This window comes from Centropristis striata, chromosome 11, assembly GCF_030273125.1.
Source record: "Centropristis striata isolate RG_2023a ecotype Rhode Island chromosome 11, C.striata_1.0, whole genome shotgun sequence".
NCBI classification, from domain to species: domain Eukaryota; kingdom Metazoa; phylum Chordata; class Actinopteri; order Perciformes; family Serranidae; genus Centropristis; species Centropristis striata.
In genome coordinates, this window is record NC_081527.1 from 22,604,749 (window position 1) to 22,728,601 (window position 123,853).

Genomic DNA, 123,853 nt, shown 5'->3' on the forward strand with positions numbered 1-123,853 from the left:
ATGTTTATGATGCAGACATTAAAACATTTGAGGTGAGAGCAGTGATGGCAGGTGAGGTGTAAGCCCCGCCCTCTGACCTCATGCGGCGTGCGGTCTGGCTGCAGGTGCTGCAGCTGTGACGGCGTCCTGATCTGATCTTTGGTGGCGTGGACCAGCGGTCCTCTAGAGCTCCGCCTCACCAGGTGGCGCCGCACCGCCGGGACATCATCCAGACGGTGACCTGAGGGGGCGGGGCCACAGGTCAGAGGTTAAATTCACATACACACACACACACACAAAGCAACACACTCTCTCTCTGGTCTCATGGGAACTTTTTGCAGTTTAACAAAGTTTCAGGCTCGACTGAACTTCAGTCTGTAAGACGAGACACACACTCTGTCTCTCTCTCTCTCTCTCTCTCTCTCTCTCTCTCGGTCTCTCTCTCTCTCTCTCTCTCTCTCAGGTGTGTAATCAGGTGAGTTTCAGGTTTCTGCAGAATGAGATTTGCTGTTTCTCATCATGTCTTGTTCCCAGCAGTCAGACAGTCAGCTGACGCCCTCTGCTGCCAGCTCTGTTAATCAAGATAAACAGAGCTGAACAGCTGTTTGTAAAGATTTTAGCTCTTTATATAATAAACATAAAAAAACATTTTTAGGTTGTTTTTTTAATTTAATTAATTAATAAATTAATTTAATTGTAAAGGTTTGGTTGCTAATGTTTCTGTGCTTCTGACAGATGAACACATGAAGCTGAACTTTAACTGTTACAGCAGTAGGATGTCATTTATTTACCCGAGCAGAAAAATGCCAAACTTTTTCTGCATTAAAAACAATGAATGGATTATTTTACTGTCATCTCATCGATCAGTTGATTCAACATGCAGCTCATTCATTCATTAACCCCTCACTGATCCTGCTCATCAAACTCTCAGTCTGACGTGAGTCCAGATCACAAAGGGTTAAAGTGTTATTAAAGTCTTTAAAGCTTGTTAGAGTTCATCAGTAAACAGAGAGTACTCACTGAGATCAGCCTTCAGTCTGTCAAACAAAAAATTGACCAGAGCACACACTGACTTCATGTTCCTCCTGCAGGACCAGAACCAGACCAGGACCAGACCAGGACCAGGACCACACACACACACACACACACACACACACACATACACACACATACACACACAAACACACACACACACACACACACACAGGAACAATAGATAGAGGGTGTGGGCGCGGCGTGCGGCCGCAACATTGTGTTCAGGTCAGCAGCAACTTCAGGTCACATGACCAACATCAACAAACTCTTTCATGTCGGAAACATTCCTGCAGTTTGTCTCCAAAACATGTTTCTGCCCCGCTGCATGCTGGGAGAAACCCCCACTGCCGGGCTGCTGCAGGAAGTCACCAGGACAATGCTAACATGCTAATATTTAGCATGTCCACCATATGAGCTTAGCATGTTAGCATGCTAACATTTCATTAGCTCTAAACACTAACAGGAAAGTGATATTTAAGAAAAACTCAAACTCTTAAGAATTAAAAAACAGAAGGTTGTAAAGGTCATAAGCACCCTGGTGGTCGGGCCGGGCAAAGTTTTATTCTCTGAAGTGTGAAGATTTGTATAATAACTGATTATGAAAGTGTATTGCATGTTTACTGACTCTTGATGCCGTCCAGGTCGACAGACATCAGCGTTTCATCCTCGTCGGCGTCATCAGCGGCAACACTCGCCATGATGCAGCCAGGAGAAAGGCCGTTGTGATTGGACGATATGGTGGACGGGTCACTGTGGGGGGGAGGAATCACAGGAATAAGTTGCATAAAAATGTCCCTTGAGGGATCTGTGTCAGGTGTGAAGCTCACCTGGAGGTGGTCCGTGCGTCCTCTCCATCGATCTGGCTGCAGCCCTCCTCGTCCTCTTGGTCTTCTTCTATGGTGGCTGCAGTGTTGGGGGCAGAGCCTCGCCTCCCCTCCTTCCTCCCCTCATTGGTCCTCTTCCTCCTGCTGTCAGGGGGCGGTTTGGACAGAGGGTGATGGACGTGCAGAGAAAAGTGGCGGTGATCTGCAGCAGGACAGCATATTTAAAATGTTCAGAGTGAGAAGAAGAAGAAGGAAACATCTTTAAAGACTCAACCTGGACCTCAGCAGAAACCACTGGAACCTCCTCAGAGCACCAGGAGCCCCTTTAAGACTCAAGACTTTAAGACTAAAATACCAGAGCCACTACAGGTGGAGGATCCATTATTCCCACGGAGACTAATGCCTGGTTTGGACTGCATCACACCAGACTGGTTATTCTAGAACTGGAGGAACATTCTTAGCAAAGTCTGGACAGTCCAGAAGATTGTGAAAAGGCCAACAATGGCCGGGTGACCCTCCTCCTGGACCTCTTTAGACCTCCTGGACTCACCAGGAGAACCATGATCTAAATTAAGTCTTCCAGGTCCCTAAAGGGTGACTGGAAGCTAGAAACAAAACCCTCATAACCTTCTCAAAGTCCTGCAATGTCAAACTCAGATTCTAAAAGACACCTTGAACATGCAGCATTTCTCTGGTCTATTCAAAGAACCTGTAACCTCTTTAATTTCCCCTTTGAGTCTCTCTCAAGACCTGCTGGTACCTTCTCCAGATCCCTTGGGTACTAGTAATACTGAAGCTTAAAAATGTCGGTCACAGTCTTTTCTTTGGTCAGATAGCCCCTGAACAAACACCAAGAACTGGTTCCAGATTCGTACCGGCTCTGAACCTGCCGCTCAAACTGTCCTGATGGGAAAGTGGTAACAGGGAACCTGTAGAGAACCTCCAGGAATCAATGCATCACTGCCAAAACCTTTAAAAATCCAAAATATGTTTAAATTCAATTAATTACTCTTTGACAACAACAACCAGAACCTCCGAAAACAAGCCAATAGACCTCCAGAATCTTCTTAAAATCTTCTAAAACCCTGGAATGGACTTATAAATCCCCAGAACACCAAGATCTAAAACTTGAGGAACCTCCTCAGCAACTTTGAGAACGTCCTTAAGATGATAAAAACTACAAAGATACAGTGAACCCTCTCAAGGACCAGAAGAACCCCCAGGACCTCTCAAAACACCCTGGAACCTGAATCACCTCCTGAAGATGTTTGAAGTTTCAGTTTCACACCTTCAAAGTCCTGCTCATCAAAGACTCTGCGTTTCTCTGGCGGACTGCGAGCTGCAGGACAGAGGATCTGCTGGAAACCCTGAAGATCAAAGGCCTTGTTCAGGTCCTCGTCTTCCTCGTCGCTGTGGCACTGAGGAGCAGCAGCCTGCAGAGAGCAGAAACGGTCAACACGGATTCTTTATCTGGAATTGAAGGATAATTTGGGTCAGACTCACTGCAGACAGACTGACGGCACCAGGACCAACAGAGTTCTGATGGCTCATGGCTCCTCCAGAGGTCAGAGGTCAGACGGTGTCAGGTGATCAGCTGGTGAGCTCAGGCAGCAGAACCTGGAGGAGGAAGCACTGCAGGTTACCGGGTACATGGGACTGTGCTCTTATTGGCTCCTGACACCAACACTCTGCTCCTATTGGCTCCTGTCACCAACACTGTGCTCCTATTGGTTCCTGTCACCAACACTGTGCTCCTATTGGTTCCTGTCACAAACACTGTGTTCCTATTGGTACAGGGGTTCCCCAGGGCTCAGTGCTGGGACCCCTGCTATTCGCTATCTACACCACCTCTCTGGGTGAGGTTATCCGCTCACATGGCTTTTCCTATCACTGCTATGCAGATGACACTCTATCTGTCATTTCCTCCTGATGACCCATCGGTCTCTGCTCGGGTCTCTGACTGCCTCTCTGACATAGCCACTTGGATGAAGGCACATCACCTCCAGCTGAACCTTTCAAAAACTGAACTGCTGGTCCTCCCTGCTAAACCCACAATACACCACAACATCAACATCAAGATTGACTCCCTGTGTCTTTCACCCACCAAGGTGGTGCGAAACTTAGGGGTGATGATTGATGACCAACTCACCTTTTCCAGTCATGTCGCCTCAGTTACCCGGTCATGCCGCTTTGCACTTTACAACATCAGAAACATCAGACCTTACCTAACTCAACATGCCACTCAACTCCTGACACAGACTGTTGTCATCTCAAAACTTGACTACTGTAATGCCCTCCTGACAGGCCTGCCAGCCTGCTCAGTAAAACCGCTTCAGATGATCCAGAACGCGGCGGCGCGCCTGGTCTACAACCAGCCAAAAAGGTCACATGTCACTCCGCTGCTCATTGAGCTCCACTGGCTACCTGTTGCAGCCCGCATCAAATTCAAATCTCTAATGCTGGCCTACAAAGTTGTCTCCGGTACTGCTCCTACCTACCTGAACGCCCTGATTCAGACATATGCTACCTCACGACCGCTGCGCTCTTCCAATGAACGGCGCCTGGCTCTGCCCCCTGTTGGTCCAAGGCAATCCAGACTCTTTGCACTTCTTGTCCCCCGCTGGTGGAACACACTACCAGTTCCTACCAGAGCAGGGGCGTCCCTCTCTACCTTTAAAAAACTCCTGAAGACCCAGCTCTTCAGAGAGCATCTTCTCTCCTAGACCACATGATAAGTCTACTCCTCAAAGAATTGTCACTAGCACTAATAGCTCTTATTGCACTATACCTTGATTGTTTGCTTTTTACTCTTCCTGTAAGTCACTTTGGATAAAAGCGTCTGCTAAATGACTAAATGTAAATGTAAATGTGGTACCTGACACCAACACTGTGCTCTTATTGGTTCCTGTCATCAACACTGCTATCCTATTGGTTCCTGTCACCAACACTGTGCTCCTATTGGTTATGTCACCAACACTGTGCTCCTATTGGTACCTGACACCAACACTGTTCTCCTATTGGTTCCTGTCACCAACACTGTGCTCCTATTGGTTCCTGTCACCAACACTGCTATCCTATTGGTTCCTGTCACCAACACTGTGCTCCTATTGGTTGCTGACATCAACACTGTTCTATTGGTTCCTGTCACCAACACTGTGCTCCTATTGGTTGCTGACACCAATGCTGTTCTATTGGTTCCTGACACCAACACTGTTCTCTTATTGGTTCCTGTCACCAAAACTGTTCTCCTGTTGTTTCCTGTGACCAACACTCTGCTCCTATTGGTTCCTGTCATAAACACTGTGTTCCTATTGGTACCTGACACCAACACTGTTCTCCTATTGGTTCCTGTCACCAACACTGTGCTCCTATTGGTTCCTGTCACCAACACTGCTATCCTATTGGTTCCTGTCACCAACACTGTGCTCCAATTGGTTCCTGTCGCCAACACTGTGCTCCTATTGGTTGCTGACACCAACACGGTTCTATTGGTTCCTGACACCAAAACTGTTCTCCTATTGTTTCCTGTGACCAACACTCTGCTCCTATTGGTTCCTGTCACCAACACTCTGCTCCTATTGGTTCCTGTCACCAACATTGTGCTCCTATTGGTTCCTGTCACCAACACTCTGCTCCTATTGGTTCCTATCACCAACACTCTGCTCCTATTGGTTCCTGACACCAACACTGTTCTTCTAATGATTCCTGTCACCAACACTGTGCTCCTATTGGTTCCTGTCACCAACACTCTACTCCTATTGGTTCCTGACACCAACACTGTTCTTCTAATGGTTCCTGTCACCAACACTGTGCTCCTATTGGTTCCTGTCTCCAACACTGTGCTCCTATTGGTTCCTGACACCAACACTGTCCTCCTATTGGTTCCTGTCACCAACACTGTGCTCCTATTGGTTCCTGACACCAACACTGTTCTCTTATTGGTTCCTGTCACCAACACTGTTCTGTAATTGATTCCTGTCTCCAACGCTGTTCTCCAAATGGTTCCTGTCTCCAACGGATTGATGAGGAGCGACCCTGATCTGATCTGATCTGATCTGATCTGATCTGATCTGATCTGATCTGATCAGGAATTTAAAGGTCAAACTATCAGCTGTAATAATCTGAGTCTGATCAGAGGGAGGACAGAGAGGACAGTGAGTCAGCAGATCAGGTTACACTGAGAGAATTTATAGAGAGAGAGAGAGAGAGAGAGAGACAGACAGACAGACAGACAGACAGACAGACAGACAGACAGATCATCTGAAACTATAAAACATTAAAAGTATGTAAGTATTATTATTATTATGAAATGACACATGATTATTTTGTTGTAAGTAACAGTAACGGAGTATAAAGTATACAGTATGAGAAAGTGACCAATCAGAGAGCAGCTCAGAGACAGGAAGTGTTCTGATTCACACTTTATATTATTTTACATTTTATATTTGTGATATAAAACTTCTGCACTATTTTATGTCTCAGATTCTCATTTTATTACTTCTTTATTTTTGGATAAATATAATTTTAGGTGTTTGCTGGAGATCTGAGACACATGATGATAAATAAGTCTGTGTGCAGAGGTCAGAGTTCACACACACACACACACACACACACACACACACACACACACACACACACATTCTTCTTCTGCAGAACTTACAGATAAACTGAATCAGACTTCCTGCCCTGCTGCACCGCCACAATAAAATCATCTTCCACAAACTTTATCATGAACATCATGTTGATCTCCCGGCATCCAGAGAAACTGCTGACCTGAGTCCTGCTCTGTCCCTGCGTGTGTGTGTGTGTGTGTGTGTGTCTGTGTGTGTGTGTGTGTGTGTATGTCTGTGTGTGTGTGTGTGTGTGTGTGTGTGTGTGTGTGTGTGTGTGAAACAGGAAGAGAGTTGGAGCCTACCTCAGCGTCCTCGCAGCACTGAAAGAGAGAAATTATAATGCAAAGACTGAAACCAACAGAGAGAGAGAACAGAGAGGGACAGGGGGGAGATGGGGGGGCAGGAGGGGAGGGGGAGGAGGGGGGGAGGGGGGGGAGAGGAGGAAGTGAGAAGAAAGAAGGGATGAAAAAAGAACGAAGGAAACAGGACAGAGAGAGAGAGAGAAGAAAAGGTCTAATTCTTTCTACAGAAACCTGATCAGCTGAAGGTCACCATGGCAACTCAGCTGTCAGTCAAGGTTTGTCCCGCCCCCTGGCTGTCCACTCACACTCACACTCACTCACAGACACACATACACACGCACACACACACACACACAGCTGCATCCAGCTTCATCATCTCTCACCTGACATCATCATCATCACAACTGTGATGTCATTGTGATGTCACTGTGACCTCCCCCTGTGAGACTTACCTCAGGTACGGAGACTGATCCGTCTTCTCATTGGCTCAGAGCTCTGATGTCCTCGTCGCCCTGCAGGCCGTCAGCAGCAACTACAGGAGACCAATGTCCAACTGTAAAACTAAAGACATCAAGATAACCTGAAAAACACGATTTTATTTACCGAAGTAGTTAGGAGGACAACGTGACTACTGGAAGTGACATAGTTCAGTCAAAACCTGATGCAGGAAGTTAAGAGATGTTTGAATCTCATGCTGCACTTTGGTAAAACATGGGCACCAACACTGCTCTGCTTGGAGACAGTCAATAGCTTTTGATGTTCCTTTATTGATTTTTTGGAGGTAATTTAGTGTCTCCTTTGTTAATTTTGTGTCTTTTTGGGCAATTTTGTGTATTTTTTGGACTATTTTGTGACTTTTTGGGCAATTCTGTGTCTTTTTGGCTAATTTTGTGTCTTTTATGGTAATTTTATATCTTTTTTGGTTATTCTGTGTCTTTTTTTGGTCATTTTGTGTCTTTTTGACAAATTCTTTTGTCCTTTTTAGCAAATTTTGTGTCCCTTTTCTTGTTTTCTTTACATGTCCTATTGAAAGTCCTGGTTAGTTTGACCCTCCCTCACTGACTCTTTGTGCTTTATACTCTGAATGTCTGTGGCCTCTAGAGGGCGCCACTGTCTCTAGATGGAGACATGAAGGACTGAGCTGCTGGAGAAATGACCTTTGGATGTTTTAAACATAGACATGTATATACATAGACGCAGCATTGGCTGCTGTGACGCGAGAAATTCGACCGCCATCTTGGAGTGGTGATCCGCTCCACTCAGTGTAATTCGTTTGGCAGGAGCAATGAACTGTCAGCGCTTTTAATTAATCTTACCTCATTGAATAACACTGATTTTCACACATTTTTTTGTCATACGTGTAGCAATGATAAAGAACACATTTTTTGTCTTGTTTTATTATTCATAGTTGGCTTAACAGTAATAGAATATTCTTATATGCTATAAGTGACCAGACGTCCGAGATCAAAACTGGGAACATAATCCCAGAAAAGGGGGAAAAAAATGGTCAGCTATGTTTAAGTCGAAGAAACAAATCAAATCAAATCAAATCAAATCAAATCAAATCAAATCAAATCAAATCAAATCAAATCGAGAAACAATCAATCAATCAATCTCTGTGTGACGAAGGTCACTATCTATGACTGCGTAATCAATGACTGTGTGTGTGTGCCATCCCTCTCTCTGGATTTTATAGATTAATCATGCAAGATGCTTTTGATACAATGATCATGTGCTAATATTGTTTAGAAACTGTGATTAATCTAATTACATATATTCCATCTGCTTCAACTGAGTAAGATTCAATAATACAATTGTATGTTAGATTTTGTGTTGACATTGCAAGGTCTGTGTCTCCAATTACTTCTCTGTAAGTCATAATAAGGCAGGAGGTTATGTGTGAATGTTTTGGTAAGACAGAATTTGGTTTTATTCTGAATCCAGTGAAACAGATTGGTGGTTTTAGCTGATATGAAAACGTTCAGGTGTTTATACAGTACAGGCCAAAAGTTTGGACACACCTTCTCATTCAATGCGTTTCCTTTATTTTCATGACTATTGACATTGTAAATTCATCAAAACTATTAATGAACACATGTGGAATTATGTACTTAACAAAAAAGTGTGAAATAACTGAAAACATGTCTTATATTCTAGTAAGCAAAGGGTGGCTACTTTGAGGAATCTAAAATACAAGACATGTTTTCAGTTATTTCATACTTTTTTTGTTAAGTACATAATTCCACATGTATTCATTCATAGTTTTGATGCCTTCAGTGAGAATCTACAATGTAAATAGTCATGAAAATAAAGAAAAACGCATTGAATGAGAAGGTGTGTGTCCAAACTTTTGGCCTGTACTGTATATGATTATGTTTAAGTAGCCTATTTGGCAGATGCTTTTATCCAAAGTGACATAAATAAAAAATACATATAAAACAATCACTGTAAACATTATAATAATTTAAGGAAATAATTGTTAATACAAAATATCAATACAAAGTGTCAAGACAGAATAAACTATTTGCTGCTGCAGCAACAGTCAAGAGATACAGTCTATAGGTCTCTAAGATATAGATATCTAATGTATTCATACATTATTTATGTAGGATATATGTAGCCTATATGTATATATAACCTAATCATATTGTTTCTTCAACTTAAACATAGCTGACCGTTTTTTTCCCCTTCTCTGGGATTATGTTCCCAGTTTTGATCTCGGACGTCTGGTCACTTATGGCATATAAAAATATTCTATTATTTTTAAGCCAACTATGAATAATAAAACACGGCAAAAACATGTGTCCTTTATCATAGCTACACGTATGAGAAAAACTTAGTTAGCGTTCGATACTGCGTCTATGTATAAGATGTCTATGGTTTTAAACATGTTGTTAGCTTTAGCAAACCAAACACTTCCTTCAGAGTGGAGAAAACTTCCAACAGCGACAGGAACAGCTGATCTGACTCGTCCTCTGTCTGACAGGACGTTAACGTCAGTCAGAACTTCGTCAGATATGAACACGTTCCAGCTTGTTACTTTCTTTTTCAGGAAATCCTTCAAACTGTTCATGAGGATAAAACAGTATTGAAACTGAAGTATTTCACTAAGAAAAAATCAGTTCACTTTAATCTTCACCACTTATTTCTCATTATTCTTCATCTTCTGCTGGATCTGACTTAAGTTTGGCCAAAAGATGATCATGATGGTGTGCTTTGTATTTTCTGCACATCATAAAACTGAGACAGCTCTCTGAACTTTAACATGAAACAGGATTTAAAGTTTAAACTTTATTCTTTTCACTAACCGTCAGTTTGTCAGTGTCTCACAGTTTAAAATGGGTGTGTATTGGATGACATCACAGCTAGAGTGGATGACATCACAGCTGGAGTTAGAGCGGCTGGGACATACCGATCAACTGTCCCATAGAGACCAATGAGAACTGGGACCAGACTTTTCTTTCTCATCACATTTTGATGCTCCTGAAATCATTATAATATATTAATCACCTCTTTGTTTATAGAGCCCAGTAGATTACTGTATGATTCAATGAGATTACTGTATGATCTCAGTAGATTAATGTATGACAGTTTGTGTCGCCATGTTCTTCACTAACGTTGTGATGTCAGCAGGGGGCGGGGCTAACCCTGTGTCTCCGCCCCAACATCACAGTAACAGTGTTTTAAACACATTTTGGTGGAAATTGCAAGAAAACTTCAAGAGAATAATTTTAATTGTCAAAACCACCGCCACACAGACCTTCTCGCTCCAAACTCACGCTACAGAGGTCAAACGTGATAAACAGCAAAGGTCCCGAATGTGTGTGTGTGTGTGTGTGTGTTCTCACCTGGTCAGTGTGTTGACTCGTCGACGTCCAGCTGAGAGACAGAAACACACTGCAGCTCCTTATATACCACAGCCACCTGTGTGTGTGTGTGTGTGTGATTAACATGTGAGCACAACAACAATTATCTTTGTTCCTTCAGCTTCACCTGAATGTGTGTTGACATGTGATTATGTGTGTTTGTTTATGGGAACATATAGATGTGTGTATGTACATCATATACACTGTGTGTGTGTGTGTCTGTGTGTGTGTGTGTGTGTGTGTGTGTGTCTGGTTCTCACAGTTTCCTTCTCACTGTTTGACTTTCACAAAAAATGACTCAAGTAATTTATGTGATTAATATTTTACAGATTTTTTGTTTCCAGGTGTAAAAAATGAAAATGAACTACTCGTTTCCCTGCAGCAGCTGTATGTGTGTGTGTGTGTGTGTGTGTGTGTAAGAAGTAATCAGATTACTCCACTACAGTAAAAGTACATGAGTACTCAGATTGTTTTAAATATATTATCATTATTATTATTATTATTATTATTGATGCATTTGACTGATTTGAATGTAATAAACTGTTAATGATCTTTAATTTATAATCATCACTTAAATGTTTCATGTTGAATCTTTAAAGGAACTGAAGCTGAAAATAAATAATAATATTTACCTGTAAAAGTACTTCAACATAAAGGTACACACAAGGAAATACCCCAGTAAAAGTACTTTAACATAAAGGTACTCATGTAGAAATACTGCAATAAAAGTACTTCACCATAAAGGTACACATGTAGAAATACTGCAGTAAAAGTACTCAGTTACATTCACTGAATGTAAAACATTTATAATGTAATTTTTCCATCAAATTTTTTGATCCAAATAACAAATTAATCAATTTACAGGGATGTGTGTGTTTGTGTGTGAGTGTGTGAGAGAGTGTTTGTGTTAATCCTCTGATGTGTTTGTGGTTTTTATGTCTGTTTACTGTCGTCACTGACGCTTTTATCCTGACATGTTCTGTAAACACAACAGGAAGTTCACCTGCGTCACATTCTGTGGGAACCTGCTCTCACACTAACACACACACACACTGAACTCAAACTGTGAGTTAAATAAAGAACTTTTTTCTGTTTTTCTTTGAATGAGTTAACCTTTTAGCGTGTTAGCCTGCTAGCATGGTGTTATGCCAGATCCGTGCTGGATACCTGATCTGTTCAACTTCCTGTCAGAAGTCTCTGAGGTTAAAATTAAATTATGTTATTGTTGGTTATTAATAGTTATAAATATATTACTCAAACTGTTCAATAAATTATTAATACAATTACTAATGCTGACCGCAGCAACAGGAAGTCGAAGTCCTCAGGTTTTTTTCCACATGACTGAAAACGATATGAAAACTACAAACAAGGTGGAAAAACTACAAACGAGGAGAAAACTACAAACGAGATGAAAAGTACAAACGAGATGAAAAACTAAACGAGATGAAAACTACAAACGAGGTGAAAACTACAAACGAGATGAAAAGTACAAACGAAATGAAAAGTACAAATGAGATGAAAAACTAAACGAGATGAAAACTACAAACGAGGTGAAAACTACAAACGAGCTGAAAACTACAGAGGTGAAAACTACAAACGAGTTAAAAAACTACAAACAAGATGAAAACTACAAACAAGATTAAAACTACAAACGAGGTGAAAACTACAAACGAGGTGAGAACTACAAACGAGATGAAAACTACAAACAAGTTGAAAACTGATTTATTTATTTCACACAAACAGGAAGTTGACAGAATGAAACAGTTTGTCAGCTGCATCACCTGGAAAAGAACATGTAATGCAGAAAAATGCTTTTTGGTGATTTAGAAAATGGTGCTAGCTATTTATTTTATCCTATTTTTCCTGAGTCCCTCTGCAGAGTCCAAACAAAGATCTATACATTTATAGATTATGAATTATAGATTTATAACAGACGACGGCTCGCTTCACAGCGCTATGACATAGTCAACACTTCCTGTCTGCTCAGTGGACGTAGCCTCCTCTCCAGGGGAGCATTTAAATTTATATTTTCTGTTTCTTACACGAGATATTTACACACCAACAGTCACATTTAGCATCACAAACACTAGTTAGTTAATATGTGTGTTTGATGCCGTGAATGCGGCCGCAAGGTTTTTTTTTGGAATCCAAAAATATGAATATCACTTAAAGTGTACACTGTATTCTGAATAATTTCACAGCTTTACCTTGTCCTGAAGTGATCTCTGTCCTCACCAGACTCCATTCACAGAAACAGCATTTTAACCTGACAGAACATGAGCTGAGTGCAGCTCAACAATTGAAAAACAGCTTCAAAAACACAACTACAGTGACTGCTTATCACCAGAGGAGGCGCCAGGGAGCAGAGTGAACTAATAAATTATATTTATAATTTCTGTACGAGCAGCAGAGGTCACAGAGGTCACAGGTTATAACCCCTAAATGTTTCTGTGATTTCAGGTCCAAATGTTAATTTCTCTGATCCTTTTGGTTTTAATTTGATTCTGTAAAATGGGGCGGTGACGTCACTCTGCGCTCTGATTGGTTGCGATGTTTTGGACACGTGTCTCTTCAGACGGACTCGTTGTCCTCAGCTGGACCTGTCCTGTCCTCCTGCTTCCTGTCCTGGCTCCTCCTCTTCACCTCCTTCAGGCCCTCCTGGATCTGGTCCACGGCCTCCTGGTCTCCTGCCTGCCGAGCCAGACTCAGGGCCTCCTGATAGACCCGCACTGAGTCGTCCAGCCGGCCTGTGGGACGGAGACAGACATCAGACAGATAGAGGATAGGTAAAGGACAGGTAGAGGACAGGTAAAGGACAGTTAGAGGACAAGTAGAAGACAGGTAGAGGACACTCACCAGGTGCGTCTGACCTCTGACCTCACCTGTGTGCAGCAGGATGCCAGCCAGGTTCCCCAGCAGCACGTGCTGGTCCGGGTGTCCGGCGTCGCGGCTCAGATCAACCGCTTGCTGGACCAGAACCAGAGCCTCGTCATGGCGACCCTGCAGGTCCAGGATGGTGGCCAGGTCGCTCATCAGGACCAGAGTCTGGAACAGGTAGACGCCGTGATGACATCACACACCTGTCCTCTACCTGTCCTCTACCTGTCTTCTACCTGTCCTCTACCTGTAGTCTACCTGTCTTCTACCTGTCTTCTACCTGTCCTTTACCTGTAGTCTACCTGTCTTCTACCTGTCCTTTACCTGTAGTCTACCTGTCTTCTACCTGTCCTCAACCTGTCCTCCACCTGTCTTCTACCTGTCCTCAACCTGTCCTCCACCTGTCTTCTACCTGTCCTCAACCTGTCTTCTACCTGTCCTCAACCTGTCTTCTACCTGTCTTCTACCTGTCATCCTACCTGTCTTCTACTGGTCATCCTACCTGTCTTCTATGTGTCCTCTACCTGTGGTCCTACCTGTCCTCTACCTGTCCTCTACCTGTGGTACTACCTGTGGGTGGGCGTCGCCCTGCTCCTGTCGGCAGATGTTCAGGGCGTTCTGGTAGTCCTGTCCCGCCTGCTTCAGGTGCAGCGTTGACGCTCGGTAACGAGCACGAGAGTCCAAACACAGACCGAGCAGGAGGCGGGTCTCCTTCCTCAGAGCCTCTTGCTCCTCTGGAGACAACAACAACAAACAACAATAGCAGCATCACTGAGCAGCTCCAGGACCACATACAGGAGATACCTATGTGACCTTTAGGCTCCGCCCCGTCAGACTCACCTGTCGGCTCCTCTGGAACTGCTTCCTGTAGTTTGGCCTCCAAAGACTCCGTACAGAACCTGAACCCATGCTCCGCAAGCTCCGCCCTCAAACACACAAACACACACACTGGGTGCATCCCACGGTTCTTTTTTCATGTCTTCTCTATCCTCTATCCTCGATTGAACCGGAAGTTCTTTCGCGTGCGCCATCTTTACGACCATCCCAAAGTTCTTATTTGTGCTCGGTGCTCGGAGGACAGAGGACAGAGGATAGAGGATAGAGGATAGAGGAGGCATATCGGAGGAGCCACAAGCGAGGATACATGAGAGCATCCTATGCGGAAGTCTTTTAGCCGTGGCCCCGCCCCCTGACATCGGTTATTGATTAGACGCAGCAGCTGATCGGACTGATGTTATACATCGCAACATCACTGTAGTTTCATAACGGAGTGAAGACAGATCACAGATTAAACTAAAGTGTGTCACCACAAGTTTTATATTTTATTTATATGATTCGCCATGTAGATAAAATCTGTTTTATTGTGGCTCTAAACAACAAAAAGACCACAAACATATTTCTACATTTATAATAAATTAAAAGAAAGATCGCTCTAGAAGCTTTTTTCCCTTTCGTGATCTGTTTTTCCACCATACAGATTTATTATGGACATTATTAAAGTAAAAAAACAAAACAGCAGAGAGTCTGAGAGTAAGAAACACTTTTACATTGTCTGTCATTTTCATCAGTCCCACGTGAGGCTGATCATTGCTGAGTGTAGCTTTGATCTGAGTGACATCATTTACAATTTACCTTAATCATCTAACCTAATAAAATATTGGCCGGTGTTCAGCGGACACAATCATGTTATATTAAATAATGAATTTATCACCCGGATCGCCTACTATGACGGCGTATGAGGGCCATGTATGAAAAATAAATAAATATGGACCCAGGGGAGAAGGGCCCAGCCACCATGGCATGATTAAAAACACATAACATGAGGTGATGGTACTTCATCACCACATTTCATTCCTTTCTACCCGCAAGACCTCCCGCTTTTCCATGACTCACACTGTTTTAGGTGTTTTATCAGAGTGATTGTTCATTCGTAACGTTCGTCTAAGCTTTTTCCACAGCAGCAGGTTTATTTTTCCCAGCCTTCATTCCTCACAGGCATTCTCATGTGATGCGTTTTTACGCATGCCATGGTGGCTGGGTTGAGCACTTCAGAGATGAATAAAGAATCGGACCCAGCGGCATCGGACGGACCCATCGAGGCATGGACCAATATCACCCCCCTCCCCTGGGTCTGTGTTTTTTTTTTCATACTTGGCCCTAAATAATAATAAATAAATACTATAAAGGCATTCCCGTGCCCCTGAGGAGGACACGGTTCACAGTATAAATACACAATGCAGGTTGTTATTCATGTGCAGGTGTTTGTTAAACAGAGAAAACACTTATTATTATTATTATTATTAGTCTCTCCAGGCATCCCCGGTGGGCGGGACTAAGACGCAAGTGAACGGCACAAGTGAGGGAAGCAGGGATGCGAAATAGACAACTCGAGACGCAGCCACTGTCAGCGCTCTGAGAGGAAGTGAGTTCAGAGGTCAGAGGTCAGTGAGTTCAGTCTTACTTGTTCTGTTCGGCGTAGATGGTGGCAAGTTTCAGAGACATCTCAATGACAGCATTGTCATCCTTTAACACACAGTAAGACACACAGTTACAAATTGTAACACTCTGTAACACACTGACATACTGTAACACACTAACATACTGTAACACACTGTAAGATACTCTAACATACTGTAACATACTTACATACTGTAACACACCAACGCTGTAACACAATGTAAGATACTGTAACACACTGTAAGATACTGTAACACACTAACACTGTAACACACTGTAAGATACTGTAACACACTGTAAGATACTGTAACACACTAACACTGTAACACACAGTAAGATACTGTAACACACTAACACTGTAACACACTGTAAAATACTGTAACACATTAACACTGTAACACACTGTAAGATACTGTAACACACTAACACTGTAACACACTGTAAAATACTGTAACACACTAACACTGTAACACACTGTAAAATACTGTAACACATTAACACTGTAACACACTGTAAGATACTGTAACACACTGTAACATACACTAAAACACTGTAACACACTGTAACATACACTAAAACACTGTAACACACTGTAACATACACTAAAACACTGTAACACACTAAAGTCAAAGTCAAATGTATTTATATAGCGCATTTACAGACGGCTGAGCCGCACCAAAGCGCTTCACGTAAAAGTGCAAAAAGTGCAATAAAATACAGAATTGACAAAGGTGAAAGAAACAAAAAAAACAAAATTAAATTTAAAATAAATAAAAGAAGAAGGGATTACTAGGGGACACTATTCCCTAGCACTTGCCGGAGGAAAACTTAAATTGAAGGCTAGAAAAAAGAGGTGGGTATTTAGTGAGATTTAAAAATATTTAGGGACTGCGCTGCACGGATGTGGAGGGGGAGGCAGTTCCAGAGTCTGGGGGCTGCTACTGAGAAAGCCCTGTCGCCCCTTGTTTTTAACTTGGACCTGGGCACCTCCAACAGCAGCTGGTCAGCTGACCGTAGAGCTCTGGAGGGGGTGTGGTGGTGCAGAAGGTCAGACAGGTATGTAGGGGCCAGACCATGGAGGGATTTGTAAACAGTTAGAAGAAGTTTATAGTCAATGCGGTGACGGATGGGGAACCAGTGTAGCGATGTGAGGACCGGGGTGATGTGATGTGTAGAGAGCATTACAGTAGTCCAGTTGTGATGTGATGAAGGCATGGATAGCTCTCTCCAGGTCACTCTGAGGCAGGTAGGCTTTTGTCTTGGCTAGTGTTCTCAGGTGGAAAAAGCTTCTCCTTACCACTGCACAAACCTGCTGCTCAAACTTAAAAGCACTGTCAAAAATCACGGCAGGATTTCTGACAGAAGGCCGGATGTTGGAGGCTAGAGGGCCTAGGGCATCGGTGGAGAAGGCCGGAGAGGTTTTGCCAAAAATAATGATCTCCGTCTTGCTCTCGTTAAGGTTGAGGAAGTTTGCACCTATCCATGATCTGATGTCAGCCAGACAATCAAGCAGTGGCTGGAGTGCAGCCTGCCCATCAACCTTAAGAGGCGGATACAGCTGGACGTCGTCAGCAAAGCAGTGGAAGGAGATGTTATGTTTGACCAGGATGTCCCCTAGGGGTAAAATATATAATAGGAAGAGGATGGGACCTAGTATAGAGCCCTGAGGGACCCCACAGGTGAGCGGGGCAACAGAGGAGAAGAAATCCCCAAGCAGGACAGAGAAGCTCCTGTCAGCCAGGTAGGACTGAAAGAACTTCAGCGCTGCGCCTTTGATGCCAACTTGGTGCTCAAGCCGAGACAGCAGGATCCTGTGATCCACCGTGTCAAAGGCTGCTGTGAGATCTAGGAGCACTAGGATCACAGAGCTACCTGAGTCAACAGAGTAGGAGCAGGCTGGCAGAGGTATCAGAGGGCCTGAGTGCTGCGATCTTGTCATTGAAGAATTTTTGAAAGCTTTCACAGAGGGCGGGTGAGGGCACAACAGGGGATTCATTACGGGGATTTAAGAGAGAATTTAGAGTATTGCAGAGAAACTGAGGTTTGTGTTGGTTTCTGGAGACCAGGGTGGAAATGTACTGTGATTTGGCTGTTTTAACGGCTTGTTGGTAGTCCGCTAGGCGGCTTCTGAGGATTTGTAGGGACACATGGAGGCGGTCCTTCTGCCCCTTGCGCTCAGCCTGCCTACAGGCACGTCTGAAGACACGCGTTGCATCATTGAGCCATGGTGTTAACTGGGCTTTAGTGCGTTTGGGTTTGAGAGGGGCAACAGAGTCCAGAATGTCAGTGCAAGCTGATGAGAACGCAGAAAGAAGCTGATCAGCACTACACTCAGAGATAATGTCCAGTGGCGGTCCATACAGGGGGGAGTCGTTGAAAGTGGCCAAAAACTGCCCAGCAGTCGAGGAGTTAATTGTGCGTGAGATCCGTTTGGAGACACTAGGGGTACTACCTGGGTGTGGGACTGACACAGTGAACAGAATTGGGGAATGGTCAGAGAAAGACATGGCACAGATTTCAGTTACAGAGGCACTAACACTCTGTAACACACTATAACATACTGCAACACACTAACACAGTAACACACTAACACTATGTAACACACTGTAACACACAGTAACACACTGTAACGCACTCACACACTAACACTTTGACACACAGGTACCTGTGGCGTGCCTCCTGACAGCATGACGCTCAGCGACGCCTTGAACAATTTTTCCGCCTGAAGATGAACACAAACATGATGATGTCAACAACCAGCTGCTGTTGCCATGGTGACAGAGAGCAGGTTAGTCACATGCTACTCACGTTGTCCAGCTGACCCTGAACGTACGCCAAGTTCGCCATCTGAGGACACAGGAAGGGGTCAAAGGTCACACTACACCTGTGAGGAGTGTCAGAGGGTCAGAGGGTCAGAAGTCAAAGGTCAAAGGTTACCAGGCTGTAGGTGTAGATGATGGCCTGGTTGTTGTGTGTCTGATGAGCCAGAACAATGGCCTGGTGGAGGAAACCAGAGGCGGCCTGCATCTGTTCCCGATGGATACTGAGCTGAGAGACACAGGTTACTACTGCAGTACTACTACTATTATTACTGCAGTACTGATACTAATGTAGTTCTGAGACTTCTACTGCTGTACTGATACTACTGCAGTACTGAGACTACAACTGCAGTACTGAGACTATTACTACTAAAGGACTGATACTACTGGCTGGTACCTTGGCCTTCTTCAGCAGCAGGATCATCTCATCCTCTTTCCTCTGAGCTTCATCTCGTTGGTCTTCTTCTGAACTACCGAACAGAGAGAAAGCTGCACACATGCACAGACACACAGACACACAGACACAGACACACAGACACACGCACACAGCGTGGTTACTGATGGACAGGAACAAAATCAGCTGATTTCTGACAGGGGTCTTGTGTAAAGAACAGGGAAGTGTAAAATCTTCATGTATTTTTATTAAGTTTGGTACAAAGTTGTAGAATAATCCAGTCTGGTGTTAAATCAGCAGATTTCTGACAGGAGTCTGGTGAGAAGAATGAAGATGTTTTAGTGACTGAACATACCGACAGCAGCCAACAGTACACCTCCTGCTGCTCCTCTTTTCTGGTTGTTGTGGGAGGTGGACTCATGTCTGCTGGCTGTTACACAGCATGCCGAGTGTCTCTGTGATGTCACAGGCTGCGGTCTGATGTCACAGAATGAAACATGGAGACATTTGAACGTTTCAAGTCACAATAATCAATAATAATGACACTTAATGACACAATCACAGACGACACGTCTCACTACCGCTCTTTTCACCTGTCTGACTGTCTCCGTGTGTTTCCTTGTGTGTATCTCTGTGTCTTTGTGTGTTTCTGTTTGTCTGTGTGTATGTCTCTGTGTGTTTTTGTGTGTCTCTGTGTGTGCGTTTCTGAGTCTGTGTGTGTTTGTGTGTGTCTGTGTCCTTCCGGACTGACCTGTGTGGTGGTCTCGGTGGTCCCTGTCCTGGACCCCTGAACCTGCTGAGTCTGAGGACAGCGCGGCGCACACAGGACGCTGCCATCTTCACTGTTTACATAACGGCCCGGAAGTGACTAAGCTGGCTCCAGGCCTTCAAAATAAAAGCTGCAGGACTGCTTTTAAAATAACTGATTGAAATATTTAAAGCGCCGCGGTTTAATAACAGAAATAGTCTCACTGCACTTCACAGATATTAATTTTTTCGCGGCGTTGCTAAAATTATTCAAATCTAAAATGTTTGTTTTTTTGTCATTAAATAATTCACTGAAAACTGTAAACAGTAAAAAATATGAACATCCCATAAAGTCCATACAGATTATATATATATACATACATACATACATACATATATATATATATATATTATTGCAAATGGTGATTACCTTAACTGCCTTTTAAGTTTTGTCACCTGTATTGTCTTTCTTGTGGTCTGTTTTTGTTGAGAAAAGCAATAAACAAAGTTGGGGGGAAAAAAGATCAATAAGTAATGATCAATAAGTGATCTGGAGACAAGGAGTCAGTATTTCGTTTTATTGATTTTGGACAAAACCAAAAGTTAAAGAACGACAGTATGAGAAAAGTTTAATAATCAGAAATAGGAAACGGTTTCTGTCCCTTTGATCAGTGGCTCTGTTTCTTCTTCTGTGGTGTTCAAACCCATCAGAATCACATGGTTCCATTTAGAGAAAACAAAGAGTCAGTGAACGCCTCACCGCTGGTCAGGTGATCTGAGGTCAGGTGATGATGTCACAGACTCACTGGACTAAAACATGCTTAGAGCAGAATAATAAACCTCAGAGCAGCAGACAGAAACACTCTGACAGACTGATGTTAAAGCCTTGAGGTGGAGTGGGAGCTTCTGAATCTTTTGGACCTGGACCAACAGATGAAGCCAGCAGAGACGTCTCGTTTCTGACCCCAACATGAAGAACCACGACACACACGATCTGCAGAACAGCTCAGACGTTCAGCTGAGAAGAAAAAGCGCTAAACGAAACAGAAAGCTGTGGACAAGTCATTAATACAGACAGAAAAAGAAGTGAACCTCTGAAGTGGTTTCTGCAGCAGCTTGTCATAAAATTTGATCTGATCTGATCTAAGTTCTGAGTAAAGACAAACACCACACAAACAATTATACTGAACAAAAATATAAACGCCCCATGTTAAATATTGATGCCACATGGCGTTAACAACTCTAAATGAACATATGCTGACTTTTACTTGTATAATAGGATTATTTCTCTTGATTTGTGTAACATTTTAAATCCATCTCTCTGTCAGGGAGCATTTGCTCATTGATGCAATGATTTCACTCAGTACACAGGTTTAGTATCTCCAGACAGTGATCAGACAGAATGAGCAGTACCCAGACACTCCTTATACTGAGGACAAGAAAACGCCACCCCAAAATGTCAGACTTTGTCCTAAGTCATCATGCCTCAGATGTCTCAGGTCATAATGGATGCAGGGATGTCCACCAGAGGTCGCTGTGCAGCTGGATGTTAATTATCAGAAGATGGGCCGTTTGAGAGTTCGTATTGCCAGACATGTCGCCCATAGAACATCTTTGGGATGTTCTGGATCAACGTGTCTGCGACCAGCTCCGTGTGGCCCTCCAGGAAGAATGGAATAACCTTCCACAGGCAACGACAGACAACCTGATCAACTCCATGAGGAGATGTGTTGCTCTGAGAAATTGAACATTCAATTTCTTCAACCTGACCCCAACGTGTTCAAAGGACTGTCACTCCTTTGCTGATGCCAATATTAAGATGTAATGGACGTCGATCTGAAGATTAGTCATTAACGAAAATTAATTTTGATTCGCTTCATATATTGCATAACCCTAATGTTAAGGCTAATGTGAATTCTAAAATCATGTTTTTATTGAACACATTCATTAAACATTCAGAGTGCTTGTGGAAACAGTAAGTGAACACTTGATTAATAACAAGTCAGCCTCCTGACAGCTGATCAGAGCTGCAGACACTCCTGCAGACCTGCTGCAGCTCAGACACGTCTTACTTTGATGTTTCAGGTCTTTATCCTGCTGCAGACGGACGTCAGACATTCACCTGCAGGATAAACTCAGCAGCTGTCCAGCAGGCCGACTCCAACGCTCCCTCCACCACACTGCACTACTGGGATGATGTTCTCATGTTGGAATGTGGCCCCTTTTTACACCAGGTGTAGTGCTGGTGTAGGGTTAGGCTCATCAGTCCACTAAACATTCGCCAGCAGTGTTGTGTAGTACAGAGATGTTTTAGTGAAGCAGCAGCTGGACGTCTGTTCACTGAGACTCTGATCAGACGTGAAGCTCCAGAGATCCTTCAGCTTTGAGTTCTCTTCACCTCACTGAGCTTCTGTGTCGGCCTGAGGGAACCTAGATGGGCTCTAGATAGCAAACACAGGACTAGAACGTCCCTCTGTGGACAGGTGAGCACCTGAAATCTTTGAGGTGACTTTAACCCTTTCCAGTCTGATGCAGATCAACAGTTCCTGATTGCAGCTATTCAGATGTTTTTTGTGAGCCCTGGTTCACAGAGCAGAAGCTTCTTGTAAACAGAAAACTGACAAAGTTTGAGTGTTTTTACAGAGAGTCTCTACATGACTCGCATCTCAGTTCACTGTCCGACTCCAGTTAGCTTTGGATGGAGTCATTAGCCGAAGAGTTAACTTACTTTTTCCACCAGCACTCTGAATGTTTCCTGGACATACTCAATAAAAACATGAAATATGGTAACTGTTTGTGTGGTGTTAGGCGTTTGTCTTTACTCAGGACTTAGATACGGATCAGATTTTAAGATTAATCCAGGTAACTTTAGAGGGTTCATCCTTTTTGTTAAACTGTATATAAACGGGTAGAAGTTGTTCATGTGCTTCAACATGTTTAGTTTCGTGCTGCAGCGTCTCGTCAGAGTCTCCTCAGTGTTTCTGTTTCATAGTGTTTTGATCTTTCTTCTTCTCTGAGTGTTTCTGCTGTGGCTCCGCCCCCTGACTTCCTGCGGCGGCGTCACTGTGCAGGCCGGTGCTCCGTGAACCTTTTCAGGTGGTAGCGCAGCACGCCTTTGGTCTTGAAGGTTTTGCCACAGCTGCAGGCGTGTGGCCGCTCGCCGGTGTGGTCCAGCTGGTGCACCCGCAGCAGCGAGCTGGTGAAGAAGAACTCCCCGCAGGTGATGCAGTAGTGGCTCTTTTCCCCCGTGTGTTTGGAGCGTTGATGGCTGAGCAGCGAGCCCGACGTGATGAAGCTCTGGCCACAGTCCCGGCAGCTGAACGGCCGCTCGCCAGTGTGGATGCGCTCATGCGCCCGCCACGAGTTGTGGTAGGAGAAGGCCTTCTCGCAGTATGAGCACTGGTACAGCTTCTCCTTGGTGTGGCTCAGACGGTGCATCTTTAGGTAGTGGGCGATGGTGAAGCTCTTCCCGCAGTCGCCGCAGCTGAACGGCTTCTCACCCACATGGAACAGCGTGATGTGGGAGCGCAGGTGGGATGACTGCGTGAACCTCTTCCCGCAGGTGGTGCAAAGGAACGGCCGCTCCCCGGTGTGGGTGACCATGTGGGACTTGAGGTGCGGCGACTGGGTGAAGCGCTTGCCGCACTCGGAGCACTTGTAGGGTTTGAGTCCAGTGTGCGTGCGGTTGTGCAGCTTCAGGCCCTGCAGGCTGGAGAAGCACTTGCCACACTCTGTGCAGTGGTAGTCCTTCAGGTCCTCGTGGGTGCGCTGGTGGCAGCGCAGGCCGCTCTGCAGCTTGAAACCTTTCCCGCAGGTGGGACACTTGTGCGGCTTCCTGTTGGAGTGCGTGACCTGGTGCAGCTTCAGGCTCTGCGGGTTGCTGAAGGTCTTACTGCAGGTGAGGCAGGGCAGCAGCTTCTGGCTGCGGTGGGACTTGCGGTGGAAGTTGAAGCCCTGGTAGGACACGAACATCTTGTCGCAGACTCGGCAGTGGTAGCACTTCTCGCCGTCGTGCTGCTCCAGGTGCTCGCTGAGCTCGTGGCGCTCTGCGAAGCCGTCCCCGCAGAACCAGCACTTGAAGGGTTTGGTGCCTGAGTGTGTGCGGTGGTGCGTCTTCCAGTCCCTCTTCAGGGCGAAGGTCCTGTCGCAGTAGGAGCAGCGGTATGGCTCCTGGCGGTCGTGGATCTGCTGGTGGACCACGAGGCTCATCAGCGTCGGGTACGTCTTCCCGCATTGCCAGCACTCGTTGGCTTTGAGGCCGCGGTGCGTGCGGCGGTGCGCTTCCAGGTGAGCCTCCTTGTAGAAGCCGCGGTTGCAGTCGCAGCAGTAAACCATCTTCCTGCCAGTGTTGGTCGCTGGGCGCCGCCTCGCCCGCCGCACGCCCAGCTCAGGGTGGTCACCTGCAGGGGTCAGAGGTCAGATTGTGCTGAGAATTTATTCCCCTCTTTCAATGGTCTTATTTATTGATGACAAAGTATGTATAAGACAATCACTGTACAGGAAGACAATTTTAGATTTTTTGTACAACATCCACCCATGACACAACTCAACCAACTGCTCAAACCTCCGAACATAGACATACATATACAGCCACGGACAAAAAACTGTAAATGGAAAGAGTAAAAAAAAAAGAAAAAGAAAAGAATCAACAACCAAAAGGATGAAATACATGGAAGGAAAACATGGAATAAATAAATAAATGAAATAAAATAAAAATAATAAAACAGTAATAATAATAAGATTCGGGGGGGGGGGGGGGTTGAACTGAATACTGTATCTAATCCACATTCATGCAGGATATCATGTCTCTGTGAATAGGAAGGAGGAGCTGGGTCCTTAAAGAATTTATTCTCCCGATTATTGTTTTAATCAAAGACATAAAAGTCTTACCGAGAGACAGGAAATCCCGCCCCTCCAGCCAGCGCCTGCAGTCGGTCAGTTTGACGGACAGCCTCCTGAGGACCGGGTAGTCCCGGATCTCCACGTCTCCTTCCGGCTCCGCTTTGATCCGAACACCTTCAGCCTGAAACCAATAATCATTAATCTGACATGACCATAAATAATAACTTACATACCTATTTATTAATATTAAACTGCAGCTGCAGAGTGAGATAATGGTTATAATAGTTATGTAAATAATGTTTAAATAACATTAATAATGATTATACATTATAAACAGTGTTTATATAATGTTAATAATGTTTAAATATTATTACACATATTGAGGTTTGGTGTCACTATTTTTCAGATTAGTGGAGAAAATAATCAGCAGATTAATAAAAATCAGTGGTGGAAGAAGTATTCAGATCCTTTACTTAAATTAAATTACTAATACATCACTGTGAAATTACTCCATTACAGTAAAAGTCCTGCATTCAAAACTTACTGAAGTAAAAGTACAAAAGTATCAGAATCAAATGTATGTCTGTATCAAAAGTTAAAGTACTCGTTATGCAGAATGGACACACTCAGATTGTTAAATATATTCTAAAATATATTACTGGATTATTATTATTGATGCATTTATGTAAGCACTTTAATCTTGTAAAGACAGGAATCATTAAGCTACTTAATATAATGTTATGAGGTTTAACTTTAAAAACCACTTTAAAATGATCATGTTTGTATGTTAAATTTCGACCTGAAAAGTATCTTAAGCTGTCAGCTAAATGTAGCGGAGTAAAAAGTAAAATATTCGCATCAAGATGTAGTGGAGAAGTATAAAGTTACATAAAATGGAAATACTCAAGTAAAGTACAAGTACCTCAAAATTGTACTCAAGTACAGTACTTGAGTAAATGTACTTAGTTACATTCCACCACTGATAAAAATCATTATTAGTTGATTTTAAACTTTTTTTTTTAAACAGTAAAATACTTTTACATTAATGCATTAGTTGTAATAATAATAAAAACATTTTAAACAGTAAACTGCATTTCTTCACATTAAAGTTATTTAAAGTTATTTACATGTTTGATCACATTATGTGCAACAACCCTGATTATACTTTCATACACTTCAATAAAAAAAGACAGACAGCCTGAAGTCTCTGCAGGATTTTTACACAAACATGCGGGTTATTATCAGTATTATATAATATTATTATTATTATTATTATTAACAGGGTCCTCGGCCTCCATAGCTACATTAACACGTTAACCCGCCCCCAGCAGCAGAACCCGGACCAGACTCTATCCAGGATCCGGTGGTTTTTATATTCTCTGCTCGGTAAAGTGGTCACGCGAGCACACTAATCAATAGATGTTGATTAGATCAGATAAACGCACGTGCTGCTGTATTTCGGCTAGCGGCTCGTGCATGCAGCTGGACCTGCTGACAGACTCCAGCTGGTCCTGGTCTCTCTGTGGCCCGGTGCGGTACTGGACCCTTCGGGGGTTTCTAGCGTCTAACGGGAGCGGAGTTCTGTTTAAATAGAGCCGAATCAACCGTACACTAGGACTCATGTGTTCTGGCCGGTCTGGGTCCGGCGGTGGGTCTGGTGTGGACCCGGGCCGCCGGACTCTGACGGCTCGGTTTTATGAATGGAGTCTGGCGGCTCACAGAGCTAGCTGGTAGCCTCGTTAGCTTAGCTCCACTAACAGCTAAAGTGGACGGAGCTGCGGGCCTGTCGGTGTGTTTACCGGGCAGGCTGTGAGGGGCTCCATCACCCCAGTCAGGTCCAGTCCGGTCCGGTCCGGTCCAGCCGTTAAAGACGGGTCAGGGTCTAAAGTTGTTGTTGAGCGAACAGCTGCAACTTCTTCTGCGGCTGCTGCTGCTGGACACTTCCGGGGAGCAGGTCAGCCTCCAGAGAAAGTTATTTATTTTATTTATTATAAAACTGCATAAAAAGCCACAACAGCTCATCTATAAGGACACATTTATCAGAAATTAAAAAAAATGTTTATCTATCAATCAATCAATCAGACTTTATTTGTATAGCACTTTTCATACAAGAGAAATGTAACACAAAGTGCTTCACAAAAAAGGAAAAATAAAATAAATAAATGAAAAATAATAAAACATAGAAACAAGGAAACACCCTCCATCCCATTATAAACAAAGCACAAACCGAGGAAGCTCAATCTCAGCGTGACGCAGTGAGGAAACTCTGAAAAGCTTAGAAATTAATTTGATGAAATAAATAAAAAAAAGGTAAGATAAAATAGTAAATAACAATAAAAAGCGTGATAAAAAAGATAAATAATTAAAAAGTAGAGCATGATATATATATATATATATATATATATATATATATATATATATATATATATATAGAGAGAGAGAGAGAGAGAGAGAGAGAGAGAGAGAGAGAGAGAGAGAGAGAGAGAGAGAGAGAGAGAGAGAGAGAGAGAGAGAGAGGTTTTAACACTAAGATGCATGAGGAGAAAAATATTTAAAAATGGTTCAAGTAAAAGCCAAATCAAAAAGATAAGTCTTTAGTCTTCAGGGAGGCTGTTCCACAAACGTGGAACAGAGTGAGAAAACGAAGCCTCACCGTGGGTTTACTTTCTAACTTTTGGTATTATTAAAAGGTCAGAAGACCTGAGGGTCCTCCAGGTTCATAGGATAAAAGTAAACCAGATAAATAGGCTGGACTTAGACCATTAAAAGATTTATAAACCAGTAAAAGAATCTTAAAATCGAGTCTGACTCGCACAGGCAGCCATTGCAGACTTTAAAATAGGTGTAATATTAACCCTTTCTGGTCTTTGTCAACAGACGAGCCGCTGAATTTTCTAATAACTGTAATCGATCTAATTTTTTGTTAAAAGTAGAGCATCACAATAGTCTACAGTTTCATAGTTAGTCTCTCTCTCTCGTTCAGTAGCGATATTTAAAACTTCGGTTTTGTTTATATATAAACATGAATTAGATAAACAGATTTATTTAGATAAACAGAACATTAAGAGTTAAAATAAAATGTTCCTTATCATGAAATGTTACAGTTGAGAAGCAGTTACATTAGAAAGTCTTTTCTAAATGTTTTTCATTAAACACGTTTATCTGGAAACATGTTGCTTTGATACATTTTCACCTTCTAAATCAGAAACGGTCCAACAGAGTCAGAGGGTACAGACTTCATGCTTTCACATAAGAGCCAGGCTTTATCAGACTATGGAAAAACACTCAGAAGCATATATACATTTAGGTTTGATATCAGACATATACTCCTTCAGTAGAAAATGAGGCTTATTTTATTTGTGAATGAAGAATTTTGCCAAATCATTATCAAGTTTATCATAAATAAATAAAATATTTTCACCTCATTTCTCCCATAACAAATGAAGGTAGTTAAGGATATGATAAATTGTAGATTTTGCTGGTGTGAGAACAAAATAAATGTCGAAGTTTCTGAATATTCATCACCGAAAACAGTTTGGGTTAAGGACATCTTTTATTAACCCTTTGGAGTTTTGGGCCATCTTGAATACTTTTCATTCTGAAAAGTAAATGTTAAATGTTTAGTCAAAAAGTCCAAAACGACTTAATGGTCAATGTCAACATACACACAAGACAGACACTTAAATGTTTCTAACAGTCCCACTTCACTTTGACCTGGATCCACATTGAGCCAACATAAAATCTGATTTGGAAAATGTCATTTTGTTTCAAGATAACACCCATGCTGAATGAATAATTTTAAATGCTGGTTTCAAATATAATATAGAAGCAGTAAAATGAGAACATCTAGTTCTATATTTTTATACTAAATATTTTACTTGTTCCATCATCAAACAAAAACTGGCCTCATGGACTTTCAAGTGAGAACTTTAGAGGGAAGCTGACGGCAGGAAACACTGCTGAAGGTTTTACATTATTATGTAATTAAGTAATGCACAGCCCACTTTACCGGACTCCCGAGGGTTAATTAGTCTCATGTTTAAAATTCAGAATCTGCTGCAACTTTATAACTGAAGTCAAAGAGGATATAAGGTTTAAATTAAAGAACAGAATCAGTTTATAGTAGATCTGCTCCTTTAAACAGAAGCTACAGTCTCTGAACTTCTTATTAAACATGGAAGAAAATGTATCTGCTTTTAGGAAGAAAAAAAAAAATTATATATCATAAACGACAAATATTCACTTAAGATATTTTACCTCTTTATTCAACAATAAATCATCATGAGCAGGAAATAATCAGATTTATTTCAGTTCTGCTGCAGCGAAGAAATCAGAACAAAATGTTGAAACATGATTTTAATATTCAGAGTTAACCCTTGTTCGTCCTCCCGTTGACTACGCACCCATGGTCCTCAGGGGTTTAAAAAAAAAAAAAAAAATGACACAAGACTGGTTTAAGGACATGTAGAAAGAAATAAAAAAAAATTCTCCACCTTTTTAAGGCAACTCAAGACCAACATGATTTTTTCATTATGTCAATTTAAGTCAAATATACAAAATTATGCCTCATTTCAAGGGAAAAAAAAAAAAGTAATAAAACCCAAATAATTGTTTCAATAGTTAGAGTGAAATAATTTGGGTAATACATACCCACGAAAAACTAACTTTCAATGGGTGTGGTTTTTATTTTACTTTTGCTGACATCCAAAAATAATCAATGCTTTCAAAACATAGGTTTTACTAAAATTTGACATAACCTACTCTGTGCATTCCCATCAAGAAATTATTTTACAATAACTATTGAAAAATGATTCATGTTTTATTACTTTCTCTTGAAATGAGGCCTAATTTTGAATAATTTACCAAAATTGACCAGTAATGAAAAAAATATGAAAATGATATATCAATTTGTTGGTCTCAAGTGGCCTTCAAAAGGTGAAAAAAAAAAAAAAAAAGAAGTTCTCATCTCTAAAGGATGCAGAGGGGCACATATGCTGAAAATATCAAGCAATTCTATGAAAGTTAACCTTTATTTATGGTATGATGAAAATGATTTGGGTCAAAAAGGAGCCCAGGACCACAGGAGGATTAATCAGCATGAAAACATTCAGTAAAGCAGTAACAAACTTAAAATTTTGCTTAATATTAACAAATATTAAATTATGAAACAGAAGGGACGTTTACCTGAAGAGAGACAGACAGCGTCCTGCTGGAGACAGAGAGACAGACAGGGACCTTATTTTATTTAAAAAGTAACAGAAACTTAAAGTTGTGAATGAATGAGTCGAGCAGGAAGTGGCGTGCTGGTCATGTGACCTGGGATCAGATAAACGCTTCGGTCGGTCTTTGTCAAAGCACCGCTCTGAGAACTTGCTGGTGAGGGCGGAGCTACAATTCGGCCTTTTGTTTACATCATCTCCCTGACCCCGCCCACTCTGATGTCACACAGGTGACGTCTGTTCAGGTGTGATGTCACTCACCTGTCGGTCGGTGTGTGGCCTCACTGATGGCATCAGAAGTCTGTCAGTCAGTCAGTGGGCGGAGCCTCACCTGCAGACAGGTGACAGACCGATTAACCCCTGCAGCTGAAGCCCGTCTGCTGGAGTTCACATGCAGACAAGTGACCAGAAATAACAGATTATTAATGATGCATGAACAGAAAAATGCCCTCAATGCTTCAGCACTGGCCTGGTCCAGGTCTACTCCAGGTCCAGGTGTCTGCAGTCTGGGTCAGAATACGCTTCAGGTGGGTTTTGTCACGACCCCCCCTCTGTGAACAGACTGCTGAGGGGGGGCTTCAATCGGCCTTTTGTTTCATCACTTCCAGACTCAAACACCAGGACCACCAGACCTGGATTTCCGACTTCCGAGGTAAATGCGTTTCATTGCTCAACCTCGGAAAACTTGGCCGGCCACAGCAAATAGATGTTTGGATGTCTTTAGAGCATTTAAAAATCACAACATACAGTTAAATGGTAGTGTCCTCTCTGGTTCCAAATATAGGGTGAAATTGTGGTCTGCAAATACTTGAGACAAAAAATATAATTAATCTTATCAATTTCTTGGATATAATAAAAAGAAGTGCAGTATTACACATTAGACTAATGTAGTTTAAATACGGGGAAAACTAATCTTTTTTACACTTTTACTGTGCTTTTTCGTCCCTACTACGCTCACACACCTCTCACGGTGTGTGGCGCCATTTAGCTTTGACATTTTCAACGTATTTCCGAATCGGAATCCCGTGTTTAAGGGCCGTTCTATTGCACTTTTCCGACTTGAAGGTCGGATCTGTCCGAGTTCCGAGTACAATCGAACGCAGCATAACTTTTTAACTGTGATCATTCAGGCCGCTGGGTCCCGCCATGTTTATACACTTTCGCGCCACAGTGACGTAGTTTACAGTCTCTTACCGTTGACGTAGCAGCACCGGGTCCGGATCGTGGTGGAGCCCGCTACGGTCGTCGGATGGTCAGACCCGGCCGCTGCGGCTCTCCGTCCCCGGTCATCGGGCTCTCCTCCCGGATGTGATCCTTTATCTTCTCCTGGAACCAGCTTCAGCTTGAGACTTGGCCGTAGCGCCGCCATGTTGTCTTTATACCAGCCAGCAGCCAATCACAGCCGGGCATTTTTCTTCTTCTGGTGTTCTCTGTCCGGCCGAATACCGCCACCTGCCGGAGCCGCCTGGCGGGGCGTCACCGCCTGTTAATGAAACCATGGTGCTATAAAAACAATAACTGTAAATAATAAGAAAATAAACATGGAGATACAAAGACAAATATATATTTTATAATAGTCACATTTCTTTGTCCATTTATATTTTAAAATATTTACATCTGTTAAAGATTACATCTGTTTATGTTTATAACTGTACAATATATATATATATATATATATGTGTGTGTGTGTGTGTGTGTGTGTGTGTGTTGAAGATGTTGCTCTTTATATGTTGTGTATTTGCTGTCCCTCAGGATCAACATCAGTATTCATTCAGAATGTATTCTATTTTCTGTACATGAAGAAATATTTTCGTATTTAAAAAATGCACAGAAGAAAACAAATAGTTAAGGAAATGTCTGAGTGTTTTTATACTTTTGCTTTGTGATAATAAATAAAAAGTAAAATCAATTCTATAGGATTGTTTGTAAAATAGCAATCGATTTTATTTTTATATTTCATACTTTTAAGTTGATTGCCACTGTATACAGATTTGATTAATTACTTTAATATTTTTTGTATATGTCATACCTTACAGTCTATGAGTTTCTTTTTTATATATATATTTAACTCTATTAAAAACAATTCAATATGTTTATATTTATTGTTTTATTTTATATTGACAATCAAAACCATATAATGTTTTATTTTTTATATATATAAATATAGTATATTTATATGTATTTTCATGATTTTTTTTATAAATATTTAATTTTTATATATTTCATATTTTACAGTTAAACACCAAACGGCCCGTGGTGCTGCCTTCAGGGGCAGCAGCTGAAGTTGGACGTATTGATTTTTAAGTTGGTGAAGTTGAACTCTACATCTGTCTGACAGATACAAATTGTTGGGTTTAACTTTAAGGCTTTCTAATGATTATAGAAAACACCGAACTTTACTCTATGATTCATGAAAACAGTTCACATTCATTAAGATTCGTTTTTCCGACGCTGAGGAGAGACATTGAAGGTATCAGGCGCGTGTGATAACACTACCTGGCCGTTATTTTTAAAATCTAACCGTCAGATTTAATTCAGTTGACTTTCCAGAGTTTAAAGTGAATTAATGAGTGAAACAGCTCCAGAAGCAGAGAGAGCATATGATGGAGGGAGACGAGCTGCTGGAGCCCCTGCGGAGCTTCACGGAGCGGAGCCTGGGGCTGTCGGAGCCGGCCTGGCGGCAGTTCCTGATGGAGGAGGAGAACCAGCTGCTGCTTGGCAGCTTCTTCTCCACGGCGGACTGCTGCGACCTGTTCCTACACCGGGAGCCGCCGGATGGGCTGTCCGCCGGCCTTCACTTCCCCACACAGGTCCGGACTAAAGTGGTCTGTGTCTCCAGGAAGAGCCGCCAAGTTATCACCAAAGAAAACCTCCAAAAACTTTTACTGATTCAAGAAGTTCAGGGAGAGGACGTCATGAGCTTCCTCACCTCCGTTTCTGAGGTCAGCTCACTCATAACTGATAAAGCTAATTAAAGATAACGTTAACTCCTAAAGCTAATAAAAATTAAAGCTAACTGTTAAAGCTAATTACAGTTAAAGCTAACTGCTAAAGCTAATTAAAGATAAAGATAACTGCTAAAGCTATTTAAAGATAAAGCTAACTGCTAAAGCTAACTAAAATTAAAGCTAACTGCTAAAGATAATCAAAGATAAAGATAACTGCTAAAGCTATTTAAAGATAAAGCTAACTGCTAAAGCTAATTAAAGATAAACCTAACTGCTAAAGCTAATTAAAGATAAAGCTAACTACTAATGCTATTTAAAGATACCGCTTACTGCTAAAGCTAACTGTCAGTTAGGCTCATAGACATATATACGTATGTATATATATATATATGTATATATGTCTATGGTTAGGCTAACATGATGAATGGTAAAGCTAACTGTAAGCTAAGCTAAGGTGGTCCTCTCCAGGTGACATGCCCGTTGCTCAGCAACCCAGAGAGCAGCGTCAGCTGGGCGGGGGGCGTGGCCGACGAGGCGCTGAGCTTCATGGAGCGCCAGAAGAACGAAGCGCTGGTGATGTCAGCGCAGACGAAGGGGCAGAGCTTCCTGCCGCCGCCGGACGGTCTCCATGGAGACAAAGGGTAAACGTACTTCTTCTTCTTCTTCTTCTTCTTCTCCTGTGACAGGAAGCTGTCAGACGTGAAGCATCTTTTTCTTCTCCTCCAACAGGAAGCTGTCAGACGTGAAGCTGCTCCACGCCTGTGATTGGACGGTCATAGAGTGGGCGGAGCTAGTGTCAGACTTCCTGCAGCGGGACTCGTCTGCGGCAGCGATGGATGGATCGAAGCCCCTGCCCTCAGAGGAGTTCAACTTCTGGCAGAACCGGCTGAAGAACCTGCTTTTCATCCAGCAGCAGGTTCTTCATTTAATATTTAGTATTTCGTAACAATATAATAACAAAACATTATTAAGAATCAATTTAATCTTCTTGGCGTTAAGTCCTATGGTTAAGTCCCAGTTAGGCAAGAATCCCTGGCTTTTTTATTCTTTTATTTCCTTTTTTCACTCTAACTCTGTCTTTAGATTGAGTTTTTATTACTATTTTAGTTTTTTATTGTTTTTAGCATTTTATTGTTTTCATTGTTTTATTTATTACTATATTCATGTATGATTTTATTGTATTTTAATAACTGTACAGCACTTTTTAAATGTGCTCTATAAATAAACTTTGACTTGACTTGACTAACAATATAAACTTTTAACACTTCAGCTGCTTTCAGTGTTTGTACCTCAGTTGATGTTTACAGCTGTCTGATGTCACAGGTTCATGCTCAGAGACTTTGTGTTGTTCAGCCAGTTGAACATGTATTCTGATCATGATTCTGATGCATTTTAATTGGCCAAGAGACCGAAAATAGGTGGAAAAAACTACAAATACTACAAAATGACATATCCGCTGTCCCGGCCTTAATGGCAGAATAACAGCGCTCCCGGTTTTAATGGTAGAAATGCGGTAAGGCTTTCCCGGCTTCAATGGGTTAAATACATGAAAATCAGTCTTTTTTGGGTTCATACTCCTCTGATAGTAGCAGCACCAGACTCCATTGAGAAAATCATTGTTTAACAGAAGTGTTCTTGTGTTCTTCAGATCTGACAAAGCATCAATTCAGCAACATGTTGGAGTTCTTTCAGCATCATTTAGATCTGTTTATTCACATTAAATCACAGATAAATCACCTGTTGTTTGTTCAGTTGACGAGCCGCAGAGCTCTGCAAGTGGCGTCCATCGTTGAGAAGACACAGAGCGTCTACTGGTCCACTCTGAGAGACATTTACAGAGACGTCCAAGAAGGTAGAAAGACTCACACAGCACCCCTGACCTTTGTCCCCTGTGACCCCTGACCTTTTTGTCCTCTCTCTGTGTCCCCTCTGTGTCTCAGGGCTGCAGGAGGCGGAGGACGTGACAGTGAACCTGAGTCCTGTCCAGCAGCAGCTGGAGGAACTGCAGCAGCAGGAATACCAGCAGGTACCTGAACACTGAGACTCACCTCTGTGACATCATCACTGTGACATCATCTGTGTCTGTTTGGCAGCTGGGGAGCAGGATGGCTGCGGTGATGGAGGAGGTTCGGCTGCTGTGGATCAGGTCTGAGTTCTACTGTAAACCCTGCAGGGTGGTGGTCCTGCTGCAGGAGGTCTGCAACCTACTCATACACCGGGTACACACACACTCTCTCACACTCACACACACACACTCACAGACATACACACTCACAGACACACGCACACACAGACACACGCACACAAACACACCACTACACTCACAGGCACACACACACTCAAACTCTTCTTCTGCTGCTGCAGAGCAGGACGTTCCTGCGTGGACAGGAAGTGATGCGTGGTCTGGTGACAGAGCCTGGTGCCGTGTTAGATGATGTCACACTGGTGATCTGGACCCTGCAGAAACTCAAAGAGGCCTTCAGTCAGACCAGGACCCAGCTGGAGGCCCAGCAGCAGGTACACACTGACTCACACCATGGTCACATGGGCCCTCATTTATCAAAGGAGCATAGAAACGAGCGCAGATCTGAGCGTATATTTCGTCTTACGACAGGATTCACATGCGATTAATCAAACGATCGTATCTCGCCAATCACATCGTAAGAATGATCGGCTGTTGATAAATGTGGCGGCTCGAAACAAGCATCATTCGAATACAACGCCCTAATATATACCCGATTCAGATGGCTCGCCTCGAGAGTTTACGACACTGAAGGGTGCAATACAGCCAAAAAGAGTATTTTTTCCCCCTAAAGTCAGCTTTATTAGCAATGTGCACCGCTACAAATAACAACAGGAGCGAAATACACATTTTACAGAAATACGCAGCGACGGAGGTTTATGAAATAAAAGTACTTGTAGTTATAAAGTCAAACAAGTTTGGTGAATATTTTACATTTGGATCACAGACTTAAACGTTTTCACAGCTTTTTGGTTGCAACAATGTTTTAAAGTAAGTTATAATTCTAAAAGAAGAGGAATTTCTCAGAGGCAGAAAGTGAAACGCTGACGTCCAACAGCTACAACAGAACAAACTGGTTTTGTTTGGTCAGCAGAGTAGCAGTGGACCATTCAACTCCCGGTGAGGTTGGAATAGCCTATTTAATTTATACATTGTGATATATAAAGCCTAATAGAATATATAATATGCAAATATTATTATTATTATGATGGTGAGATATTATTTATAATACACTCATATTTATATTATTCACTTCTTTACATTTAATAATAATTCTGTCCCAGTCAGAGGAGTGTGTGGCAGCGCTGATTGGAAATGTTTCTCTTCGGCAAAATGGGGAAAAAAGTAAAAAATAAGGAATAAAAGTCATGAAATAAAAGTGGAAGTCACGAAAAATAGTCAAAATGAGAAAAAAAAAGTCGAAGCCACAAAAAAAGTCAAAATCATAAAAAAGTCAAAATGAGAGAAAAAGTCAAAATTTGTAAAAAAAAAAAAAAAACGAAGTCATGAAAAAAAGTGGAAGTCACAAAGCAGTCAAAATGAGAAGAAAAGAAAAAGTCTTTTAAGTCAATAATTTGAAAACCGTTTGCCGAAACCCTTAGAAAAGTCACAGCACACTTGTCATGGCCGAGCCGGTCGATTTGATATCTTTTTAGTGTATGTGTGACCAAAACTCTGGGAGAAGTTAGTTGACCAAAAAAACCATGGAAGAATAAGAATAAGCCTGCCGTCTTTTTCAAGCACACTCAATAATAATAACAATAATAATTATAACAGTGATAATAATAATAGCAATAATAATAATTTAATAATAATATAATACCATCTTTTATAAAGAGCACTGAGCTATTTTTGTTTGTCCTGCAGGACGGAGACACACACAGCTGCTGGGACTTCCCTTCACACCTGGTCTTCATCCACCTGGACAAGTTCCTGCAGCGCCTTCAGAGCATCCAGGTACACAAACACACACACACACACACACATACACACACACACTCTCACAAACACACTCATACACACACAAACACTCACACACACACACACACACACACACACACACAGTCTGATATGAGCCTCTCCTCTGGTCTCGGTCCCAGGAGGTGTTCAGGGTCGGTCTGCAGATGTCCCAGTTGTCCCCGGCGGTCCTGTCCGGGGTGTCAGGGGGCATGTGGACTGATGTGGTTCAGCAGGTGTATCAGGACTTCGTGTGTCACGTGACGGTTCTGTCTGACTGCCCCTGTGACCCCACCGACCCCGATGATCAGGTGACGGTCAGCTGATGTGAGCTTCCTGTTTGACTGTGAGCCGTGTGTGACTCCTCCTCTTCCTGTCAGACCTTCCAGCTGCACCATGACCAGTTCCAGGCTCAGGTGTCCGATCTGGATCGGAGGCTGGTGTCGGTCCTCAGCAGGGCGTTGGAGGCCTGCAGCGTGTCGTCCTCTGCAGCAAAGGTACCAGATCTGGACAGCACTAATGACTCACTGACACGGTGCTGTGGAGAAATGTCTGATGTGTTCTCCTGTTGCAGCTGGTGAAGATGTTCAGGTTTGTCCTGGAGCGTCCTCTGATCCTGGACCAGCTGCGTCCTCACCTGGTCCGGCTGGGGCAGATGGTCCTGGAGGAGGTGGATCAGACGGAGCTGCTGTTCCACAGTGAGAGAGAGAAGTCACACACACTCAGCAGGTTCACTCCCACCGCTGCAACCAGACTCTGCTGGACTCAGCAGCTCCGCCTCAGAGCTGAAGACACTCTCAACCACTACAGGACCATCCAACACCTGTAAGACCACATCACACCGCAACCAGATACTCTGGACATGGCAGGCAGCCAGGGCCCTGGACTGGACTCACCTGGCCTTTTACAACAGTCTGTGTGGTGTTTCAGGGACCTGGACCCAGGTGAGTCCCAGCTGGTTCTGCAGAGGGTCCAGCAGATCGTGGACCTCCTGCAGGACTTTAGAGACGGGCTGAGGTCAGACTGGAGCTCACAGCTGGACTCAGACTGTGGATTCATCCTGGACCAGCCTCTGATTCAACACGACCAGCAAGGCATGCTGGGAGTCAGCTGCAGCCGCCAGGTGAGTCATTCACCTTTCTGACAGGAGCTTGTGTGATTGGCTGAGACTGAACTCTGCTGGTGACCTCACCACACACCTGGAACACTTCAAACCTCAATCTGACAGCAGGAAGTCAGTTATTCACATGGTGTGTGTGTGTGCGTGTGTCTCTGTGTGTGCGTGTGTCTGTGTGTGTGTGTGTGTGTGTGTGTGTGTGTGTGTGTGTGTGTATGTGTGTGTGTGCCTGTGTGTGCCTGTGTGTGTGCAGCTGGAGGCGGCCCTGAGGGAGCTCAGGTGTGTGAGCAGGGAGACAGACGTAGAGCTCCGCCCCCACGCCAGTCGCCTCTTCGCCTGCAGAGATGACATCACACGGAGCTACCTGAGCCTGAGTCACATGGTGTCCTGCTACAACCAGGTAGGCTGTCACACGGTCTGATCCAGGTGAGGCTGCAGGTCAGGTGACACTGTGCTCCTCCTCCAGGTGGTGAGTGGGGTCCTGCAGGTTGAGCTGCCTCTGATCCAGGACCAGCTACAGGACCTGAACCGGACCATGTCAGAGCTGCAGAGGAACACCTGGAGCTGTGCAGGTAACGTTAGTCCCAGCTGACAGGAGTTAGCTTCAGACTAGCAGCGCCAAGTATAGATCTGTCTCCTGCTCTACTCCAACCACTTAAAACATCAACATCAGTTCAAGTGTTGGTTATGTTTGTTTATATTAGACAGATCTTTCTGTTACCTGTAAAGTCTTCAGAGACATGATGTTCCTCTTAGAACGGTTGTGAAATATTATTTCCAGCTCAGATTTGGTTATTTTTCCTGATGTGTGTTTCTCTCAGATCTGATGAAACTGTGTTTGTGTTCTGTCAGTTATAATTATTGTTTCTGTCAGTGCAGTCTGGTGTCTTGTAGAAAGCCCAGAGGACATTCTAAACACTCTTTATTTATTTAGTCAGTTTTTAATGTTTCACACACATTTTCATCTGCTCTTTTAAAATGACACGCTAGGAAACAACCGGAGACATGTGACGTCCCCCAGTAACCAGGTCACTGTGTGTGTGTGTGTGTGTGTGTGTGTGTGTGTGTGTGTGTGTGTGTGTGTCTCTGCGTGTGTGTGTTTCTGTCTGTGTGTGTCCAGGTGTGCAGCAGCTGGTGGAGCAGCAGAAACAGGCAGTGTTGATGCTCCACTCCACAGTGAGCGAGGCCAGAGCCAACATGGATGCCATGACTCACATCATACAGGTCAGTCTGTGACCTCTTACCTCTGCTCACCTGAGCAGCTCAGTCTGGACCGTGACGTGTCACATCGCGAATACAAACATGTCCTATGAACATCTGAACTCATCTGCAGGGCTGGGCGGAGCTTCACCTGCTGCGGCGCTCAGGTGACTCCCTGCTGGAGGGTGGAGCTACAGAGCAGAGCTACGGACCAATCAGAGAGCAGGGACAGGAGCTGCTCAGGTTAACTCAGGTAGGTCTCACCTGAGGAGGAGAGGACAGGAGGAGGGACAGGTGAGGATGTGGTGCTGTGTCCTCAGGTGAACAGGACTGTATACGGCGTGGAGGACTCCTCTGAGTCCTGGATCAGGTACCTGGACCACATCGACGACAGAGTCCAGAACGGACTGTTTCAGCTGCTGCTCAGAACTCTGCACTTCCTGTCTGACAACATGAACCCACAGGTACACACAGGTATCCACACAGGTACACACACAGTTTTTTTCATTTCATTTTCATTTATCCTTTATTTATTTTCTCGAGGAATCATTAAGGGCAACCCCTCATTTGCAATGATGTCGAGAGTACAGAGAAAACACAAAACAGAGTACAGAGAAAACATTAAACGGTGCAGACAAAACACATGCAAAAACATTAAAAACAGTTGCAGTAAAAGGCAGAGTTATTGGTTATCATAGATTTAAACTGGCCCATAGTTATAAATGTGTTGAGTTTGAGTGAATGTTGTAAGATGTTCCAGGTAGATGCAGCAAAAAAAGTGAAAAGCAGTTTTTCCAAATTCAGTATTAGTCCGGGGAACATTGAGCATTGGACGTGTTGAATAATTACTACGTGAACAGTTTAATAAAATGCTGAGGTATGGTGGCATGTCGCCTATCAAGACTTTATAAATGAAGAGTAACCAGGTACACACACAGGTACACACGCAGGTACACACAGGTACACCTGTGACCATGAGACCCCATCAGCTTTGATGCAACATCTCTGAGCTGCCTCTGGTGTGTGTGTGTGTGTGTGTGTGTGTCTGTCTGTCTGTGGTTGTGTGTCTGTCTGTCTGTCTGTCTGTGGTTGTGTGTGTGTGGTTGTCTGTGTGTGTGTAGAGCTGCAGTGGTGTGTTTCTGGGGATCCGTCTGCAGCTGCAGGAAACAGGAAGTGAGTTTGAGCCGTCAGTGAGCGTCGGGCTCTCTGACCTGCTGAAGAACGTCATCAGTGGCATTTACGGCGCCGCCAGCCTGCTGCCCAGGATCTCTGTGGTTCATCACAGCAACTACCAGGTACCTCTGACATCACAGCACAGAGTATAAATCAAGTATCGTGTAACAGTATATCATCAAGTTTACATTTTTAACTTGTATTCATTATATAATGATATATAATATATATACATACTATATATACAGTATATAATATATATACTGTATATATAATATATCTATACTATGTGTATATATTAGGGCAGGGACTCGGTTAAAAAAATAATCTAATTAATTAGAGGCTTTGTAATTAATTAATCGAAATTAATCGAATTTTAATCGCATATAAATATTTGACCTGAGAACAGTGAGAAGTAATTTTTTTCCACATGGATTTTTAGTACACCATTGAATAATGACTGAATACATAAGCTTAAGCAACAAAAATATTGTTTATTTTTGTTCAAGTCCAACAGACCAGTGCAATTTTTTCCATTAAGTGTAGCAATAGCATATTTAGAAATATAGTACATTTCATAAATCCAGGTAGCCTATAGGTAGGTAGACCTTCTGTAAACTATAATACTTTGGTTTTTTAAGTAAAACACAATACTTTCAAGTACATTCAGAACATTGGAAACCCTGACTATTAGAAAACATCTCTCTGTTGCTTCAGAGGCCATAGCAGACTTTGTTGATTTACCAACATATAGCAGCTAGCGTGGACGCTAGCTGCTATATGTTTAGCATTGAGGTGATACTTGAGGCTGGATGTGCTGCGGTGATATGTGAATTCCTTGTTGCATAGCAACACAACCATGCTCTTATCGACGCTTCCATCCGTTAGTTTTTTGTAACTAAATTTCCCATCCACGGGGCCAACCAAAGCGTCTCATCAGCTTCTTCCTTCATGTTCACTGTCGTTTGTTGTTGTCTGAACTCATGAACGCTAGTTGGTGCTCCAGTATAATCGGTCCCCCTGAAAGGAAAGGAAACTGGGGGACACGCCGGACAAAAGCACCACATTTTTTCCACATGCTCTCTATCACCATGGGTTTCAATTTTTGTAGGAGCCACTTCATGAAGATTGTGGATCGGAGATGGCAGCCATATAAAGTCTATGAGAACCAATATATCTTCCAAGCCACTAAGAAGGTCAATCTTGGTGTCAAAATATACATTTTCTGGGTCAAGGAATCATTCAAAGCTATTGAGAATATCACTAGATGATTATTTAATCAAATAGATATGTTAATTTTCACCCAGACTGGTAGGTAACTCGCTTCAAGTGCTGCAGCAGGGAATCCTGAGTTGAAAATGTTTGGAATCTATGTTCACGGTAGAGTGCGGACAGGGGCGTATTTAGTCATTTGGGGGCTCAAGGCAAACCCAATCATTGGGGCTCTCCACATTCTCATACTGCACTGACAAAAGTTTTATTCTCACCTCAATACCAGGTCTTGAATATGGGCAGCAGCAAGTAGCTTTAGCCTGGATATTGTTGTATCTTGTGTTACTAAAAAAAGAAGACAGCACAAAAGATAACAAGGTCAATTATGAGAACAAACATTTTAACAGTATCATTTTATCAAATTTACCTTTTCTCTTTTTCTTTCTCTCCTTTTTTCTTTGATCTTTTCTTCATCTCCCTTTCTCTGTCTTCCTCTCCCTTTTCTAATTTTTTCTGCGTTTTTTGTGCATGACAGACTTAAAATCACACTAAAATTTGACCTTCCGAGCCTTTGCCTCAGCAAACCTTGTAATGAGTAGCTTCATATCCAATGACTTTCTGACTTCCTGCTTAATGGAGAGTACTGCAAGGGCTGACAGCCTGTCCTGGGACATAGTTGACCTAAGGTAGGTTTTAATCAGTTTTAGTTTTGAAAAACTTCTCTCACCTGAAGCTACTGTGACAGGAAGAGTGAGAAGAAGTCTGAGAGCGATGCTGAGATTTGGATATATGTCAAGGATACTCTCCTTATATATGTAATCAAGCATCTCAGATGAAGATGATATATGTGTGGGGAATGATCTGACTGCACCCTTGACCTCTAGCTTGAGGTCCTCTGCAACAACATCATCCATCTTCTGCTCAAGTCTGTGAAAGTATTCATCTAGCCTCCCTTCCTTCTCAGTGTTTCTCATTGCATCAGTGGAGAAGAGGAATCCATACAACTTGTAAAATTTTTCCATGTGTGAAAATCTCTCCTTCAATGTGACCAGGGCTATATCTATAAGAGGCAGGAAAAACTCTCTTTTGAATAACTCCAGTGCAGTTGACAGAGCCTGCTCTCTTCCCTCATACTCAAACTGTCGAGGTGTTCTTCTCTGACGCACCTCTGGCCAACTCATCTCCATCTAAAGCTTCTCTGCAATATCCCTGGCGTCTATTTGCGCAGACTCTAATCCCTCATTTTGAAATTCCTCAAGGAAACTCTTTTCATATCATATGACTGGCCTCGGCAGTTGGAAAGATCCAAACCTAGATTTTCTAGGTGCCCTAAAAATGTCTCGCATAAGCCGTTTCCTGCAGAGCACTACTGAAATTTGCTCAGTGTGGCTGATGTGAGCACTCCATTATTACAGCATAATATTCGGCATTCTTGACTTTTTCCACAATTGCATCAATTGTGCACTTTGCAACAAGGGAAATTCATTCATTTTGAATGCTAGGACTGAGGAAAGTCTCACTTTGTTCTTTTGCCTGTATTCTCCTCAGATGCTCCTGCATGACTGGGTCAAACTGAGCTATCAACACAGACAAAACCAAGCTCATGGTTTTCTCTCATTCAAGGGTGGCACCACTGAACACTCCAAATATTGTTACATCAAAAGGAAAACCTATAGAACCCATAATTGATTATGGGCAATGAATATTTTCATTCAGCACTGAGAATTGTAACTGGCTGCAGTCGTCTCTTGCCTTCTTTGAGTGCACGCAGATACACACATTGGCTGACTCTAATTTATAAGGCTCTCTTAGGCCTGATTCCTCCCTATTTGTGCTCTTTATTGCAGAGAAAAAACAGTTGCTATGCCTTACGTTCCTGCACTACTCTTTTATCTGTTCCTCGTGTAAGGACTGAATATGGAAAAAGAGCTTTTAGCTTTGCTGCCCCCTTGACATGGAATACCTTACAGACTGAACTGAAACTGTCTGAATTTCTCCCACTTGGAGCCTTCTGTTCTATCCTCAGGAAGAGACAGCGTGAGACCATTGGCCAGTGCTTGTGTTTTTAAATTTTAAATTGTTGTTTGTTATAGTTCCCGCCCTTTTTATTGTAAAACACTTTTGCACCTTGAAAACTGTATGTTTTAATGTCTACTGTCACCTTTACATTACATTACATGTCATTTAGCAGACGCTTTTGTCCAAAGCGACTTACAATAAGTGCATTCAACCTGATGGTACTAGACATAGACCATAGGAATCAAGTAAGTGCACCTCCCTGTAATTGTTTTTATGATGTGTGATGCTGACCTCTTGGCCAGGCCACTCTTGTGAAACAGATCCTGATCTCAATGGGTTTTCATCTGGTTAAATAAAGGTTATAATAATAATCAATTCCACTTGTCCCAGGAAGTTTCCATTGCCAGCCTCAAACAACTGCTCTGCAAGATGGCTCACAATTACAATTAATCTTGTCAAGACCTCTCTCCAGCAGTTTACTTCACGAGTAAGTAGATTTTGATTCACCTGATCTATGGCTGTTTTTGTTTGTGGCTTCTGTGTTAGATTGCGCCACTTTTCCATGTTAGCAATGTGTTCAGCAGACTTCTCGTGTTGTCTAAGGATAACTGAACGGTTTTTCCGGTTACTAAACCCATTCCCACTTAAATGAGTGCTCTTGTCTTTGTTACCAAACAGATGACAACAAAAGCAGATAACACGGCCCTTATTTTCACTATACACCAGCCAGGACCTGCTTATCTTTTCTCCATCCCTCACGTGCATATAGTAGTAATTGTTAGTAAATCTGCGACCCTCTTGATTTCTTGGAAATATTCTGTCCTTGATCTGAACAGGACCTTTCTGCACTATTGAGCAGCGCTCATTGTCTGACAGCTGTTTTGGCAAGAGTGCAGGATCATCTTCAAGTGGGGAACATTGATCAATGTGACTACTATACTGCTGAGTGAGTGATGGAGTCTGACTATCCAACTTCTCATCATCCTCAGAGCTAAACTGGCTTTCCCCCTGGTAACAACATTACTAAATGCATTTCTACAAGTGCTGTATTTTAGTTACATTTTGACAACAGGTGAGTAAATAATTTAGGCCACTTTGTCCTTTTGAAATCTGTTACAATTATCAGCTTAAGTTACTAGTAGTTAGATAACCGTTTTTATATGTCCCCCTGCCCAGTGAATAATATTTATCACCAAACAAAGATTTTGAATGAATTAATAAGTGTGAATTTGAGAAGATTCTCCTATTTCCTGAGCTAGATAAAGTCCTTAAAATCTTTCTTGAGGATTATTATCTAACAAGTGAATCATTTCAACGCTTTTACTGTAATTGATAAGGAAATGAATCAGCATTTAATGTAGTTTACCATTTAGACCGCTTTAACCCTTCTGCTGTCCTAACTTTCTGTATACATCACCTGACATAGGGTTAAAAAATGACCCAGGTTCACTAAAACCCTAAACCCAAATCTGTCTTGGATGAAGAAACAACCTGTCATTCATCACAAACTTTGTGAATATCGAGGTTTTCGCTCTTTACAGTGCAGAAAAACTGTTTAATCAGTGGAATCCACTTGTTTTTATTAAAAACACAACATTATTGGTTTACATTTACATTTACATTTAGTCATTTAGCAGACGCTTTTATCCAAAGCGACTTACAGGAAGAGTAAAAGCAAACAATCAAGGTATAGTGCAATATGAGCTATTAGTGCTAGTGACAATCAAACTTTGAGGAGTAGACTTATCATGTGGTCTAGGAGAGAAGATGCTCTCTGAAGAGCTGGGTCTTCAGGAGTTTTTTAAAGGTAGAGAGGGACGCCCCTGCTCTGGTAGGAACTGGTAGTGTGTTCCACCAGCGGGGAACAAGAAGTGCAAAGAGTCTGGATTGCCTTGGACCAACGGGGGGCAGAGCCAGGCGCCGTTCATTGGAAGAGCGCAACGGTCGTGAGGTAGCATATGTCTGAATCAGGGCGTTCAGGTAGGTAGGAGCAGTACCGGAGACAACTTTGTAGGCCAGCATTAGAGATTTGAATTTGATGCGGGATGCAACAGGTAGCCAGTGGAGCTCAATGACCAGCGGAGTGACATGTGACCTTTTTGGCTGGTTGTAGACCAGGCGCGCCGCCGCGTTCTGGATCATCTGAAGCGGTTTTACTGAGCAGGCTGGCAGGCCTGTCAGGAGGGCATTACAGTAGTCAAGTTTTGAGATGACAACAGCCTGTGTCAGGAGTTGAGTGGCATGTTGAGTTAGGTAAGGTCTGATTTTTCTGATGTTGTAAAGTGCAAAGCGGCATGACCGGGTAACTGAGGCGACATGACTGGAAAAGGTGAGTTGGTCATCAATCATCACCCCTAAGTTTCTCACCACCTTGGTGGGTGAAAGACACAGGGAGTCAATCTTGATGTTGATGTTGTGGTGTATTGTGGGTTTAGCAGGGAGGACCAGCAGTTCAGTTTTTGAGAGGTTCAGCTGGAGGTGATGTGCCTTCATCACTGTTTACTGTTATCTTTGTAGTTGTAAATGTAACAAATAATAAGAGTGAAGCTAATAAAGTTCAATTAAATGTATGCATGTTATTCTTTAACATTTTTTTTTCAGAATATGTGCACTGTATATGACCTATATCAATATATGTCCGACCGCTTAGGAACTTTGAATTACATCACATTATGTAAATGCATGGCGAAAAATGAACATAACTATTTGATCAAATAATCATCTAGTGATATTCTCAATAGCTTTGAATGATTCCTTGACCCAGAAAGTGTATATTTTGACACCAAGATTGAGCTTCTAAGTGGCTTGGAAGATATATTGGTTCTCATAGACTTTATATGGCTGCCATCTCCGATCTACAATCTTGATGAAGTGACTCCTACAAAAATTGAAACCTATGGTGAAAGAGAGCATGTGGAAAAAATTTGGTGCTTTTGCCCGGCGTGTCCCTATTCTTCTTAAATCTGGTCCTAAGCCGCTTGACGAAAAGGTCCTCTCAGCAGTTAGAATATATAAAAGATTTACTTGAAATTATAAGGAAAATAAAAACATGTAATGAAAAGTTATGTAGATGCTTGATTATTTTAGAGAGTAAAGACAAGCAAAAAAAATGAATTGAAAAGACAAAAAAATGCAATAGATGCAATAGAACAGCTGTTTCAAATCCTCCTCCTGTAAAACAGTATTGGTTGAGCATTTAAATGTGATGGCTGCATTTGGTGCTGAATTCTTGTGCATTAGTAATTCTTAAGCAGGTGTCAAGTAACCTAACCTGGAACATGTTTCACACACTGCACGTGACTTGGCTGTAGCGCGAATAAAAATCAGTCAAGATTTTTTTTAACTTTAATACATATATTATATATATAGAATATAATATATTAATCTGTGGGTCAGGTGTGTCTGCAGCAGAGTCCCGCTCTCTCTGCGTTGGAACAGGAAGTGATGCGTAGCTTGCAGCAGGTGAGTGAGGAGGCGGAGCTTGTGAGGGTGGGGCTGGACAGGTACGCGTACCTGTGGCAGAGTGACCGGACGGCGGTGATGCAGGAGTTCCTGACGTATGGCCGACAGCTGGGATCTGACGAGCTGGAGGCAGAGGAGGCCCCGCCCACCCTGAAGGACTTCCAGAGAGAGGTGAGACGCACCTATCCAGCTGTGTGTGGGTAAAGACGGGTCAAACCTGTGCTAGGAGATCACTCAGGTTCAGGTTAACAGGAACCTACAGGTGGTTCGGGTGTGTGTGTGTGTTTCAGATGGAGGCACTTCGTAGGCTGAGCACACAGGTGACTCACCTGGATGAGGTCTTGGAGCTGCAGGGCTGGCTGCAGGTGGACCTGAGACCCTTCAGAGACTCTCTGCTGTCAATCATCCAGGACTGGACTCACCTGTACACACAGTACCTGCTGGACTCAGTCAGTCACAGGTACACACACCTGAACACACACATGCTGCTGCAGCTGTGGACCAATCACACGTTACTGATTGGCTGCCAGCAAAACCGATGATCAGGAGGAACTAAATAATATATTCAGTTTAAACTGGAGCCAGCTGACTGTGTGTGTGTGTGTGTGTGTGTGTGTGTGTGTGTGTGTGCAGTCTGCAGCAGGTGACTCAGCGTGCTGATGAAGATGAAGACTCTTCGTCCTCCAGTTTCCCGCTGACAGAAACAATCATCCTGCTGGAGGCTGCAGGAGTCCAGCTGCCTGAACATCTGTCAGCCCAGCTAAAGGTAGTGACATCACTCTGACGTCACTGTGAGGTCAGAGTGAATATCCAGTATTTTGTGCTCTTATTATACATTGTCCTGGTCTGGAAGGAGAGAGCAGCTGTTGTGCAGTGATCAGTAGTTTATTAGTCTGAGGACTCTTAAAGTAAAGTCACTGAATCTCAACAGGAAGTCCAATATGTGACTGTTTGTGTAATAATACACACCTGTGAGCGGTTTGTGTTGTTGTGTAGTAATGTTCATGGTGTTGTTTGTTTGTGTTTCAGTGTTGACGGCCTGCAGCCAGCTGATCACGATTAAAGCTTCCAGATGTTTCACCTCTGTCTGTGTGACTGCTGGCCTTGATAACTTTACACCAAACTTCACCCTCAGAGATCAAATCAAACGTTTTTAAAACCCAGTAAAACTATCAGACATGATTCTGTTTGTGACTCTGTTAAACACGTGGAGTCACTTTTTGTTTTTATGATTCCAACAAACAGGAACATCTCCACTCTAATTACAAAATGTTTTATTCTTAGTAAAATACATTTCTGATTTAAGAGTTTAGCTTCCTGTTGGTGTGAAGCTGGTGGGCGGGGCCTGACCTAAGTGACAGCATCCTATCTTCTTCATGGACTGACAGCTGTCAATCAGATCAGGCCCCACCCACCAGCTGTGTTCTGTTCATAACTAATTTAAAATAAATAAATAATTAAGGGACTCCACCCCTTTAATATTCATATTTCTGAATGTTTATGGTTATTTAAACCAGTCTGGACCTGAGTTGGACTGCAATCAGCACTCCAGTCCTTGAGAGAAGTCCTGGATCCGGTCTGAACCTGAACCTGATGGGACAAGTTCTTCACAGAGACTCAAGAACCACAACAAGATAAATAAATGATTTAATAGAATTTCTTTCTCTTTAAAAGCTCAAATTGACACAAAGACTTTCCATCCAACACACACACATACAGACAGGCCCAGTCTAAAGCCTGGAGCAAATCTGCAGTCTGGATCTGGTCTACAGGCTGAAGCCAGTCCAGTCTAAAGCCTGGAGCAAGTCCAGTCTAAAGTCTGGAGCCGGTCTACAGTCTGGAGCCGTGCCGGTCTACAGTCTGGAGCTGGTCCGGTCTACAGGCTGGAACCAGTCCAGTCTACAGTCTGAAACCAAGCAAGTCTAGAGGCTGTAGCCAGTCAACTGGAGCGTGTCCGGTCTACAGGCTGGAGTCGGGCTACAGGCTGGAGCCGGTCCGGTCTATAGTCTGGAGCCGGACCGGTCTATAGTCTGGAGCCGGACCGGTCTAGAGGCTGGAGCTGGTCCGGTCTACAGTCTGGAGCCGGTCGGCCGGAAGTCCGGTCTGGTCCGACCCTTCAGGACCAGGTAAAGTAAAGAGGCACGATGATGAACCCAACAGAGAAACGTGATTCTAAAAAAAAAAAAATTAAGTCCTTGTTAACACTCGGCGTCTCAATGGCAACAGAGAAACAAAAAACTACCAGCGTCCATTCGGTCTCGCGGGTTCGAGTCCCGGCGGCTCCAAGGTCAGAGGTCACAGACAGCTCTGCCCCTGCCGCTGACATCACTGGACAGAGGCTAGCGGCGGTAGACTCCGAAGGCCACCAGGCTAAGGAAGATGGTGACGCCCACCAGTGAGGCGGTGGCGGGGGCGGTGAAGAACTGGCGGTACTGGATCTGACAGTACCACAGCACGGACAGCATGAGGACCAGCAGCGGGACCATCAGGCTGCCCACGTTCAGCGCCACCTGCACCTGGTCAGCCGGCCGCGGCCCCCCCACCGCCCCCCGCCCCGCGTGCTGAGAGATGTGACAGTGCAGGACGCAGTTATGGACGAGGTTCAGAGACGCCAGAGTCTGGGCATCGTCCTGCAGCAGCTGGCCCTGGTAGATCAGACGCACCTGCTGCTCCTGCCCCGCGAAGTAGGTCCTGCAGAGATCAGAGATCAACAGGGGTCAACAGAGGTCAATAGGGGTCGAACCAGACAAACGGAGCTGAGTGACTCTTACCGTTTGATGTAACCAATGGTGTCCTGAGGTTGGACTTGGGCTGTCCTCTCTGTGTCGTTGAGGAACTTCAGTCTGACCACCATGTTCCTCTGAGAGGAGGACTCCCCCTCCCCTGCCCCCCCTCTGCTCCTCACCCCATCCCCCCCTTCCTCACCTCCCCCGCCCCCCTGCTCTGGCCCCTCCCCCTTGTCTTCCTGGGTGGCGGAGCTGGTGGGCGAGGCTTCTGTCAGAGAGCCGTCACTCACAGAGCTGGATGGTGAGGAGGAGGACTCGGTGGAGGCGGGGGACGTGTCATGGTGGTCGGGGCCAGTCCTCAGCGAGGGGGCGGGGCCTGCGGCAGAGGCGAACAGGTGCTCCGGGGGCTCGGAGGTGCGCGTGGAGATCCAGGCGAGCAGCAGCACGGCGAGCAGCAGCAGAGCCCCAAACAGCAGCGTCACCTCGTCGCCCACGCCTTCGATCAGTGCCATCGCCACGGCAACGCCACTGAGGTCACACAGGGGGCGGGGCTAAAGGCTGACACTCCACCTGTAAACACAGAGCACTGATAGAGCTGATGATGTCACCCACATGATGACATCATCACAGTCAGATAAATGATAAACTACATTTATTTATTGATCGACACATTAAAATATGAAACGTCAGTAGCTGGTTTATAAATAATATATACGAGTATGTATAATACTCGTAATAATAGTAATAATGTAGTAGTAATAATGATATTACAGAGCTGCTGTATATTAATATTATTGGTTTACAATGTAAATGTATCTAACTGATTAATCTAATTTAATAATTTTAATAGTGAAATGTTTTGATGTTTGTAATGTTTGTACTATTATACAGCTTTATTAATATGCATACGTTTTTTAAATATTTATAAATGTTTATAATTGAGCCTATCAACTTCTGATATATGATCATTTTCTTTCTCAAACATAAAATGCTATTTAACAATATTTAATATAGTTATGCATTATACAAACAATGTATTAAACATTCAGCCAATTCTACAAATAACTGAGAAAAAGAATAAACACGAATAAAACAAACATCCAGTTTCAGTCAAGTTCTGACTATTCAAAGACTAAAAAAATAAATAATAAATTAAACACCATTTAAGAATGACGCCACGCAACATTTCCTGCATCATATATTGTCTAAAAACAGTTAAATAACAGCAGAAATCAGATAATATAAACCGTCAGACTCAGATGATGATAAACATGAAGCTAACTGTAACTAACAACCAGCACAAACACATTAATTATAATAATAATAATATAAACCGTCAGACTTGATGATAATAAACATGAAGCTACCTGTCACTGACAACCAACAGAAACAATAATAACAATATAAACCGTCAGACTCAGATGATAATAAACATGAAGCTAACTGCCACTAACAACCAGCACAAACACATTTATTATAATAATAGCGATATAAAGTAGTAGAAGTCTTCCTGCAGTAAAGGATCAGGTTCCAGCTGGTTATCGGTTATCGGTTATTGATCATCAGCTGGTTGATCATCAGACTGATGCTAATTCTGAGCTAACTGCTAACAGCCGACAGGAAGTCTGCTAAGCTACATGCTAACAGTTGTGAGCTCGGTAGTGAGAGGAGAAGCCTGTCTGGAGGCGGTCTGAGCGGCTGGAGGAGAAGAAAGATAAACTTACTGTTCAGATTATAAACTTCATGTCGGTCAGTTAGCTGCTGCAGGCTAATCAGGCTAATCTCTGCTGCCGACACTTCCTGCCCCTGCCCCGTCTTCTTCTGCGCTGCTGACACGTCAGTGACGTAGCAGTGACGCTCTGTTGCCGCCTACCGGCCGCGTCATGAAACTCATCACAGGTCAAAAAACTGCTGAGATGTTTTCGGTCAAAACGTCCTGATGTTTTACTGCAGTAAAAATAAAAATAAAAATGATTAGTGGTGGAATGTAACTAAGTACATGTACTCAAGTACTGTACTTAAGTACAATTTTGAGGTACTTTTACTTTACTTGAATATTTCCATTTTATCCAACTTTATACTTTTCTCCTTCACTACATTTTGAGGCAATTGTTGTACTTTTTAATCCACTATATTTAGCTGCTAGATTTAGTTACTTTTCAGATCAAGATTTAACATAAAACATGAAATATTAAATTTATTTAGTAATTAAACCACATCAAATTATATTAAATAGTTAAAATTAGCCCTACCTAGACAACAGTAAATTAAAGCTTACATAAATGCATCAAAAACATTAATACAATAATATATAAAAAAAAACCATAGTGGGTTCATTCTGCATAACAAGTACTTTCAATTTAAATTTGGAATAATCAGGAAATACTGATTCTTATCAGAATCAGATTCAGGATCACTTTAATAGTCCTCCTTTCATTATAGAGACTCCAGAGCCCAAATATTACAAATAGTAACAAGTATGGGATACAGTAAATAAAAAAATAAAAATTAAGAACTAAAACAAATAAACAATTTGTATACAAAGTATAAACAATATACAACACACAATAAAATATACAGACATTATATCCATATGTTCAGCTCAGACTGACTGAGGGAGGAGGGGTGCAGCTCGCTGAGAGGACCTCCAACTGCTCTGAGGGACGTCCTCTCTGATTCCATCAGAGGGTCCAGCTTCAGCATCCCCGGCTTTCTGATCAGTGTCCTGGGTCTGTTGGAGTCCTGGACCCTGAGCCCACTGCCCCCCACACCACAGCACCAGACTCATGTCAGCATCGCCCTGCAGATGTTGGAGGACCTCAGCCTGCACCCCTGTCCCCTGTGGGCCCCAGTGCTGAAGGATAGTCCCCTGTGGGCCCCTGTTTCTGCTGACCCCTCTGTCTGAGTCAGTGCTGTGGTCTGCTGTCAGGTACTCAACAATCTAGGACCGGAGGGGGACCCAGCAGAACCGGACGGATGGAGGAGAACTCAGACACCATGACCCTCACAGAGTCCACCGGCCGGTCCAGGTGACTGTAGACCTGGTCCTCCTGGATCTGAAAGACCTGACTGTAGACTGAGCTGCTTCAGGACCCAGTCTTTCTAGGTCTTCATGATGTGGGACATCAGAGCCACCGGTTTATAGTCCTGAACGAGGCAGGACGTCTCCCACAGCACAGGGACCCTCTGGAGGAGCAGGACCCTCTGGAGCAGCAGGGACACTCTGGAGGAGCAGGACCCTGTGGAGGACCAGGGACCCTCTGGAGCAGCAGGGATCCTCTGGAGGAGCAGGGACCCCCTGACTCAGGCTGGAGACCAATTTTTTTGAGACACTAAATATAAGGTCTTCTTTAAATGTCAGTCATAATCATTATAATTGGAAGAAATAAATGAAGACATCAAATGTTTCATTCTGTGTGTAATGGATCTATATAATGTTATTTCAACCTTCTTGAAATTAATCACTGACATAAATAAACTTTCTATCATATTCTAATTTATTGAGATGCACCTGTATATCTGCCCTTTTTGCATATTCCCTCAGGAATGTGCAATGTGGAGGAATGTGTGTTTTTGTTATATTCAATCTGTGTTTTATGCTTTGCTAAGTACATTTTAGGCAGCATTTACTTATGGTTATAATGCAGATAATTGCTCTTTTTTATGAATCCCTAACAAGGTCGATCTTTATAGTCGAAGAATTCGTTGTTCTGATTATTCCAAAAGCACATGAACGCAGCATGAATCCTGTCACAGTGTGAACTAAAGATAAAGATTTATCTGTTTTTACTGCTGCTGGTTTTCACATCTCTGATTCCTTTGGTTCTACTGCAGAGAACCGACTCTGAGAACCCAGAACCCGTTCAGAGGGGCAGAGTTCTTCTCTGAGTTGGTTTCAGTGTTGACAGCAGACGGTTTCATCTCATCATTAGACAGAATTATTATTAGGTCCCGAGCACTAACTGTGCGAGGACCCTGTTGAAATTGGTCCGTTTATTATTGTAACGGCAAATTAATTGCATTTTTGAGGGCTTTAGCGCCCCCTAGAATTGAGCCCCTAAAACAGGTCTGTCATTGACACACGAAAATTGGTACATACATGTATCATGGGAAGACACACCAAAAAGCCTCAAGAAGCCATACCCATAAATGAACAGGAAGTCGACCATCTTGGATCGAAAATGGCATTTTAGACGTTTTTCCCCATTTCCACACTACATACTTTAACAAACTCCTCCTACAGATTTAATCCGATTGACTTAGGACTTGTTCGTTACCATCAAAAAGCCTTTTCATCAAAAGTTATTAAAAGCTTTGCAGACTGTCACATTATGTGGGCGTGGCATGGCTGCAAAATATGGCGTTTTTTTCATAAAACACGAGACTGTATAACTTCACCATACATTGTCCAATCTGCCTCAAATTTGTCATGATGATGATGGTCCATCACTGAACACTTCTACATAACAATATTTCATTAAGTCCCGCCCTTTTTGATTAGCCACGCCCCCTTCCACCAACTAATGAACCGTTTGTCGTAGAGACTTGCATGAGGTGTCAGTATACTCAGCATAGATTCCGTCGCCCCGTCAATGATCGCTGAACCTTGCATGTCCTGCTCCCCCGACGGCCCCACTCTGTTCCGGCCTGTTCATCGCTGCTTGCAGCTTTAATTATTGTTTGTGTTTGGGGTCTCAAGCTGCCTCGTTGTGTCCTCACGTCTCTGTCTGTCCCCTCAGTGGCGTTGAGGAAGATCGATGCGTCCCCCCCCGTGGACTGCCCCCCCACTCAGACCCTCAGACCTCCTCCCCCTTCATCGATGCCTCCCCTAAGCCCCTCCCCCTTCCAGGCTCGGCCCACTGAGCCCCATTGGCTGAGAAGCTGTCTCACATGCCTCTGAAGCCGCTCCTCAGAGACCTTCCCCCCAAACCCTGCTCGGCCCGGCCCCTCCCCTGTCACTATGGAGACGCAGGGATCCAGGACGGCGACATCAGCCGGACCATTGGCCGGAGACGCTGCCAAGGTCGTGGAGACGCCCATCCCTCTGCCACGGAAACTTAACGATGTGAGTTTCACGCACCCACATGCTGAAATAACGCTAACGATGTGTCACTGACGGCATTCTCTCGTTCCAGGTGAAGACGAAGTTCCGCCGAGTGAAAACCATCTACGACTGTCAGGACGACAACAAGGACGAGCTGACCTTCGCAGAGGGAGAGGTCATCGTGGTCACCGTGGAGGAGGTCATCATCAGTGATGTCATCAAGAACACAGCTGATCATCATAAATATTATTCTTGGCCACAGAATGTTTAGAGAGTTTGACAATTTGGTCTCAGAGTGTCATCAGGGTGACGACCTGCGGGAGGAGGCGTGGTCACATGATCACGTGATCACATGATTACGTGATCATCAGAACAGAAACAAAACATCATTATGTTTAACAGGAAGTGTTTGTGTTTCAGATCGGACACGTGGAGGGGCGTCCGGAGAGATGCGGTGTCTTCCCCGCGTCCTTCGTCCACTTCCTGTCTGACTGACAGCCCGCTGCCACGAGCCTCGCCCACCTGGGCGGAGTCAGGAACGAACTGAACCATAGACATATCCTGCCCAGCAGCATCACCATAGCAACAAGCGTTACCATAGCAACCCAGCATGTAGATCCGCCCAGGTAGCAGTAGCAACAGAACCTGCAGTTAAGGAATCACAGCGAAGCACAAGAAAACTACACCTGTCTCACCTACAGTATATCTCCAGCTCCAGCGTTGATCTTTTATCCCTAAACACACCTGACCTGATGACATCATATATTAATGAAAGGTCAGAGGTCATGTGTTGACTGATTTTAAGAACCTATAGATCTGTTTATTCATTAAATGACAGACAGACAGACAGACAGACAGACAGACAGACAGACAATAAATCAGATCAGATAAACGAGTGAATCATGTGAGTTAGATTGTTGTCGTCCAGAAGTTTTTCTGTGATCTACCGACAGAAAAACTGAAAAAAAAGTAAATAATAATAATAGAAGATGTGTGTTTTTGTTTTTGCTTCTTCTCTTCAGATTTGTCTCATCTGTCAGCTACGACTCTATTTACTGTAAATGTATAAAACACAAAGCGTCCGTGTGTGTATGTGTGTGTGTGTGTATCTGCAGATTTAGTATTAAACTATTGAATCTTCATGATTGATTCTTTGTGTTTTAAATGGATTCATGAATAAATGATACGTTTTAATATCTGAACTTCATTAGAGGAAAAATTAGTTAAAGATTTCTGTAAAACATATTTACAGAAATATTTCATTGAATTCATTTTCTCTGGTTATAACAACAATTAGCTGCAGTGTAATTTACACATTTAAAAATAAAAGGTTTTTATTCTGAATATCTATAATAATGGGAGATATAATTTCTACAATATATGTTTAAATATTAATATATTTAATAAAAAATGGAATTTAATAAAACCTGTTTTCATCATTCATTTTTTTGTTTAAACTAGTGAAAAAGTAAATATTGATATTTATCATTTGGATTACGATGATGATTTATTGATATAAATATTAGAATCCATTTTTCATCAATTAAACACCTGAATTTGTCTTTGGTCCTGTTTGTTTCTGTGAAAATAAATAAATAAAATTACATTAAATTAAAACATTATTATTATAAAACATTTGTATTATAATTAAACATTTGTATCATGATAAAACGTTTTTATTATAATAAAACTGTTTTATTGCATTTGACCCGCCCTCCACCGGCTCTTATTTGCTGCTGAAGCTTCCTGTCGTCTCACACTGTTTATTTATTTATTTACTGATCACATAACCACAGAAAGATTATTATTAACTATAATGAGTAATTTTGTTTGGTGGGCACTGAAACAAGATGGAAATAAATCAGAATATTCGGTTCTGAGTTTTTATTCTTCTGTGTGCTGAAGACAAACAAACAAACATTCATCACGAGTCAGATGAAAAGTTTCCTGTTGAAATAATGTTGAAAATATTAATCATCAGCTATTTATGATTTATTATTGATTATTCTGGACATTATGATCAAATCATAGTATAAACATTACACTCAAATTTCATCATTTATCTAATTACGTTTTATGGTCAATAACAAAGAAATTAGTTGATTTAACTGAAATTATCTCACATTTTTACTAAAAACATGAAAATATTTCCTGAAACAAAAACACAACTGGAATAAGTCACGTGAAATCTGACCAATCAGAGTCATCCTTACCTGTCTGTCTGCTGATTGGCTGATTTAAACACCTGAGAGGGTTAATTAATAAACTGATTAATGTTGTTGATCATCCGGAGCAGCAGAGGGCGACACACACACACACACACACACACACACACAAACACACACACACACTTTTATTATTAATACATTATTATTTTGTGACAAACTTAATGAAGAGCGGAAATAAAATAAAATCACAGCAGATTTAGTTAAAACAATATTTAAATATTTATATCAGTGTTTGTTGGAGACAGACAGCAGCTGGACTCACCTGAGTCCAGGGGGACAGGTGAGTCCAGTGAGTCCAGCTGCTGGACGGACTGGCTGCTCGGTGCCTGGCGGTGGGAGGGGCCCGGAGCCTCGGGGAGCCGCAGACGGAGCTATGTCAGCGGGGAGGGCTCCAGGTGGATGCGGGTCCTCCTCCGTCTCCGAGCCGCCGCGGAGCTCCGACAGGCCGGGGAGGGAGAGCTGAGCGGCCGGCGCTCCGTGGCTGCTCTTCCCGGCGCCCGGAGCCCACAGAGCCGTTCTCTGCTGGCGGCGGGCCGCCGGGTCCCCAAGACCCGGTCCTCTGTCTCCTCGCCGCGCTCAGCACCTGGAGCTGGACCAGGTGCCGTCAGGAGGATTTGGTGTCTTACACATTAATAAAGTGTTCAGTGCTGGTGACAGTAGTCCAGCGGGTCTGGCTCCGGGTCTCCCCGTGTCTCTGGTTTCATCCTCCGCCTTTGTCCTCATGTTTTCCCGGAGTTCCTCCCCCTGCGGCGCGGGGCGGAGTTTCATACCGGACTAGACGCTCCTTTTGTCGGATTCGTTTCGAGCTGACTCCCCGGGGTTTACGGCTGAAAAAAACACACTTTGAAAGTCCCGAAATCATCCAAAGGAGCGCCGTCGTGTGCGGTGTGGACCCGGGTTCCTGTCTCGACCTGAAGGTGAGTAGTTAGCCCAGATTTTTAACAGATTTGAGGGTTTTTCTGGTCGTTTGTCCCCGAGTCCCCAGAACATTCATGGCGGCTTCGCAGTGAAGCTTGTTGGGCTCAGAGAGTCCTCCGGCCCGCTGCTGCTTCACCAGCCTCCTCGAGCCGGTAAACACGTTAATAATACACCAAACAACAACATTAAACAGTTTAATCCCGTTTTTTGTTACAAACAGACACACAGATGTCGACGAATTAAATAATTTTCGCAGTTTTTCTAAATGATGCGATTCTCCACTTCACGTGTTTGTGTTTAAAAAGGTTTTACATCGATTAAATGTTGATATTTTCTCTGTTTTTATCGTATTTTGTGACATTAAACCGAACAGCTTGTCGCTAGCTCTCTTAGCTCTCTGCGTGCCAGCGGAAGCTACGTGGAGACTCCTGCCGGAGGAGAGGCGCCATTACCGGGCAGCTGCAGCCTGCTGGCCCGCTGCTGCTGCAGGAGGAGCTGGACTAGAGACACGGAGACCCGGCAGGCCTCCGACTGTACTGCATCACAGAATATATATACATACATACATAAATATAATATAGACACACACACACACATATACACCAGCAGGAAAATGTTTCCCTGATTTCGGCTCGTAAACACTTTCTTTAACAAACTCAGCGAGCAGAGCTCTCTACCGCCCTCCTGCTGCTCCCCCTGCTCCTCCTCTCTCCTCCTCATCCTGCTGCTTTCTCCTCCTGCTCCTCCTCCTCCTCCTGCTCCTCCCCTCTCCTCCTCGTGTCTCCTGCTCCTCCACCTGTTGCTCCAGGACCTGCATTAGACCCAGACCAGCCTCTATCTGTCCTGTCCAGAAAGCTGCAGAGTTCTCTTCATGTTCCCACTTTACATTTAAAATGAGACATTTTTCTCTGGTGTTTGGTGAGAAGTTCCAGTCTGACCTGAGGACGTTATAAAACCGTTGGACCTATATATATGTGTGTGTGTGTGTATAATATATAATATAAATGTATGTGTGTATATTATATATGTAGTACAGAAATAAAAGCTCTAAGCTCTGCCCCCAGCTTGACCTTGTCAGCAGGCCGCAGGGTGCTGCAGCTGGGAGGGTCAGGGTCAGGACCAACAGGGGTCAGGAGGTCATTAAAATCAAACATCAGGCATCAACAGAATGTCAGTCAGCGTTCCTAATAAAGTAGACACTCTGCTGACCTTTGACCCTGTGTGTGTGTTCGTAGGGAGGGGGCGCTGCAGGATGAACGGCAGCAGCAGCGTCTCCGCGGCTCAGAGCGCCCGGATCAAGACTGAACCAGGTAAACACAGACAGACACACACACACACACACACACACATACATACTCTCACACTCTCTGGGGTCCTGACGGCGTATGTGTGTGTGTCTGGCAGATGATTGGTCGAAGGAGGACTGTCTGACGCTGCTGGAGAGGATCCGCTCTCTGCTGCCCGATGCTGACGGGATGAAGTACAAGACGACCGAGTCGCACTTCGACTGGGACAAAGTTTGCTTTGGCAGCTTCACCGGAGAGATGTGTCGGCAGAAGTGGCAGAAAGTCTCCTCTGACGTACGGGCTGTCCCATCATGCACTGCTGCAGGCGGCGGTCTGACGGCCATGTGACCCTGATGTTTGTGTTTCAGGTGCGTAAGTACCGGACCATGACCGAGGTCATCGTGGACGCCGTGGAGTTCGTCAAGAACCCATACAAAGGCAAGAAGCTGAAGGTGAGTCCTCCAGCCAGATGCATACCTCTGACTCTGACCCCTGACCCCTGACCTCTGACCTCTCGCTCAGACTCACCCAGATTTCCCTAAGAAGCCTCTGACTCCATACTTCCGCTTCTTCATGGAGAAACGAGCCAAATACGCCAAAATCCACCCGGAGATGAGCAACCTGGACCTGACTAAGATCCTGTCCAAGAAGTACAAAGAGCTGCCTGACAAGAAGAAGGTTGGTTCATATCTTCCTAACTCATAATAATAATAATAATAATAACAATCATAATAACAATAATAATAATAATAAAGTGTTGTTTTCTTCCATCCTGCAGCAAAAATACATCACAGAGTTCCACAGAGAGAAAGAAGAGTTTGAGAAGAACATGGCTCGCTTCAAGTCAGTGAACTAACAGCTAATGGCGAATATTTACTATTTAATATTTCCTTTCAGTGGTTAGTGTGTAACGTGAAGCTTGTACCTTGTAGCGTGTAGTGAGCAGCATTTAGCCTGTAGGTTGTAGCGTGTAGTTTGTAGCGGTCAGCATGTAGCGTGTAGTGAGCAGCATGTATCATGTAGCATGTAGCTTGTATCGTGTAGCAAGCTAACAGTGTGTCTGCAGGGAGGACCACCCGGAGCTCATCGAGGAGAGGAAGAAGTCCGACCTGCCGGAGAAACCAAAAACTCCTCAACAGCTGTGGTACAACCACGAGAAGAAGACCTACATGAAGCTGCACCCAGAGGTCCACACACACACACACACACACACACACACACACACACACACCCCCCATAGGGGCATGTCATGCCAGTGAACTAAACCTAAATGTGTGTACAGCACCTATGTGATGACATCTGTGTGTGTGTGTGTGTGTGTGTGTGTGTGTGTGTGTGTGTGTGTGTGTGTCTCCAGGTGAGTCAGAAGGAGCTGAAGGAGGCTCTGAGGAGACAGTGGTCTCAACTGTCAGACAAAAGAAGACTGAAGTGGATCAGTAAAGCTCTGGAGCTGCAGAAAGACTACGAGGTACCAGAACCAGAACCAGGTCCTGCTGGTCCTGATCCTTCAGGGGAGGGGGTCCTGTTGGTCAGGATGTGACTCTGTGTGTGTGTGTGTGTGTGTGTGTGTGTGTGTGTGTGTGCGTGTGTGTGTGCGTGTGTGTGTGCGTGTGCAGGGCACCATGAGGGCGTACCACGTGGCTCACCCCGACGCGTCCTCTGACGACCACGTCCGCTCCGTCCTCACTAAAGCAGAGAGACAGCTGAAGGACAAGTTTGACGGACGGCCCACCAAACCCCCACCGTGAGTCCACCAGCTACACGCTAATGCCCTGATGAACAGCTGTGTACTGTTCGCAGTAACCGGTACTCTGTGTGTACTCTTGCAGTAAAGGGTACTCTCTAGCGTGTTTCCACTGAGTCCTTGTAGTATAGCGTCCGAGTGTTTTGGCTCCGCCCATTAGTTAGTTCCCCTCGGCCTCTGTTTCCATACAGGTACTTTAGTAGCGGCTAACCAACAGAGTTAATGTGACAACAAACCAACGTAGCAAGCAGTGCTGCCAACTTATCGACTTTGTCTCTATATTTAGACTTTTCAGACCCTCTGAGCTGCTCACCAGTTGAGTTGGGCGGATCCTCTCTAGAGCCACACCCATAGATCACTAGAGTACCTGATGGAAACGCACCCTATATCACATCACCAGCTTACCTGCAAATAGCTAGAAAATGACTTTAGGTTTAGGATGGCTACACAGTGCTTTCTGCTTCCATCCAGTACAGAGATTCATTATCTCACCTGACTGTGTGTGTACTTTTTGCAGTAACGTGTACTCTCTGTACTGTGTTTACTCTGTGTATTTTTGCAGTAACGGGTACTCTCTGTATTGTGCTGAGTTGATGGTGAACATGAAGGACGTGCCAAGTACGGAGCGGATGGTTCTGTGCAGTAAGCAGTGGAAGATGATGACGCAGAAGGAGAAGGACATGTTCCAGAAACGCTGCGAGCAGGTCGGCCCCGCCCCTCGCCCCGCCGCCGCGCTCTTATTGTGAAGCCCGCGCTCACTTCCTGTTTGTCTCTTCTTCTCTGGTGTTTTTAGAGGAAGAAGCAGTACGACGTGGACCTGCAGCGCTTCCTGGAGGTACGTGCTCGCCGATGTCCGGTCGCCCACTAACGGTCAGAGTCTAATGGCGCCGTCTGTGTTTCAGAGTCTGCCGGAGGAGGAGCGAGACCGCGTGATGGGCGAGGAGAAGCTGGGCGGGTCCAGGCAGGGAGGGGGCGTGGCCGCCAGCCCCCACAGAGCAAAGTCTCCGTCCGTCAAGGTCAGAGCCGTTCTTCTTCTGTGGTGTCCCAGCGCTGTGGCCCGCCACTCACCCCTCTGTCTGCTTTCTGTCAGGAGCGCCGGGAGGCGGAGGCAGAGACGTGGGCACCCGCCGCAACACAGAAGGAACGCCGCGACGGGAAGAAGACGGCGAAGCTCCCGGAGACGCCGAAGACCGCCGAGGAGACGTGGCAGCACGGCGTGATTGGAGACTACCTGGCCAAGTACCGGGTGAGTTGTTGTCAACAACAACAATAGTAAACAAACAAACAGACAGACACACAAACAAACAAACAGAGAAACAAACAAACAGCATCTTTAAGCGGTTGGTTGAACTTCCTGTCATGTGACCTCCTCAGAGCGACCGCAGGAAAGCTCAGGCGGCGATGGAGGCGGCGTGGAAGTCGATGGAGAAGAAGGAGAAGATTCCCTGGATCAAGAAGGCCGCCGAGGACCAGAAACGTTACGAGGTTCAGTACCGAGCCGTGGTCAGTGGCCACGCCCCCGCACACTGACCCCGCCCCCTTATACAGACCCCACCCCTCCTGCTGAGGCTGCCCTCTGACTGGCTGTTTGTGTCCTCAGAGAGAGCTGTTGGAGATGAGAGCGCCGCCTGCAGCTCAGAGTAACAGGAAGCCCAAGTTCGACGGAGAACCCAAGAAACCTCCAGTGTGAGTGTTATTACACTGTAATTACAGTATTATTACACCGTTATTACTCTGTTATTACAGCATTATTACACTGTTGTTGCACTGTTATTACAGCGTTGTTACACTGTACAAACAGGAACCACCTTTGTATTTATGATGATGAATTGTGTGTAAAAAGTCACTGAAGTGATAAAAAGTCAGTCAGAACCGAGTGTTCCCGTTAAGCCCCGCCCCCTGCCGTGTCGTTCAATAGGAGCGGGTACCAGATGTTCTCCCAGGAGCTGCTGACCAACGGCGAGCTGAACCACTTCAGCCTGAAGGAGCGCATGGTGGAGATCGGCAAGCGCTGGCACAAGCTGAGCCAGAACCAGAAGGACAAGTACAAGAAGCAGGTGGAGGAGCAGCAGCTGGAGTACAAGGCCGAGCTGGAGGGCTGGGTCAAGGTGAGCCAATCAGAATCTACCCGAGCCGTGATGTCACAGTCACATGTCTCTGATGTCACAAAACATTTATTAAAGTAACTGTTTGTTTTTCTCCAGTCGCTCTCACCTCAAGACAGAGCAGTCTACAAAGAGTTCTCCTCCACCGTGAGTCCACCTGTCTGTCTGTCTGTCTCTCTCTCTCTCTCTGCCTGTCTGTCTGTCTCTCTGTCCATTGTTTCTTCTGCAGTTTGTCTCAGAGTGTCAACATGTTTGTTTGTTTGTTTGTTTATCAGAAGCGTCGCAGCACCGCTAAGGTTCGAGGCAGCCCTGGAGCTAAAGTTCGTGTGACGGCGAAGGGAAAGGCAGTGACCGCCAGAGCAGCGACCACGACGGTCGGAGTCAACAAGAGAGCCATGGCATACAGAGCCAAGGTAACACACACACACACACACGGTAACACACACACACACACACACAACACACACACCCACACAGTGTGGCCTGGGTGCGGTCTGTCAGGTTCTGTCTCTGTCCCTCCAGCAGGACATGTCTGACTCTGACGAGGAGAAGAGCGACTCGTCCGACTCTGACGAAGACGACGAGACGTCAGGAAGCAGCGACAGTGAGGACGACGACGACGAGGTAAACAAACAAACAAACAAACACAATTAGACAAGTTCTCCAACCTGAACGACAGCAGAGGACGTGTGTCAGCTCCACGCCATGACAGATGTTGAAATCAACTGTTGTCATTTTTCACTGACTTACACACAACCTAGAGAACCTATGGAACATATAGAACCGATGGAACATATGAAACATATAGAACCCGTGGAACCCGTAGAACCTGTGGTTCATAAATGAATCTTTAAAGTTTCATATCCCTAAATGTTTATAACTCATGTTGCTTTTAATAGAAACATTTATTAAAACCTTTAATAAGTTAATAGCGTTTATTAGAGGTGTGCCCCGTCCTCTGCCTCTGATTGGCCGACGGCTGAACACTATTTTTTTTGTTTCCTCAGAACGACGACGAGGACGATGAGGATGACGAGGACCAGTCGTCCTCGGAGGAAACTAGTGACTCGGACTCAGACTAGTTCCGCCCCCTCCCCCTCATTGGAGAGGACAGGCTGTGCAGGCCACGCCTCCTCACATGCCAATCATCCAGGCGGACCAATGAGAACGGGTGACGTCACACCGCGGTCAAACTGGCCCCTCCCTCTGAAGGGGCGGAGCCTGAGGAGCGTTTTGTTACCCATGTGTTTGTTTTTATCGAGTGTTTGTTGGTTTTTATCAGGTGACTTTCAGTCGGAGAGCGGTTTGTTTTTTTCCTTCTTCTTTTTTGAGTAATGGAGGGGGCGGGGCTTGTACAGAGTTTGACAGGCAGGGGGTGGAGCCTATCCGTTTGTTACCGCTGTGGGAGGAGTCAGTGTTCAGCCTCCAATCAGCCGCCTGCCTGAGAAAATTATTGACAAATAAATGCACTTTTTCTCATTTCTGTTGTCTGGTTTCATTCAGTACCTGAACACACCGTGACATCACAACTCATCAGTCATGATGTCACTCAGGTTTGACAACAGGTTTTTATCCAAACACCTTGAACGCATCAGTGACTCAGTGAGTCTGAATAGCAGAGAGCTGTTCAGGTAGAACAAACTAACTGATGATTTACCCTCAGAGGGAAACTCTGAGTTCAGTCAGCTCAGATCAGGTTCACTCTGAGTTATAAAAAGGATTATTAATGATATCACGAGTCACCATGGCAACACCTAAAATAAATGGTTGAACTGAGATCCTCACGTGAATGTACGGTGAGTTAGAACACGTTTTAGAAACAAAATCAACACGGTTGCAGCTGCAGAGAGACTCAGATTTAATCACAAGTCTAATATTACAGGCGAAAACTGGTGAAATGGTTTTAAAGCTAAACTTTATTTATTTAGTTGTGATCCTGACGTGGATCAGAACAGACAGCAGGACTGAGGTGGATCAGACTCAGGGCTCATTTCATTTATTTATATTTGAGTGATGTCAGCAAATATAATTCAGCTGTTTTAGAGTCAGGGCCACTTTCCTTTTCTCTCTCAGACTAGAGCTTCTCTCATATTATAAAGAGAAGTCTCTCTGCTCTGACGTGAGAACATGTCACTGTGTGTTCTGTTTCAGATTAATGTTCCATAAGGAAACTATCAAGGTACCAACATATGAACCAGGTCTCAGGTCCTGACTAGAGGCTGAATAGGAGATAGGGATGCCCCATGAGGATCAGAGTTATGCTGGTCTTACACCAAAAGATTTCCACAGTCCCAGACTAAAAACAAAGGGCCTCATTCACCAATATCTTCTTAAGAATCTTCTTAGATTCTTTCTCAAGTCCTTAAGAAGATTTCTAAGAAGACCCTACGTCAGAATCATCAACGTGTTCTTAAGCCGCTGAATTGTTTGCAGCCGTGTTCTTAAATTGATGAATGCCATCTCCTCGTAAAGCGGGCATGCGAGGTGAGTCTAATTAACATATGATTAGCATAGGTAACCGCCCATTAATGCCAATAAAAGGACCCATAAAAAGGACTGCAGGGCCGTGTGAAGACGCCACACAGAGGAAACAGCAACAGAATGCCTAAAGCAAAGTGTAAATCCGTTGGAGCACAGGTAGAAAGAAAAAAAAAAACTTTAGCAGTTCAGAACTAGAAGTTCTGCTGCAGGAGATCACTTGGAGGAAGAAAATTAAATTTAGAAGCCTTAGTGCATGTTGCACCAACACAAACAATTTATTTTCTAGAATAATACCTCAAGAGTACTCCTGAGTTCGATCGTCACAAAGTGGTGTTCGAGCGGTATAAGGCATTTAAAGCCGAGTTAGTGCCAATCCTTCTCCAAGCTTGTAATAGAACATTAACAGACGCTAAAATGCCCCCATCTTGGAATGAGGCGGTCATTTCTGTTATTCCCAAGGAGGGGAAAAATAAATTAGAGTGTAGTTCATACAGACCTATCTCGGTGCTTAATGTTGACTACAAACTCCATACAACCATCCTTGCCAGAAGACTGGACAAAGTTCTTCCTCAGTTTATACACAACGATCAGACCGGATTTATTTCACAAAGGCAGACTCATGACAACATAAGACGGTCATTACACATATTACATCATATCCAAAAGAATAATATTGAAGCTTGTTTAGTTAGTCTAGACGCCGAAAAGGCCTTTGACTCGGTAAGTTGGCCTTTCCTTTACAAGGTTTTAGAAATATTTGGCATGGACAACATCTTTATCAGAGGGACCCGTACACTATACAACAAACCATCGGCCCGGATAAAAATAAATGGACACCTTTCAGATACCATTATACTGGAACGTGGCTCGAGACAGGGATGTCCGATTTCGCCCCTGCTATTTGCACTCTATATAGAGCCCCTAGCTCAGTGGATAAGACAGACTCAGAGCATTAAAGGCATCTGCATTAATGGAGAAGACCACAACGTGGCGCTATACGCTGACGACGTCTTGATTTATTTAAGTAACCTTCCTAATTCACTCCCCAAATTAATGACCACTCTAGAAACATTTGGTACTTATTCAGGATACAAATTAAATATACAAAAGACACAAATTTTGACTATCAACTACCAACACACAAAGCAATTTAGGGAGAAATTCCATATTAATTGGGATCAAAATTCATTAAAATATCTTGGAATTGGGTGGTCCGTAGCGTAGTGGGTTACACAGGCGCCCCATGTGCAGAGGCTACAGCCTTTGGGCTGGGTTCGAATCCGGCCTGAGCTCCCTTTGCCGCATGTCCTCCCCTCTGTCACCCCCTTTCTATCTGTCTCACTATCAATAAAGCCTTGAAAAGTGGCCAAAAAAATATATATATCTTGGAATAAACTTACCGAAAATAATTCAAACACTGGCAGAGATAAATTATGGCCCGCTTTTGACAAAAATTAAGGAAGACATACATAGGTGGAACTTGATTTCTTTTCTTAGTCTTAGTCACAGAGTCACTTGATTCTGTACGAATGAATATTCTCCCACGATATCTCTTTTTATTCCAGGCACTCCCTGTAGAAATTTCCTCAAAACAACTTTCTGAATTGGACAAAATTATTTCCAGATGTATTTCGCAGGGTAAAAAACCCAGGGTTAGATTTAAAACTCTACAACTCCCAAAAGAGCAAGGGGGAATGGCACTACCTAATTTTAAAGATTATTTTTTATGCAGCCCAGATTAGACCCCTAATTAATTTGTGTAACCCATCCTTTCAAGCCAGATGGAAGGATATTGAACGTTCTACTCTGGTTGACCCATCAATACAAGCAGTATTACTTCACAAACATTTAGGTAGATTTGTAGACAAGGTACAGAACCCATGGATCAAAGTGCAGTAAAAAATCTGGAATATGACAATAGACGAGTATAAATTGAGTAATAAATTACAGATAATCCAGTGGTGTGCCTATGATCCGGAATTTAAGCCCAACACAATTGATAAGGGATTTAAATCATGGATATTGAAAGGAATAACAACATACTACTCATTTACAGAAAAGGGACAATTTAAAAACTTTGAAAAGTTGAAAGAAGACTGCAACCTTGAAAGAACAGATTTTTTCAGATTCCTCCAAGTACGTTATCGTTTTGAACATATCAGAAAGGAAACAGACCTTAATGACCCAATATTGATCATTTTTATTGACGCTTACCAAAGCAAATTGAGCAAGGGTGTAATTTCCAGAATTTATAAAGGCCTATTGTTTAAAAAGTCCCACAGTACAGGATATGTTAAGGAAAAATGGGAGAGAGAGGGTAATCTTTTAATATCTGAGGAGAATTGGCTCGACATTTGTCGGTCCCAGTGGAAATGCACCAGCTCTCATGTATGGTGGGAGTTTGGATGGAAGTGTATGGTCCGTTTCTTCATTACACCAAAACAAAAGGCACATTTTGCAGGAGGGGAAGCTACATGCTGGAGACAATGTGGACACCGGGAAGCCAATCACTGGCATGTCTTTTGGGAGTGCCCAATGGTTAAATCCTTCTGGATAGAGCTTCATAAAGTATTAAGTGGCATATTTAACACTAACCTACCCATGCAGTTTTCCATATTATTTTTTGGAAATTTTGATTTACAGGTCAGGCAAGCTGATGAATATTTATTTGGTATTTTGATAACCGCTGGTAAAAAAGCACTCACAAGGCGTTGGTTGCTCCCTGAGCCACCTACCGTGCAGGAGTGGATAGCTATAGTAAATGACATTTATCTTATGGAGAGGATTAGCTTCTCCCTTCGCCTTCAGAAAGATAAAACTGAAACTGTGGTCCAAGTGGGTTATATATGTTAATCTGGAACAGACAGAAGTACTGTATGGATGACCCTGTAATGCTGTTTTGTACTGTAACATTGTACTATGTATTATTGGGTCTAATGATTAGTTTGTATTACTTATATTTCATTTCGAAACTCCATGGTGGACAATTTCTTTTTCTTTTTTTTTCTTTTTTCTATTTGCTCTTTTACATATGCCTTCCTTTCCCAGTTTGTTCAAAATTCTCAAATGTAATACACTTAACTTTCTGTAGCTTGTTTCTTGTTTTGTAAACAAAAAAACCTTGATTGTGAGTGGCAGGAATACTATTGTATTGTATTGTATTGTATTGTATTGTATGATAATACTCTCATAAAAAAAAAAAAAAAATGTAAAAAAAAAAAAAAACCTACACTCTAAAATAATTTTTCTTCAGGAACATCATATCACAGTCACTGAACTTAAACAGGTACAGCGTAGGTGGTCTGGTCAGGTTATACATGCCACATATAACAATTACGCTCGAGGGGTTCTTATTCTTATCCATAAAACAATTCCTTTTCAACTTACCAATACTATTCGGGACCCCCAAGGAAGATTTGTGATAGCTCAGGGCAGGATCATGTCTCACGCATTGAATTTGGTCAGCATATATGGTCCTAATGAGGACAACCCAAAATATTTTTGAAGATTACTTCTTAACCTTGTCTTCATTATTTGGCTTAAATATTATTGGTGGAGATTTTAATTTCACTTTGAACCCGTTGGTAGACCGCTCTACAAAATGTGATCCCTATAAAAAACAATCTAGAAAAACAATTTTACAATATATCACAGACTTAAACTTATCTGAAATCTGGAGAAAACTTAACCCAGATAAATTGGAATACTCATGCTACTCAGGAATACATAAGTCCAGGTCTCACATTGATTATTTTTTGGTGTCACAAGAACTGGTATCCAATATTAAGAACTGTTGGTATGACTGTATAGTTATCAGCGATCACTCCCCCATTTCTATATCTGTACAAATGGAAAAGCTTCAACAGTCTCCCCCTAATTGCCGTTTGCATGTGAAGTGGCTTAAAAATCCGGAATTTGTTAAATATGTAGAAGATAAGATTGATGACTATTTTCATATTTATACTAACCAAACTAACGCATGCATTAGATGGGAAGCCTTCAAGGCATATATTAGAGGGCAAATTATTAGTTTTACAAGCTCTAAAAACAAGAAACAAAAAGCAGAAATGAATAAATTAGAGAAGCAAATAAAATCTTTGGAAATAGATATAAATAATAAAGATGACCCTGAAAAACAAAAACGGTTACTAATTTTAAGAATGGAATACAATAAACTAACATCTGATAAAGCAGCAAAAAGTTTACTGTGGCTGAACCAGGCCTTTTATGATCAGGGAGAAAAGGCCGGCAAACTGTTAGCTTGGAGAATTAAAAAAACAGATGGTGGTTTTCAGGTTTGGGCTGACAGGGGGGTGCAAAAAATTGGAGACTTATATGTTCAGGGCACTTTACTAACATTTAAAGACCTTTGTTTGAAATATTCAATTCCAAAAAAACACTTCTTTAAATACTTACAATTGAAGCACTTCATCTCATCAAAGCAGCACCAGGCTGCACACGAGCCACCACTGTCCTGCCTTGAGGGCATTGTGTTAAAACACATGAATGGGAAACAACAAATTTCTACATTATATAAAACACTTGTATCACATGATGAGGAATCTAGTCATGATAGAAGGAGGGCATGGAGTTTAGATATTAAGGAAGATATTGAAGAGGCTGAGTGGACATCAGCTTGTTTGAAAGCTCAATCGCAAACCATTAATACTCGAATGAAATTGCTACAACACAAGTGGTTAATGCAGGGCCGGTTATTCCTACAGGCCACCAAGGCGGCTGTCTAGGGCGCCAAATTGGCAGGGGGCGCCCCCTTGTGGCGCCCTTAAGCATACATCTTTGTTTTAACAACATTGATTAACGAAACATTTTTTAAAAAGCATGGGCAATAAAACCCTCATTGAATTAAATGAACATGCCCCAACCCATATTTCGAATGAAAATGTAATATTATATTACATAAAATATGATACGTGCATGGGTGTCGTCACTCGTCATGACGATGCAGTTGCAAGTCACAAAACACTAGAACTAGATCACGCTAACGGTGTATAATATGCATAATAAAAATGTTCTGAGACCATTACCTTGCTTGTAGTTCATGTATCAAATATTAGTGTACAGCATAATACATATAACATAGTGTACCTATATCAGAATGAATACATGGAATGGATGTGGTTCGGGGGGGGGGGCGCAAAATCTCAATCTCGCCTAGGGCAGCCAATGGGCTAGAACCGGCCCTGGGTTAATGAGGACATACATAACCCCTGAGAAACTCAATAAATGGTCACCTGACATTCCAGATACATGTGTGAAATGTTTGGCTGAGAAAGGTACTTTAATTCATTGTGTATGGGAATGTCCTAAAATGGTAGATTTTTGGAAAAGGGTAGTCCACTCTAAGAATTATCACAGGTATTCAGGTACCTTGCATAGCAAAACTTTGTATTTTAGGGATATACCCTGATTGCTTTTCTGTTGATTCTAAGTGTAAGACTCTGATCAACTTTGGCCTCCTGCAGGCCAGGAGGATGGTTGCATTATCTTGGAGAGTGGACTGGAGTATCTTCTACACAATCTTGGATTAGAGAAATGGCAATGTGTGTTACATTAGAAAAGATAACCTATGTAATTAGGGGTAAAGTGCAAGAATTTAAAGAGGTGTGGGCACCCTTAATGGACTTTCTCAAGCAACAGTAGATTATATTTATTTGTAAGCAAATTTAGTGTAACAATTATTTTTTATTATTTGTTGTAATTGTTATTTTATATTTATGTACTTTTTTACTTTTTAAAATTTATTTTAATTTTTATTCATTTTATTTTATTTATTTTGTGTGTATGTGTGTGCAGCGGGGTCTGCCTGCTTTTCATTATGTGGCTAGTGTGGTGAGTGTTGATGTGTTTTGTATGTTCTTATTGAAAATTAATAAAAACATTGTTCAAAAAAAAAAAAAAGAACGGTTCGTGAATGAGGCCCAATGTCTTTAGTAAATCTCCAGCTGTACTGGAGTCACAGCATGCTCCCGTCATCTCCATCGTTAAGTTTAAGGTAGTAATCTGCACTGTTTATCAGTCTTTTCCTAATCTCCTAGTCACAGTGACGTAACACAATCAATAACCAATAGATGAGCACAGGAAAGGTCCCCGGTTCCAGACCGGGCAGTAAAGCCATTTCGACAGGAAAAAGTAACATCACAATAATGCAAGTAAGCTCAGTCCTAAATAACAAATATAATGATGTCATATATTTACGGCCACAAGCAGGATTTTTGGGGCGCTGTTTCTTAGTAAAGAGAACAGTAAGGAGACCCAGTTGCATGCTAAACCTCATCTGCAGTGAGTCCATATGTGACATCACCAGCTTGACAACCTCTGGTGGTACTTGGTAGTGCTCCAATGCCTTGCAGATTAGCTTGTGCGGTACATTTTGGCATGGTCTTACCAGACCACTGAGAGGGTGCTCTTATTCCTCTTGGCTTTCTTGATGATTTGGCTAATTACAGACATATGCTTCAAGCATCCAGAGTAACCCGGGATTCCTCCTTTCTGGACGATTGCGTCAACATAGCCGTTGGTTAGTAAGTAAGAGGTTAACCTCCTAGCGATAATCAACCAGAAGACTTTCCCCTCGACGTCCAGTCGGGAGATCTCTCTGAACTGATCAAGACCTTTTGAATTCAGCTCCTTAGGGACGAAGCAGCCCTTGGCGAATGTCCAAAGCCAGGGTTCCTGCTTCTTCTTCCAGAGTGTACACAGAAGCGTGGCCAATCTCTTCAGGAGCAGCGGGTAGTTTTTATAGATCTTGTAAGAAGTCCCTGATGGACCAGGAGCTGAACTTGCCCGACCCTGTCTCACCACTGAGCTCACTTCCTCAAAAGTAAAGTCTGCCATGTTAAAACAGGTGCTTGGATTAAGCTTTGGAAGCTGAAAGGGACATTCCCCCAACGGAAGGTCTCTAATGGGGTCGCCATGCGCCGCCTTAATGCTACCCTTCACCTCATCCTTGTCAGCCTGCCACTTTTCGACTGCCAGAGGAGATCAGATGTGAAGCGGAAGGGATTGCTGAAGAGGTTCTTCCTCTGCCGGCGCTTCTCTTTCTGATTGTCTCTGTCCTTTGCAGCTGGAGTAGGTTTTTCCGCACTTCTCATTAAGTGCTTCCTTTTCCTCCTGCTGTGCTTTGTGCCACCTTTTCTTAAGTGCCTGTAGGTCTTAGCGCAGTTCGGCGATCTGCCGTTGCCTTCTGCTGGGGCCTGTGGTGTTTTGCCAGGCTTCCCTTCCTTGACACCAAATGCATCGTAGCATGCAGCTGAAGCCAAAAGCTGCTTCTCCTCCATTTTGTAAGTTTTTACTAAGAGCATGATGGGAAAATATTGTATGGTAGGAAAAAATGCTAAAAGAATTTAGTTGTAGTCTTGTAAATAGTTACCCTGCAAGATTCGTAGTCTGTGTAAAATCTCAGTCTGAGACTAGGCTGGGACTAAAAACTCTAAACAGTGACTGTGAGCAGGTGTGAACTGATAGTTTTCCAGGAGTCTTTTCCAAATCAAACTCTTCTGATGAATAGGTAGCATTAGACAGAAAGATGAGGGGTTTTTATAGAAAACCTGTTACAGAGCCGAGTCAGAGTGGAGGGTTCAGATACAGACACATGAATAAAAGTGTTAACTTACAGTCAGTAACAAATTGATATCAAACAGGATTGTGACTCTCAGTAACCTGCTGATTAATGTGAATCAATGAGGAAACGAAACAGTGTGTCTGTCTCTAAAGAGGAGCAGACAAAGAGAAACCTTCTCAGAGTCAGTTACCACGTCAACCAGCCAGAGCTGAAGGGACCTCACTTTCTGGAAAACAGTTTTCCTCATTTCAGGTTAACAGACTCAGAGTTTCTGGAACAGACCTGCTGTCTGACACATTAAACCTGAAACAGAATATAATATATATAAATATTGTTCAGAAGGTCACTCACTAGCACCATCGTCACATGACATTAGATAACATCTTATCAATCCAGGGACCAATAAGATTTCAGCGATTGAGTGTCTTAATTCAATAGACAGTTGCAGGCTCTCCTCTGTCCAGTTGCTGTCGTTCCAGGGTACACTGCTGTAACGTCTAAACTTTCATCAGTTTCACATAGTTCATCTTCTGGATTATACACCATTTCATGTTCTGGACTGTTTTTTTTCCTTTTCATATCTGTGTGCGTCCTTAAGAGGTGAGTGCAGTGTTTGCAGGGTTTGTTTCTGTGTGTTTTGTCGCCATCTTTTAATACTTGTTTGTGTATCATGTGTATATTGCTCAGTTTATTTTCATGTTTATAAACAATATATGTACAGTTTATGTCGGACATTTCCCTCCTGTGAAGTTGCACTGAGTGCTGATGTGTCAGTTAGGGACTGTCGCGATATAACCTAGTCTGTTTGTGATGAATAAGCCTATGCAGCGGAGCCTTTTCGGTTAAATGTGTAAAATATTGACGCTCCCTTATTTAGTTCATGCTTCACCTCTGAATTATTTGTTGTTCAATTTCATCATCATATGTCATTTTCAAACTTGTTTATATAATATCATATTGTTTATTCATTACTGTTTCAGGTGTCTAAACTTTCATATTTGTTGACATATTTGTTTTTCTCTTTTCAGTTACCACACAAATATCTATCTATGCATACAATATCTCTATTTTATCTCTAAAATAAACAAGTGATCATAAAGAGTGTGAGAGTGTCATTGGAGCGGACAGATCACTAACATCATATTCATGTTCTAACTGGACAAACTGTGGAGGTGTACAGCCACTAATAATCATTCAGGTCCATCATTCAAGTTAATAGGGCTCTCAAGTTTGGTGATTAGCAACCAACACCTCTTTTATAAATACGATGAGACAGAAATAAAGACACAGACTCGTGCTGCGTTTGATGTTTTATAGACATTTGACTGAATAGATTTATAGAATATAAACAAGCTTCTTCCCTCAAACACTCGTCAGTCACCTGATACACAAATAAATAATCTGACCTTTGACCCCGAGTTATTCACCCACTCGTTCTTCAGAGAGAACTACAGTACCCATTAGCCCCGGCTCCATCCGCTCTCAGCTGTTTATAAAACATGCATCGTAACCATGGTTACCAAATTTTATAAAAAAGGGCCCCCCTCCCCCCCAAAAAAAGATATTATGTTGTTCATCCACACAGCGACCAATCAGATCACAGCCTGCACCGTCAGCTGACCACGTCCCAAAACAAGGAACTCACCTGAGCAGGTGGATGTTTACTGACGCTGCAGGTAAGCAAACAAACAGGAAGTGGGCGTGATGTTTCAGGGTCGGCGGCTGGTGACATGTTGAACTTAGAAAAGTAAAATTTTTTGGCTGATTTGGAAAATGGTCAGAAGGAAGCACGGCGGTCCTTTAAGAAGCCGCACGGCTTGATGGGAGTCTGGGTCCATCTGCACAATAATGACTCATTAACTGATCGACTTATTGATTAATAAAACATGTGATTAGAGAACCGTTAGTTAATGTGCAGCTGAATTCTCCCTGATCTTTGACTGACAGGATGTCAACAACCTGCTGACCTCTGACCACCCTCCCACCCCACACACACACACACACACACACACACACACACACACACACACAGAGCGTCATAGAGGGACGTCCAGCAGCTTCTTGTGCAGGTACTGCTTCACCTCCTCGATGCCGTTCAGCTTCTCCAGCTCGTGGTACGGCAGCTAGAGGACGAGACAGGTCACATGACACACTGATGCTACAGAGCCTAGCTTAGCTTAGCATAAAGACTGTTATCCTATCTTATTTTAGCATAAAGACAATTCGCCTAGCTTAGCTTAGCATAAAGACTGCAAGCAGGGGGAACAGTTAGCCTAGCTCAGCATAAAGACTGCAAGCAGGAGCAGGGGGAACAGTTAGCCTAGCTTAGTTTAGCATAAAGATTGCAAGCAAGGGGAACAGTTAGCCTAGCTTATCATAAAGACTGCAAGCAGGAGGAACAATTAGTCTAGCCTAGCTTGGCATAAAGACTGCAAGCAGGTGGAACAGTTAGCCTAGCTTAGCATAAAGACTGGGAGCAGGGGGAATAGTTAGCTTAGCTTAGCTTAGTGTCTGACCTGCAGGATGATGTATCCCAGCAGCCTCAGGTGGCGGTCCCTCATGGCGCGAGAACCCACCAGGACCTCCGAGTTGTGGCAGTAGTGCCACTTATCGTTGACGGACATGATGACCCTGCAGAGACAGACGATGTCACACTTCACACATCCAGTGACAGAGAATCAACGCTGTGATGTCAACGTAGCTTTATTAGCCCCTTTCAGATGCTGTAACGATCTGTGCCAGCTTTTCCCCTCAGAACAGACTGATCCACCACCAGTTTAACTCTGAACCTCCTTAGTCACAGAGCCAGATTAGCCTCTGGGACGTTCAGACTGAAGGAGAAACATTACAGAGGCTTGAAACGGCGTCTGAAAGAAGCTAATGTGTACCTATGTGAACCATGGCAGCTGGTCCTGAGACCAGGTCCTGCAGGTCTGATCAGGTTCTGCCTGTATTACAGGTCTGATCAGGTTCTGCGGGTTTGATCAGGTCTGAGTGAGCTGCACTGACCTCCTGATCTGTCTCTGGTCTGCAGCGGTGCTGTCGGCGTCCGTCCTGTCAGGAGGGTGGAGCGGCGGTGACGGGGGCCCTCTGTCGGCCCCAGAACCCTCAGAATATGTCACGTCCTCGTAGAATCCCGGCAGCTCGCAGTCTGTCCCCGAGCCCCCCGGGCCCCCCGCCTCGTCCTCCAGGATCTTCCCAATGGAGAACTGGAACAGGGAGTCCGGTGCGGCAGCGCCCGCGGGACCCTGGGCCCCAGGGGGGGCCAGGCCGTCGGAGGGGGGGCTGCTGAGCGTGGAGCTGTCCTGGCTCTCCAGAGAGTGCTCCTTGGCCAGGCTGGAGTAGTACTCCGCCGCGGGGACGAAGTACGTGCCGTAGGGGCCACCGTTAGTCCCGGGGCGGGGCGGTGTGGCCCCCGGCGTGCTGCGAGTGTGGTGGGGCAGGAAGGACCTAGGCTCCATGGCCCCGCCCCCGGCCTCTGCACCCTGACCCAGCTGCTCGCCGCCCTCCTCCAACCCTACGAACGGAGAGAACTTCTGGAACTCAGAAGTCACTGCGGCGACCGCAGCGTCCGCTGGCTTGGTCGCCACGGTGACGCAGGACGGAGGAACGATGCCAAGAGCAAGACTGGATCCGGTCCGGATCGGCAGAACCCGACCTGAACCATCAATCCACAACACGAAGTCTGCAGACAGAGAACACAGTACTGGGTGGTTCTGTGTAATACTGTGTGTAGTATTGTGTAGTACTGTGTGTAGTACTGTAGTACTGTGAAGTACTGTGTAGTACTGTGTAGTGCTGCAGTACTGTGTAATACTGTGTGTAGTACTGTGAAGTACTGTGTGTAGTCCTGTGTAGTATTGTGTAGTACTGTGTGTACTACTGTAGTACTTTGAAATACTGTGTAGTACTGTGTAGTGCTGCAGTACTGTGTAATACTGTGTGTAGTACTGTGAAATACTGTGTGTAGTACTGTGTAGTTTTGTGTAGTACTGTGTAGTACTGTGTAGTACTGCAGTACCTGTGTAGTACTGTGTAGTATTGTGTAGTACCTGTGTAGTACCCGGGGGCCAGTACTTCGTCCTGTTTGTAGTTCTGTTCTCCCACCAGCTGCCTCAGAGCTTCAGCTACCAAACCTTTATAACTGACAGGGAACACACGGTCAGAACCAGAACCAGGACCAGGACCAGGACCAGTCCAGACTGGCATATGTCTGTGTGTTACCTGTACTTGCGGTTGACCTCGTCGGCGGTGAGGGCGTGGTCAAACATCAGGACCTTGTGAGCCTCCTGCAGCCGTGGCCCGGTGTACTCTCGGTACTCCAGCTCCACGGCGGCGTCCAGCAGGGACAGGTAGCGCCGCACGATCTGCGCGTACGGACTGTCTGCACACAAAAACACAACACCTGCACGTTAACACAGGGGGCGGGACCACACACACCTGACAGGTATGGGGCGGTTACTGACTGGTGACGATGCTGATGAAGGAGGAGGAGAAGACGCGGTGCAGCACCAGGCTGGGGAAGTGGCCCAGCTGGAACAGAGACATCAGAATGTTGACGGTGGCGAGCGGCGAGCTGAGTGCCTTCAGCTCCAACACTTCCTCCATACGAGAGAAGAACTGCTGCTCACCACACGGACGGTAGCTCATCCTGCTAAACGGGAACACCAGTTTCTGGATCACCTGCACACACACACACACACACACACAGAGTTAATACACACACAGAAACACACACACGCATACATCATTCAACACCCACACCCACACACACACACACACACACACACACACACACACTCATAAACACACGTACACACGTACACCATTCAATAAAGACACACAGACACACGCACACATACATACACACACACACACAGTTAATACACAGACACACGCGGGCACACACAGTCCAGTGAACTATACTAAAACGCCTAAACCACATCGCCTGCGCCTGCATTAAATAGGCGTGCGTACAGCCACGTGTATTGCGAGTACACCAGATAATGAAGGGGTGACGGGTGACACCTGTCATGCCACGTGCGAACACAGACGCTTGTGCGCACACTCCTGTCAATGTACAAATAATGATTTACTTTATGATGACGAATTTTGAGTTTAACAGCTGCTTAGCTTCATAATTCAAGCACTCCATGTATTGCCAAGAGAGACCGATGAGACAGTTTAGGCTATTTCAGTCTATACATGCACAGGTTAAGGCATCTGAAGCGTTGGCATTAGGACAATAACACACACGCATTAACGCCTGTAACGCATGTATGCCCATAACAGTATATCAGGGACCGGACCATTGCTCAGGCGCCAAACTGAGGAAGAGGCTGTGCGCATTTATGCACGAGGTCCACTGGATCATCATGGCCCAGTATTTCAATACAAGTATTAAAATACTGGGCCCTGATGATCCAGTAGACCTCGTGCATCATCTGTAATCTGGATCAGGATTATCCGGATAACGAAATCCTCCTTTTCTTAGTCATGGATCAAGGTGATCCTGCTGACTTTATCTGAGTATTTCAAAACATTGGCAGGACTGAACACCGTGACGTCGTTCTGGGCGGATACCGATTTCCAAATCTCAACATGTCTCCGCCTCTAGGATCGAAACATGGCGGACTACCTGACAAAAGGAGCAGGGAGCACCACTTTCACGTCAAAAGTGTAAGTTTACCGCCGTCTAATGTGTACCGGTTTTAAGACCATACGAACACCAACCAACATATCATGCAAGCCAACTTCATGAATTGTTACTTAATTAAAACCAGGCCGCAGCGATCTCTAGGGCTGCGTTCAGACTGCAGGCAGTCTGATTTAAATCAGATTCCTACTCAACTCCGAATTTTTAGGGCTGACTGTCCACACTGTTTTTAGCAAGTGTCCAAATCTGTTCAGACTGGGCCACATTATTGACTGATCTGACAGGTTGCTATAGTAACGGTGTCAGAGCGTCTGACGTCGTAACGGCGGGCCCGCATGAGTCGGGTGCGGCTGCCGGTGGACACCTCGTCTCTGCGCTGCCGGCGCTATGCGTGCCGCGTAGAGTGACGTCACGGACAGTCAAAACCGATCTGAGTGTTTGGAGCGGTTCAGACTGAGACGCATCCGTCCAAATGCAATCTGAAACTACCTCCCGAAGGTGGTTTCGATCCGGTTTACAAAAATCGGATTTCATGTGATTTGTGACTGTTCAGACTTCAAAAGAGCCATCCAGTTCCAATCTGGATGGGCTAAAAATCGGATTTTGGCTGGCAGTCTGAACGCGGCCTAATTGAGATGTGCTTACGTTAGCTAACTCGGCTTCATTGGCTTTGTTGATTAATTTTAGTCTATGGTTTAACTTATAAAGGAACTAATCGGACGTACATCATACCTTGACTCTTAAAACTAACACCAGCCTGTTCAGAGTTTATTAGCGTTACGTCATTGGCAACACGGCAGACTTAAAAAAATATGCCACATGTGTACACAGCAGACTGCTGCAGTACTTAGGAAACGTAATGTTACACGGTACGAGTATGAACTACTTCTAGCAAGTTAATTTTGTCTACTCTGAATATTATTCTTAGGTTTCTTTTTTTCGACAAAGTAAAGTAGTAGATGTTTTTAACCTTACATGTCAGTCGAAACATGTAAGGTAAAAAACATCTCCTACTTTCCTTTGTCGAAAAAAAGAAACCTAAGAATAACGACTATGAACTGTACACTTCATTCAGAAGTGTCAGAATGCTCTAGTAATGCTGGTGATGATGTCATACTTTATGTACATAAAGATATACTCATACACCTTCTCTTTCTTCTACTTTCAGAGTCACTCACAGCCATGGACCTCTCAGCTATTAAGGACAACCGGGTCCCTACGAGTGCTGGAAATCCTTGGAATAGCTTTAATTGTATTGATACATTCAAGGTTTTCAAGTTATTGGAATTTTAATAAAGTGCTTGAAACTGCTTGAAATTGTAATTGCATTACTTTCATGATATAAAGCTTGGTCAGTGACACAATTAGAAACATTTTTTCATCCTAATTTGTCTCCCTTATGTAGAAGGCTCTCACTAAACATAATTATGGTCATTTATAGCAAAGTAGCATCTGATTTGATGAAGTAAAATAGTCAGTTTGTACACAACCACGTTGCTGCATGTTTTAAAAATCACATTCAAGCTATTTCCAGACATTTTAAAAGTGCATTTTTAAGCTTCTGACAGAAGTCAAATTTGTCTTCATTTAATGAAAAGCAGGAAAATATAGCTTGAAAATGCGTGGAAAGTGCTTCAATGTGCAGCATGATATAATTACAGCAGTTTCAGTAAGTGGGGTCAAATATTTTATAATGCTGTAGATTTCTTACAATTGGGCTACTTTAATTAAAGTAAAACACTAACACTTGTAATGAAGTGTAATGAACATCTTGAGTTAAAATATCTAGGAGAAGTGGAGCTGAGACTTTGTCAATCTAAGTGAAATCCACCTCTGAGGTGGGATCAAAATTATCCTGAAATTTTGGTATCAAGTTGATCCAGATATCTGCCTTTAGTTTTGAAATACCCAAATCCAGCCTTTTATCTGGATTCAAGGGAGGATTGGATTACCAGAGCGGAATCCTGATCTTCAGGATCAGGATAATATAGATCCTTGTTTGAAATACCCAGTTTTCAGATCAGATCTATATTTAATCCCATCCGACCAGGATAATCCTATCTGATCACTTTTGAAATACCAGCCCCAGGACCTGACAGTTATTCATTTTCTATGTTCTGCGGCATATCTTCACAGATCAGCTGTTACACAGAGTCTCATGTTCATACGGGATTGTTTATAAGAAAGCATTACTTATAGATGAACCCCAAACCCCAACAGAGCTGTCAGGATACTTTTATTTTTAAGTGGCTGAAATTATTTTAATTATCCCTTTCATCCTTGCTATCATTAAATATCAATTCGATATCATTCAACCCTTGGGGCTTGGGGTTCATCTATAAATTATGCTTTCTTATAAACAATCCTGTATGAACACAAGACTCTGTGTAACAGCTGATCTGTGTAGATATGCTGCAGAACATAGAAAATGAATAACTGTCAGGTCCTGATGATCCAGTGGACCTCGCGCATAAATGCGCACAGCCTTTCTCATTTTTTCAACATCCCGTTATAGGCATACACTCGTTACAGCCGTTAACGCGTGTGTGTTATTGTCCTAATGCCAACGCTTCAGACGCCTTAATGTCTAATGCATGTGTAGACTAAAATAGCCTAAACTGTCTCATCGGTCTCTCTTGGCAATGCATGGAGTGCTTGAATTGTGAAGTGAAGCAGCTGTTAAACTCAAAATTCGTCATCATAAAGTCAATAATTATTTGTACATTGAGAGCGCCACGTTTGCACGTGACCCCTCGCTATTTGATTTCCACAAACACTGTGCACTGTTTTAGTACAGTTCGCTGACATAAAATGCCCCTCTCACACACACACACACACACACACACACACACACACACACACACACACACTGAGAACCTGAGACAATGAGGGTTTCCTGACCTCTGACCTCCTAGCGCTCTCACCTTACTGTCCAGGTACTCGGCCTTCTTCACCAGGAAGTCAGCGATGGTGTCCAGGAGGCGGGTCTCTCTCAGGCGGTGGCGAGCGATGTATTTGGCGATCAGAGCCATCGTGTACGGCGTGATGCTGTCCACCTTTTTAGGCAGCTCCTCTGTTTGAAACGACAGGTCACATGATCAGCACGCGGCGTGGTGGTGGCGTGCAGTCAGGTGTGTGGTCGTGGCGTGTGGCCATGACTCACCTGCCAGGCTGCTGATGAACCTCTCCTGGCGGTTCTGGTAGAACAGGTGCGAGCTGAAGATCAGCTCCAGACTCTTGTTGCTTGCCTCCCGGACGCACGCCGCCAGCATCTCGTCCAGCAGCGCCATCTCCTGGTCACGCACGCCGTTGACGCTCGCCAGCGTGTGTTTGACCAGACGTAGGATCTTCCTGAAGGTCGGAGACAGAAGTTTTGTGAAACAAAAACACATTAATTTGTCCTTTACTTTGAAAAGCCTTCCTTTACTTTGAAAAGCCCAGAGCTAATTAACTCTCTAATACTTAATATTTCATGTTCCTTTTCATGAAAAAAACCCTTGATGACATCACAGCTGTGGGGTTCACCTGTTGGCTAGCAGCTGTTCGGGGTTTGGCAGCGCGCTGCTATCAGTGGCGGTGTTGGTGGCGCCTGTGGCAGAGGCGGATTCCTGCGGCTGCAGCGAGCGCCACTTGAGGCGATAGTAGGACAGCAGCAGGAAGAGCGTCTGCGGGTGGCGCTCCCGCTCCAGGTTCTTCTCCAGACCGGACAGGCACGCCTCCGTCAGAGGGTGCTGGCTGCCCGGGTGCAGCTTCATGCTGGAGCTGAACACCATGGACACGTCCTTCTGGTTGAACTGGTTCAGTCTGGATTGAGACTCCGCCTCCAACACCTGCACCACCTGAGACTCACTGGGAAGACCTGAAGTGACCACAAACACAAAGGGACCAGCTCAGACCACCTTAAGTCACCTGAGACCAACTCAGACCATCTCAGACCACCTGAGACCAGCTCAGACGACCTGGGACGTCAAAAGCAAAACTTTTGAATTTAAAAGTAAAAATTCCTGAACTTAAGTTCATCTGCATTGAAACATTTTGACTTTGACTTTAATAAAATAACTTTTTTCCACTTTTAATAATAATGCATTATGGTGATGTCACACAGGCCGTATGACATCACCAGCTGACTCACCGAGTGCTGCCACGGCGTAAAGACAGTTGACGATGCTGAAGTTGTCGAACTTGGCGCAGTCATTGACGATGGCGCCGCAGAGCGTCTGGAAGTCCTGGTGCTCAAGGATCTGGCGCCCGTCGCCGCCCTCCGCTCCTGCAGTGGCCTCGGGGTCGGGCTCGCCCCCCCCGCCCCGTGCTGGCGGCGCAGCCTGCAGCAGCTGTCCAATCTTCTGCAGGGCAACGGGGTAGTGGTTGTGGGAGATCTTGGCAGGGTTCTGGGTGACCCAGCGCAGCACCTCGTCCGGGCGCCGCGAGCGCTCGATCAGACGCTTCATGGTGAAGAACGTGTCGTAGCTCATCTTCTCATGTATGAAGTTCCACGTCTTCTTCTTGCTGCCCACAGCAGCGCCCCCCCCGACCGGAGCCCCCCCGCCATACGCGTGAAAGTGGCCGTGGTGCTGGTAGTGGGGGGGAAGTGGGGGCGGGGCCAGGTGGGTGGGCTGCTGGTGGGCGTGGTAGTGATGGTGGAAGTGCGCCCCCCGGTGGGCGTCGGGGCGACCCTGGTACATCGGGTAGGCGGGGGGGGGGCGGGAGATGAGGGTGAGGGGGGTGCGGCGCCTCGAGCACAGCGAGCCCCGCCCTCCGCCCCTGCTTCACCCCCCCTCCTCCCCCTCCCCCTCCTCCTCCTCCTCCCCCCGCGGCGCTGTAGAGGCGTGTGGCGTACATGGCGTCGGTCTGGACGGGGCGGGGGGGGCCGGGAGGGAGGCGGCGAGCTCTCAGCAGGCGCCACACACTGGACACACACAGCATAGTCTGACAGTTGGGACGCCACGGGAACACAGCACGCCGCTCCTGCAACACAGACACACACACACCTGTAACTGAACCACACACTTGTTACTGAGCCACACACGCACACCTGAAGCTGAACTCACCTGACCTTCACAATAAACATCAATTACTCAAAATCAGATTATCAGCTGCTAACTCACCCTTCTCTCTGCGCACCTATCTCTGCTCAGCTGTCTCTCTGCTAACCTGTCTTAAATTCAACAGGCTTTATTGGCATGTTTCAAAACTATATTGCCAAAGCACAAGTACAATACTAAATAACAGTAATATCTCTCTCTCTCTCTATATATATATATATATATATGTATATATATATATATATATATATATATATATATAGAGAGAGAGAGAGAGAGAGAGAGAGAGAGAGAGAGTGTGTGTGTGGTGTGTAAATAAATAACAAAGTGGATACACTTCATAAAATATATATAGATAAAATGGAATGCATGTGTGAGAGGCAAATCAATGACAAATACACAATTCATTGTGTAAATCTAGTAAATAAAAAGCCAATGTGTCAGTTGTAATATAGTGTACTAGAGGAGTGTGTGTGTTCTATGTGTTATCTGGTTTTCTGATACTATGTTCACCAAGTATATGCTGCATTTAGTCTGCTCAGAGAGGGAAGCAGAGTCTGGGACTTTACGTCTCATCCTAGTAAAAAAAACTTTGTTCTCTGGTCTTGGTAGAGAACAAACATAAGAAGTGCTGCTCTATCTCCACCTCTCTCCGTGGACAGAGCTGACACAGCCGGTCTTCTGGAGGCAGCCAGGTCTGTCTGCGGCAGCCGGTCCCTACGGCCAGGCTGGGATCACTGAGTCTGGACCTAGTCAACGTCTGTCTCACTTCCCATCAGTCACAGTGCTCAGATAGTTGGACACTGTGTATTCTCTGTTCACAGCTGAGGAGCATTTGAGTTTGTTTTGCGTTTATATGGTAGATGTCCAATAGCTAACATAATGTTCTTTTTCTTTCATTCTGATCTGGTTTGTCCGGAGAGGAGCTGAGCCTCAGGACTAGCTGGCTGAGGGAACTCCTGTCCATGTTCTCCTCCTGGTGATGAGAGCTTTGTGATCGTAGAAATTGGGATCAATGGTTTTCAGCTGTTTGTACTATTTGATTGCTCTTTTTGGATCCTAATTAATAGAGGGAAAAGGAAAACTGTCTACCTGCTCACCTGTCTCACTGCTAGCTGTTAGCATGTAGCCGGCTGTTTAAACATCCTGTGGTGACGTCACTAAATATATTTCATATGTATGATGACGTCATCCCGTGACGTCTCTGTGGTGATTTGTGTTTCTGGCTCGCCAGCAGCTGTTAGCTGTTAGCCGTTAGCCGGCTGCTAGTTGCTAGCTGACAGCCGGCGGGGAGGCTGTCAGTTGGCAGCTAGCAGTCGGCTAACGGCTGCCTGTCGGCGGGCGGGCAGGGCCAGTAGCCCCGGGGTCAGTAGCCCCGGGGCGGACAGACCACCGCCCGCAGACCCGCTGACTGAGTTTAAGCTGTTTAAATTGGAGAAAGGTGAGCTGAGCTAAGCTAAGCTAAACTAGCTGTCAGCTCCGGTCCCCAGCTGATCTGTTAGCATGTTAGCATCAGAGTGTCCTTCTCTCAGCCGGATAACCCGCTCATTACCCGGTAACTACCCGGTAATAACCCGGTCCAACCCGCTGAGCGCCGGGGTTACCTCATAGCTCAGAGACGCTCGAAGCTCCGCTCCGCTGAAGGTCCTGAGGCCGCTGACAGAGATGCTTCACCGGGGAAACAGTCAGCGGTCAGCCGCTCCATTCCTCCACACACTCCATCTCTACCCGGCATGCACTGGGGGAAGGCCCACAGCGACACCTGGTGGAGAGAAAGACCCTGAGGACTGAGGTGAGAGAGCTGCACCAGCACAGGGAGAGCAACATGGCACGGCTGACAGCTCTGATGGAAGAGGTGAGAGAGCTACAGGACAACTATAACAGCTCTGAAAGAGCAGCTGGACTCACACCCAGACCAGAACCCTGTGAGTCCCACTGAGAGCAACAAGAACCCACCAACTCAACAGCCTCCTCCAACCCCCACCCCCAGCTCCACCCCTAGTCCTCCAGCTAACACCACTTGACAATCTCCCTCTATTCCACAGACCAACACCACCTGTCATCACTCCATACCAACACAGCAGAAAGAGGCAAATTCCCAGATAAAAAGAAACTTTTCCTCACACACACAGTGGCCAAAATCTGGTGTCCAAACACACAACGTGCCATAGACTTGCTATCAGAGGTGCAGCTGGGATCCCCAAGCCACATTATAATCCACACTGGCACCAACGATCTGAGGAGACAACAGGAGAGTGTCAGAGTCACTCAGAGGAGCGATAGAGAAGGCCTCAACCACCTTCCCCAATAGCAGAGTGGTAATATCATCCCTGCTACCAAAGACTTCCTCCCTGACACAACAGCAGCATGCCCAGAGACTGTATTCTGAGGCCCAACGTCCAACTGGCCCACCACCCCACCCTGGATGTCAGCTGCCTACACGACCATGTCCATCTGTTGAAAAACACAGTCCCCATCTTCACCCGGACACTGAAGGACGTCGCTCTGAACAGAGACCAATCCACACCCCCAGACCAACACGGCACCCCACGGGACCATCACCGAGACAAGCTCATTGGAGACCACATCATCCTAATCTTCCTCCACACCTTGCCCCACCTAGACCCCACCAGAACAGATAAAATCCCCTTCAAGACAGACCACAACCACTTTTACCCCCAAGGACACAACCCCAGCGTCAGGAACTACACCCTGGCCCACTGAGTTTTGCCGAAGCAGTGAGGAGAACAACAGGACCAACCCTCACCCCCCCTGCAACCCCCTCACCCCCCACAACGAACGAGAGGCATCCAACACATGCTCAGCCTGCTCTGCTCCCATCTGATAGGTCAGGTACCACAGTAGACAATTATTTTATTTTATTTTATTTTATTATTTAATTAACTTATTTCTAATGTCATAATAGATTGCAACCCAAATGTTTATTATGCCCCTGAACATTACTGAGAGGTTTATGAATTGATCTTATTTTGACACTGAATGTAGCTTTTTGAATTGTTAGCTGAATGAAATCTAAATCATTTGTTATTTCTTGTTTGAATATTCAGGGTCTGTGGTCCTCCTCCTTAGGCCTTAAGAGCAGGACCTCAGACTTCACCAAATATTTAGGAGATGCAGATGTGTTTGTTCTGCAGGAGACCTGGTGTAGAGGAGACTGAATCAGGCTGTACAAGATATCAACAACATATTTCATGGTGCTGTAGATCTGTCCAATCTGAAAAAAACTCAGCATCACACATCAGAAACATCAGCCAATGAAAAATGGTTTGATAAAGACTGCAGACATCTGAGAAAAATACTCAAATTTATCAAATCAGAATCATAGACAACCAGACAACCCTGAGCTCCATCTCCAATATTGGGAAACACAGAAATTATACAAAAAACACTGAGAACTAAAAGGGAGCAACGTGCGCAGCACAGCTCCATATAATTGAAGAATCTATTGACTTGATTTCTGGAAAAAATGGCACTCTTTCAGCAAACCACACAAAGAAGAATTGGCTATTCAAGATGGTGATATATGAAAAAAAAAACCACTTTGAAACCTGTACAGTGCCATCACACTGAATTCAGCCCAAAATTATCTCATCAACAAACTACAATCTCAAGAATCAGTTGTTAAAGACAATCAAAATCCTTTCAATCGTCACATTACTGAAGAAGAGCTACTGGCTAAAATCCAGGCCCTGCAACCAGGGAAGGCCAATGGTCCTGACTGGATTCATTCATCTATTCATCATTTTAAAATTATTCAACCTGGTTCTGAGCATTGGACATTTCCCTGACATCTGGAGTAAAGGAATTATCGCACCAATCTTTAAAAATGGAAATATATTTGAACCAAACAACTACAGAGGCATATGTCAGCAGCAACCTGGGGAAGTTATTCCGCAGCATCCTAAATAACTGACTACAAGACTTCCTCAGCGAACACCATGTTTTGAGCAAGAGTCAGATCGGATTCACGCCACAGATCATATCTATACCCTCCACACACTCATTCATAAGCATGTCCACCAAAACAACAACAACATTTACTTCTGTTTTGTAGACTTCAAGAAAGCTTTTTTTAAAGATATTTTTTGGCCATTATTGATAGAGACAGAGTGAAGGGGGAGACATGCGGAAAAGAGCTCCGAGTCAGATTCAAACCCAGGCCGCCCGCTTACGGGGACAGTGCCTCTACGGTACGCGATCTACCAGGTGTGCCACCAGGACGCCCTGACTTCATGAAAGCTTTTGACTCAATTTGGCATGACGGTCTGTTCCTGAAAGTAACTGAAAAAAGGTGTAGGGGGAAAACCTATGATATTATGAAAGCAACGTATACAAATATTACATGTGCTGTGAAAATTGGCAATAGGAAAAAAAATGTTTTTCCTTCAAAATAGAGGAGTGAAACAGGGCTGCAGTCTCTGGTTTCACCCTCTCTGACACACATTAAATGTCTACTTGTTGCAGATGATCTAATACTGCTAGCTCTATCTAAAGAGGCACTACAACAGCAGAACTGGAGTCAGACCTGGGCCCTGACAATCCATCTGGAAAAGACCAGATTTATGGTCTTCCAAAAACAACCCAAGTGTCAGAGAAAACCGTACAGGTTCTCACTGGGCTCTACCGACATAAAACACACACGCACTTACACATATTTGGAACTAAAAATAACCTCCACAGGAAACTTCAACCTGGCTGTTAATGATCTCAGAGACAAAGGAAGAGGGGATTTCTATGCCATCAAAAATCTTCAAACATAGATATACCTGTTAGAATCTGGCTCAACCCATTGTACTGTATGGCAGTGAAGTGTGGGGCCCTCTTGTAAATCAAGACTTTGACAAATGTGACAAACAGACTGTGCAGCTCAGTCTGTTGAGCAATTTAAAACATTATTAAAAACCTATTTATTCTCCTTGGCATTCAGTCCGAGCGAGGCAAGAATCCTTGGCCTTTTAAAAACTTTTTATTATTTAATTTCCTTTTTTTAACTCTAACTCTGTTTTTAGATTGAGTTTTTATTACTATTTTATTAGGGCCACGGGGCAATCGCACCGAGCACTGGTCCCATACAGCAATTAGAGCACGATTGTTATACTGTGGATTTTTTCTTCTTCCTCTTTCGGATGCAATTTAGTCCCGCAAATTATATATCAAAACGTGCGGTTTGATTGGGATTGGTGTGCTATTACTTTTCTCTACGGAATATTTACATTTTGAAAAATCCATGCCAAAATTTTGCATTGAAGTGAATGGGACGCCCGAAAAAAAATGAGCTAAGAAGAACAATAATTGGAGATTTTCAAACGTCTACTTCTCCGGCATTATTTCACCTTGAGACTCCATTTAAACTTTAAACAGTAGACACAAGTCTTGTGTATTAATCCACCTTTCAATAGGTCATATTGTTTTTTATCAATCCCTGTTCAATAACCATGATCATTTTTGGAGAAATTCTGAGATTATAATGGGTGTGTATTGCATGGAATGTTCGTGTCACAGTGTGTGACATCATCGCCAGAGTGTAGAGGGAGAGAAAAAACTGTCAAAAAATACATTTGAAAACTGAATTATAATAACAGAAATAATTTATACATAGCAATGTAGGAAAATTTGTCTTCTCACTCACAATCCTCTGGTAAAGCTGTCAGAGTTATAGTTTGGGCGTAGCTCTCCATCACCAGGAGGAGAACATAGAGAGGAGTCCCCTCAGCCAGCTGGTCCTGAGGCTCAGCTCCTCTCAGGACAAACCAGATCAGAAAGAAAGAAAAAGAACATTATGTTAACTATTGGACATCTAACATAAAAACACAAAACAAACTCAAATGCTTCTCAGCTGTGAACAGAGAATACACAGTGTAAAAATCACTCTGGTTTTGTAGATTGGAAGCCCAAGAGCAAACACACACTGGAGATAAAGTAAAGTCTCAATGCTGGCCTTTATTTTGGTAACAGGTAAAATTATGTAGATCTGGTCTCAGAATAACATCTTTCACACAGGAAGTCAATTAGAGTTAGCCAGGAACACTACAGTTATTCACCATGTTTGTTCTACACAATGTGAGAGTGAGTGTGTGTTGTCCTCATAGGCGTGTTGCTAAGAGTTAACAAGTCTAAACATGACAGCTGAGAACCTAAACTGTGCCCTTGAACATCTATGAGAAAAAATTACCCATACATCACCCATACATTATCATACATTATTAGATTCCAATTTGAACTGTGGTCAAAATGGAAAAGAGGAGGAAAGCATGTAAGATAATAAACCAGGTGTTGGTGTGTGTGTGTTTGTCTGTGTTGTCTGCCTGAAAGTACTGTGAAACTCGTCAGTTTGTGTCTAAAACTCATCAGTTAGTGTGTAAAACTGATCGGTTAGTGTAAACTGACAGTTTTCAGTTGGTGTGTGTGTGTGTTTGGCGGGGGGGCTTTGGTAGCTAAGCAACCAGGGTCAGGTGGCGGCCATCAATCAGAGCAGAGCAATCAACTGAAATCAACTGCTCTTGTGAGGCCACTGACAGGGAACACAAAACAGCAAAACATTCCCCTCGAACAGAAAGCGTTTTTGGCAAAACCGTAGTTCCTATCACTGAACATTGAACCTACTTCATTTTGAGCATCCTGAGTTCTTCCTGAACGTCTACATGTGTTTTGTGATGAAAAATTAAGAAACTGTTTTTTTAGAGCGATCAGAAGAAACTGCTACCTCTGCTTTTCTCCAGAAATTTTCTCTTCTTGTGAACATGGCAGTCTATGAGGCTGTGGGTGCATGTTTGTGGATCATCTGTGCGTCCTACACCCAAACTATAACTCTGACAGCTTTAGCAGACCAATGTGAGTGAGAAGACCAATTTTCCTACGTTTCTATGTATAAATTATTTCTGTAGAGTGGTATCTGCACCCTCGAGCACAGTTTTCAAAATTATTTTTTTACACATTTTTCTCTCCCTCTTCTCTCTAGGATGATGTCATCCACTCTAGCCTCCGTGTTTTTGCAGAATAATTTGAAAACAGTTTGCCGAAACCCTTAGAAAAGTCATAGCACACTTGTCAGTGTAGTCGACCGAAAAAACACGGAAGAAATGGAGGAATAAAATCTAGGATTAAGCCCATTGAATAGTATATAGTATGCAGTGACTCAGTCACACCTTTTTTAGTAATATAAATAAATATATATGTTATATATTACATACAGTATAATATATTCATTTATAAATATATATGCACAGTATTCGTATCTTGAGCTGATGTGACAACTGAATTTCCCCACTAGTCTTATATTATATTATATTATTCATTCATTCATTCATTCATTCATTCATTAACCTTAACCGCTTATCCGCACTCGGGTCGCGGGGGGCTGGAGCCAATCAGCTGACATTGGGCGAGAGGCGGGTTCACCTGGACCGGTCGTCAGACTATCACAGGGCTCACACATAGAGACAGACAGTCACGCTCTTATTCACTCCTACGGGCAATTTAGAGTCACCAATTGAACCTAAGTGCATGTTTTTGGACTGTAGGAGGAAGCCGGAGTACCCGGTGAGAACCCATGCCGACACGGGGATAACATGCAAACTCCAAACCGCTCCAAACAGAAGAGCCGCAGGTTGGAGGCGGACAGGTGTCGTGCCAAAAAGTGATTGCCTGCCAGAATCTGATTTCTGGCCGCGGGAGCGCGCACGGCAGCCCGTTGAGCGGTAGCGTAAACACGTCTGCTTTTCTCTGGATTAAACGGTCTTAATATGCAGATACACACAACTGTATTATAATGTAATTATAGCAAAGGCATGTGGCTTCGAAAGTTTAACGTTTGTTGTTGCGTAATTATTACAACTGTGGCCAAAAGAAGTGTAGTTTGTAGCGAAATCAGACATGGCAACTACGTGATAGACACGTCTATTTCGGTTTTCACCTCGCAAAAACTGATTGAAGGCATAGTATAGTTACTGAGAGGTTATTTCTGCCTAAATATGACTTGATCTCATTCATGAGCTTCATAATGTAAACACTAGAGCTCACAGGACAGCTTGGAATCCCTTTAAAGCACCATTACAACACAAAATAGGCATTTTCACCTGCCAAAAATTGATTGAAGGCCAGATACAGTTATTCAAAGGTTATTTCTGCCTAAATATGACTTGATCTCATTCATGAACTTCATAATGTAAAGATCTGACCGCTCAACGGGCTGCCGTGCGCGCTCCCGCGGCCAGAAATCAGATTCTGGCAGGCAATCACTTTTTGGCACGACACCGGCAACCGGCAGTACATGGTCGGCCTGCAGGGGGAGACGGAGCGCGCAGCGGCGGAAACGCTAACAAACACAGAAGAAGAAGAGGCCAGTAAAGATGGCGGAGCGGAGAGATCACGGAGCAGCAGCGTCTCCTTCAGACTGTCTGTAGTCCAGTACCGAGTCTATAGTCCGGTCCCGTCCGTCCCGGCCCGCTGAGGATGGCCCACCGCTACCTGCGGCTGTCCGCCAGCTGCAGGAACTCCTTCAGACTGCTGCGGCCCGCCGGCGCCCCGGCCAGGCTGGTAGGTGGAGCATGCTAATGTGCTAACCGGGATAGCGGTCAGAACCAGCCAAGGCTCCGAACCCTCTAGCCGGCTGACCTCTGCCCGGCCGGCCGGTTCAGACCCGCAGGTGTTTAGAGATCCGTATGTTCACCTGCGGGACGTTCAGGGAGAACGTGACGTTGTTTTAACGTGCAGGTGAAGGTGAACTTCACTCTGACGTAACACGTATAGCTTTATATACCTTTATTTACTATATATCCGTATATGTGTTTATTTATCTTTAAATAGCTTTATATATCTTTATGTTTATATATGTTTATATATCAATCAAAATGATATATATGCAAAATGCATATACATATACATATATATATATATATATATATATATATATATATATATATAATGTTTATCTTGTATAAACAATGTAAATATATAAATAATTTAAACAACAACAGAAAGTGAATCAGTTCCATGTTCCTATAACTGTTTTATTTATTATATATATATATAAAACTGAAACTAACAGAATATTAATGTGAACAGTCTCCCAACAACTTTTATTTCTTGAGAATATTCTGACATCAAAACATATTAAAACGCCTACAGTAAATAAAATAACAAAACAATAGATATTAAACATTTGGCACATTCAGAGACATGTATTCCTTCTGTCAGTCCAGAGATCTTTGTTTACATCTGTAACAATGACAACAACAACCCTCTGAAATGTTTCTTTACAAACAATGATGTCATACTATATATGGGCATCACTTATAATGAAGGGATACGAATATTCTCAGTGAAAAATGTTTCATGGACTGAAACAGTTTTAATATTTAAATTAATGATGAATCAGTTCATATTATTAGCGTCTGCTTCCTGTCAGGTGACCTGCTCCACCAACCAGGTGGAGAGGGGGCGATGCCTGCTGACAGACCTGCTGGGAGAGGTCAGGAGACTGAGCGCCAGACCACCCAAAGGTGTGTGCGCGTGTGTGCGTGTGCCAGTGGGTGTGTGTGTGTCTGTGTGTTCAATACACTGATGTGTGTTTTTTCTTCTTCAGGTTTTGAGAAATATTTTCCAGAAAGTCAGAAAACTCAAGAAAACACTGACGATGAAGCTGCAACCAAAGGTTTAAAATACAACCTGCTGTTTTTACTCTCACCTGACATCTTGACATCAAGACTCTACAGTCTTTTACTTGTTTGACTGTTTTTTGGGGGGTTTTTTTGTTCGGTTGTCAGATAGCAAACCTGCCGATGCTCAGAGAGCTTCTGGGAAGTCAGGAGGAGGAGGAGGTGCAGGAGGTTCAGGAGGAGGTGCAGGAGGAGGAGGAGGAAAGAGAGGAGGCCGCAGGGAGGAGTCCCACTGGTACAGCCGTCTGCAGAAGGTCAGTGTGGGAGGAGACAGACATACGTATGGATTCTGTTGTTTACTTGTAAAGATTCTGCTCATCTGAGCTCGGTGAGCTGAGCTCTGGGTCTGATGTGGGCCGTGTGTGTTTCAGGGGGACGTTCCCTGGGATGATAAAGAGTTTCGGATGTACTTCCTGAGCGCCACAGCGTTCTGGACCACCGTCATGTATTATATCTTCTTCAGGGATGGAGGACGAGAGGTCACCTGGAAGGACTTCGTCAACAACTACCTGTCCAAAGGCGTGGTGAGGAGCACACCTGTAGTCTCTGTAGTCTAAACCCTGTCAGGTGATTCTGTTAACCTGGCTCTGCTCCACAGGTGGATCGGTTAGAGGTGATCAACAAGCGCTATGTTAAAGTGGTCTTCTCTTCGGGGACGTCGCCGGTGGACGGGGTGAGTATCAGCTGCTGGTTTTATTAAAGATCTGGGTCTGTGAAGGAGTTTCAGGTTCAGTCTCTGCAGGTTCAGTCTACAGCAGGTTCAGTCTCTGCAGGTTTAGTCTCTATAGGTTCAGTCTATAGGTTCAGTCTCTGCAGGTTCAGTCTCTGCAGGTTCAGTCTCTGCAGGTTCAGTCTCTACAGGTTCAGTCTGCAGCAGGTTCAGTCTGCATGATCGGTCTCTACACGTTCAGTCTACAGCAGGTTCAGTCTACAGGTTCAGTCTCTCTATGTCTCAACAGTACATCTGGTTCAACATCGGTAGCGTGGACACGTTTGAGAGGAATCTGGAGACAGCGCAGTATGAGCTGGGCATCGAGGGAGAGAACAGGCTGCCGGTGGTCTACTCCGCGGAAAGCGACGGGTGAGCAGACGGGTCGGGGTGAGGCGGGTCAGGGTCAGTGGCGCCGACCGGTCCTGTTTCAGTCTCTAACGGTGGTCTCCCTCCTCAGAACGTTCCTGCTGAGCATGCTCCCCACCGTGCTCATCATCGGCTTCCTGCTTTTCATGCTGCGGCGCGGTGTGGCAGGCGGGGGGCGGCCCGGCCGCGGGATGGGCGGGCTGTTCAGCGTCAGCGAGACCACTGCCAAGATCCTGAAAGATGAGATCGACGTGAAGTTCAAAGACGTGGCGGGCTGCGAGGAGGCCAAGCTGGAGATCATGGAGTTTGTCAACTTCCTCAAGAACCCCACACAGTACCAGGACCTAGGCGCCAAGATCCCCAAGGTGGGGGGGGGGGGGGGGGAGTTATAGGGGGGTGTCAGCAGCTTTTCTACCAAAAGAGCTTTTGGTTTGGTAGTTTTTAACTGTGTGTCTGTGTGTTTGCGCGTGTGTGTATGTCTCTCTGTGTCTGTGTGCAGGGGGCCATCCTGACCGGCCCTCCAGGAACAGGAAAGACTCTTCTGGCCAAGGCAACGGCCGGCGAGGCAAATGTCCCGTTCATCACCGTCAACGGATCAGAGTTCCTGGAGATGTTTGTGGGCGTCGGCCCCGCCAGAGTGAGACACACATACATACATACACACACACATACATACATACTCACACACACTCTCACACATACACTCACACACACACACTCTCACACACACACACACACACACTCACTCTGATCCAGTGAATGACCTGATCTCAGCGTCCTTGTGATGTCACTTCTTGTGTAGGTCAGAGACCTTTTCGTCATGGCGAGAAAGAACGCTCCGTGCATCCTGTTCATCGATGAGATCGACGCCGTGGGACGCAAACGGGGACGAGGGAACTTCGGAGGGCAGAGCGAGCAGGAGAACACTCTGAACCAGCTGCTGGTGGAGATGGACGGTCTGTTGATCAGCTGTTTATTTGTTGGGACCAGGAGGATTAGCAGGACGCTCTGACATTAACCTGACTTCCTGTCTGACCCTCAGGGTTCAACACCGCCACCAACGTGGTGGTCCTGGCCGGAACCAACAGACCCGACATCCTGGACCCGGCCCTGATGAGACCGGGACGATTCGACCGGCAGATCTACATCGGTGAGACATCAATACATATTAAATTTTTATACCACGGGCGTCCCGGTGGCTCACACTGGTAGAACGTTACCATTAAGGCCGAGTCCTTGCTGCGACGGAGCCGGGTTCGAATCCGGCCTGTGCTCCCTTTGCCGCATGTCCTCCCCTCTGTCTGTCCCCTCTGCCCCTTTCTATCTGTCGCTTTCAATAAAGCATGAAAAATACCAAAAAAATAATCTTAAAAAAAAAATTAAATTAAAAAAATTAAATACCACAATAATAATAACAATAATAACAACAATAATTACGTAACAATAACACAATAATAACACAACAATAACACAATAACAACACAACTGCGCTTATAATAACACAATAACACTTATAATGACACAATAACACAATAACAACACATTAACACTTATAATAACACAATAACGACACTTATAATAACAAAATAATAACACTTATTCAATTCAATTCAATTCAACTTTATTTATAGAGCGCATTTCATGCACAAGGCAGACTCAATGTGCTTCACAATACACATAATTACAGTTTAAAACAACAACAACAACAAAAAAACACAGAAAAATCAAACAAATCGATTACAAATTATTTGAAGAGTGCAGGTAGACAAGCCATGCCATATTCACCACATATACACTTACTTACTCACACATGTGCACCCACTCCCACAACCACACATGCACACAATTCAATCAAATGCTGTAGAGAAAAGATAGGTTTTTAATCTGTTTTTAAAAATGGCTACTGATGTGGCAAATTTAACTGTGTCAGGCAGGGTGTTCCACTTTCTTGGGGCATAAACACTAAAAGCTGCTTCTCCTTCTTTGGATCTGGTGTGAGGGATGAGTAAGTTGCCACTGCCTGTTGACCGAAGTGTTCTTGCTGGGGTGTAGGTGATGAGCATATCTGTGATGTACTGAGGTTATATACTTATAGTAACACAATAATAACACTTATTATAACACAATAGCAACAATCAATCAAATCAAAATGACTTTATTCATCCCCAATAGGAAATTCAATTAGTCTGGTAGAATCTCTTAAAGAATGAGACAGCCTGATGGCTGTAGGAGCGAAGGATCTTTGAATCTCTCCGTCCTGCAACGGAGAGAGAGGAGCCGTCCACTGCTGTTTTTTCAGTCCATAAAGGGTTTGTGTAGTGGATGATCTGGGTATTTCAGGATGGCCTGGAACATCTTGACAGTGCATCTCTCCACCACCTCCTCCAGTGTGTCCAACCTGGCTCCAACCACAGAACCAGCTTTTTTGACCAGTCTGTCCAACTGCTTTGCATCTCTGTGTGTGATGCTGCCTCCCCAGCAGACTGCAGCATAAAACAACACACTACCACCACAGACTGATAAAACATCTGCAGCATTTTACTACAGATGTCCAGAGATCTGAGCTTCAAGAAGCTCCTTTTTGTAGAGAGCGTCTGTGTTTAGGGACCAACCTATTATCCAGGTATACACCTAGATACTTAGAACTTGGCACCACCTCCATGTCCACCCCACAGGTATTCACTGGCTGAAGGGGGGGCTTGAGCCTGCAGAAATCTATGATCATTTCCTTAGTCTTTGAGGTGTTCAGTAGGAGATAGTTCTTGTGACTCCAGTCACTGAAGGCTTTAATCAGATCCCTATATTCAGATTCCTGTCCATTCCTGATACACGCCACAATAGCAGTGTCACCGGAGTACTTCTGGTTGTGGCAGGAGAGTTGTATTTGAAGTCCCCTGTGTACAGTGTGAACAGGAATGGAGCCAGAACAGTGCCTTGTGGAGCCCCTGTGCTGCTCATTAATGTCCCTGAAACACAGTTCCCCAACCTGACTGTGGTCTTCCTGTCAGGTAATCTGTGATCCAGGAGATGAAGGAAAGATCCACTCCCATCTCTGTGAGCTTGTTTTTAAGTATGTTGGGTTGGATGGTGTTGAATGCGCTTGAAAAATCAAAGAACATGATTCTCACATAAGCACCAGTTTCCTCCAAATGAGCAAGGGCACAATGAAGCATGTAGAGGACAGCATCGTTCACTCCCATGTGTTGTTTGTATGCAAACTGCAGGGGGTCGAGTTTGTCTTTGACTTCAGCTCTCAGTAGGTGTAGAATCAGCCGCTCCAATGTCTTCATGAGTTGGGCAGCACAGTCTTTGAGCAGCCTTGGACACACACCATCTGGACCAGCAGCCTTCCCAGAGCAAAGTCTTCCCAGTTCCAACCTCACCCCCATCTCTGTGACAGACAAGGGTGGAGGCTCAGATGTAAGAGGGGGGGTGGATGCTGCTTTGGAGATGTATACATGTTGAAGAGGAGTAGGAGGAGGGGGAGCAGCAGCATTGGCATTGGGTGAGGCAGCTGTATCGAATCTATAGAAGAACTGGTTGAGTTCATCAGCTCTTTCTACATCACCCACCACTGGCTGTCTTTTCTTGTTGTTGTAGCCAGAGATGGTGTTGATTCCTCTCCACATTTCACAAATGATGCTGTTTTGTAGATTTCTCTCCAGTTTCGTCTTGTATTCCACCTTTGCCATCTTTAATGTCTTCTTCAACTTATATTGTACTAGTTTGAGCTGTGCTTTGTCACCATCTCTAAAAGCTGCCTTCTTCTCATTGAGGATTGCCTTTAAATCACTAGTAATCCAAGGTTTGTTATTTTGGAAACAGCGTACAGTCCTAGTGGGTATGACTGTGTCTCTACAGAAGTTGATGTAATTAGTAAAGCAGTCAACCTGTCTGACAATGTCCATACTGTTCTCCTCTGTTTCCAGCAACACATTGCAGTCTGTACATTCAAAGCAGTCCTTCAGAGCCTCAGTTGCCTCTGGTGTCCATTTCCTGACTGAGTTTAGTTGGAGGCTGCCTCCACACACAGGGTTTGTAACAAGTCTCCAAAAGAACTAAGTTGTGGTCTGATCGTCCTATTGGGGGCATGGCAGTAGCTGGTGGGACAATTAACAAACTGTGTAAATCCAGTCAGGTGAGAGGTGAGGGAAGCATGATTGAAGACTCCTGATATGATCAAGAATGCTTCTGGGTGTTTAGCCTGTATCCTAGCAACAATGTCATGAAGAACTTCACATGGAACTTCAGCAGTTGCCTTGGGTGGAATGTACACAAGTATTGTTATGATATGACTGAACTCCCTTGGTACATAATATGGTCTCATATTAACTGCCAATAATTCAATGTCTAGACAGCACATCTTCTCCTTGACAGTAACATGTGCAGGACTGCACCATCTCTGGTTCACAAATAAAGCCAAGACCCCACCTTTCTTCTTGCCACTAGCTTTAGCATCTCTGTCTGATCTTATGAGAGTGAAGCCAGGTAGATCCACATTGGAGTCTGAAATGTTTTGATTCAACCATGTTTCAGTAAAACACAAGAGACTACACTCACGGTATACTTTGAGTCTTCACCAGTATCTCCAGTTTATCAGTCTCGTTGGGCAGAGAGTTGACATTCCCCATGATGACTGACGGCAGAAAAGGCTTTTATCTCCATTTCCGAGCCTTAACTTTTGCACCAGCACGGCAACCACGAAAACACCTCTTCAACTCAGCTGGAATAGGGTGATGGTGTCCTCCAGACTTGCTCCGTTTCAGTGAAAGAAGCTCCTCTGTTGAATAAACTCTTCTCTCCACAAAAGTATCCATCAAAAATATATATATATAAAAAAACAACATAAAAACATAGCAAATTTATGCAAAATCAGAGCTACCAAACTTTGCTGCTCCTCCATGAAGCGCATTCCGGAAAAGCACTTATAGTAATAATAATAATAATAATACATTTTATTTGGAGGCGCCTTTCTTGGCACTCAAGGACACTGTACAAAAGGATAGAAAAGAAACCGCAATAGAATACAATAAAATACACAGAATTAATAACAATACAATACAATAGATATATTGGGCAGGGTAAAAGTCATCAGACGGAATAAGCAGTTTTAAACAGATGTGTTTTGAGTTGTGATTTGAAATGGGGGAGTGAGTCAATGTTCCTGAGTTGGGGTGGTAGTGAGTTCCAGAGGCGGGGAGCAGAGCGGCTGAATGCTCTGCTCCCCATGGTGGTGAGATGGGCGGAGGGGACAGACAAGTGTATTGAGGAAGAGGATCTGAGGGAGCGGGAGGGAGTGGGAACATGGAGGAGGTCGGACAGATATGGGGGGGCGAGGTTGTGGATAGCCTTGAAAATTACCAGGAGGACTTTGTATTGAATGCGGAACTGAACCGGGAGCCAGTGGAGCTGTTGGAGGACAGGGGTGATGTGGTGGATAGAGGCGGTTCTGGTGATGATGCGGGCAGCTGAATTCTGGACCAGTTGAAGTTTATGGAGTGATTTGTGAGGGAGGCCAAACAGGAGAGAGTTGCAGTAATCCAGACGGGAAGTGACGAGGCTGTGGACGAGGATGGCAGCAGTGTGGGGGGTAAGGGAGGGGCGGAGGCGATTGATGTTTCATAGATGGAAGTAGGCAGACCGGGTAATGTTGTTGATGTGGGATTGAAAGGATAGTGTACTGTCCAGGATGACACCCAGACTCTTAACCTGGGGGGATGGTGAAACAGAGGAGTTGTCAATGATGAGGGAAAAGCTGTCGGTTTTGGATAGAGTGGATTTTGTGCCAATGAGGAGAACCTCTGTTTTATGACTGTTTAGTTTAAGGAAGTTTGAGGTGAACCAGGTTCTTATTTCAGAGATGCAATCGGTGAGGGAGGTGGGCGGGAGAGAGGACGAGGGTTTAGTGGTGAGGTAGAGCTGGGTGTCATCGGCATAGCAGTGGAAGTGAATGTTAAATTTGCTGAAGATATTGCCGAGGGGGAGGAGGTAGATGATGAAGAGGAGGGGCCCCAGGACAGAGGGGCACACCTGAGGTGACGGAGGAAGGGATGGATTTGTGCGACTTGAGTTGAATGAACTGAGTGCGGCCAGAGAAGTATGATGTGAACCAGTCCAGGGAGGTGTGGGTGATGCCAATGGAAGAGAGCCTGCTGAGGAGGGTGGTGTGACAGATGGTATCAAAGGCTGCACTCAGGTCGAGGAGGATGAGGATGGTGAGGAGTCCAGAATCAGATGCCATAAGGAGGTCATTGGTGATTTTGATGAGTGCTGTTTCAGTGCTATGGAGTGGGCGGAAACCAGACTGGAACTGTTCATAGAGATTATTGTGGGATAGGTGAGAGTGGAGCTACTGGTACACAATAACACTTATAACAACACAATAATAGCACTTATATATAAGCTATATAATAATAACTTATATATTATAATAATACAAGATGAGATTTTCTTTAGCAGATTAATTATCAAAATAATAATTTTTATTAAAATATCATATTTATTGAATATATTTTATTAATAATTAATAAGAGAAACAGACTTTTATAACTTACTGACATTCAAAAATTTTAATTATCTTTTGTCTTTAATAAAAACATTTAATGTCACATTTTTCTGATATTTTTCACATTAAAACTCTGACCTGTTTTACATAAAATAACAAGTGGATAAATATATAATAAATAATAATGTATACTATATATATAATGTATATAATAATGAGTGTGGTGTTTTGACCTACAGGTCCTCCAGACATCAAAGGTCGCGCCTCCATCTTTAAGGTTCACCTTCGACCTCTGAAGCTCGACCTCCAGTTGGACAAAGACGCGCTCGCCAAGAAGATGGCGGCGCTGACACCCGGGTTCTCAGGTAACGTGGCGGCGCGACGTTTCCTCTGTCAGCTTGCCACCACCTGCACGCCTCACTCTCTACCCTCTTCTCCGTCTGCCAGGCGCCGACATCGCCAACGTGTGTAATGAGGCGGCGCTGATTGCCGCTCGCCACCTTTCAGACGCCATCGACCAGAAACACTTTGAGCAGGCCATCGAGAGGGTCATCGGAGGTCTCGCTTCATTTACCTTCATTTACCTTAATTTAGTGGTTTTACAGTTTATTTAACCCTATAAAGCCAAGTGTATCATTTTTGAGACTTCTACATCATCAGTCTGATACTTTTTTTTCCTGAAAAACCTGATGTATACATGTGTTGAAAATAAACAAACTGACCAATAAATTGCACAAAAATACTAGATGTAGCAAAAATAATTTGCTGGTTCCACTGGTGGATCCGTCATTGCTGCATGAAAATTCGTATTAGCAGATGTATGATGTTTTTGTTAATTCAAGAAAAACAAACTGAGCAACAAATTGCACAATTATACCCGATGTATCAAATATGATACAAATTAGAATTCATATCATTATTTGTCAGCAGGTTCAATAAACACTCCAGTTTTAAAATATTTTTTGGCAATTATTCTGTGGTTCAGGCTTAATAGGGTTAATCTGGGTTTTTATTATTGTAACGTTTGTCATGTTTTTATTTATTCATTGAAACGAAGATGATTAATGAGGTTAATGAAATAAAGTAGCTGCTGTTTTTAGGCTCTGTTTTCTTCTTCGTTGGTGTCCAGGTCTGGAGAAGAAGACTCAGGTGCTGCAGCCAGAGGAGAAGAAGACGGTGGCGTACCACGAGGCGGGCCACGCCGTGGCCGGCTGGTTCCTGGAGCACGCCGACCCTCTGCTCAAGGTCTTTAGGTTTAAGTTTATTTAGGTTTAGGTTTATTTATTTGCACAATTATAATATGAAAAAAATAACCAAGATAAAAAAATAGTGTAAAGTGCAGGGAGAGGCAGAAAACCCAGATGGGCTTATTTAAAGCCTCCCCCTAAAAATGTCATAGTTATCAAAAAGTAATAAACTGATAATAGAAAAAAACATAAATATAACATCAAGTTCTAATGACAATAACAAAAATAACAATATAAAAACAAAAATATGAACATGATATAAAAGTGTATTTATGTTTGAATTAGATTTTTAAAACGGCAGTTAAATGGGCTTTCGGACATCTTTTGAAACATTTTATAGTTATAGTTCTTTGCCAAATGGGAAAAGATATTCCTTAATTTAGTCCGCCTGAATTGAACAATAAATTGACCTATGCATGTCAGAAATCTTGGAGGATGAAGATTTAAAGACTGATGCGATGCATAAGGGTGTACCTGAGAGTTAAATTTAAAATAAGTCTTAAAGTGCTCTGGAAAGTTTTCTTGATCTTAATATACCTTATCAATGAAAACTCATATTTGACCCACTGTTCCTTTAATTTCTGAGTGAGTCTGGAGTCTGACCGCTGCTGACTTGTGTTTACCTGTGCAGGTGTCCATCATCCCGCGGGGGAAGGGTCTGGGGTACGCCCAGTACCTGCCCAAGGAGCAGTACCTGTACACCTCCGAGCAGCTGCTTGACCGCATGTGCATGACGCTGGGAGGACGCGTCGCCGAGGAGATCTTTTTCCAGCGAATCACCACAGGTGCCCAGGACGACCTGCGCAAGGTCACGCAGAGCGCCTACTCACAGGTCAGAGGTTACAGAGGTCACAGAGCACCTCCATCAGGTCAGAGTAGGGCTGGGAGATATGGACCAAGAGTCATATCCCGATAATTTAGGCTGAATATCGATATATGATATATATCTTGATATTTTTATCTCAAAGTGAGAGCAAATGTTCAGTCAAAGCCACATATGACATGTCACAAGTAGTTTTATTGAAACCGTTTATTTAAGTGAACATAAGTACCTTTTTTAAAATCAAAGCTAAATAAATAAAAGAAATACCTTAAATAAAAATAGCCAATGAAATAAAATAGGCCAAACTTTTTCTGAAATAGATATAGCAATAGATATATTTCTATGAGAAAAGAATAACGAACATTACAAAATAACTAAATATGACAAACCCTAGTAAGGGCGGCATTTATATATAAGGAAAGAAAAAAATTGAACTATATCGATATATGCGATATGGTCTAATTCCATATTACATTTAAAAATATATCGATATATTTTTTACATCGATATATCGCCCAGCCCTAAGTCAGAGGACACACTGCAGAAGTTTCCTGAGCAGCTGAGTGACTGCTGGTTCACTAACACATCAGTGTGAAGCTCAATAAAGAGATATATCTGTAATTTAATGTGAATAAATGGATCTAAAGGTGCTGAAATAACTGAATGCTGAATTGATGTTTGGTCAGATCTGGAAAACAAGAACTCTGCTGTTAAATGATGGTTTTCTGACTGGAGTCTGGTGCAGCAGAGCCATTCTTTGTGTCTTTAACCTGTCGTGGCTCATTAATCGTTCTCCTGCAGCATCAGTCGTGTTCTCCAACATGTTCTCGTGATTCCTGTCTGACCTGCTGGTTCTGTTCTGCTGCAGATCGTTCTGTTTGGGATGAATGAGAAGGTGGGTCAGGTGTCCTTTGACATACCGCGGCAGGGTGAGATGGTTCTCGAGAAACCGTACAGTGAAGCCACGGCTCGGCTCATCGACAGCGAGGTTCGGACCCTGATAGCCGGGGCCCACCAGAGAACTGTGCAGCTGCTGACGGAGAAGAAGGCCGAGGTGGAGAAGGTACCGCTGAGAACCATCAGAACGTCCTGCTGATCCCTCTTTTAAAGACGATTATTGATGATTGATCGATTATTGGTTCTGTCTAAAATCACTGAAAATATGAAACAGTCAATTAAATTATTGTTTTATTAGCGTGTATCAGTATAGAAATACTCTTGAAGTAAAAAATATGAATTCTGCAGAATAATCTGTATTATATTATTATATTATAATTATTTAATGTGTTAATATATATATTTATGTTTGTTTACATTTATATCTATGTTTATATTTATATTATATTTATGTTTATATTATGTCTATATTTATGTTATAGTTAGTTATATATATTTGTTTTATTTTTATGAACCCAACAGTAAACCTGGACTTGATAACTTGGTTCTGACTGTTTTTCTTCCTGATCCGACCCTCGTTAACTAGAACCCGTTCTTTATGACGGGCCTGTGCGGATCTGGTTCTGGTTCTGACCCTGTTCTGTCCTGCAGGTGGCACTGCGGCTGCTGGAGAAGGAGGTTCTGGATAAAAACGACATGGTGGAACTCCTGGGGAAACGTCCGTTTGCAGAGAAGTCGACATACGAGGATTTCGTGGAGGGAACCGGTGGCGAGGACGAGGACACGACTCTGCCGGAGGGTCTGAAGGACTGGAACCGGGACAGGAAGAACCCAGACGAGAGTCCCGACGAGCAGGTGGCCCGCCAGATCTCTGGAGGGATGCCGTTCTAGAACCTCGAGAACCTGTTCTCTGTTCTCGTCTGTCCCAACCTTCTCCTGATCTCACAGGAGGTGGAGAACGTTGGGACTCGGCTCCTCCTGAGAACAGGAACAGAACTAGAATCCTCTCTCTCCGTCTGCTGTTCTACCATCAGACTCATGAAGGACTAGAGAACCCGGATGGAGCTGGAGGACATTTAGAACCGTAGAACCATTAGAAGGTTCCACGTCACAGAAACTCCAGAAACTTTTCCTTTGGTTTGGACCGGGACTCTATAGAACCAACGGAACTGGAGAACCTTCTGTCTTCACCGCCACCACTGCCGCCATGGTAACCGTGACGTGGTTAGATTGAAGCTAACAGAGCGCTGCTAACGTTAGCTGCATGTTAATTTCAGTCATAATTATAATTATTAAATGTGTTGGTGTGTCAATAAAAACTTTATTCAAACAGTTTTCACTTCATGTTCAACAGATAAAAAAGCAGAGAAGAAGAAATTTAACATGTAATAATTTTATTAGTTAAATATTATTAATCATTATATATTATTATTATTATTTGTTACCAAAGCATGAAAACATTATTTATGATCAGAATAGTTGTTTTTTTTAGTCATTTGGTTAAAAAACTTTTAAAAATCTTTTAAAAAGATATTAATGGTTTTGTTAAATATTTATGAACCACATTTTAATAAATAAAAATTGATGAGCAACAATGATAACAATTTTAAATAGAAACTATAAAATAAATAGTATAAATATAAACGGTAGTGAGAACTATGTTATAATACTAAAAATATTTATTTGGCTGAATAAGATACTAAACTCTTATTCTGAAATCCCTCGGACAGGATGTGACGCAGGACGGAAGTGCCGCAGGTCGGATAGCGGACAAATAAAAACTTAAAGCTGACGGTCTGTCTGCTGCACACATGCTAAGCTAATGCTAACTGACGGCTGTTTTTAAACTGATCACATGGAGCTAAGCTAATGCTAATGATCAGAAAGTGATCAATTATTGGTTCTGTCTAAAATCACTGAAAATATGAAAAAGTCAATTAAATTATTGTTTTATTAGCGTGTATCAGTATAGAAATCCTCTTATAGTAAAAACATGAATTCTGCAGAATAATCTGTATTATATTATAATTATTTAATTTGTTAATTTAATGTTAAGACCGAAAGAATCAATGATACAGAAACATTTTAATGTTAGTTCTGACCAGTTTTTTTTGTTGTTTTTTTGATAGTTCTGATCAGTTCCAGCTCGAGCTGTGCAGAAATTACGTTTATATCATATCTATGTTTATGTTTATATCTATATTGACATCTGTTTATATCTATGTTTATATTTATATAATAACTATATATCTATATTCATATTTATATCATTTATATTTGTTATATTTTTTTATCCATCTTTATATTCATGTTATATTTTTTATTTTAATCTTTATCTATATTTATATTTATATGAACCCGACAGTGACCCTGGCGTGTCTTATTGTGAAGGCCGGAAGCAGCTACGGCGGCCGGGCGGCAGGTCGCTCAGTCCGCTTCGCGCTGTGACTATGGGAGACGTGCTGGTCGAGGAGCTCGAGGACCTGGTTCACTTCTCGGTGTCCGACCTGCCGGCTCGAGGCTATGTCGTCATGGAGGAGATCCGACGTCAGGGGAAACTCTGTGACGTCACGCTCAAGGTAAACCTGGCGGCGCTCGCGGCCGGAGTTAGCTTGCTAGCCGCTAACAGCCGAGCTAACGGCGCAGATGCTAACAGGAGCTAACATGCTAACGGCGGATTATCCAGACAGGTTAGTGACGTCACAGGCGGTCAGCATTAACAGCGCGAGGTGAACTCAGGTGACCTTTCACCTGCCGCACTCCGGAAACACTCCTGTTGTCATGGTGATCAGAGAGCGCGTCAAAGACCCGCTCTACTTTCTGTCAGAGCTGCGGCGGAAGGATACAGTCCGCCAGCCGCTTCTTCTTCTGCTGCTGCCGCTTTACCTGCAGCACCGATACCCTTATATTTTACCGATACTGTGATACTGCAGCACCGATACTGTAATACTGTAGTACTGAAACTGTAATACTACAGTAGTAGTAGTAGTACTGATAGTGTAACACTGTTATACTGCAGTACTGATACTGTAATACTGTTGTACTGCAGTACTGATACTGTAATACTGCAGTACTGATACTGAAGTACTGCAGTAGTAGAAGTAGTGTAATACTGTAGCACTGATACTGTAAAACTGCAGTACTGATTCTGTAATATTGCTGTAGTAGTAGTGTAATACTGCAGTACTGATACTGTAATACTGCAGTAGTAGTAGTATAATATCCCAGCACAGACCCGTACAGGTAACCCAGTATAGTTAAATTGTTTGTTTTGATGTTCAGATAGTCTGTAGCCTGATCACCATCTGACGGATCATTACACCAGAGCCGATCTGATTGGCTCACAGAGGCACCTGATCATCTTTTTACAGAGCAGAACAATATACACTCCTCAAAAAAATAAAGGAAACACAAAAAATAACACATCCTAGATCTGAATGAATTAAATATTCTTATTAAATACCTTGTTCTTTACATAGTTGAATGTGCTGACACCCAAAAATGATCAATGGAAATCAAATTTATTAACCCATGGAGGTCTGGATTTGGACTCACACTCAAAATTAAAGTGGAAAAACACACTACAGGCTGATTCAACTTTGATGTAATGTCCTTAAAACAAGTCAGAATGGGGCTCAGTAGTGTGTGTGGCCTCCACGTGCCTGTATGACCTCCCTACAACGCCTGGGCATGCTCCTGATTGGGTGGCGGATGGTCTCCTGAGGGATGTCCTCCTAGACCTGGACTAAAGCATCCGCCAACTCCTGGACAGTCTGTGGTGCAACGTGGCGTTGGTGGATGGATCGAGACATGATGTCCCAGATGTGCTCAATTGGATTCAGGTCTGGGGAACGGGCGGGCCAGTCCATAGCATCAATGCCTTCGTCTTGCAGGAACTGCTGACACACTCCAGCCACATGAGGTCTAGAGTTGTCTTGCATTAGGAGGAACCCAGGGCCAACCTCACCAGCATATGGTCTCACAATGGGTCTAAGGATCTTATCTCGGTACCTAATGGCAGTCAGGCTACCTCTGGAGAGCACATGGAGGGCTGTGCGGCCCCCCAAAGAAATGCCACCCCACACCATTACTGACCCACTGCCAAACCGGTCATGCTTGAGGATGTTGCAGGCAGCAGAACGTTCTCCACGGCGTCTCCAGACTCTTGTCTTGGGCTGTAAGCACAACCCCTACCTGTGGACGTGGGACCCTCATACCACCCTCATGGAGTCTGTTTCTGACCGTTTGAGCAGACACATACACATTTGTGGCCTGCTGGAGGTCATTTTGCAGGGGTCTGGCAGTGCTCCTCCTGTTCCTCCTTGCACAAAGGCGGAGGTAGCGGTCCTGCTGCTGGGTTGTTGCCCTCCTACAGCCTCCTCCACGTCTCCTGATGTACTGGCCTGTCTCCTGGTAGCGCCTCCATGCTCTGGACACTACACTGACTGACACAGCAAACCTTCTTGCCACAGCTCGCATTGATGTGCCATCCTGGATGAGCTGCACTACCTGAGCCACTTGTGTGGGTTGTAGACTCCGTCTCATGCTACCACTAGAGTGAAAGCACCGCCAGCATTCAAATGTGACCAAAACATAAGCCAGAAAGCTCTCATAGGAACTGAGAAGTGGTCTGTGGTCACCGCCTGCAGAACCACTCCTTTATTGGGGGTGTCTTGCTAATTTCTTATAATTTCCATCTGTTATCTATTTCATTTGCACAACAGTATGTGACATTGATTGTCAATCAGTGTTGCTTCTTAAGTGGACAGTTTGATTTCACAGAAGTGTGGATTTGTCAATTATTCATCATGTTAGGGATAACATCTGTATTTTTATTACACTACTTTTAAACAAACAATACGAACAGTTTTAAGTGTGTGCACAGAGTGTCCGGTGCTTGTTGTACAAACAGATCGCTAAGTGAACACCTCCTGCAGCAGCAGCACATACACACTGTACTGCTACAAAGCTAACTGTTAGCCTATTAGCAATTAGCAAACTGGACGCTAAGGGGTTAACTCCCCTCCGGCTCTGCAGCTGGGAAAGACTGCTGCAGGAGAGTAAGAAGGAGTCTCCAATAATACCAGAAAAGTCACTGGATTTGTCGCCAGTCGCTTTTTTGCAAAATAGTCGCTAAGGGGGTCTGAAAAGTGACAGTTGACAGTTAGCTCTTAAAGTTATGTACTTACTCGATTCCTGTGGTCTATGTCTAGTACCATCAGGTTGAATGCACTTATTGTAAGTCGCTTTGGACAAAAGCGTCTGCTAAATGCCATGTAATGTAATGTAATGTAAAAAAGTCGCTAAATATAGCAACAAAGATTCTAAGTTGGCAACACTTCTTCGCCGGCTTTTACAAATGGCGCGTGTTGTTGTGGCATCAAGTACTACGTCACATTCGCTTAGCGTTCTATTCAATCAGCAACCAGGCTTTTTTGAGGGGAGAAAAACGGCCCTGCCCCCTGGTGGTTGGTGGACTACTGGTGTGTAAAGTGCTTGATTAGATATGCAGGAGAGCCGCATTTTAAATGAAATATCACCGATGAAATCGTGATCACGATTAAGATTTGATTAATTGTGGAGCCATAGGTATGTGAGAGTACTAATACTACAGTACAGGTGAGAGTACTAATACTGCAGTACAGGTTAGAGTACCAATATTGCAGTACAGGTTAGAGTACCAATATTGCAGTACAGGTTAGAGTACCAATATTGCAGTACAGGTTAGAGTACCAATATTGCAGTACAGGTTAGAGTACCAATATTGCAGTACAGGTTAGAGTACCAATATTGCAGTACAGGTTAGAGTATCAATATTGCAGTACAGGTTAGAGTACCAATATTGCAGTACAGGCTAGAGTACCAATATTGCAGTACAGGTTAGAGTACCAATATTGCAGTACAGGTTAGAGTACCAATATTGCAGTACAGGTTAGAGTACCAATATTGCAGTACAGGTTAGAGTACCAATATTGCAGTACAGGTCAGAGTACTAATACTGCAGTACAGGTCATAGTACTGATACTGCAGTACAGGTGAGAGTACTGATACTGCAGTAAAGGTGATAGTACTAATAGTGCAGTATAGGTTAGAGTACCAATACTGCAGTACAGGTCAGAGTACCAATACTGCAGTACAGGTCCGAGTACCAATACTGCAGTACAGGTCAGAGTACTAATACTGCAGTACAGGAGAGAGTACTAATACTGCAGTGCATGTGAGAGTACTAATAATGCAGTATTCTCGTCTGCAGGTGGGGGATCATAAGTTCAGCGCCCACCGGATCGTCCTGGCCGCATCCATCCCGTACTTCCACGCCATGTTCACCAACGACATGGTGGAGTGTAAACAGGACGAGATCCTGATGCAGGGCATGGACCCCAGGTAACCCAGACCAGTACAGGTAACACAGACCAGTATAGGTAACCCACACCAGGACAGGTAGCCCAGACCAGGACAGCTAACCCAGACCAGTACAGGTAACCCAGACCAGGACAGGTAGCATATACCAGGACAGGTAACAAAGACCAGCACAGGGAACCCAGACCAGGATAGGTAGCAACAGTATATTTACGATACTTATTGTTCCCAGTACTCCCAGTGTTCCCAGTACCCCCAGTATTCCCAGGTTTTCCAGTGTTCCCAGTCTAATAGTCCCTGTCTCCGCAGTGCTCTGGAGGCTCTGATAAACTTTGCGTACAGCGGCCATGTTGCCATCGACCAGCAGAACGTCCAGTCTCTCCTGATTGGCTCCAGCTTCCTGCAGCTGCAGAACGTTAAAGATGCCTGCTGTTCCTTCCTGCAGGAGAGGTCAGAGGTCACTGCCACCGCACATACTACACACTCCACACAGCGAGACCACACCCCTGACCTGTCTGTCTGTCTATCTCTCTGTTTGTCTGTCTGCCTGTCTGTCTCTCAGGTTACACCCTAAGAACTGTCTTGGCGTGCGTCAGTTTGCAGAGACGATGATGTGTACAACGCTATATGACTCAGCCAATAGTTTCCTCCATCAGCACTTCGTGGAGGTTTCTGTGTCCGAAGAGTTTCTGGGTCTGAGGACGGAGGAGGTGCTTGAGCTGGTGGGCTGCGACGAGCTCAACATCAAGGCCGAAGAACAGGTGAGACACCTGAGACACAATTGATTTTGAACAGTTACAACTTGCATTGTTAAAATGCTTCAATTGTTGTTATCCATACATGTTTTATATCAGTTCAGTTTGACTGAATACTTTGTTGGTCAGTCTGTGGGTTTGACTCACATTGTGGACAAATAAAAGACTGAAGTGAGATGAATAGACTGAGAATTTTCTCTGATTTAACAAAACAATTCTTAAATTGATTTGAATTTTGTGGACACAAAATGCAGTTAAACAGTAGAATTGCAATATATTGTATTGCAATACTCACCATATCGCAAAATGCTGTATTGTGACTCAAGAATCGGGATGAAATCGTATCGTTGGGCCTCTGGTGATTTCCACCTCTACTGTGCAGTATACATGTTGTTTTACATGGCTGTCATTCATGTGAAATTGATTGACAATGTTTTATAATTCCTGTGAAATGGATTCAGTGCAGTCAATAAATTCTGATTTTTTTCAGTGACACAGATATTATGATGTATCATGGAGGAAATTACTTGCAATACATCGATTATCACAGAATCGCTGTATCGTTATATTGTTATCGTGGGCAAAATATCATGATAGTACTGCATCGCGAGGTACCTGGTGATACCCAGCCCTAGTGAGGTGTGCCTGTGCAGGTTTTCGAGGCTGTGCTGGCCTGGGTGCACCATGACCAGAACCTGAGGGAGTCACTGCTGCCAGAGCTGCTGTCAAAGATCAGACTTCCTCTGTGTCGACCTCAGTTCCTGTCGGACCGAGTCCAGCAGGACGACCTCATACGTTGCTGCCATAAATGCAGGTGAGACCAAGAACGCGCACCTTTGTCACTGTCTTCAGGTAATGATGTCACTGATATCAACAGTTTCTTATTTACTGAAATAAGTTGTTTTTTTAAAAAAAGAATATGCTTTTAGTTTTTGACTGGTCAAAGAATGTTGAGTCATGGTTTTGACTCTGACTTTTCAGTCTTGACTTTTGAGTCCTGACTCTGCTGTGTGTCCGGTCAGAGATCTGGTAGATGAAGCCAAAGATTTCCACCTGATGCCGGAGCGGCGTCCCCACCTGCCGGCCTTCAAGACCAGACAGAGGTGCTGCACGTCCATTACAGGACTCATCTACGCTGTGGGAGGACTCAACTCCTCAGGTACACCTGAGCTCACCTGTCTCACTTCAGATGTTGGATCAGCCAATCAAAGGTGATGTGATATCTGATTGGTTCCTTTCTTCAGGTGACTCCTTAAATGTGGTCGAAGTGTTTGATCCAATCGGAAACTTCTGGGAGCGCTGTCAGCCAATGAGGACAGCTCGAAGCAGAGTGGGCGTGGCCGTCATTAACGGTCTGCTGTATGCCATTGGTGGATACGACGGCCAATCACGGCTCAGCACAGTAGAGGTTTACAACCCGGAGACGGACAGCTGGACACGTGTGTCGAGCATGAACAGCCAGCGCAGGTTAATACACTGATCCATACCCCGATCAATAATGTTCAATATAATGATCTATAATGATCAATACACTGATCGCTAATGATCAATAATGAGTAATGACATGTTGTTGTCCTCAGTGCCATGGGAACGGTGGTGATTGACGGACATATCTATGTGTGCGGCGGCTACGACGGGAAATCCTCCCTGAACTCTGTGGAGTGTTACTCACCTGAGACCGACAGGTGAGACACCTGCCAACTGCACCTGGGAGCCCAGCTGCACCCAGGGGCCCAGCTGCACTCGGGGGCCCTGTTTTCCTCCACTAACATAATAAACGTTATTGATCACAGGTGGGCGGTGATGACGGAGATGAGTGCGAGTCGCAGCGCTGCAGGTGTCACCGTGTTTGACGGACGCATCTTTGTGTCTGGCGGCCATGACGGTTTACAGATCTTCAACACGGTCAGTCTGGTTGTTGAGTTCTCACAGAAACTGATCAATGCACCTGATCAATACACCAGATCAATGCACCTGATCAATACAGACATTATCTGATGTACATACATCTAATACACATCTATGATTGTGTTTACATATTATACAAATATTATAATGTGTTTACAGCAAATCTAATGTGTTAACATTAAATATAATACATGTTTACAGTAAATATAATGCATTTTTACAGTAGATATAACATGTTTACAGTAAATATAAGGTGTTTACAGTAAATATAACATGTTTACAGTAAATATAATAACGTGTTTACAGTAAATATAATAACGTGTTTACAGTAAATATAATGTGTTAACATTAAATATAATACATGTTTACAGTAAATATAAGGTGTTAACAGTAAATATAAGGTGTTTACAGTAAATATAATACATGTTTACAGTAGGTATAACATGTTTACAGTAAATATAACATGTTTACAGTAAATATAATAACGTGTTTATGGTAAATATAACATGTTTACAGTAAACACTAGGTGTAATGTCGCTGTCTGTCCTGCAGGTGGAGTCCTATAACCACCACACTAACCGCTGGCACCCGGCGGCGGCCATGCTGAACAAGCGTTGCCGGCATGGCGCGGCGGCACTTGGCAGTCACATGTACGTGGTGGGCGGGTACGACGGCTCGGGCTTCCTGAGTGGCGCTGAGGTGTTCAGCTCAACGACTAGCCAGTGGAGCCTCCTGGTAGCCATGAACACTCGCCGCAGCCGGGTGTCGCTGGTCGCCACGTCGGGCCGGCTGTATGCCGTCGGCGGGTACGACGGACAGTCGAACCTCGGCTCCGTGGAGACGTTCAACCCAGACACCGGCCGCTGGAGCTTCATGGCGCCGATGGTCAGCCATGAGGGCGGCGTTGGCGTCGGCTGCATCCCGCTGCAGCCCGCCTAGACGTCCAATCACAGGCTGAGGATTACTGGTTACTGACGCCGCGGGGAGGCACCGCCCTCCGCCGGCATCCACTGAGCTGCATCGGTACGACGGCCGCGCTCAGACCTGCACACTGACGCCGGCCTGGGGGATTCTGGGTAAAAACTGCGGATCTAGCCTGCGGAGGCTAACTGCTAGCATCATGCTATTAGCGAGCGTGGACGAATAATTGTTTTATACTTGATTCAAACAGGAAGTCACTTCCTTTTCAAAATAAAGCTGCTGAAACAGGACGAGTGTCTGATCCCAGTCACTGAACAGGAAGTGGAGCTGCAGACACGTGAAGAAGAAGAATGGCTACTTCCTGTTTCATCTTCAAACCTCCGAGGGCGAATTCACCCTGATGATGTCACACTGATGATATCACAGCAGTGATCATTAGTTCTGGTGTAAGCGTGTGTGGCGTCTCGGCGGTGAGAGGGGCGCCGTCACGTTTACACAACATCATATAAACAGTTTTAATTTTTTCTAAACTGACAGGAAGTGGAGTGTCAGAATAAAACAGTTTGATGCTCGGAGCTGATAATGGCCCTGTTCATTCCTATGAAAGCTGCTCAGCGGACCATGACTTTGCTGGTGTTAGAGGGACCTTCTGCGCTGTGGGGACTAAAATTATTTACTCTTTCGGCTCATCAAGACTTTCCTGTTTAGTTGTTTGAACGTGATGAAGCCAGTTGGTTCTTCTTCTCTGGTTCTGTGAATTCGCTCTCGGAGGGTTTTCCATCAGCTCATAGTGAAATCTAACTTTTATTGGGAAAATACAGGAAGTCAAAGGCGTTGCTAATCTGATAGATGCTAACGTGCTAACACCAACCAATCGGCTGTCTTTTTTCTTCTCTGGTTTTTACTGGACTGTGATCTGTTATCAAGCAGAAAACAGAATCCTGCAACTGAAAAATGTTTTATTGTCAGTAAAAATATTTAGTTTGAAAAAGTTTTAATGTGTTTCACTCAGATCAACAAACAATTTTCACATTAAAACACAAATGTATTTTACTGAAACAAAATATTTTAGATTTCAAAATAAAGACAAGTGACTCGATGTTGCCTCACCTGCTGACTCATCTGCTGACTCACCTGCTGACTCACCTGCTGACTCACCTGTTGACTCACCTGCTGACTCACCTGTTGACTCACCTGCTGACTCATCTGCTGATTCACCTGCTGACTCATCTGCTGACCTGCTGACCCAACCGCAGACTCACCTGACTCACCTGCTGATTCAACCGTTGACTGACCTGCGGCACCCCCTGTGGACAGTTTTGTCTTGTTCCTGCTGAACGTCTCTTACAGACCATAATGTCCCGTCACCATGGCAACGCTGTGCGGAGGCTGATCGATAACTTAAATAATATGAATAATTTCTGTTTAATGAGTTATTGATACATAAAGTTGGTATTGATTATTAAAGATTCCACTTCCTGTTTGAATAATTAATAACTGTGAGATTATCGATCTGCAGCTGCACATCATGTTTGTTATTGATGATTGATTAGTTTGTGGATCATTAAAGACGCTGCTGGTTCCTGAACGTCTCGTCTTTATTATTGGTATATTATTAACATTTTATTATATTAAAAATGTTTCATCGTTCATGAGAAACTTTTGATGAAAATTAAAAACCTTTAATTCCAAAATTAGATTTAAAACCAAAGATGTAGTTTTTTAATCTGAAATTTATGAACTGTCACTCAGATCAGACCGACCAATAGAAACCTGTCTTCTGTCAGGCCCCGCCCACCAGATTCACAATCAATACTTTTTTGTTGTATTCATTTTATTTAGAAAGTTTCACTCAGATGTTTTCATGAAAAAACAAACAACACGTTAAACAATAATTTCATGTTTCCACCTCGGAACCAAAATAATTTAAAAAACATGTTTTAAATGTTTGGAAACTTTTATTTCTCTCTAGTTTGAACAGAAACACTGAAGTATAAATCAATAATCATCCTCAAAGTTCTTCTGTTTAAAACATCAACAAAAAACAGTTTATTGATCATAAAACCTAAATTATTCTGATGTTGCACTCAATCACATGACACTGGCTGTGATCTCATCAGGTAAACATCAGCAGGTGATCGATGCGTTCAGGTGATCGCTGCATTCAGGTGATTGCTGCGTTCAGGTGAGTGCTGCCTTCAGGTAGGCGATGCGTTTAGGTAATCGCGTTCAGGTGAGTGCTGCATTCAGGTGATCGTGCATTTAGGTGACTGAGCACCCAATAGACTCTGTAGACCAATCAGAAGCTGCCCTGACAGAGCTCTGATTGGACGAAGCGATTGCAGCTAGCATGTTAGCAGTGGAAGTGGCAAAGAATTAAACTGAAAGTTCAGGTGAGTATAGCTGCATTTTGTCCAGAAGATCGTATAGAAGTCTATGAGAAAACATAATTAGTTTAGGTTTCAAGGTGAATTAAGAGTCACAGAGGGGGCGGGGCTACAGGGGGGCTGACCTTTGACCCTCTGTGTTTTCAGCTGCTTATTTAATAATTTGCTGCTGAACTGGACCCACTTCTGTTCTCCACCTGAACACACCGTGCACCAGAAACCCTGAAGACAGGACCAGGTTCACCTGAGGACCAGGTAAGTACCAGGTTCATCTGAGGACACATCACAACCAGGACTACAGATCATTCACACCTGCACACGCCACCAGGTAGAAAATCCCCTGGATCACTGTCCTGGAGGTCCTGGAGTGTTGGTCCTGGAGTCTGGAGAGGTGCCACTCGCCCCCTCAGACTCTGAATGCACACCTGGACACCTGGACAGTTGAGATGTTTCAATGTTAACTCTCACAGTGAGTTTCAGAGGGAGCAGTGAGATGATGTAGCAACATTTCTCATCTCAGCCTCTAAAACAGCACGTCCTCTGGCCCCGCCCTCTGCCCCCCCTCTCTCAGCAACAATCTGAAGTAAACACCAGATTCACCGAATCCATGTTTGGTGTAATGTGTGTTGTTGTAATGTGTGTTGTTGTTGTTGTAGCTTCACAGACACGAGGAGATTCAACTGACTCAGTCTAATGTGGCTCATTAAATCTCAGATAACCTACTTTAAACTGACTATTACTAAATATGAATATGGTAATTCATTTGATAATGTGGTTAATTATTAGTTCAAACTGAATGAGACTGATGTAGTTTTCTCTGGTTCCATCCAGTCACATGGTTTATATAATCAATAATGATTTCTGATGACCCCAGCGGTGACCCTAGCGGTGAACCCAGCGGTGACCCCGGCGGCGCAGCAGTGACTCACGGTGCCTCGGCGGGCTGGAAGCGGCTCTCCTCGCCGTCCAGGATGCCGTGGTACAGGCTGATCTCCTGCTCAAGGCGCTGCTTGTTGCCGAGCAATGTGTCATAGTCGCGGCGCTGCTGCTCGATCTCGCCGTGCACGTCGGCGAGCTCCGCCTCCAGCTTCGCCACCACCGAGCCCAGGTTCTGCAGCTCCATGTCATGCCAATGACGAGCGTCACCCAGAGAGTTCTCAAGGCCCCGCCTCTGCAGGAGGAGGGATCAGTTATTGATCAGTTATCAATCAGTAATTAATCAGCTATCAGTCAGCTATTGATCAGTTATCGATCAGTAATTAATCAGCTATTGATCAGTTATCGATCAGTAATTAATCAGCTATTGATCCATCACATTATTGATCAGTTATTGATCCATCAGGTTATTAATCAGTTATTGATCAGTTATTGATCCATCAGGTTATTGATCAGTTATTGATCAATCAGGTTATTTATTAGGTTATTGATCAGGCTTTTGATCAGTTATTGATCAGTTATTTATCAAGTTATTGATGTATCAGGTTACTGATCAGCTGTTGGTCAGTTATGGATCAGTTATTGATCGATCAAGGTATTGATCCATCAGGTTATTGATCAGTTTTTGATCAGGCTGCTGATCTATCAGGTTATTGATCCATCAGGTTATTGATCAGCTATCGATCAGTTATTGATCAGCTTTCAGTCAGTTATCGATCAGTAATTGATCAGTTATTAATCAGCTATTGATCAGTTCCATCAGGTTATTGATCTATCAGGTATTGATCAGTTATTGGTTTTTGATACATAATGTTATTGATTGATCAAGGTATTTATCCATCAGGTTATTGATAATTTTTTGATCAGGTTACTGATCTATCAGGTTATTGATCAGTTATTGATCTATCAGGTTATTGATCAGTTATTGATCTTTCTGGTAATTGATCCATCAGGTCATTGATCCATTATTTATCCATCATGTTATTGATCAGTTATTGATCCATCAGGTTATTAATCAGTAATTGATCTATCAGTTATTGATCAGGTTATTGATCCATCAGGTTATTTATCAGTTATAGATTAAGTTATAGATATCTCAGGTTATTGATCAGCAGGGCTTGAAGCAGAAAAAAATCGTGTGCCTGAAATTTTTTTATGCATGGGGGGGGGGGGGGGGGGGGGGGGGGAATAAAAAGGGCCCATTCTGCACAACATGGGGCCCCACAAGCACGCAAAAAGCTCTGATGCATCATGTATGATGAAATATTAGCATTAAGTTAAAAGGAGATCCAGATCAAAGTAATTAATGATATGGTACTGACAATTAAAAGTATCGAACCAAACCATCTAGGGGGGGTCCGGGGGCATGACCCCCGGGAGAAAATTTGTACATTTTTAAGTAAAATGCATCTATTTTGTGCACTTTGAGAGCTAAATGAGAGCAAACATCTAGAGGGCACCAAATCATTTTTTGCATGTGTGAAGGGCAGCCAATAAGGCACTTCCTCTTGTTTTCACCACTCTAGAGGCACTTTAGCACGCTTTTTCAACCATGGAGGCATGAAGGGGGCCGGTCGATCATAAACAAAGCAGCATGGCTAATTATTATGCACAGTGTCCGCTGATCATAAACATAGTGATCGTGAATTAACGGTACGCGCTAACTGCGCACAGAGTGTCCGGTGCTTGTTGTAAACGAACAGATCGCTGTTTCTCCTGCAGCAGCAGCACATACACACTGTACTGCTACAGAGCTAACTGCCGCTAACGGCGCCGCTCTTCTTAACGAGCCGGCCTCCGGCTCGTTAGCGGGTCGTTAAAAAGAGAGTAAGAAGGAGTCGCTGGATTAGTCTCCAGTCACTTTCTTGAGAAATAGTAATGACGTGGGTCTCAAGCACGCTCGGCGATGAGCCGCCTTCTTCTTCTCCGGCAGGCTATACGCTATCCACCGTAATGCTGACCTCCCCGGTCATACCCAGATCTAACTAGGTTTTTTTTTTTTTTAAACATGATTAAAAAAAAAAAAAAAACACCAAAAAAAATCCCGAGCCGGATTTCCGGCACCGTGCCGGAGGTCTTCAAGCCCTGGATCAGTTATGATTCAGTTATGGATCCATAAGTTTATTTATCGATTAAGGTATTGATCCATGAGGTTATTGATCAGATAATTAAGCTATCAGGTTATTGATCAGTTATTCATCTATCAGGTTATTGATCCATCAGGTCACTGATCTATCAAGTTATTGATCCATCAGGTTGTTGATCCATCAGGTTATTGACCAGGTTATTGATCAGCTATAGATCAGTTATTTATCTACCAGGTTAGGGGCAGTCCGTGCCTAGAGGCTAGGAATCGGGCTTGTAACTGGTTCAAATCCCGATACTGACAGGTCTGGGACTGCTCCTTGCATGGTGTGTTCACTTGTATGTAAAAAAGGATGGGTTAAATGCAGAGGTTGAATTTCCCCATTGTGGGATCTACCAGGTTATTGATCCATCAGGTTATTGATGAGTAATTGATATCTCAGATTACTGATCAGCTATTGACCAGTTATTGATCAGGTTATTGATCTATCAAGTTATTGATCTATCAAGTTATTGATCTATCCGGTTATTGATCTATCAGGTTATTGATAGCCTGCCTCACCAGCGCTCTGATGGACTCTGTCTCGGCTTGCAGACTCTGGATCTTACAGCCGGTGTCGTGACAGTCGGCCTTCAGTGCCTCCACCTGCTCCTCCTCAGGACTCAGTCTGCTCACACATTGCGCCTCCTGCTGCAACACACACACACACACACACACACACACACACACACACTGTCAGAACAGGAGCAGTCCCACATGTGAGTAAACCTGTGCAGATGACACGTCCTCAGACTCCTCACCTTACACTCCAGATAGCTATCGGTCTCGGCCCGGTTCCTCTCTGTCACCTTCTCCCAGTGGCTCCGGATGTAGGCCAGGATCTGGTCCAGACTGGTTTCTATGGGAGCGTCGGGCTCATCCACCTCACGTCCCGCCATCTGACTGTAGAGGACTCGTACGTCCTGCGAGGACAGGAAGTCACATGACCCTGTTCTTAAATCACCATGTGAGCTACTTTCATGTTTTAATCAGAAAAGGAGCCAAACTGTAACAAAGCTCTGTGACTCTGGAGGTAGATGGTGTGTGGTGGGACCTGCTCGTGGTTGTGTTCAAGGCTGCGTAGCTCCGCCCTCATGTTCTCCATCTGCTCCTCGAGCTCTGTCTTCGTCAGGTTTGCGTCGTCGATCACTTTGTACAGCGAGCTGATCTCCTCCTCCACCGCCTTCCTGAACGGCTGCTCGTTCTCAAACCTGCAGACACACCAACATCTTTACTGTCATTCATCAAAGAGCTCAAACAGAGACACCAGACTCGCTGTGGGCAGAGCCAGACTGAGCTGCTCGCACAGAGAGAGTGGAGGGAACAGTGAGGGGGCGTGTCCTGACCTCTGACCCCTGAGGGCCCCTGAGACGACACATGTGACATCACAGTGTGTGTGTGTGTGTGTGTGTGTGTGTGTGTGTGACCTCTGACCTGTCCTTAAAGTCCTCTGCGTTCGCCTGCACGTTCTCCGTCTGCAGCATCAACCTCGCGTTGTCCAGGATCGCTTCACTGACCTGCAGGAGACGCAGGACATCAGAGACCTGAGACACACACAGGGTCCCCCCTGTCCTCATCTATCCCCACCTGCCCCCCTCCTCATCTGTCCCACCTGTCCAAACTTGTCACACCTGTTCTCATCTGTCTTACTTGTCGAAACTTGTGACACATGTCCCCCCCTCCAGATCTGTCCCCACCTGTCCCCCCTCCACCTCTCCCGCCTGTCCAAACTTGTCACACCCGTCTCCCCTCCATACCTGTCCCACCTGTCCACACCTCTCCCACCTTTCCAAACTTGTCACACCCGTCTCCCCTCCATACCTGTCCCACCTGTCCACACCTCTCCCACCTTTCCAAACTTGTCACACACACCCCCCCTCCACACCTGTCCCACCCCTCCACATCTGTCCAAACTTGTCACACACACCCCCCCTCCACACCTGTCCCACCCCTCCACATCTGTCCCACGTGTGCTCATCTGTCCACACCGGTCACACCTGTTCAAACTTGTCCCACTTGTCCCCCCCTCCACACCTGTCCCCACCTGTCCCACCTGTCCTCACCTGTCCCACCTGTCCACATCTGTCCCACCTGCCCTCCCTACACACCGGTCCCTACTTGTCCAAACTTGTCCCACCTGTCCCCCTCCACACCTGTCCCCACCTGTCCCACCTGAGCCACCTGCCCCCCCCACACCCTTCCCAACTGTCCTCATCTGTCACACCTGTCCAAACCTGTCCCACCTGCCCCCCTCTCCCACCTGTCCCACCTATCCTCATCTGTCCCACCTGTCCCCAACTGTCCAAACTTGTCACACCTGTCCCCACCTGTCCACATCTGTCCCACCTGCCCCCCTCCACACCTGTCCCAAACTTGTCCCACCTCTCCCTCCTTCACACCTATCCTTACCTGTCCACACCTGTCCCACATGTCCAAAGTTGTCACACCTGTCCCCCCCTCCACACCTGTCCCACTTGTCCACACCTGTACCCCCTCCCCACCTGTCCCACATGTCCTCATCTGTCCCACCTGTCCAACCTTGTCACACCTGTCCCCCCTCCCCACCTGTCCTCATATGTCCCACCTGTCCCCCCCTCCACACCTGTCCCACTTGTCCACACCTGTCCCCCCTCCCCACCTGTCCCACATGTCCTCATCTGTCCCACCTGTCCAACCTTGTCACACCTGTCCCCCCTCCCCACCTGTCCTCATATGTCCCACCTGTCCCTCCTTCACACCTGTCCCTACCTGTCCACACATGTCCCACATGTCCAAACTTGTCACACCTCCCCCCTCCCTCCACACCTATCCCACCTGTCCTGCCCCCCTCACCTGTTTGTAGACGTCCTCCCACTCCCTCCTGAGCGGTCCCCAGGCTCCGGCGCTGGACGCCTTGCGGTCTAGGCAGAGGCGGATCTGCTCCTCCAGCTGCTGGTTCAGGGTCTCCAGGGCTCTCACCTTGTCCCGGTACTCCATCAGGCAGCTGTTCAGTCCGGCGGCGGCGGCTCCGTGCCCGGCGGCCCGCTCCCCGGCACGGGGCACTACCGGCGCAGCGCTGCTCCTCATGCCCTGCAGGAACACGCTGCTGATGCCCAGAGCCCGTCGGGACACCCGGGTGCCAAGACACGAGGCTCCGCCCATCTGTGCGGGGGCGGAGCCCACAAACACGCCTCGAGGCGCCGCAGTGCCGGCCGCGCCGATCCGGCCGCAGGAGGCGGGGGCCGGGCGCTCGGAGGACGGCTGTCCCAGGAAGGAGGAGCGGCGTCGGGGCAGAGGCATCACGGTCAGCGGCTCCCAGCGGCAAACCGCCCAGAGCCCCGCAGAGCCCTGATTTAAAGGAGAGCCGGCTTCTGGAAACACGGAGCTTTGTTAGGGAGGTTAGTGTTGCTGGGAGACAGAAGCTTTGTTCTCATGGAAACACAGAGTCAGCAGAGAGGGTCAGGAAGGGTCCACACATACATACACACACACACACACACACACACACACACAGAGGGTCAGGAAGGGTACACACACACACACAGAAATCATGTGCTGACCAACTGGCAGAGGTGTTTTCTGGATATTTTCAACCAGTCCCTTCTGCTGTCCACGGTCCCGGTCTGCCTCAAGTCGTCCACCATTGTGCCTGTGCCCAAGATATGCCCTGATAGGGAATACTACATCTTCCCCACTGACCCTCATCACTGGCACGCCGCAGGGCTGTGTGCTCCGCCCTGCCATCTTCACCCTTTTCACCCATGACTGCACTGCCACCCACTCCTCAAAAATGGCTGTAAAGTTTGACACCACCGTGGTGGGTCTCATATCAGACAATGATGAAACCCACTACAGAGAGGAGGTCCAGCACCTGACACAGTGGTGTTCAAATAACAACCTAATCCTGAACACCAACAGAACCAAAGAGGTCATAGTGGAATACAGGAGGTCTAGGAAGACCCATCACGCTCCACTCTGCATTGTTAGAAAAATTGCATGAGGAAACCTTGAAAATTGATAATCTGTCACCAACAGAAAAAACCTCATCATTTTTCTGCGCATTTGTTGATGGGGAAATGAAGAGCTGGAGACGTCCAAGTTTCTCAGTTTAACAAAGTTTTATTACAATACGTCAAAAAATGTGCACTTTACAGAGATCTCCGGGTTCAAAATTAACTCATGTCCCTGAATACAAACAGACGTGTTTCAGTTCGTGAAGTCTGAACCACGACTCTCTCCCTGGAACCCATTAAAATAACCTTACAATTGTTTACAAAACATGCTGGTCGATTTCCTCCAGGAAGTCCCGCCCTCTTGATCGCTGATTCGCCAGTTTTAATTAATACAACGGCACGTCAA

At 44.2% G+C, this 123,853-nt stretch overlaps 10 protein-coding genes and 2 long non-coding RNA genes across 18 annotated transcripts in view; 4 read left to right on the top strand and 8 right to left on the bottom strand.

Moving 5' to 3' along the window:
• The window catches only part of slc4a2a (solute carrier family 4 member 2a), a 16,228-nt gene extending 11,826 nt beyond the window's left edge, over positions 1 to 4,402 (bottom strand). Inside the window, exons 1-6 of the mRNA XM_059344889.1 lie at positions 4,366 to 4,402; positions 3,342 to 3,455; positions 3,127 to 3,271; positions 1,842 to 2,040; positions 1,640 to 1,764; positions 78 to 220 (exon numbers count right to left, since the gene is read on the bottom strand). Coding sequence (XP_059200872.1) covers positions 78 to 220; positions 1,640 to 1,764; positions 1,842 to 2,040; positions 3,127 to 3,271; positions 3,342 to 3,389 — 660 coding nt within the window. The 5' untranslated portion in view covers positions 3,390 to 3,455; positions 4,366 to 4,402. The remainder of the gene's footprint in view (positions 1 to 77; positions 221 to 1,639; positions 1,765 to 1,841; positions 2,041 to 3,126; positions 3,272 to 3,341; positions 3,456 to 4,365) is intronic.
• An 8,748-nt stretch (positions 4,403 to 13,150) lies between these two features.
• Positions 13,151 to 20,047, bottom strand: ttc19 (tetratricopeptide repeat domain 19). Its single transcript, XM_059345180.1, has 11 exons — positions 19,918 to 20,047; positions 19,522 to 19,643; positions 19,170 to 19,261; positions 18,891 to 19,001; positions 18,762 to 18,800; positions 18,619 to 18,675; positions 15,958 to 16,019; positions 14,337 to 14,422; positions 14,067 to 14,230; positions 13,502 to 13,664; positions 13,151 to 13,366 (listed from the first exon to the last, which is right to left on the bottom strand). The coding sequence occupies exons 1-11, from the start codon at positions 20,001 to 20,003 to the stop codon at positions 13,191 to 13,193; spliced, it is 1,158 nt and encodes a 385-aa protein (XP_059201163.1). The 5' UTR covers positions 20,004 to 20,047; the 3' UTR covers positions 13,151 to 13,190.
• A 430-nt stretch (positions 20,048 to 20,477) lies between these two features.
• LOC131980903 (zinc finger protein 664-like) lies at positions 20,478 to 27,055 on the bottom strand. Its single transcript, XM_059345215.1, has 3 exons — positions 26,555 to 27,055; positions 24,804 to 24,936; positions 20,478 to 24,313 (listed from the first exon to the last, which is right to left on the bottom strand). The coding sequence occupies exons 1-3, from the start codon at positions 26,576 to 26,578 to the stop codon at positions 22,974 to 22,976; spliced, it is 1,497 nt and encodes a 498-aa protein (XP_059201198.1). The 5' UTR covers positions 26,579 to 27,055; the 3' UTR covers positions 20,478 to 22,973.
• Positions 27,056 to 28,998: 1,943 nt separating this feature from the next.
• LOC131980212 (uncharacterized) lies at positions 28,999 to 31,434 on the bottom strand. 3 transcript variants are annotated; one of them, XR_009395212.1, is made up of 3 exons: positions 30,236 to 31,434; positions 29,940 to 29,961; positions 28,999 to 29,723 (listed from the first exon to the last, which is right to left on the bottom strand). It is a non-coding gene; the product is annotated as an uncharacterized LOC131980212 (long non-coding RNA). The 3 variants fall into 3 exon arrangements; XR_009395210.1 differs by having other exon boundaries at positions 28,999 to 29,749; XR_009395211.1 differs by having other exon boundaries at positions 28,999 to 29,749; positions 29,940 to 29,964.
• A 1,115-nt stretch (positions 31,435 to 32,549) lies between these two features.
• LOC131980209 (dynein axonemal heavy chain 17-like) lies at positions 32,550 to 48,740 on the top strand. Of its 2 annotated transcripts, XM_059344422.1 has the most exons (22): positions 32,551 to 32,916; positions 33,391 to 33,563; positions 33,652 to 33,838; positions 34,675 to 34,774; positions 34,863 to 34,948; positions 35,016 to 35,141; positions 35,287 to 35,439; positions 36,812 to 36,901; positions 37,045 to 37,212; positions 37,282 to 37,398; positions 37,476 to 37,726; positions 37,832 to 38,024; positions 38,272 to 38,418; positions 38,485 to 38,590; positions 39,139 to 39,242; positions 39,352 to 39,471; positions 39,539 to 39,682; positions 40,340 to 40,513; positions 47,019 to 47,255; positions 47,375 to 47,544; positions 47,718 to 47,850; positions 48,114 to 48,740. In XM_059344422.1, the coding sequence occupies exons 1-22, from the start codon at positions 32,575 to 32,577 to the stop codon at positions 48,117 to 48,119; spliced, it is 3,327 nt and encodes a 1,108-aa protein (XP_059200405.1). In that variant the 5' UTR covers positions 32,551 to 32,574; the 3' UTR covers positions 48,120 to 48,740. The 2 variants fall into 2 exon arrangements, with proteins under 2 accessions (XP_059200406.1, XP_059200405.1); XM_059344423.1 differs by lacking the exons at positions 47,019 to 47,255; positions 47,375 to 47,544; positions 47,718 to 47,850; positions 48,114 to 48,740 and adding an exon at positions 43,152 to 45,636 and having other exon boundaries at positions 32,550 to 32,916.
• Positions 48,717 to 51,659, bottom strand: tmub1 (transmembrane and ubiquitin-like domain containing 1). Of its 2 annotated transcripts, none has more exons than XM_059344424.1 (3): positions 51,535 to 51,659; positions 49,856 to 50,380; positions 48,717 to 49,775 (listed from the first exon to the last, which is right to left on the bottom strand). In XM_059344424.1, the coding sequence occupies exons 2-3, from the start codon at positions 50,320 to 50,322 to the stop codon at positions 49,424 to 49,426; spliced, it is 819 nt and encodes a 272-aa protein (XP_059200407.1). In that variant the 5' UTR covers positions 50,323 to 50,380; positions 51,535 to 51,659; the 3' UTR covers positions 48,717 to 49,423. The 2 variants fall into 2 exon arrangements, with proteins under 2 accessions (XP_059200407.1, XP_059200408.1); XM_059344425.1 differs by having other exon boundaries at positions 49,856 to 50,396.
• A 5,905-nt stretch (positions 51,660 to 57,564) lies between these two features.
• On the top strand, positions 57,565 to 64,614 carry ubtfl (upstream binding transcription factor, like). Of its 3 annotated transcripts, none has more exons than XM_059345052.1 (20): positions 57,565 to 57,999; positions 59,236 to 59,310; positions 59,405 to 59,580; positions 59,655 to 59,738; positions 59,809 to 59,964; positions 60,065 to 60,129; positions 60,353 to 60,473; positions 60,644 to 60,754; positions 60,903 to 61,030; positions 61,593 to 61,734; positions 61,824 to 61,865; positions 61,933 to 62,046; positions 62,121 to 62,276; positions 62,405 to 62,533; positions 62,631 to 62,716; positions 62,949 to 63,138; positions 63,235 to 63,282; positions 63,411 to 63,548; positions 63,658 to 63,759; positions 64,143 to 64,614. In XM_059345052.1, exons 2-20 carry the CDS (start codon positions 59,253 to 59,255, stop codon positions 64,215 to 64,217), a joined length of 2,121 nt encoding a protein of 706 aa, XP_059201035.1. In that variant the 5' UTR covers positions 57,565 to 57,999; positions 59,236 to 59,252; the 3' UTR covers positions 64,218 to 64,614. The 3 variants fall into 3 exon arrangements, with proteins under 3 accessions (XP_059201035.1, XP_059201036.1, XP_059201037.1); XM_059345053.1 differs by having other exon boundaries at positions 63,661 to 63,759; XM_059345054.1 differs by having other exon boundaries at positions 62,405 to 62,515.
• A 9,881-nt stretch (positions 64,615 to 74,495) lies between these two features.
• fastk (Fas-activated serine/threonine kinase) lies at positions 74,496 to 83,577 on the bottom strand. Its single transcript, XM_059345404.1, has 10 exons — positions 82,987 to 83,577; positions 82,380 to 82,713; positions 82,018 to 82,205; positions 81,779 to 81,927; positions 77,665 to 77,881; positions 77,423 to 77,582; positions 77,251 to 77,342; positions 76,208 to 76,883; positions 75,715 to 75,829; positions 74,496 to 75,321 (listed from the first exon to the last, which is right to left on the bottom strand). Exons 1-10 carry the CDS (start codon positions 83,534 to 83,536, stop codon positions 75,235 to 75,237), a joined length of 2,568 nt encoding a protein of 855 aa, XP_059201387.1. The 5' UTR covers positions 83,537 to 83,577; the 3' UTR covers positions 74,496 to 75,234.
• Positions 83,578 to 83,647: 70 nt separating this feature from the next.
• On the bottom strand, positions 83,648 to 89,597 carry LOC131980306 (uncharacterized). Its single transcript, XR_009395221.1, has 3 exons — positions 89,547 to 89,597; positions 85,501 to 85,658; positions 83,648 to 83,819 (listed from the first exon to the last, which is right to left on the bottom strand). It is a non-coding gene; the product is annotated as an uncharacterized LOC131980306 (long non-coding RNA).
• Positions 89,598 to 92,236: 2,639 nt separating this feature from the next.
• On the top strand, positions 92,237 to 105,453 carry afg3l2 (AFG3-like AAA ATPase 2). The gene is made up of 17 exons (XM_059344516.1): positions 92,237 to 92,452; positions 93,324 to 93,417; positions 93,501 to 93,569; positions 93,682 to 93,827; positions 93,945 to 94,097; positions 94,172 to 94,246; positions 94,533 to 94,654; positions 94,743 to 95,016; positions 95,151 to 95,288; positions 95,454 to 95,607; positions 95,694 to 95,801; positions 101,396 to 101,521; positions 101,604 to 101,714; positions 102,286 to 102,401; positions 103,035 to 103,235; positions 104,095 to 104,289; positions 104,775 to 105,453. Exons 1-17 carry the CDS (start codon positions 92,369 to 92,371, stop codon positions 105,012 to 105,014), a joined length of 2,406 nt encoding a protein of 801 aa, XP_059200499.1. The 5' UTR covers positions 92,237 to 92,368; the 3' UTR covers positions 105,015 to 105,453.
• A 1,070-nt stretch (positions 105,454 to 106,523) lies between these two features.
• On the top strand, positions 106,524 to 115,666 carry klhl18 (kelch-like family member 18). The gene is made up of 10 exons (XM_059345139.1): positions 106,524 to 106,702; positions 110,377 to 110,507; positions 110,793 to 110,933; positions 111,046 to 111,244; positions 111,892 to 112,052; positions 112,261 to 112,397; positions 112,483 to 112,705; positions 112,819 to 112,923; positions 113,032 to 113,143; positions 113,699 to 115,666. The coding sequence occupies exons 1-10, from the start codon at positions 106,574 to 106,576 to the stop codon at positions 114,083 to 114,085; spliced, it is 1,725 nt and encodes a 574-aa protein (XP_059201122.1). The 5' UTR covers positions 106,524 to 106,573; the 3' UTR covers positions 114,086 to 115,666.
• A 228-nt stretch (positions 115,667 to 115,894) lies between these two features.
• bfsp2 (beaded filament structural protein 2, phakinin) lies at positions 115,895 to 122,794 on the bottom strand. The gene is made up of 7 exons (XM_059344871.1): positions 122,348 to 122,794; positions 120,950 to 121,032; positions 120,570 to 120,726; positions 120,277 to 120,438; positions 120,038 to 120,166; positions 117,384 to 117,625; positions 115,895 to 116,887 (listed from the first exon to the last, which is right to left on the bottom strand). The coding sequence occupies exons 1-7, from the start codon at positions 122,792 to 122,794 to the stop codon at positions 116,800 to 116,802; spliced, it is 1,308 nt and encodes a 435-aa protein (XP_059200854.1). The 3' UTR covers positions 115,895 to 116,799.
• Positions 122,795 to 123,853: the final 1,059 nt, after the last annotated feature.

Bases quoted from the DNA above. Each gene is read 5' to 3' on its own strand.
- ubtfl (XM_059345052.1), top strand. From the start codon at position 59,253: ATGAACGGCAGCAGCAGCGTCTCCGCGGCTCAGAGCGCCCGGATCAAG. The intron at 59,739-59,808 runs GTGAGTCCTCCA...CCTCTCGCTCAG, and splicing joins ACAAAGGCAAGAAGCTGAAG to ACTCACCCAGATTTCCCTAA. The intron at 62,717-62,948 runs GTGAGTGTTATT...GTCGTTCAATAG, and splicing joins GAACCCAAGAAACCTCCAGT to GAGCGGGTACCAGATGTTCT.
- fastk (XM_059345404.1), bottom strand. From the start codon at position 83,536: ATGTACCAGGGTCGCCCCGACGCCCACCGGGGGGCGCACTTCCACCAT. The intron at 82,714-82,986 runs GTGAGTCAGCTG...TGGTCACTTCAG, and splicing joins TTACGCCGTGGCAGCACTCG to GTCTTCCCAGTGAGTCTCAG. The intron at 76,884-77,250 runs GTACTACACAAT...CTCTGTCTGCAG, and splicing joins GGCCCCCGGGTACTACACAG to ACTTCGTGTTGTGGATTGAT.
- bfsp2 (XM_059344871.1), bottom strand. From the start codon at position 122,794: ATGCCTCTGCCCCGACGCCGCTCCTCCTTCCTGGGACAGCCGTCCTCC. The intron at 120,727-120,949 runs GTCAGAGGTCAC...GTGTGTCTGCAG, and splicing joins GCAGAGGACTTTAAGGACAG to GTTTGAGAACGAGCAGCCGT. The intron at 117,626-120,037 runs GTGAGGCAGGCT...CTCCTCCTGCAG, and splicing joins CAGAGTCCATCAGAGCGCTG to AGGCGGGGCCTTGAGAACTC.
- afg3l2 (XM_059344516.1), top strand. From the start codon at position 92,369: ATGGCCCACCGCTACCTGCGGCTGTCCGCCAGCTGCAGGAACTCCTTC. The intron at 94,655-94,742 runs GTGAGCAGACGG...CTCCCTCCTCAG, and splicing joins TACTCCGCGGAAAGCGACGG to AACGTTCCTGCTGAGCATGC. The intron at 95,289-95,453 runs GTGAGACACACA...CTTCTTGTGTAG, and splicing joins TGGGCGTCGGCCCCGCCAGA to GTCAGAGACCTTTTCGTCAT.
- klhl18 (XM_059345139.1), top strand. From the start codon at position 106,574: ATGGGAGACGTGCTGGTCGAGGAGCTCGAGGACCTGGTTCACTTCTCG. The intron at 111,245-111,891 runs GTGAGACACCTG...GTGCCTGTGCAG, and splicing joins ACATCAAGGCCGAAGAACAG to GTTTTCGAGGCTGTGCTGGC. The intron at 113,144-113,698 runs GTCAGTCTGGTT...TCTGTCCTGCAG, and splicing joins GTTTACAGATCTTCAACACG to GTGGAGTCCTATAACCACCA.
- LOC131980903 (XM_059345215.1), bottom strand. From the start codon at position 26,578: ATGGAGCCCCTCACAGCCTGCCCG. The intron at 24,937-26,554 runs GTAAACACACCG...TATTGGTTTCAG, and splicing joins AGCCCCTCACAGCCTGCCCG to GCTGAAGGTGTTCGGATCAA. The intron at 24,314-24,803 runs GTAAGACTTTTA...TGACCCCTGCAG, and splicing joins GCGGGATTTCCTGTCTCTCG to GTGACCACCCTGAGCTGGGC.
- ttc19 (XM_059345180.1), bottom strand. From the start codon at position 20,003: ATGGCAGCGTCCTGTGTGCGCCGCGCTGTCCTCAGACTCAGCAGGTTC. The intron at 19,262-19,521 runs GTATGTTCAGTC...GCATGTGTGCAG, and splicing joins TGTACTGTTGGCTGCTGTCG to CTTTCTCTCTGTTCGGTAGT. The intron at 18,676-18,761 runs GTGAGTAGCATG...GTTCATCTTCAG, and splicing joins TTCAGGGTCAGCTGGACAAC to GCGGAAAAATTGTTCAAGGC.
- LOC131980209 (XM_059344422.1), top strand. From the start codon at position 32,575: ATGATGGAGGGAGACGAGCTGCTGGAGCCCCTGCGGAGCTTCACGGAG. The intron at 34,949-35,015 runs GTACCTGAACAC...TCTGTTTGGCAG, and splicing joins AGCAGCAGGAATACCAGCAG to CTGGGGAGCAGGATGGCTGC. The intron at 35,142-35,286 runs GTACACACACAC...CTGCTGCTGCAG, and splicing joins GCAACCTACTCATACACCGG to AGCAGGACGTTCCTGCGTGG.
- tmub1 (XM_059344424.1), bottom strand. From the start codon at position 50,322: ATGGCACTGATCGAAGGCGTGGGCGACGAGGTGACGCTGCTGTTTGGG. The intron at 49,776-49,855 runs GTAAGAGTCACT...TGATCTCTGCAG, and splicing joins ACCATTGGTTACATCAAACG to GACCTACTTCGCGGGGCAGG.